General features: G+C 40.5%; 1 protein-coding gene, 2 long non-coding RNA genes and 1 pseudogene across 14 annotated transcripts; 3 read left to right on the top strand and 1 right to left on the bottom strand.

Moving 5' to 3' along the window:
- Window positions 1-27,787: 27,787 nt before the first annotated feature.
- On the bottom strand, window positions 27,788-56,273 carry LOC309352375. 5 transcript variants are annotated; one of them, XR_014161265.1, is made up of 6 exons: window positions 55,937-56,273; window positions 51,120-51,179; window positions 36,807-36,854; window positions 35,239-35,537; window positions 34,055-34,138; window positions 27,788-28,030 (listed from the first exon to the last, which is right to left on the bottom strand). It is a non-coding gene; the product is annotated as an uncharacterized lncRNA (long non-coding RNA). The 5 variants fall into 5 exon arrangements; XR_014161267.1 differs by lacking the exon at window positions 27,788-28,030 and having other exon boundaries at window positions 33,973-34,138; window positions 35,239-35,329; window positions 35,422-35,537; XR_014161266.1 differs by lacking the exon at window positions 27,788-28,030 and having other exon boundaries at window positions 33,973-34,138.
- On the top strand, window positions 39,561-55,474 carry LOC309352377. 3 transcript variants are annotated; one of them, XR_014161273.1, is made up of 3 exons: window positions 39,561-39,940; window positions 43,716-43,856; window positions 54,398-55,474. It is a non-coding gene; the product is annotated as an uncharacterized lncRNA (long non-coding RNA). The 3 variants fall into 3 exon arrangements; XR_014161274.1 differs by having other exon boundaries at window positions 43,716-43,896; XR_014161272.1 differs by lacking the exon at window positions 43,716-43,856.
- A 5,216-nt stretch (window positions 56,274-61,489) lies between the features above and the next one.
- On the top strand, window positions 61,490-117,124 carry RNF180 (ring finger protein 180). 5 transcript variants are annotated; one of them, XM_081880761.1, is made up of 9 exons: window positions 61,490-62,584; window positions 65,551-65,686; window positions 72,635-72,730; window positions 73,651-74,598; window positions 100,733-100,810; window positions 101,453-101,482; window positions 101,635-101,848; window positions 104,189-104,314; window positions 116,793-117,124. In XM_081880761.1, the coding sequence occupies exons 2-9, from the start codon at window positions 65,579-65,581 to the stop codon at window positions 116,987-116,989; spliced, it is 1,797 nt and encodes a 598-aa protein (XP_081736887.1). In that variant the 5' UTR covers window positions 61,490-62,584; window positions 65,551-65,578; the 3' UTR covers window positions 116,990-117,124. The 5 variants fall into 5 exon arrangements, with proteins under 5 accessions (XP_081736887.1, XP_081736885.1, XP_081736884.1 ...); XM_081880759.1 differs by having other exon boundaries at window positions 61,490-62,588; XM_081880758.1 differs by lacking the exon at window positions 61,490-62,584 and adding an exon at window positions 62,640-62,918.
- Window positions 107,756-110,035, top strand: LOC309352304 (phosphatidylinositide phosphatase SAC2 pseudogene; annotated as a pseudogene). Its single transcript has 2 exons — window positions 107,756-108,483; window positions 108,957-110,035. The product of its transcript is annotated as a phosphatidylinositide phosphatase SAC2 pseudogene (transcript).
- Window positions 117,125-121,609: the final 4,485 nt, after the last annotated feature.

The raw sequence follows: 121,609 nt of genomic DNA, 5'->3' as shown, positions 1-121,609 counted from the left end.
CTCCTCTCCTCTCCTCTCCTCCTTTCCCTCCTTCTTTTCACTTCTCCATTGCCAAGGACTGCTGCGATCTCTCGCCTTCAGCATTTTGTTGCCCCCCTCCCCCCCCCAATTCTCCTCCTCTCGGGTTTATTTCCTCCCTCCTCCTCCCCTCGGCCCCTCCCTTTCACTTCTCCGCTTCCCCCCCCCTCCACACACACACACACACACACACAACGCCCCCACATAGACACCTCGTGTGCGTTAGTGGGTGCTTCTCGCCGGATGACATGGGACTCTGTGCCGATGGTCCTTTTCGTCAATGGAATCTGGGGCAGCATTCACTGGGTGCCTTAGCAGCCATAGGGAAGTAAGGATAGGACCGATAGGACACATTGTCTCCTCCCCACCCCAACACACATTCACACATGATCCATACACATGTCAGAAACTAGACCAGATAGATTCTCTAAAGGAAGGGGAACCCCCTACACGCAACGCAAACCGCCTCCTGCTCCCCGCCCCCCATCGCAACCCTCCAACAGCAGGCGAGAATCGTTAAAAAAGAGCAAAAGTTATAGTGGTGTTGCTGGGACTGCTTCGCCGCGCGTCAGCCGCGCCTCCCCTTGAAAACCCAGTCCCTGTAGGTGCGCCCTCACGTCTACCCAGGGTCTACCCAGCCAGGAGTGCCAAAGAGGCAGGATGCAGTGAAGACTGAGCTTCGTCTTGGCCGGAGGCGACCCGGAGGAACTGGCGGGGGCTTGACGAGGGAAAGCAGCCAGAACCGCTGAACTGAGCTCTCCGTCTCTCATTTCGCTTCGTTTCAGCTGGAGCGCTTTGCCCGGGGAAGCAGCTCCGCTGAACCAGCGGAGGGTGACTGGCGAGGCTTGCGAGAACCGTAGGGAAGGGATCCCCCTTCCCTCCCCCCGAACCGCTTCGTTCCCTAGCTGGAATCGGGCGCTTTGCAAGGAAGGCGGCGGCGAATGGGCATCCCTGCTCCCCTCCCCGCCTTCCTCGCGGCAGCAGAGGCGACGAAGTCCATTTCGGCGCCGGCTGGCGAGCGCCAGGATTTCAGCACCCTGGACAGCGCTGAGCTTCAAGGGCATTTGTCGCCACCTGCAGGCGCGCCACGTCGGGCTTCGCCTGTTCAGCTCGCGTACCTGCGCTGGGAGACTCTGAAAGCCTCCACAGATAGCTCTGTAGGCAGAGAACGACCACGTTTCGGCGCGCCCGTGGGCAGCTGCTTCCCCGCTGAAAAAGGCTTCGGGTCGTTTGAATGCATCTGCCCGAAAAGTCCCTGAAACTCCACGTCGCCTTTGCCCACCTCGGGTCAGTGGGGGCGGGGGGAAAGGCGGGGGAAGGCATCGCTTGGGCGCCTTGAAGCGAAATGTACTGGAGCGCTCCGTCTTTTATTCTCTCCCTCCTCTCCTTTTCCCTTGAACTTTTGTTGCTACCATTTCACAGACAGGTAAATCGGACCGCCCTGGTGTTTCAGAGCAGCGGAGTGTCGGTGTGTGGGCACATTTGCCTGGAGGTTACAATTAGCCCTTTTATTTCGCCTAACCACAAAGGCTCGAACGGGGTTTGGATTGTTTGGAGTGTGGGAAACCATAAAAGGCAGCACTTCAGTTCCAAAATGATGCAGCACAAAGGCTGGATATAAGCCGCGCTATCTGCTTTGAAAGACCCCACTCCTAATTGCAGGTGATCTTTAAAGGTGGCTGTTACTAAGCAGTTAGGAAAAAGTGCTCTGCAGAGGTACTCCTTTCTTAGCTAGCACTTCAGGGTTAGGGGGGGTGCTTTGGCACTGAAAACAAGAACACAGGAAGCAACCTTATACTGAGTCTTCCCATCTATCTCAGTATTGTCTACACTGACTGGCAGCGACTATCTAGGGTTTCAGGCACTGGTGTCCCCCCTCCCCTCCCAGCCCTATCTGGAAATGCTGGGAAATGAACCTGGAAATTTCTGCAGACACAGCAAATGATTTACCACTAAACTCCCTGGAAAGGTTCTGGAGCTGACTCTTAGCGTGCACCAACACTTTGTAATATAAGCATATGGGAAGGCATACGGTCACCAGGTACTTTTTAATTGCAGCCAACAATGATTTTCAGTGAACTTAAATGAAAAGGGACCCCAACCCAAAGAATTGTATGTCCGCTGAAATTTCCCGTAAGGAATGGTGAGCTGTACAGCAGCTAAAGAGTTTGTTTAGTTTCTGGGTGTGCAATCGCACCAGAAAGTCATTGTCAATCTGGCTGTACGTAGATGACTGTGCAGCTGTTTTTCTAAGCTCTTCCAACTTCCAATGGAGTAAATGAATCGTTTTGTCCTAGAACCTTTGAACTGAATTAGTTGGGTCACACAATGATCAATAAAAGAGCCGAGGTAAGGGGAATAGACCAAGGCAGGTTTCTATAGCGTCATGTCCTTGAAGTATCTTAAGATGGATTTGTTTACATGTTGTCCACTCAAATCATTTGGAAGCACTGTAGCACAGAGTCATTTAGGGATATCTTATCCATCCACTAGATACTGGTCACTGAAAGTGGAGAGGTTTGTCTGGTTGTTTCTGAATCTGTTTTCTGGACTCTGTCATGTCTCACACACAAAAAAGCAAGGATCCATTCTGTCCTGCTCTCTCTGCTCAAAGGAAAGTTGCATTGCAGGAAATTACAATGCAACCAAGTATTGAAATTGCTGATCTCCAAAAGATAGAGGATGCTATAGCTTCACTTGATAGAAAGAGGCAAAAACAAACAAACACCAAAACAACAACAACTAAAAGAGAGCTTGAAATGAAAACAGTATCTCTGAGAACAATCTGAAATGAGCATCAGATTGGCACACCGTAAATCAATGCATTTCTAGCTGGTAAACATCTCCAAAAAGTTCAGAGGGCTTGGGGCTGGTGACAATTAGCTGACAATTTTATTTTGTTGACAAGAGTGTCAGTTTCACTGGAAGAAAGAACTGAAAATCCTGAGGAAAATAATATCACTAGGTTGGTGGGATTTTCTGCATCCCTTTACAAGGTTCTTTTAATAAAGAAAGGGGATTTTGCACCCCAGTTTGCCCTCAGACATTTTTAGAGTTGAATGTTGCTTAGAACAATGTTTTTTCTTTTAAAAATGTTGCTCTTAAGAACATAATTTATAAATTGCCTTGTTGGATCAGACCAAAGGTTTATCTAATCTATAATTCATTTTCCAACCATGACAGCCAGATACCCTTCAAAAAGCATATAATGAAGATAACTACCTCTGTCCTTGGTTCTTAATAACTAGCAATCAAGTCCACAACACACACACACCACACAAGCTCCTTTTTCAGCTATCATATATACTACTAACAGCAAACTCATTATCCGAGTGCTAATAATTATGTAGCCAAAATGGCACTATGATGCACATGAGTTGGCTCGAGGGAACCCCAAGGTTTGCAGAAATGCCACAAAATTGGGGGGGGGCAAAGAGAGACCCAAAATAATCTAGTGAGGACTCAGCATGGTCAGTGGCCACAGAACACAGAGCGACATAGAAGGGAGAATATCCTTTTGGGAGTGGAATGGAAAATCAGGGAGAAAGGAATGGAATGTCCTGGAATGGGGCATTAACTGGCTGGAGCTCTGAACAGGAGCACTCCTATTGCAACATTTAGTCACAGAGGTGCACCTTGAGGTGTCTAATAACATTAGTCCCACCTTCTCTCAAACAATTAGAGGCATTATGGGTAAAGCAGTCATACGTGAAACCTGCAAAGAGAAATTGTGTTTGCATTTCCAACTGTGAATTTGAATATCAGCTACTGCTGGGTCTCCAATAATACTTGGCGGGGGAGACTATTATTAACTTTATGATGAGGCCCTTCATGCATTCATATATATCATCTTTCCTAAACTGAACGCTACATTGTGGATTTCATAATCCTACATCTACATGAGCTTACATAAAAGGAGCCATAGCTCAGTGGTAAGAGCACATTATTGATACAGCTACAGCCCTAGGTTTTCTTTCTGGTGCTTCATCACAGTTAAAAGGGATCTGAGGAGGCAGGGAACAGAGAGAATTATGTGCAAGACCTTGGAATACCACTGCCAGTCAGAGTAGACCAGTGTAGACCAGTCAAACCTAAGCTGGTGCCCTTCAGATGCTTTGGACTAAAACTCGGACTGTCAGCCCCAGTCAAAGGTAGGAATGGACACTGGGGCTCCTCTTGTTAGCAAAATGACTTGGTATACCACGCTGTCCTCCTAGGATGGCCATTGAATGACAATATAAGGGTGTGGGGTGTGGGGAGATCTGGAAAGGAATGGTGGCTGCCAGAAGAGGAACACACAGATGGTGGGAATGGGAGAGAAAGAAAGAAAGAAAGAAAGAAAGAAAGAAAGAAAGAAAGAAAGAAAGAAAGAAAGAAAGAAAGAAGCCACTACTAGAGGAAAGGTGAGTTCCCCCAATCCCCCCTTCTTTTCAATCATTTTCTTCCACTCTCCGATTTTGGCACCTTCATAGAAGTTTCTGCTCAGGACTACATAAGGGGAGGAGAGGGTTTCACATGTAATGCTGAACCATAGGACAAGCTGCAGATTCTCCTCCTCCTCCTCCTCCTCCTCCAATGCAACCACGAGGAAGCAGTTCAAAGCTTCCACTTCCATTTTAGATTAAGCACAGTTTTGTGTTGTGTCTGAACCCGAAACAGTGTTTAATCTTAACTATGGTTTGCTGAAACAAGTCAATTTTTCAAACCAAGGTTTATATTAACAAATATTTGGGTTCTAACAACATAGCATGCTTTGATTAATTTAAAAAAATAGAGGATTCCAAAGCCCTCAAGGTCACACCAGAGAAGAAGTAGCAACACTGGAGAGAGATTAGGACCCTAAATTGTGTCCAAACAAGCCCTATGATCCTCAGTGTTCTATTTGCAGTCCCTTTCTTAGTACTTTTTGATAATCAATTATTTTGCTGCTGCAGCAGACTGTGCTAATATTTCTACTGAGCTTTCTACTCTGCCCCATGACCTCTTTTGTAGGCAACCGCAGCTATTCTAGATTTCCATAGCAGCTGTCACTGGACTGGTGCCCACCAGGTGTTATTGAACTCCTAGCTCATCCAGCATGGCCACAAAGGACAGGAATGGTGGGAGTAGCAATCCAAAAGCACCTAGGGGGCACCAGGTTGGGGAAGACTGCCATAGAACATACATTTCCCACACATCACTTTCTTATGTGACCATCTCTTGTTAAGTTCTCACACTTCCTTGGAGGTTTTTAAGCAGAGGTTGGATGGCCATCAGTCATGTATGATTTAGTTCACAGGCAACTGGACTAGATCCTCAGCATCCGTTCCAACTCCACAATTATTTGATTCATAGTTGTGACTTAGGCTGCAACACCATTGGACTTCTGAGTAGACATGCCTAAGATCTGGCTTGAAATTTTTTATTGTTTCCTTTTGGAGACAATATAGGTTTTAATTTTCTGGCTTCCAATAACCTTCACATGGTTAGAGAGAGAAAATAATAAAGGAGGTAAACCCTGTATTTGTGGTCACCAACTTCTGCCTTCATGCACATGTATATAATGGTACCTCTGCATTTTTTCATTTCTTCTCTTTAACTGAAAAGCAGCCTTGGGAGACTGAAATCAGAAGTGGAAGAGTCAGTGGTAAACTCAATAGGGGCATAGTCATTTCCCCATTGGCGATTGTTCTGCCCAAAATTAGCTCCCCATGTAACATTCTTTATCAAAACTGAAATATATGTGGCATTTTAGTGAAGGGAAATAGCTAGAAAGAAAAGAATCAAGTATCCCATTTCTTCACCACTACCATGCTTCCAGCATCAGATATTCTCCTACTCATACAATAATTCTGAGCTTTATTTGATGGGTATTAGTAAGAGGGTATATCAATTATATTTAATCCTCTACAGACTCGTGTGCTTGGGTTAACTAACAGAAAATGACTGGTGCCAGTTTTAAAACCGTGGGGCTAGCACATAAAGAGCCCCAGTAGCAGAGTTTAAAAAACTCTACCCAGTAGGCAGATTAAAGAAGCATAGGAATGGGTTATTAAACCTTATTTTAATGCCTTCCCAGGGCCATAGCTAGGGGGTGGTGAGGTGGGCCCCCGCTAGGGGCGCAGGTGATTTGGGGGCACAAAATTGGCTAAAAATATGCCCATAAATATAAATATTGATTATTGCCTCATAAGAAATGGTTTGGGTGGAGGGAGGGGGTTGGAGGAGAGGCAGAAAGAAGAGCTAATTCGTTCGTGGCTAGGGGACGCAATCTGGGTGGTTCTACCAGGGATGTAAGATCACCTAGCCACAGTTCTGTGCCTTCCAGCTGCTTGAGGCAGCTGGCCTCCTTACTACCCTCATGCAATGAAACACTCTGAAGTAAGTTTAAAAACGCTTTTCTTAATCTGAGGTCACAGTCATGCATTATCCTATGTAACAATAAGGAATGCAGGTAAATGTTCTTGGATAGAAATGTATAGCAAAGGCAGCCTCAGACACATATCTGAGGCAGAGAGGTATGTTGAGGCATGTCTGCCTCCATCACTTGCAGTGGAGAGGGAGAGAGGGAGGGAGGGAGAGAGGGAGAGGAACAGGAACAGGAACAGGAAACAAGCCTTACTCCCTTCTTCTCAGGAGAAGCAGGAGGTGACCTCACTGAGCATAGTGTAGCAATTTAGAACTCTGCGGTCCTTAACCCCTTCACATACTAACTAGCATCTCCAAAGTAAAAGCAAACTGGGAATAAATCCCATTGAACTCAGTGGGACATACTATTGAGCAGATACAGGATTGAGTTACTAAATGTTCCTTTCAGCATCAGGTTATAAAACCTGAGTATTCCAGAAGGCTTTGAGATAGCACTTTGTAGCCATTTCTACACAGTGGCTTTGACAGTGTTGCTATTCTCTGTGTTATTAATTGTTTTTCTCTTGCAGCTGTGTGGAATTTCCTGTTGGAAATAGGGTCATTATTATTCTTTACTTCTTTTGTATTTGGTGTTTGGAGACTGTATTTTATCAGTAATTAGCAATATGATTTGACATTTTTATCTGGTTTTATCCTTTATCAGCTGCATTGGATCCATCTCAGTGGAGAATGTGGGGTGCAAGCAGTTAAAATAAGATAATTAATAAATATAAATAATATTTAGATTAAATTAATAAAGCTGGGGAGTTACCTAGCTGCTGAGTAAGCTTTTCTAGTTCTGTAGTATCATTGGAGCTAATGGTCTGGAACCAACATCTGCCCCAGTATTTCTTAAACTAAAGAGCTATAGTCCTTATTAGTATTCTGGGGAGAGAGTTCTAGAAACAACTCACAAGTGCAGGATATACATACATATAATAAATAAACTGAAAAGCTACAGATGTTGCAATCCTATACCACCTTAACTGGAAGGAAGCCCTACTGAATTCATTGGGACTTACATCTGAGTAGACATGGCTCAAATTGCATTGCAACCCTAATTAACAGTTAAGAGGGGCACAATCCAAGCACTTGCCACCAATGAGGCTTTATGGAGTAGCAGGTCCACTGCCTCATCTACAGCCATGCTGCTCATGGCAGCCAGGGAAGCAGGAGGACTATAGCTGTTGTACTGGACCATAAAGCCTAGAGCTGGTACAGCGATCAGACCTGATTTGGGTCCCATGCTATTGCATGATGGTAATGAAACAGACTGGGAATCCAATGGAACCTGGCCAGCTTAGCTCCACCCTGCAGGCATCTCACTGACAATGGTATTCCCACCCACTGGTTCTGTGGGCAGAAGGGGTGCTGCCTCACTGGCTGAGTGACACTAGCACCACTCTGGTGGCAGCTGGTGGGAGGCTACCTCAGCCAGGAGAGCTGGGTGGGACACTTCTGCTGAATCTATACATATACAGCAGCTCAGGGCAAAGCAGGTCAGGGTGGGAAAAGGTTAGATTGCAATATTGTTCTTTTCTTTCCTCAATACGTTTTCAATAGGACTGAGCTGAAATTTCTCGGAAAAGAATTATCTGGCCTGAAAAAGAAACAAGTCCATGAATTTTGTGTGCAGCTGTGGATCCAGTTTTTAAATATTGTACAATACTCTTTTTATATCTGATGGGAGCCATGTCTTGGTCCTTGCTCCTTCCCATCCTTCTGTCTTAAACCATTGCTTTCTTTACCCAGTAATATGAAACGAAATGAAATAATAATATGAAACAACAACCATTGAGTTTCATTATCCATTAGTGAAATTAATTCTCAGAGGCAGTGTGGTGTAGTGGTTAGAGTGTAAGACTAGGACTTGGAAGACCAGGGTTCAAATCCCTCTATTCAGCCTTGAGGCTTACTGGATGACCTTGAGCCAGTTACTCACACTCAGTCTAACCTACTTCACAGGGTTTTTGTGAGGATAAAGGGGGAATGGACAGAACTATGTAGGCTGCCTTGTGATCCTTGAAGGAAAGATGAGACATAAATGCAATAAATAAATAATCTGAGCTCAAATTTCCCTGATCAATTTCTTTTAAAACATGAATATTTGGCAATCAAACACATGTACACACCAATTTCAGAGGTAACATGGAGAGTTTTGGAAAAGCATCCTCACTCAGTCATGCTATTCCACAAAGAGCAAATGCTGTCTGTTTTGCCTTTCTTCTTTGCACTAGAAATAGAATCAGCTAAGAAACACAAGGTCCTTGGCTTATTGCATTGCTTATTAGCTAGAATGATGCTGAAGTGTCACAGCATGCAGAAAGAGAATATGCTTCATTATGACTCTATTTGGACCACTAACCCCCTGCTACTGCCTCCCCCACCCCCACCCCCCCGTGCTACAGGATGAGTCAGAGAGCTCTTGCTGCAACAGCTGTAAGCATGACAGCTACATGGAAGTGCCAATAAATAAAGTTTTCCGTTTGTAAATGGAACTTTCTCGGTGGAGAGGGGCTTCTGAGTTTGTGCTCGCTTTTACAGTGACGCTTGAGAGCTTGCTTTTCATCCAAACAGGCCTACAAATATTAAAAATGCGAGCCAATACACATCTCGAAACATAAAAACCATTAAAAGCAATCAAAACAAAAAATTCCTTCCTGTAGCACCTTAAGGACCAACTAAGTTAGTTCTAGTTTTGACTATGGCAGACCAACACTGCTACCTATCTGTAACTCTAGTACTAACTTAGTTGGTCTTTAAGGTGCTACTGGAAGGAATTTTTTGTTTTGACTATGGCAGACCAACACGGCTACCTATCTGTAACTAAAAGCAATCAGTTCAGAAAATCAAAGAAGGCAGACAACTGTACCAAAGAGCACATCCAAGAGATAAATAAATATATTTAAGCATTTCATTGTATTTCTTAATTTTCATATGATATTATATTGAATTAAAAAGCTTATCAGTGCCAACAAAATGGGTTGTCATTTGTATCAGAACAGCTTAGGACCAAAATCTTGTTGGACCACAAATTTCCATGCTAGTGTGCAAAAATCTTCAGATGGAGCCCAGTAAGGAAGCCATTGCCCATTGAAGGGATCATTGCCATGGCCTAATGATGATTGACTTGTGATGACATGGAGGTGGGCTGGTGCTATGGAATGCATTTCCTGCCAAATGGTATTCTGCTGGCTTTTAAAGATCCACCCGCTTACACAGGCATTCCATAATGTTTCAGCTTGAGCTTCCTGTTATAACTGCAGTGTGTGATAGGATTGCCTTATTTTACTTTAATTTTACCTTTATTTTAATGGGGTTGTTTTACTGTGTATATTAATTATGAATGCTCATATTTTAATGTTTGTGTGATGGGTTTTTATACTTGTAAACTGTTTAGATTAGATGGTGATGATCACAGAATCATAGAATTGTAGAGTTGGCCGGGACCATGAGGGTCATATAGTCCAGCCCCCTGCAATGCAGGAATCCTGTCCACAGCCATCCCTGGGTGGGCTTGAACTACCAACCTTCTGGTTAACAGCCAGCTGTACTGCCCTACTGCACCATTCTCCAAGGTAGTTCCTATGAAGAAAGGGTATTCAGGGGTCTCCTTCCCAGGTAAAATTGTCTGGGTTTCCCAAATGCAGTGATCTTCCTCTCAGCTAACATTCCTCTCCTGTTCCCATGGTTGAACCAACTTGGGAGGTGGAGGTAGACAGAAATAGAAAGACTGATTAATAAAGATTTAAGGTTTTATTGTATAAGAATAATATTTTTTTTGACATTCTTTCTACATGAATCCTAATGGATCATTTGGATATTCATGACATACGGCACATATATGCTAATATTCCTTCAGATAATTCAGGATGGCTTACCTGAAACTCCTGGGTTGGTTCTTTCATCCTGGCATTAACCAAACCAATGAAGTAAGTGTGTGTGTTTATTTTTTGGGGGGGGGGGTTAAAAAAATGTACTTGTTACAATTCAATTTAAAACACAAAATTGAAGTTCATTATTTAAGTGACCAATTATTTGTTTGGTTTGGTTTGGTTCCTCTGTCAAGGCTGCAGTGCTGAAGATGAAAGATGAATTTATCTAGGCTTCTTTCCCTTGCAATCAATAAAGATGCCTGTTCCAACATTTTAATGGCATTGCTTACAAAGAGAAAGAGGTGACATTATTCAATGTGACACACAAGAATCTTTCCAAATAAAAACCCAAAGGCCCCAAAGTTGTTGGCACAGGGTGACTCACATGGCCATGAGTCTTCCACTGACAGCCTGTGTAATCCAGTATAGTGATACCTTGGGTTAAGAACTTAATTCGTTCCGGAGGTCCGTTCTTAACCTGAAACTGTTCTTAACCTGAAGCACTGCTTTAGCTAATGGAGCCTCCCGCTGCCACCACGCGATTTCTGTTCTCATCCTGAAGCAAAGTTCTTAACCCGAGGTACTATTTCTGGGTTAGCGGAGACTGTAACCTGAAGCATCTGTAACATGAAGCATCTGTAACCCAAGGTACCACTGTAGATAGAAAGTTAGCCTTATAGACAGAACATAAGAACAGGCAACCCTTGCATAGCAGCGGTGGCAATAGGGAAACACATGGACATCTTCATCCTCTAATTTAAACAAGTAAAAACAATGGCTATTCAGTCTAGTCCCCCACATGGATGGATGGATGGATGGATGGATGGATGGATGGATGGATGAATATATGTGGGTGGAGGAATGTCTGCGTGTGTGAATGGACGGGGGGCGGGGAAGGATTTGGGAGGACTCTTACTCCCTGTTTGTTAGAAAGAGTGTGAAATGGTCTGATTCGAAGTTAAGATCACCATTGCCATCAGCTTCTTTCCTCTTTGGATTGAAATAATGTGGGGTGATGATTCTCTTAAGAGAGAGAAAAAGTGTAGGGTGTCTTCAGCCCCATTCTCCAATGTCTATGGACTCGTCCAACTATCAGCATGAAGCCTCTGAAACATTACAGTTGGTGGGACTCTTTTTCAGTCCTTTGGGGGGGCAGTACCCCACCGCTGAGCAAAGTTCTTGAACAAGTTCTGAAACTCTTGTTCCAGAAAGCTGATGTTATGATAGCTTCATTTTAACTATAGTTATTCATTTTCTTCTCTGTGCAACTTGAATAGAGACACAGCATTAAAGGTGATTAGAATTTAAAATACACCCTTCGCTGCCTGTCAGACCCAATGAGCCTTGTACTAATCTTTCGATCACAAACTCAAGTCACTTGGGCTTTTTTTGCAAGCTGCTTGTTTGTAACAACTTCCAGAAAGGTAGCTGTATTAATGTCCTGGCCATCACTGATAGATGCAGGGTTCAAACTCCCAACTCTGTTTCTGCCAAAGGTTTTAATGTGCATGTCAATATGATACGTAACTCAGGTTACAAAGCATTCAGATAACAGGTGTTGTGGCAGTCTTAGCTTAAGCTAATACATTGTCCAAACACTTCACGCACACAAGTGATACACATACACACCTGTAAGTCTGGATTTTTCTCCATGCATCTGATGAGGTGGTCTGTAGCTCACGAAAACTTATGCCATAAGTCCCATTGTTGTTTGGACTCTTCTGCAGTAGAACTTTTACATTTTTGGGGGGTTGATATCACTAGCTTAGAAACTTGGAAAGGTGAGAATAGGATAAAGTGAAACTATTATAAGTGCAATCATGCAAATAGGTCTCTCCCCCCTTAATGCTAGTAAAAATGTTCTCCTGGGTATAAATTAAGATGCATCCCATAATTACAGAACAACGAAAGAGACTAGGGGTGTAGATTAAGGTATTTCTAGTTGATTGTATTTTTTAAAAAGCAGCATGATTAAACAGGGAGCTATGACATGTATACCTCACAAAACAGTGCAAGGAAAATTGAAGCCATTGATTTTAGTTGAACTTCCACTAAATATGGGTTGTGAGTGTGGCTCCTGTTACATTTGTCATTCAAAAAGTTCTTGTATTTCAATTAAAGCGTGAATTATACATATATCGAAAAGGAAAGGAGGTGTTTAAATTGGGGAACAAATTCTACCTGAGCTCAGATCTGCTGGGCTGAGCAGCTCAGGATTTAGAGTTGTCTGGTGCAGCTTCCGGAGGCGGCGCGAAGGGTAATGGCTGCCCTTTCCTAACGGGGAAGGGAAGCTCCGCACGAGAAGGGTCGTCCGCTACGGCGCAGCGGAGACCCAAAACGGAAAACCGCAGGCAGCAGAAGCCTGCGGTCCTGGGACCCGGCGGGCGCCTGTAGCGGCCACCGAAACGTTGAAGGAACCCCGTAAGGGGCTCCGGATCGCGGAGGAGGCTGCGGCGCTGTGGGTCGTTCCGCAATCGGCGGAGTGAAGCCGCGTAGCTGTTGCCAGTGAGCGCTGACCTTTCTTCCTGAAATTTATGCCTTGAAAACAACAACCCGTGAGTAAACATCTGACTCTATGCAATTTGGGACTTTAAAATATTGAATTTGGCTGAAAGCGGAGTGACGAAAAACAGGAAGTCCGTCTTCCGCTCCCATTGAACTTGAACGCAAAGAGCTGGAGGAGTGGAGGCAAAGAGAGATCTTTTAAACTATTTGATCTGAGCACCCATTGAACTTTATTTTAAGTGGAACAATTACTCTATGTGTTGGACTCTTATGAATTTTAATTACACGGGGATATCTTTCTCCCTTTGGAGCTACATTCTAACTAAAAACCCCAGGCGCTGGAGCTGCCTGAGAAACTGAGCTGTCAGCTTGCAGTTTGCAGTTTGGATACTTTGAATCTGAACTTTGAAACAATCTGAGAGAGTTTGAACTTGTTACTTTAAGGCATTTGGATTACCAGCTTGCACCATCAGAAACACTGTTGCTGTACTAAACCTCAACTCTGCTGAAAAATCTTTTTATTGAAGGTTCCTGGACTTAAAAATCTGACTTTATTTTAATTGAAATTGACTTCTTTCCTGAAATATTTTAAACTCCCCCTAGAGGATTTGGGACTTATAACAGTGACTTTTATTTTACTTTCCTTTTCCCGGCCCTCTGTTGACTGTTACCATCTGGGCCGTGGCTTTCTCATGGGAACAACTCAGCTTGACCTTGACTTTTAGATAACTTTGGAATGAGTGGTACAAGAAGGAGAGGAAGAGCTAAACAAACAACTTTGACAACTTTAACCGCAGCCTCACAGGCACGTAGATCATCTGTGCCTACTTTGCCTTCTGAGGTGGAAGCTGTTTCTCTGCCTCGGGCAGGGGAGGGAGAAACTGAGGAATTACAACTGGAAGATATGGCCTCAGGGGCAAGCACTGCTATCTTAGAGAAAATTTTCGAAAAATTAGAATCTTTGGATAAGAAAGTAGAATCTTTGGACAAGAAAGCCGATGAGCAAACATATAAAATTGAGCAGAACATAGAATGTTTAAATAAATTATCTGGACAAGTTGCACAGAATACTCAAGCAATCGGAGAATTGAAGGAGGCTGCAGGGGAAAATCGGAAATTGGCTGAAGATACCAGCCAAAAACTTGAAAACTTAGAACAAGAGGTAAGACCACTCTGTAAACAAGTAGGTGAACATCAGACCTATTTGTCCATGCTTGAACTGCGGAACAGGGAGAGTAATTTAAGGATAAGAGCAATACCAGAAGTGGAAGAAGGCAACCTAGCTGAGTTTTTGACTAAAGAATTTTCCAAATTTTGGAGTTTAGAGGAAAAGGACTTTAAAATCGTCTCGGCTTTTAGGCTCGGAAGACTTCTAAAGAAAGAGAAGCCCAGAGACTGTTTGATAATACTGAGGTCAAAGGAGGAAAGGGATAAGATTTTGGGCCTACACTACGGAAAGTCACTGGATATTTTGGACAAAAGAATTGAGATCTACAAGGATATTCCTAAACAACTGCTAGATCTTAGATCTAACTATTTGGAGTTGACAAGACTACTAAGGAAGAATTCAATCATCTTTAGGTGGGAATTTCCTCAAGGACTATCTTTTACTTTTAGAGGGAAGAAGATCAAAATCAGAACATCGGAAGATAGAGATAAATTTCTGAACGTATACGGAGAGGACCTTCACAAAGGAATTGACCAACTTCCAGGGCCTGAAACACCAGAGGTACCTGCACCCTTGGACCCTGAAGATCTTCTGAATAAGATACCACCCCTTGAAAAATAACCAGATTTATTCAGGATGTCTCTGCAACTTATGAGTTGGAACATTAATGGCTGCAACATCCCGGAAAAAAGGAGGAAAATTTTTCATATATTAAAAAAAGAACAATTGGATATTATCTGCTTACAAGAAACACATGTGACTAGGCTCCATAGAAAGGTGTTAATAAACAAAAGACTTGGTCAAGAATTTATATCTTCGGACAGAGTAAAGAAGCGAGGAGTGGTGATATATGCAAAAGAGAGCCTGTCACCTAAATTCTTATTCAAAGACGAACATGGAAGAATATTAGGAATTGAGATACAACATCAAGGAGAAAAGATTCTGATATTAGGAATTTATGCACCAAATGACGGGAAATCGGAATTTTACAAGAAGTTGCATGAGATCATGCTGGACTATCTGGACTACAACAACATCATTATGATGGGAGATATGAATGGGGTCGTATCGACAAACATGGATAAGTCACAAAATCAAAATGTCACAAAAGATGGCAGACTGCCAAAGACCTTTTTTGAAATGGCTGACAATATGGACTGGATTGACATTTGGAGAACTAAGAACCCCCTGGGAAGAGAGGGAACATTTTTCTCTGAAGCCCAACTGACTTGGACAAGAATCGACCAAATATGGATATCTAGAGGTCTGGCACCCAAGGTCAGAAAAGTGGAAATCTGCCCAAAGACCTGCTCCGACCATAATGCGCTGAAGATGGATATGACACTTTTGCCAACCGGCTCCTTTAGAAGATGAATGATAGCTTGTTTGGAGATCAGGAGATCATTAAGAAGGCCCAAAAAACTCTGAAGGACTATTTTGAAATAAATATGAACACTACGGTGGAAAAAAGAACTATCTGGGACGCAAGCAAAGCTGTGATGAGGGGGTTCTTGATACAACAGAACACTGTAAAGAAAAGAACACAAAATGAAAGGAAAGATAAGATTTTGCAGAAAATCAAAGAATTGGAGAAGAAATTAAGATCAAATCCGAAGTCACAGCCGATTCTGAGAGAAATTAAACTATATCAAGCTCAATATTCCAAATTGATAAACCAAGAAATAGAATGGAAGATTAAATTAATGAAACAAAAAACTTTTGAATCGGCAAATAAATGTGGGAAACTGCTAGCCTGGCAGTTGAAGAAGAGACAGAAACTAAATACAGTTACAAACCTAGAAATTGAAGGAAGAAATATCCAGAACCCCATGGAAATTAGAAAGTGCTTCCAGAGATACTTTAAAAAATTATACACTCAAGGGCCGCAAGATGAGGTTGAGATTAAACAATTTTTGGAAAGAAATGGACTAACAAAGTTGTCACAAAAAAACAGATTAATCCTGAATAACAAAATAACACAGCAAGAGATTGAACAAGCTATCCAGAACATGCAATTGGGCAAATCTCCAGGGCCAGACGGCCTGACCTCCAAGTATTATAAGACATTAAAAGACTATCTGATCCAACCATTGATGGAGGTCTGTAATGAAATTATGGAAGGGAAGAAGGCGCCGGAATCGTGGAAGGAAGCTTTTATCACATTGATACCAAAATCTGAAGCTGAAAAGACACAACTTAAAAACTATCGTCCCATCTCCCTTCTGAATGTGGATTACAAAATATTTGCAGACATTTTGGCAAGTAGATTTAAAAGAGTTCTTAATGAAGTAATTCATAAAGACCAGGCAGGCTTTCTCCCAGGCAGACATATGTTTGCAAATACTAGGAACATTATTGACGTTTTGGAACTTTTGCAAACAGATATAAATACAAAAGCAGTGTTAATTTTTATAGACGCGGAGAAGGCCTTTGACAATATTTCTTGGAAATTTATGAAGGGAAATTTGAATGAAATGGGAGTGGGACGGGGGTTTGAGAATGGGATTGACGCAATATATTCAGAACAAAAGGCTAAACTAATAGTTAACAATGTGGTTACAGAAGAGTTCAAAATTGAAAAAGGAACACGACAAGGCTGCCCGATTTCCCCTCTGTTATTTATTTCGGTTCTGGAGGTGCTCTTGAACTTGATCAGAGGGGACCGGTTGGTGGAAGGGATTCAGGTCGGAGCGAAACAATACAAATTGAAAGCTTTCGCAGATGACTTAGTTTTGACTCTGCAGGAGCCAGAATCTAGTACGAAAAGAGTATTACAACTGATACAGGATTTTGGTCGGGTGGCAGGATTTAAATTAAATAAACAGAAAACTAAAGTGTTGGGGAAAAAATTGACAGATATAGAGTCGGAACGGTTTCAGAGAGAAACAGAACTAACTATGGTTAAAAAAGTAAAATACCTAGGGGTAAACATAACAGCAAAAAACCTGAGTCTATTTAAGGATAATTATGAAAAATGTTGGTCTGAAATTAAGAGAGACTTGGATAGTTGGACAAAATTGAAGCTTTCTTTGTTAGGCCGAATTGCTGCTATCAAGATGAATGTATTGCCAAAAATGTTGTTTTTGTTTCAAACATTACAGATTGTGGACAAAACGGAGTGCTTCCGGAAGTGGCAGAAAGATATATCCAGATTTGTCTGGCAGGGCAAAAAGCCCAGAATTAAGTTTAAGATATTAACAGATGCGAAAGAAAGAGGGGGCTTTGCCCTGCCAGACTTAAAGTTGTACTATGAAGCCGCAGCTTTTTGCTGGCTAAAAGACTGGCTACTTCTCGAAGACACTGACGTGTTGGACTTGGAAGGTTTTAACAATGCTTTTGGTTGGCATGCATACTTATGGTATGATAAAGTTAAGATCAATAAGGCCTTTAAGAACCATATTGTCAGGAAAGCAGTGTTTAATGTCTGGACAAAATACAAAGACTTACTGGAAAATAAAACTCCAAGGTGGCTCTCACCTCTGGAGGCTAAGGCCCTAAAAAGACCCAATATGGAGGCCAAATGGCCAAAATATTGGGAAATATTAGAAAAAGATGGAGACAATTGGAAATTGCAGAGTTTAGAGAAAATGAAGGATAAGGTGCGAGACTGGTTACATTATGCTCAGATTAAAGAAGTTTTTAAAAATGATAAAAAGTTAGGGTTCCAGGTGGAGAAATCGAAGTTAGAAACTGAATTGTTAGAACCAAAGACTAAGGTATTATCTAGAATGTATAACTTGCTGTTAAAATGGAATACACAAGACGAAATGGTTAAATCGGCTATGATAAAATGGGCACAGGACATTGGGCATAACATCATGTTTGAGGACTGGGAAAGGTTGTGGACCACTGGGCTGAACTTCACCGCATGTAATGCTCTGAAGGAAAATGTAATGAAAATGATATATAGATGGTACATGACCCCAGTTAAACTTGCCAAAATATACCATTCGTCTGATAATAAATGTTGGAAATGTAAAGAAAACGAAGGAACATTCTTTCACCTCTGGTGGACATGCCCTAAGGTGAAGGTCTTCTGGGAAATGATATATAATGAGCTGAAAAAGGTATTTAAGTATACCTTCACTAAGAAACCAGAGGCCTTCCTTCTGGGTATTGTCGGCCAGAAGGTGTTAAAGAAGGACCGAACATTCTTTATGTATGCAACAACGGCAGCAAGGATACTCATCGCAAAAAAATGGAAAACTCAAGATCTACCCACACTGGAAGAGTGGCAGATGCAACTGATGGACTATATGCAACTGGCCGAGATGACTGGCAGAATCCGTGACCTGGGAGAAGAGAAGATGGAGGAAGACTGGGAGAAATTCAAGAAGTATCTACAAAAACATTGTAATTTGGTTGAATGTTAAGAAGGATGCTAGATTATAAAAAATTGGCCACCACTAAATTAGATTTGAAATTTGATGATAAGTGAGACTAAAGAAAATATAAAACTTTTTGGAAGAAGTGCTAGATTATATTTGAATGTGTGGACATGAGATTGTAAACAAGTTGATAATTTGTTTGGAAAAAACTTTTAACGATGTAAATGGGAGCGGGAGACGCGAGGGAGTCCAAAGAAGTCATGAAATTATGTCTGTGATAGAAGTAAGATTGTTTATTATTTGTGCATTTATATTTAAAAACTTTAATAAATATTTATAAAAAAAAAAAAAAATAGAGTTGTCTGGTGCAGTCAACCAAGTCCTGGCTCAGCCAGGTTATGTTGGTGGAAGTTCATTATCCTGGTTTAAATTAAACCAGAATAATTTACACCAGTTTACTGTGCTCAGGATTGTTCTCTTAGGCTGCAGTCATAAACACATTTATTTAGAAGTAATGAACTCTGTAGCAATTACATCTAAGTAAACATGGATAAGTACAGCCAGTTGGACAGCATTTGGAGGGGACCCATCCTCCCACTCTTGCTGTAATAGATTTAGCAACTGGATGAATATTTAACTTTGGGGTAAACAATTGATGAAGCTGCAGATGGAGTATAAATTCAAGGATGGCTTCATTGTGTAATCAGAACAACAATGAGTCCGGTAGCCCCTTAAAGACTAAATTCACAATTATCTGCACACCTGGAAGTAAGTTCCACTGAACTCGATGAGGCTAGTTTCTCAGTTAAGATGTATAAAATTCATTTACAGGAGTGAAATTTTCATGGAGAAGACTCTACTTTGTCAGATCCAGCATAGTTTGTTGAATCCTAAAATAGTAAATATTTTAAACTGGTCATGTGGAGGGTGTATTGTCACATTTTCACATTCCCTGACTGCTTTTTAGCAACTGTATGGGCTTTTATTTAAAAAAAAAACAACAACAACAACACAACAACAAATAAATTGTCACATTGTCTGAATTTTGGTCTGATGCTTTAATCAAAATTAATCAGATTCTGGAAGTCTTTTATTCTGGCATTTCATGAGCAATTATAACGACAGACTTCACTGCCTTATAATAACTTTACTAGTAATGTACCTGTCAGAGGAAAACTCCATTAACTGTCAGAAGTCCAAATGAAGTGGCATCCCCTAATTTTAATAACATTTAATATTCAGACACTTGAGGGCTTTCATTAAAAGCCTTTTTTATTCCATTCAGTAACAACTTCAGGAAATGACCTTCATGGAAATTTCCTTATTGGCAGTGTATGGAAGTCTTCCCCAACCACATGCCCTTCAGATGTAATTGGAAGACAGCTCCCATCAGCCCCAGCTAACATGGACAGTGGAAAGGGATGATGATGAGAATTGTAGTCCAAAAACACCTGAAGACCCATGATGGTGGTGGTGGATCTTACCTGCACTGTCTCCATTGTCTCACTCTGGTCTTTCTACCTAGCTGCTTGAGGCAAGACAGCAGTCTCCTAGCTAACTGTTATTCATTCAGTATTCCAGGAGTAGCCTCAGCACCAGGTCCTACATCAGAGCTCCACATGGGACCATGAATAATAATTGTAAGCGGACAAACCAAGACCCAACTTATGTCTCTATTACTTGCAGTGTGGGACTGGGAACAAGTTCTGCGTTGGTCCAGTCCTAAGCTGTACTGCTATGGACCTCATAAAGGAACCAAGCAGACTGGGTGAACGAATGGCAGTTACTTCTCATGCTGTCCTAGAAGCTGGTGGTGCTGGATGGGAAGAAGCTACATAATTTGTGTGGCTCCTCTTTATAGACATTGCTGTGTATGGTGCAGCCAGAGAGCAACTTGCATGGCACAGTAGTAGTGTGGTTGCTTGTTATCCAGTTGCAATGAACACCTGTAGGGTTCTGACAAAATAATGCTAATGGGCTCGTTCCTGGTTAACATACCTTTATGGTCAACGACCAAACCATGCCTTCTGTAAGGAGGTAACTGGTCCAGGATGTGTGGTGGATGTTTACTTGAACTACTTGATAGAGTGGTGGTTTCATGATAATCCCTGGAATGTGAAAGCCACCAGTTAGGGCAAGGGAACTTATCAACCTCCCCCACCCTGCCCAGGTCTTACAGTGTGTGTTAGATAAACGTAATTTGAGGCAGTGGTGGAGAGACAGGCAAATCCACACCATACATTTAAAGTACATACAACGGATATTTAAAGCACAGGACTTCCACCACAGAATCCTGGAACTGTGGTTTGTTAAAGGTGGGAACTGTAGCTCTGTCAGGGGAAAACAACCGTTTCCAAGAGTCTTTTGGAAAGGTCCTGTGCTTTAAATATGTGTTGGATGTGTTTTAAATGCATGGTATAGAGCAGAGAGAGGAAGCCATACCTGAGACCTTTGGAAGAGTTTTGGAAGCATCTTGGGGTGCAGGTTCCTCTTTCTGAGGATCTGAAGTGGGGCAGCAAGTCTTCTGCCTGCTGGAATGCTTCTGCTGTTTGCTTCTACACATGCTCTTCTTGTACGTATGTATATTTGCAGAAGAATTCCAAAAGTCTCCAGTGATATCTCATCCAAAGGGAAGCAAAACCTGAGTAATGCTGCCCCTAGAACTTTTCTACACTCAGAAAAATGAAGAGTGTGCAAAAATATGAATTGAGCCCTGGGTGATGACTTATAGGTGCAAGGGGAAAACAGTAGAGTTTGAAGACTTTTGTCTTTTACCAAAGACAGACTTTCTACCTATTATGTCTCAGGCAGGGATGGGGAATTTGTGGTTCTCCAGGTGCTGTTGGATTGCAACTCATATTATCCCTGAGTGACCAGTAGCCATGCCAGCTGGAAACCAACAACATAAGGAGGGTTGCAGGTTCCCTATCCCTAATCTATAATGAAAGAGCTGCAAACATCTGCTTGTCCATCGCCACAAATGCCTATCTGAATAAGAACATATTAGACTGCTTCCAGAAAATGTCCAAGCCAAGGCTTTAGAAAACATCCAGAAGAATGTGGTTCTATTGGTTCTATTCTACTAATAATTCCTTTCTACATGTGTCATTTACCATCTGTGATAAATAGACGTGAGTATCATAGAAAGTAGATCAGGGCATGTGTCCAGTAATGGCTATTCTCTTTTTTTTTTATAATAATTTTTATTAAGTTTTCACAACATAAACATAACAACATAAACATAACAAGAAAAAATAACAATACAACATAGAAAAAGAAAAAACACAGATCATACAAACTTGAAGACTTCCCCATACCTCTCCTGTTCTGCACCCTTATTTCACAATTCTCTCTAGCAACCCTTCAGTCAATTTTTACATATCACCTCCTTAAAACTTCTTCCCTATGGTTTATAGTTTACAGCTGTAAATCTTTATTTCTTACCCCTCGACATCTTTTCAGTCCTTAATTTGACAACAATTCTCAAGATACACTTTAAATTTCTTCCAGTCCTCCTCCACCGCCTCCTTCCTCTGGTCACGGATTCTGCCGGTCATCTCTGCCAGTCCCATATATTCAATCACCTTCGTTTGCCATTCTTCCAGAGTGGGTAGTTCTTGCAACTTCCAATACTTTGCTAGTAGTATTCTTGGGGCTGTAGTGGCGTACATAAAAAAAGTCCTATCCTTCTTTGGTACCAATTGGCCCACCATACCCAAGAGAAAGGCCTCTGGTTTCTTAGGAAATGTCCACTTAAGGACTTTCTTAATTTCATTATAGATCATTTCCCAGTAGGCCTTAATCTTTGGGCAGGTCCACCAAAGGTGATAGAAGGTTCCTTCAGACTCTTTACATTTCCAACATTTATTGTCAGGCAGATGATAGATCTTAGCCAGCTTGACTGGGGTCATGTACCACCTATAGATCATTTTCATTATGTTTTCTTTCAAGGCAGAACATGCCGTAAATTTCATGCCGGTGGTCCATAACTGTTCCCAGTCAGCAAACATAATATCATGACCTACATCTTGCGCCCACTTAATCATTGCTGATTTTACCGTTTCATCCTGTACATTCCATTTCAGCAGTAGATTATACATTCTAGAAAGATTCTTAGTATTGGAATCTAATAGCTCTGTTTCTAACTTAGACCTCTCACTCTGAAAGCCTATCTTCCTGTCTTGCTTAAATACTTCATTTATCTGATGATAATGCAACCAGTCTCGGACTTTTGACTTTAGCTTCTCGTAGCTCTTAAGTTTATATTTATCACCATCATGTTCCAAAATTTCCGAGTATTTTAACCAGTCGGAGTCCATGTTGAGTCTTTTAACTGCCTTTGCTTCCATTGGTGATAACCATCTGGGGGTTTTACTTTCTAATAAATCCTTATATCTAATCCAAACATTATACAGCGCCTTTCTGACAATATGGTTTTTGAAACTCTTGTGTACTTTTACCTTGTCATACCATAAATACGCATGCCAACCTAAATTATTGTCATATCCTTCTAGATCCAAGATATCTGTGTCCTCAAGAAGTAGCCATGATTTCAGCCAGCAGAAAGCTGCTGCCTCGTAGTAAAGCCTTAAGTCCGGCAGGGCAAAACCCCCTCTATCTTTCGCATCTGTTAAAATCTTAAATTTAATTCTTGGCTTTTTGCCCTGCCAGACAAATTTAGAAATATCTTTTTGCCATCTTCTGAGGCACTCCACCTTGTCCAGAATTTGTAATGTTTGAAACAAAAACAGCACTCTTGGCAATACATTCATTTTAATAACAGCAATACGGCCTAGCAAGGAAAGTTTCAGCCTCGACCATGTGTCTAGATCTTTTCAGTAATGGCTATTCTCTGCCTCCATGTCAGAGGTAGCAATGCTTCTGAATAACAGTTGCTGGAATCTGCAGGAGCAGAGACAGCTCTTTTTCTCAGGTCCAGCTTGCGAGTTTCCCATTGGCATCTGGTTGACCACTGTTGAGAACAGGATAGTGGACTAGATGGGCCATCGCTGGACCAGATACACACACACACACACGACAAAAAGCTAGAGGATATTGGGGGGGGGAATTTTTAAATATTATAGGGAAACTTCTTAATTATGAAAGCAGCTTAGCACTGGAATACAATGGGGCCCTCTCTTTATCTCAAAGATACATCCTCAACAACAACACACCATGAACTCAGTGGAATGAGACACCACAGTTGCAACTGTAAAATGAACTGCTTGCCTCAGACAAATAATGACTACATAAATTTTGTTCCAATTAAGCAGCATCTCATTTATCTTCAGCTTGTCCATATAAAAGACCTGTTCTGGTGCTGTGAATGGACAGCGCTGGGTAAATTGCTTCTTTTTCACAAAGTTTTTCTTTCTGGAAAATATCCTCCTTGCAAAAAAGGGGGTGGAAAGAACCCAAGGAAGGCATTTGGTCAACAATGCTCACCTCAATCTCTTTGTCCCCATTTCAAAGCGCTTCTTAGAAATACATTTCCTCCTTCCGCTCCCCCAACGTTCTTCCGTATTATTTATTCACGCTGGTTAGCTCTTTTTATGAGGTTTGTGCTGCTTAGTGATTTCATAATTTAAAGGAAGGAAGAACTCCATAACGTTTGCTCTTTCCACAAAAATATTTGCAGTTAGGCAAGCTTTGTAAGGAGGAAACAGCATGTGAAATTTTAAATGCTATCAGTTTTTTGCAGCATGGGACACAATAATAAGGGACAGCTATATTGTCTGTCTCTGTCTCTGCTTAATATAGGTATAGAGATAGGTACCTGCTTAATATTCTTGTTTCTAAAACATTCCTAAAGAAATTTGCAATGTTCTGAATTCAAACTGTTGTCTATTCTGACTGGCACTGGCTCTCCAGAACTTCAGACAGGGGCCTCTCCCAGCTCAACACGGAGGTCTACACAGAGTAGACCTATGGAAATGAATGGACATAACTAAGACATGTTTACTAATTTCAGTGAGTCTACCCTGAGTAAAGCTTAGTTTAATACCACCCATTGATTTTAGTGGGCCGTTAGTGACTAGTTTGTAACACAAACACCCCCAAAATAGATATTGTGCATAAAAGTATCATTTTAATTACAAAAATTCTACTAGAAATGGATAACTCCTGTCTTTGTGAAACCAGGGCAACAAATTCCTTATGTAAATACACTGTAGCTATGTTTATATAAATCACCCCTTATTTGTTATTTTTATCCTGAAATCTTTTATAGACTTTTAAAAAGTTGGACCAGCCCTTCTATTTGCTTTCTTAGAATCTGCTGCCACAGTTATATCAATCGCTTCTCCAAACTTCCACTTAAACATACCTTGTCAAGGGTCATTCCAGTTGAGGTTTAGGCCCAGTTTTGGCATGGGAACTACTGTAATTGCCCTGTGTGATGACCTCTGTCAAGAGAGAGATGGGGGAGTATGTCCCCTGATCTCTCAATGGCTTTCAATACCATTGACCACCATATGCTTCTGAAGCAGCTAACCCAGTTGCGGGTAGGTGACATTACCCTGCAGTGGTTCAAGTCCTACCTGAATGGTTGTTTCCAGAGGGCGATTCTTGGCCCCATCGAGTCTTCAGTGTGGGGTTCCACAGGGTTCAATTTTATCCCCATGCTGTTTAACATTCACGTGAATATTAAGTGGGATCATTCAGAATTTCAGAGTACGTGGTCAGCAATATGCTGACACACACAGCTCTACTTCTTTATTTCTGCAGGCATGGCAGTGGATGTGCTAGATCACCTTTTCTTCTCATCTTTTAGTGGGCATCACGCTCACTCTTCAAACTTTGGTAATTCATGACTCCTTTACTCTTGGTGATCAAGGTGGCCTGCGAGCGCTCCAATTGGAGAACAGCCTTTACCAAAGGTGTCATGGCCTTTGAAGATGCTCAAACTCAGAACAAAAAGGAGAAACGTGCTAAGAGGAAGGCACGCTTGGCAAACCCTTACCATGATCAACTCCGGCACGGAAACCTATGTCCCCACTGTGGAAGGACTGGTGGATTCAGAATTGGCCTCCACAGTCACTTACAGACTCACTGTTAAAACTGTGTTTATGGAAGACAATCTTACTTGGCTACGAGTGATCGCCAAAGAAGAAGAAGCTTCTACTGGATGATTTGGTGCCTACATATTTGTAATATGGTTTGTGCCATGTAATAAACCAACATTTCTTTATTTCCCAGTGTGCACAACTTTTTCATGGGGCATAAGGATAAGAATAAACATGTTTCAATAACAGACACACATACTGACTCTAGCAAAAGAATCCAATCCTCTCAGAGTTGTGCGTTGAATACACATGAGTGCTGGATATGCATGTGGGTTCAGAAGCACACTTTCAGATGCCATGAAATAAACTGAAGACCTGCATGCAAAGCATTTTCTACAGTCCCTCCCACTAAAAAGAATGCAATATAGTTAGGAACTGTTGCAAAACCAAATTTCTAACAATATTATAATATTCATATAAACACACTAGAAGAAAGCAAAGCAAAACAAAACCTAAAATTACACACACAGAAATCTTCAGTTTGCAAATGGCTATGGATACTATGACCTTCCCACCTTGCCTCAGTTCTCCATGGGGAAAATAGGACTTGTAAGGAGCACAAAGTGCTTCAAACGTTCTTAGCTGCTGTACAGTTCTCTACAATGAATACCTGGTAGCAAATCCTTGTGGAGGTTCCATGAAGACTTAAGGATGCCTGCATGATAGACTGATTCCAAATCCAACAAACAGAAGGCAGAACCACTTAAAAGAATTCATTTTTCTACTTGTTTTCTTATTAAACGGGCTTCATGAATCCGCCTCCATGAGGATGTGCTTAGTTCTTCTCTGCTGGGCCTTTTCTGCCTGAGCTTGCTCCCTAGTGTTCTAACTGGACAAATATCCATCACTGGATAGTGATGGATATTTGGATTGGCATGAGAGAATAAAACGTATCTTAATAAAACAAAATACTCTCCCCCAATTAAAATGTATTTTATTTACAGAATTTATTTTCTCCTTTTATTATTATCATCATTTTTATGTCACTTAAGGCTGCTGGGATGATCATCTTTTCCCTCAATATTATTGAAGATAATGGAAAAGAAGAAGCTGGTCGAAACAGGAGGAGACCTGCTAGGGCGCATTGTAGTCCAGACACTCAGGAAGTTAGTTGATTTATTTTGTGTGTGTATTTACGGACCTAACCCCGACATTTCAGTCCCCTGGGCCGTGAAACCAGTCCACCCCCGCTTCCACTCAGTAATGTTTTCGCAATGTTTCCTTGCAAAGAGCATTTCATATCTGAACTGACGGCAGTGCAGAATTGCCTTATTGAAGCTACCAACAGACAGACTGAAACAGTCATCTTACTGAGCATAATTTAATTGTCAATATTACTAATGCTCCCTTTTTTGGCCAAAGGGTGAAATTTGACCGGATGGTAATGGATGGCAGTGTCGTTTTCTGAAAGGAATGGCAACATTGCTGGAATGTGGGCGGCTGACTATGCACACTTCCACTGAAAGTAAACCCAGTTGAACACAGTGAGGTTTACTTCTGGGAAAACATGCATACATTTGCATTAATGAAGTAAAATGGTAGCTATCAATCCTCTGTGCATTGGCATTTCAGTGAAAAAAAATGTTTTTCATTTTAGTAACTAAAATCTGCATCTTAATAAGCAGGCATTTTTGAGGCTTTTGTCCTGCTCTTCTTCCAAGATTCTCAGGACAGTGTAACATTTTTATTATTATTATTATTAATTAGTTGGCTTAGAAAGGGAAATATGCCCCATTTGTCAGAAGAGGTTTCCTCCAACCCCAAAACAGGACAGCTAACACAATGATAAAATACAATCGGGGGGGAGGGGGGAAGCTAACAAAGTAACAATTACAAAAGCAGCATATAGAAATAGCATTTTAAAAAAAGATTCAGAGGAAGTAAAACACACCTCTTTACCCTGGTCTTTGATACCCTTTGCAGGCACCCCAATCTCCAAGCAGCAAGTAAGTCCAGGGGTGTCACCACTTATCCAAGATTCCGTTTCCTTAGAATGAAGGTCATTGGAGACTCTGGTGTCCTTTGGGTTTGTGATTTTATTTACGCATATACACAGTCTGAGATTAAGATGGAAGGGCTCACAGAGTTAACATTCCAACAGATCTTGTTTCCACATATGGTTGTCAGGGAGGCTCCCCAAAGCCAAAGTTTTGGTCTCAGCACAGAGAGCAAACTCAACCTCTATCGCTTTCCATCTTCAACCCCAGACTTGCATACTAGCCCCAGCTATTTTTTCCTCCTTCTTACAAGATGACTTGGTCTCCAGACAGGTGGGGGGGTGAAGACTGACACACTTATCTTGATGGCAACACATCTGTTCTTATCCACATTTTCAGTCATGCAGCTGGGGATTTCTACAGATCTAACCAGGCCATTAGCTTAAAGAAAATGGTTTGACCAGTTCAGCAGTTTCTTCTAGAACAAACTCACAAACTCCCATCCTGTAGATATAAAACTACAGGTTTTGTTAGAACCAACAGGCAACATCCAAACCACCCCCCGAATCCTATAACAGGATAATATACAGAGGAATTGGAGGAGGGAGAAATGATGACTTTTGCATGCATGTGTAATCGGATCATTGCCAAATGTTTGCCACAATTCACCTGACTTAGCCAATCTGGTTTGTTCCTTTCAAATTGTTGGAGTAGGAGCAGTCTCTCATCCTGTTGGTTCTTCATCAAACTATAAAAGATGATAGTCTTGCATTATTTCCAAAAAGAGGCACGGTTCTGTATTCATTTCTGTGGATTTGAAATCATTATGTTTCAAGATCACTGAATTCTGTGAAGGCTGGTATAAGCACTACTAGCAGAGCACAGACGAAAAAGAAGATTCTGTCACAATATTTTCTTTTCTTTTCCCAATGCTATACTCAAAGATATAAGGATGGGATGCATAGGGATGTGATAAGTAGGGACCGGTGTAAGATCACCAACTTTTCTGTAAATTCCTTTGTTCATTCTCTTGGGATGCATTTGTTCAAGGGTTTTCTTCTCCCAGTTTCCTCCTAGTTTCTATTACTCCAAAGGTCCCTGGCTGTTAGGCTGCTGCATTTATCATTGATAATAATAATAATAATAATAATAATAATAATAATAATAATAATTTATTATTTATACCCCGTCCATCTGGCTGGGCCTCCCCAGCCACTCTGGGCGGCTTCCATAAAAACCCAAAAATACAGTAAAATATCACATGTTAAAAACTTCCCTGAACAGGGCTCCCTTAAGATGCCTTCTGAATGTCAGGTAGTTGTTTATCACTTTGACATCTGCTGGAAGGGCGTTCCACAGGGCGGGCGCCACTACCGAGAAGGCCCTCTGCCTGGTTCCCTGTAGCTTTGCTTCTCGCAGCTAATCAACGAAAGTGGAATGGGTCCCCTAAATGCTAATGATGAACATTGGCCCCTATTTAGACGTCATTCACTTGACCCAGTCACCAACTTTGCTGGTACATGTCTTTTTCTAATGGCACTTAGATTAAACCTTGTTATTTTAAACGGCCTCTCCTCGGGAGACTGCCCTGGCCAATTTACTTATTGGTCAGGCTTAAGACATTCTGTTATTGACTACATTCTTGTCTCCCAAGAACTCTTTGATGAACATATTGAATTTACTGTAGATATAAGAACCGAAAGTGACCATTTACCCCTAAATCTTAAAAGGACTGAATTTTGGGAACCCTCTAGATGTGGGCTCGCCCCACAGACATCTGTTCCTAATGTTTTACAACAAATAGGCAGATCCAGAATTAAATGGTCCCCTTATGTTAATAACAACTTTAGCATTTGGACACAATCAATGGAAGGTCAACTCCTCTGGGCTGATCTGACCTCCAACGATATTGAAGAGACCTCCCCAATTGACCATTATAATACACTAATCCGAAAACTCCAACCGTTATTGTCAAGACTCAGGAGATCTAGCCACAATGAATTCCCTACCAACAAGAAATGGTTTGACCGCGAATGCACCCAGGCAAAACTTATACTCAGGGAATGCTTTAAGGTCTTCCAGCAAAATCCTAACCCTACTACTAAATTAGAGTTACAACTTAAAAAAAAGAACTACAAAGAGTTACTAAAAACCAAAAAAAGAACCGCAGACTCTCTCATCTGGCAGGCCCTCATAAAAGCATCAATAGAAAAAGACAATACCAGCTTCTGGAAAATTATCTCCAGTCAAACCAAAGCTCCTAACGAGGGCACAATAATCCCTGCAAATTTATGGGAAGAGCACTATAAAGTGCTGTTTAGGGAACATCGACCTCCTGCGCTACTTAACATCCCTTTAGATAATGATACCCCATGGCCCCCAACATCTGAAACTGAAATCACTTCGTTAATTCTGCAAATGAAATCTGGCAAAGCCCCAGGAAGTGATTTCATTGTTGCTGAACTTCTGAAAGCGCAAATAAACTGGTGGGCCCCGGTTCTTGCAAATCTATTCTCATATATAGATAAGACAACCGAAATCCCTAAAGATTGGGGACTGGCTATAATTGTTCCTATATTTAAAAAGGGCAACCCCTCTGATCCATCTAATTATAGACCAATTAGTCTTCTGAATGTGATCTGCAAACTTTATACAAAACACCTATGCCTAAAATTGTGTGAATGGTTAGACCATAATGATTTGCTAGAAATTGAACAAGCAGGATTTACATCTGGACGTTCCACCATTGATCACTGCTTAGTGTTAGATTATTTTGTTTATAAGTATGTGAAACACTGGAAAAAGTCATTGTATGCGGCCTTTGTGGACCTAAAGGCAGCATTTGATTCTGTATCCAGGGGTAGGCTCTGGGCCAAATTGGCCAATATGGGTATTAACAGAAGGTTATTACTTCTGATGATCAAGCTTCATGAGAACAATACCCTCCAGATAAGAGTCGCACAGGACGGCAGACTCTCTAGAGAAATCCCAGTCCAAAGAGGAGTCAGACAAGGATGTCTATTAGCCCCATTTTTATTTAACATCTATGTTACCTCCCTGGTCACATGTTGCCGTGAAATCGAAACCCATCCCCCCGTGTTCTCTAACGGCAGAAAAGTACCAGTTTTAATGTATGCGGATGACGCTGTTCTTCTCTCTCAAACCAAAGTGGGTCTGAAACATGCCTTAGGAAAGTTTAGTGACCAATGTAACACTGAGCTGTTAACAATTAACTTTGCCAAAACCAAAACTGTACATTTTAACCGCTCCTTCAGGAAAGATAATTGGAGCGTAAAGGGAAACGCCATTGAACAGACTAAGATCTTCCAATACCTAGGCATTACTTTCTCTTATAATGCCAAATTGTCAACACACCTGACCACATCAGCTATATCAGCAGGAAGAAGTGCAAATGCCATCCTTAGATTATACAGAAGGAAATTCCATTTTTAATTTTTCCATTCTCAGGTTCCGTTTGCCCCATTTCAGCACCAGTTTGCAAACATATTTTTAAGTCTACATGAAACTCCATGCACATTTCTCCTAATATACATATTTCTGCACGTAATTTCCCCTAATATAATGCATTTTTTGTAGGGGGTAAATGTGGAGATATATGCATTGTTGTTGTTGTTAGAAATTATTTGGTTGGAGAACTGCATTGAAAAACTTGGAGAAATGTGACTTTTGAAGGACAGCTGTGTTTTGGTTCATGTATTGCCTAAGGAAGTTTGATTATGCAGGTTCACATTAGTTCACACTTTAAACAAATTTCTCCCCCATCACTGCACATGGAAAAATCCCCATTCAGACCTTACCCACTCAGGAAGGTCAGGATTGGCACTGGCAGGGATGGGGCAATTGTGCACACCTCTCTGCCCCAATCACACTGTGTGCCCACGATATTCTCAGAATGTATGAAAAAGGCTAACGTTTACCTCTATCCTGTTAAAAGCATCATCTGCTGACTTCTGCAGATCAGTCTGGAAGCACAGGAGTAGTGGCCATGTAATTTCAGCAGCAGCCAACCCTCCAAGTCAGTGTGCATTAGGATATATGACAATTATTCTATAACATTTGAATTGGCATGTATTCTTGCACTGTTGCCATATTTATTTATGGGAAATGGCATTGCAAGTGAAAATAATGATGGGTATCAGGTCATTTTTACACCAGTGTAGTGTATAGTGGGGTTTTAGAATGTACACATTCATACCCAAAGGTAAAATGCATGTGAGACCTTGGTTTTCAGTTTATGGGGTATTTGATTTAGAAGTGCACGCAGTCAAGTGCTTGCATTTGCATCATAACAGCCACTATCCCATTGTAAAGAAGCGCATTCATTCCTTCTCCTCTGTGGCAAAGTCATTTATTGTCATCTGAAGACATACCAATGAAATTGACTGTCAAGACCAGATTAGGAAAAGGAGGCAGACAGAGAAATCATAGCAATGCTCTGATAAAAATGTGAATGGTACTTCTAAAGAAATCATTTTTCTTTTCCCAGCTGTGCAGCATTGTCCCACTGTCGAATGCTTGAAATTTCTGCTGATGCATGAAAAGACTTTGGATCTAACACTCGGTGTTATTTGCTCAACTCTGTTGTACTTTGCAATCTACTGGCCTAAGTCTGACAACAGGATTCAAGGTTGTTAGCTGACCCAAATCAACAGCCCTAACCTGTCCTGTTCTCTTGCCAATTGCCCTCCATGGTTTTTGCACATTTTGGGTGAATACAGCTAGGGGTTTCATGGCACTGACAAATGAATTACAGTAGAAGCTTTTGTCGAACAGAGTCTATTTGCATCTGACAAAGTGGAATCCAGCCCCTAAAAGCTTATGCCCAAGATAGCCAATACTGTGTCCTCCAGAGGTTGCTGGAAAACAACTCTTACTGGCCCCAGTCAAGAGAGTTGAATTACTTTTTAGTGACTACTATCTTTAATGACTATCTTTAATTACTTTTAAATGACCATCTTTCCTTTGTTTTAACTTTTTCTATTTTATCTTCAAGCCACCTTGAGTCCCAGCTTGGGGAAAAGGTGGGAAATAAATATTAACAACAATAACAACAACCAATCGTCAGGGATGATGGGAGCTTATTCCAGCATCTGGAGGGCACCATGTTAGCTAGCCCTGGCTTACACCAAATCAAGTCATTAAGGTGCCTTAAATTATTTGCTACTTCTGTGCTGGCAGAACAATAGACAGAACAAGAGTTTAGGTGGTCCCTAAGATACACTGGGCCTAAGTTGTCCAGTGCTTTGTAAATTAATACGAGGACCTTGTTGGAGTGTTGGAGTGTTGTAGGCATTTTGTGCTAAGAGAAAATGCTGACTCAACATCATTTGATGAGTCAGCACCATGAGATGTGGGGAGTTGCCTAATTGGTCTATAGCCAGCTAGTAAAAAGAGATATGTTTGACTTCTCCACACTGGCTTCTCCCCTGAATGCAACCCAACCTGTGTATGCTGGTTCCTGGATGTAAGAAGATGGCTTTATGATGATGCAAGACTGCAACTGGAATAAAGCCTGCCTAAAATACAGCTTATCTCCTGAGGGTTTCATGTGGGGCTTCCGTACATTGCAACAGACCTTGAATGTGGCTCAGTGGCAGATGGGCAGCCAGTGCAGATGCCAGGTAGTATTGGCCATGTGCCCCCATCAGCAGTCTGTCTGCTGCATTCTGCACCAGCTGGGGCTTTCAGGTGAGGTCCAAGGGCAACCCCATGCAGAGTGCATTGCAGGAATCCAGCCTCAAGGTCACCATCACTGTGGTCAGGCGATCCCTGTCCAGGGAACAGCTGTAGACAGAGCTGGTAAAAAGCATTCCTAGCCACAGAGGATACTTGAGCCTCAAGTGATAAAGATGTTATACTTACAATCTATTATTAATAGGAATTGAAAGCATGTTTGATTGAAAGATTTTCCTTAACAAGTTAAAGGCTTGCTTAAATAGCTATCATATCTGTTCTAACAGATTTATTTATTGCAAATATCCATACCCACTCTTCAGTCAAAGGGCTTACAGAACAGCTAAAAGCACTGGATGATTTATGGTGCTCAGTCATTGAAAGAGAAAGCCTGAGAAGAACTTGGACAGGAATCTGGTGGTCTAGTTAGGTCCCAGGAGATGGACACGTAGATTTCAGTTAGCAACTCTATAGCCCTTTTCTTTAGAAGAAAAAACTTACAACCAGCAAGATTTCATGAACAGATACAGTGGACAGATATCACCACATGCCTGTTAGAGAGCTGGGGCAACCATCTGGGTACCAGGGCTTCAGGGGGTTCCATGATGCCAGCAATCTTACTATTGCACCCTTCTGCAACCTCGTGTCCCAAAGACATTGTTGGACAAAAGCTCCCCACGTTCCCAACCATTAGCCATGATGGCTGGGGCTGATGGGAGTTGTAGTCCAATAACCTCTCGAGAGCACCAGGCTGGGGAAGGTTGCCTTACTCCGAAATTAAGGGATTCCCCACAAAGGTTCTTCCCTGCAATTGTTATTAAAAAGACTTCAAATGGAAGCCCTCAAGTTCCTGAATATTAAAAGTTATTAAGGTGGAGAAAAATTCTGAAAGTTACCAATATGGGGAAGGCTATACTATGGTCTCAAGCCATTTATAAGCAACTCCATTCACTGTTGGCATTAAGACTCATTAATTTCATTACTAGTTCATTTAAAAAAGATCACATTCATTTTATTATTCATTCACTGAGGTCAAATTCATTTTTGTACTTAAGTTAACATTCATTCTTTTGTTCACCCTTTTCCTTTTCTTTACATTCACCACCTTTGGCAGCAACAGGCTGAGTCTGGCAGCTACTCATCTTGGAGGTGTTGTGTAATTCTGGGAAATATCAGCAACAATAAAAATGATCACCAGTGCGAACTGACATTTTTCATCTGCTGGCCTCCATATTCCCTCCTCTGTCTTAGAAAGACACAAAGGCTAAGACAGTCTGGGGAGAAAATTAGCAGCTTCTCAGAGACTTTCCAAACTCAGCACTACCACCACAAAGTAAGACAAGACCTTACAACATCTGAATGGTAGAAATGGGTATGAATGGTAGTCCCAAATGGGAATTCCATTCATGCCAATTTGTTCCCTTCTGCATTTGTTTCAGAACTAACAAACATTCATTGAATGAGCCCCATTCAATTCATTTTCTTTTTCATGCTGTCTAAAACATCACAGTATTTCAACTTTGGCTAGCTGGCCTCTTGGCTGGTTGTGAAGGAGTGAGTTGCAACATTGCAGAGGTGCCCATCCTTGCCAACTGCTGGGGTGGGGGCAGGTCACCCTGTAGTTGCTAAGCTACTACAAAGTATGTAGTTCTCCTTTTCTCACACAGATCAAGCAACCTAGCAGCCTGTCGATGCTAAAAAGCCAAAAGAGTGTAAGGTTTAGAGGTTAGCTCCACAGCAACCAAAGGCAATTTTCATTTCCTCAAGTCTCTAGAATTTATTTTTAATTCAGCTACAGAAAAGGGTCATCTCTAGTTTGAACATCATATGTACATATGTGAATAGCATAGCATTCAGATTGATCTCAGGGTGGGAGAGTACAAGATAAAAATATAATGAAAATATGAATTACAAATAAGTAAACAAGTCAGAAATATATAAAAAGGCCAAGCACCTTTCAGCTATGTCTTGCTCAGTGGTCTTAAATGCTTAATAAGATTGCTGTTGAGGAAGATGTAGTCAAAATGCATATTTTGCCTTTATATAATCAAAATAGTGTGTATATGTAGATATTTTTATTCATAATAAATTCCTGTATTAGTTATATTTTAACCTTAACTCTTGTTTTATCTATTTGATCATTGTTAAGGACTGTTTTAAGCTTGGTTGTTTCATTCACACAGAAAATATATGCCAGATTTAGGACCATTGGAACACACACACACACACACACACACACACACACACACACACACACCAGACCTATGGGTAGCTAATTGCTTCTTTTGTTCTCCTTTTGGAAACTTTATTTGTCTCATACTTCACGGCATTATCATTTATTTTCAACTTGGATCTGAAACGCAAGAGATTTGCATTCTTCAGCACTGCTGAGAAAGTATTCATATTCCATAAATTGGTCTTCTAAAGATTAAGAAAAGACATTACCCATGCTTTGATATTTCTTTTCATTTATGTGTATTTCATGCTCTTCTGTCAGGAGGTTACATTCATTATCTTTTCCATAAGAGCCCTCTGAAACTTTGTTTCGCTTCAATCAAAAACTACAAACCACAGATAGGAAACTTAATTATTACTGTACAGTACAAAGCTTATTGTACTTGTACAGGCAGAAAGATGGTTACAAGATACTATATTAAGTTAACTCTTGCTTTCAAAAATATGATGGCTTGGAAATGCATGCAAATATTATGGCTTGGACAAACTGATGCACATTTAACTTGTGCACATTCAGCTTTATGTGCTTGCCAAAAAGATGGAGGGGTGGAAAGAGGGTTGCCTTTTTTTTTTTTTTTTTTTTTTGCATTCCCACCCATTGAACCCAATATGTTTTGACTATACACGGTTTTGGCTTTAGGCCCCATCCCCAGAACTGCAACCCCAGCATAAGTTGAGAGTCGCCTATACCCATTATCTCCGAAACCTTTTGAGAAAGATTGACTGCGCACATGAAAAATGAAATGAAGCAGGCAAGCCAAAGCAGGGGAAACCAAAAGATAAAAAGTACTGATTTGAGTGATAGATCTAAAGAGAGTATTTCATCAAAACATATCAAATGGAACCAACTGGGAAATTAAAAGCAGAGAGGGAAGGAAGCACTTGGAGAGGAACCTCCTTGTGATGAGTTGGAACTGAATAGATGGCATGACAACCCAGTACTTCATCACACCTTAGTCATTTTAGCAAAGGTGACAGATATAATGACTTTTGCTCTCCCCTTGGACTTAACATCAAGGGAACATTAGAAGTCCGTATTTATCAGTGTTTCTAGTAACAGAAGAGAATAACCCCCCCTAAGAACTGCTTCTTCCAGCAGTTTGTCACATCCTTCCTTGTGTGACATAACATTTGTCGGATGAACTCAGCCTCTTATGCATTGTTCATAAAACATCCACACACCCTGTTGGCACCAGGGGTGAAGCTGACCATTGCAGATTCACTCCCCCTGATAAACACTTTGGGGGAGTAAGATTGCACTGGTTAGTTATGACCTCCTTTGGCAGCATGTCTGCTGGCCTTCTACCTCAGAGCTGTGCATTTGGAATGGCTGCTTGCCCTTCTTGGGGGGTAGGCAGTGGCTGTGGCCTGTTACAAGTTCCCCCTTTATTATTGGGTGGCAAAAGCCATTTCTCCACAGCCAGGTTGTTGGATAGGCCTCCAAGCCTCAAATTTTGAACTGCCCAGTCATAGGCAGGCTAAGGGGTGGAGTCAAGAAGTCTTCACTCCAGTCCTCCAAAGGGGGACCTCTGTAAAAATATATAGTGCAGGGCTCCTCCAAGTGAGCAGGAACTCTGGACAATCAGAATACTCACCCCTCTGTACCAACATAGGCCTGCATAGGTTTTAGCACAACCTGGCTTCTAAAGCATGAAAAAAAGAGTAAGATAGCAATGAGGTTGAAATATGATAAGAGCAGAATATTGAGTTTTTAGTTTCATTCATATATATATATATATATATATATATATATATATATATACCACTTACATGCCAAAATGGCTTCTAAGCAATTTACACCTATAGAATAAATTATTAGATTCATACATAATCAAAATACACAATAAATCCATTCCATCAATGCATTAAAACATCCTTAATTAAAATGTACAATAAGACAAGCCAGTTAAAAATAATGACATAACAGAAGTTCAAGTTAAGGGGAATGCTTGTCTAAACAGGTGTGTCTTAAACAAAGCCAATATCAATGGGATCAGACATATTTCAGTCAGGGAAGGGATTCCACAACATTGGTACCACCAGTGAAAAAGTCCACCTCCAGTGTTCTACTTCATGTTGGGAGGCTCCATGGGTACAGGAGAGTCCCCATTTCAGAAGACAGTGATGGTAAGTTTAACCAGCTTATCCCCTTTCTCCCCACACTACATATTAGTTTTACATGTTAGTACACTGCCTGAAGAGGGCTAGAATGGAATATTATTCAAAAGTGGGTGACATTTGCCTCCAATGGTAATTTAGTCTGGTCTTGGTGCTTCTTGGAAGAAAAGAAATAGGGATTCATCTCTTGCTACTTCTGGCCCCATCAGCTACAGCTGAACATTCATGGAACAGAATCTTGTACTCTGAAAGAAACCACTTCTGCCTGATACAGGAATAAACTAGTAAGTATATCAGTTGAGAGGTGTGTCTGGCAACTTCATTATACAGCTTTCGGCAAATACTGAAGACACACTTCTTTATCCTGGCCTTTGACAGCTGTGGTGTATATTTTTAGAACCTGCTTTATTTCTGTAATTTTAAATTGTTTTAAACTATTTTTAATAGTCTGTTTTATTTGTTGCAACCAGCCCATGACCTGGGGTGAAGGGTAGGTAATAAATAAAGAAGAATATCAATGAAGTGACTATCAGATTGAATGTACTGCACTCAAGAAGTTAATGTGCAAAGGTATAGCAAGAAACCAAGATAGGATTAAGATTATTGCTAATTATTAGCAGTAGTAATACTGTTAATTTTCAATTTTTCACAATGGTGCTACATGGCTTGAGATTTGCCTAGGGTAATATTCCACAGTCCTTAACCCCTAGACCCCCCAAATTCAAATATACCCCTCCATCCCATTTCAATTTCTGTCGGAAATCCAGCATGCAGTTGTACAGAACAGGCAGTTGTGTGGGAGAAGCTGTGTCAGTCTTGATTTATGTTGCAATGGCAGAATTGAAGATAGATCAGGAACCTCAAGCATGTTACCTGGCAAACCTCCTTCTTCATTCTATGACTAATATGGAATTTCTGATAAACGTCAGTGTGAGAAAACTTTGCCTTGTGAATAATGAATCTAAAGAGAATAAGCACCATAGCTAAAGTTGCAGAGATTTAACAGCACAAATAGGAATTATTACCAATTAGTGTGATTATATTTTGCGCCAGGAATGCTGGGCATGAGAGTATAATGTCAATAATTACATTTTCCAGCATTGAAATAGCAGTTTAAAATGATCTACTGAGTCAGTACTCTAGGTGAAACTAGAGAAAACCACTGGAATGGAACATGATGAGTTATAAATAAACCTATGGTTTGTGACTTTTTGCCTTAAGGCAAGTAAGATATGTATGAGTTAGAGCCAAGAAAAATGGAAGTTCCTTCAGGGCAAACAAGAATGGAGAATGGCTTTAGAGAGAAGAAATGTGTATTGACTTGTAAATAAACATATAGATGAACACACATTTTTTCAGTGAAAGGGATTATAACTATTCTTGAGTGCACCATGTGCCCATTTATTGATTCGCCTAAGCACACGGGGTATCAAGATTTTCCCTGCAGGGGAAAATATAAGTCTCCCTAAAATAGATTTTCTGTTGGCTGCAACGTCTGCATTCCATGCTCCCTCCCTTTCTAAGACATATATTTTCAAAGAGCAATAGTCATAGTGATTTTGGCTGCACCCTAATCACCAGTGGTAACAAATTTGTGGCCCTCCAGGTGTTGCTGGACTCACAATCCTATCAGACCCAGCCAGCATGGGATGATAGGAGGTGTAACCCAACCACATTTGGAGGGCTGCTAGTTCCCCATCCCTGCTATATATAATTTCCTGTGGAGTAAGTCTTGTTGAATTCAGTGGGGTTTACATAATTTCGCTGTTAAAGTGTTTTAATGTGGACTGGGTCTCCATAGCAGAAAACAAAGAAAGGCCTTTTTTTACACCCCCTTTTCATCATGCATTTGCATTCTAACCAACATGGTGGTTGGCTGGTTTTTTTAATGTCTATTCTACAGCAAACAATGTAGCAGGAACTAAGAACATAAGTCGAGCCTGCTGGATCAGGCCACCTAGTCCAGCGCCCTGTTCTCACAGCAGCTTGTGGGTTGTTAGCATCCAAAATGCATATGTAAAGGGTTAATTGCAAGAGATGTAGAACTCCGATGTCATATACTCTGTGGTAGTTATGGCACTTGGTACAGTTATGGCAGTTAGTCTTAACAGTTAGAGCGGCAGGTATGTTGTGTTTTGCAGCTGGCTGCCTCAGCGTCAGAGTATCAGTCAGTCTGTAACAGTTTAATCTATGTGAGACCTATTAGCATTGTATAGTTAATCTGCAACTGAAAGTATACTAAGTAAAAGTTATATATTATTTTAAACTTGCATAGTTTTTATAGATGAAGACAGGAGTGCCTGGTGTGCTCTGGTCCATGGGGTCACGAAGAGTCGGACATGACTAAACGACTAAACAACAGTTTTTGTAGGAGGAGAAAAGAGAACTAATTAAAGGGTCAAATGTCCCAGGGCTGACTTATGCATATCTCTGCAAATGGGAACTAGAGTCTAATTCCCCCATGCCTATCTAAAATGCCCATGGGAAACCTGCAGGAGCACTCAGCAACTGGTATTGTTAAACTTCTAAAATACTTTCAAAGTACAAACCATAACACCTCTTTGAGATGCTCATGAAAAGTAAAAAGACCATCAAACTCTCCGTGGTAGTGGTAAGTGATAAATCTCCAGAAGGACTTGCTTTTTCTTTCTTTTTTAGTCTGCAACTTCATTATTTCAACTGTCTTTCAGAAACTCTGCCAGGCAAGTAAATCGGTTGCAGGTCAAGACCACAATATAAAAGAAAATCAGATATTTTTATCAAAATATGTTGTCGCTGGAATATTTTTTCTGTTGATCTTTATGATTTAGTGTCTGCAGTGGTTGCAGTACCACTTTGACTTTTCCTGACCTGGTGACTATCCATAGGCCAGTTCATTAGGAATATCTCCCAGCACATCCTCCACCAAAAACGGATGTGCTCTATCATATAGCACAGTGATGTCCAACAGGTCAGTTGTGATCTACCAGTCGATCGCAGGGTGTCCCTGGTCGATCATGGTTGATTGTGGGAACCTGCTCCCCTCCCCCAAAAAGCTAATCAACTTTGGCTCAAAGTCCCCCCCAAAAAGCTCAGCAACTCTGGTCAATCCAATGGGTAGATCACTGCCAGGTTTTTTATTATGGGAGTAGATCACACTCCCTTGGAAATTGGATGTGCCTGATAGCACATTGATTTCACTGTTCAAGATAAAATTCACAATGGACTTGTGCTTGTTATTGGCATATACAATACAGCAGTCCCATAAAGCACATATCTAAGATTGCTGTGTCTCTAGATATGAAATATGTAAATTTTAAAAAAATAGTTACAAATCACAGGATACAGCATAGGTATAGGATATGGCACAGACCAACCCCACAGCACATAACCCAGGTGCTTAAAAGCTTAAAAACTTGTTCTGGCTACCTGTATGTTACTGGGTCAAGTTCAGGATTCTTTATTACTTGGTTCCAGGATACCCAATTCCGTCTTACCCTGCCTATCACTGAAATCTTCCAAGATGTCTTTGTTAGTGGTCTACCATGCCTCAGATGTACAGCGCATATCTACCAGGAGCCATGCATTAAGAATTATGGGGCTGACTCTATGGAACTTCCTCCCAACTGAGATACGTCTGTCTCCCCACCCTACTGAACTCGAGGTATTCAACAAAAACCAGGCATTCTAAGTCAAATTATGCCTATCTGATGTTTTCACCTGTGTTTTTTCTTTAAACACTGTGTTGCTTGACTGGTGCATTGTTTTATTGGTGGTTTTGCAGCAGCAGTTGGGCAATAAACACAGGGTGGTGTTTCACACCTGGTTTTCCAGTGGCTAGCATTGCTGCCACTTACCAAGAGGGGCAGGGGCAAGGCACAGGGAGCACAGTGCAGGCACGGCAGCGGAGCTAATCTGACTCTTGAACCTGAACCACACTGCACTCTGCACCTCACCTCTCCCTCTCAAGAAGCATCAGCAATGCTCACTTTCAGAAAGACAGGTGTGCAACACCAAACCACCCACTGCAGCTGTTCTTCTGCAGACCATTTTGTGACCATTCATGACAGAAAGCTGTCCATAAATATTGGAAATTAAATAAATGTTGCACTGCCTGAGGCAGTCCCACTTTAGCTATTTTGCCAGCATATCACTGGTGTATCTGTCATGTCCAAAAAATACTATATGGGCATTCATATCCATCAACAATGGTCACTCTATTATACTAATATCAATTGTCATTAAACCCCCTTCTTCAGAGTGGTGGTAATCAAGAAAAAGCCCAGGAAGGAAATTTTGCCACGAAAATTATTTAATTGTTACACTTGGCAAGGGGCATTTGAGATCGTTAATTAACAATAGTGTGCTTGCAAATCACTGAAGACACTTTTGTCTCCAGGAATGTCCAGGAGTTTTCTGGACCAGATTTAACCATATTAGAATGGCAGCAAAATCACATGTCAAAGCTACTGCTTTACTGCTCCCCCTCCCTCTTGCTCCACTCCTACTCTCAACTTCAGCTTGCTAAAAATTATGGCCAGCTAAGGTTCAGGGAGTTTATGATGCGATTATTAGCAATCATCATAGAATGCATGGCTCTGTGTCAAAGAGGAGCACAAAGAAGAATGACCAAGAAATAAAAATTGCAGTGAGAAGCAATTAAGAGTCCAGAAATAATTTGTTTTCAATTGCAGAGCTGGGAGATGGCAGGTCTTTTCATTCTTCCAGCTTTTCCCCACGATATTATTGTGCACCAAACTAGATGAGACATTAATCAAGTGATTGGTTTTTGCATTAGCAGTCAAAGTGGTAGCAGAGGGCAGGCGGAGAGAGAGATCTGAAGCAGGACTGTAGCATTGGAGGAGGGAGTTTTAATCATTTGCCACTGCCATGGCCCTGATCCAGATTGCCCCTCCTGCCACAGCTGCTTTTTGCATTGATTGAGAGGCTCCCACCGAAACCTTCACTTGTAATATTATGAATTCAGCAGCAAAACTATTGCCTTCTTGTTCACTAACACTATGTCTTATGATTTTTATTTCATTCTTATTTTTTTACTCATGCACATTTCTGCCCTGCATGATTCTAAAAAGCCTTGGGAGTCATTTCCACTAATTTAAAACCCACACAGATATAAAATTTTCTATAAACATGGGACAAAAGCACAAAACACCAATTCATCTTTATTGTCTTTTCCCTTCCCACCAACTATGAGAACTTTAGACCACACTTTCAAAAAATTCTTAGATGCTGGCAAATCCCTAGGGGAAATAAATTTGGCCATTGACAGCAGCTGCCAAGAACATTTCTCTATAATGTCCTTGCTGTCTGCATGTGGCACACAGCTAATAAATCGAAGAAAGATCTCCAGGTTATAGTTTGATGGAATTGTCAACACAGCAGTAGGAGTAACTACAAGAACTAATAATGCCCTGGTCAGTAATAGTGGTACTTCCTGTAGGAAATAAGACCCACCTGGTCATTAAACAGACTGTGGCATCTTTTGAAGCTCAGTCTTGCTCATTCATTGGGTTGTGTCCTATGCTAGTCCTACTCAGAGTAGACCTATTGAAATTAATGAGCCTAGGTTACTTATGCTTTTAATTTCAATGGGTCTAATTTGAATTGGGCTAGAGCTAGATACAGCCAATAGATCCAAATGTTGTAAGCTATGTGGTGCTCAATTTCAGCCATGCTGTTTGTCTTACCACCACCACCCACTTAACAGGTAGGAATAAAGCAGGATGGTTGTGGATTGGGCTCCTTAAAATCCCCATAATGGCCTCCTGAAAACCAAGCTTTCTTTTCTAAAAAGCTTCTCCAATTTTGGTTCCAAATCAGCAAAATACGAGCCAGAGTTCTCCTTCTTTTTCTGCTCGACATAAAAAGAACACCGAGTTTCCTTTTGTATATATATATATTGCAGTTGTCATTTTGCAATCATGACAGCTGAAAGCCAAAATGTGCACTCCTTCATCAAAACTCTCAGATGAAAATGGAGCTTTTGGCTATATTCACCCCTCAGGAAAAGAGGCTGTAGGGTAATAACGGATTCTCATTATGTAGTAAATATTTCAAGACTTAGCCATTGCTTAGCCATCAAAGGAAGACATTAAAGTGATAAGCAAGGCTAATGTTCCTGCGTTAACAGCCCCTTTCATAGTAGCCCAAGATTTTAATGCAGTATCCTATCAGCTTGGCAAAGGGACTCTGGATTGAATCTGTGACACATCTATAAAGTTGTACCGATATATTCTAGAGAAGCATATTGAGATGTATCATCCTAATTACAGAATAACATAACTGAAATACCCCATTCACAAAGGCCAAGTCCTCAACATTGAGCCAAAGCAAATGTATACCCAGCTTTTTTTAATCATACTCTCCTTTTGAATTTATGGATACAGGAGTGGCAAGGACCCTAATGTTTTCAGCTGATGTCAGGAATCATATCCATAAGTTATGGCAGCAACTTTATCACCACAACATCACCCTCTCCCTCTCAGTAACCTGAATGCAGCATTGGGAAGCTAGATGAGCAATGCTAGGTGATGGCAATGAGCAATGTCAACTAGTATTACTTCCAAGGTAAGCTTCTCCAAGTAGGGCTGGGAATGTCTCCTCCTGCCTGAAACACTGGATAACTACTATTGGCTATATTACAGTGGTACCTCGGGTTAAGTACCGGTACTTAATTTGTTCCGGAGGTCCGTTCTTAACCTGAAACTGTTCTTAACCTGAAGCACCACTTTAGCTAATGGGGCCTCCTGTGTGGGAGTCATAAAGCCAAGGCAGAGGCTTGTAAATACTGTACCACAGGGTGCCCCCTGACCTCGGCTGACCGGCACTCTGTGCTTTACAATGTATTAGGACCTTAAATGGAGTTGTGTTTCCTCTGGGCAGTGTTTCCTTATATGGAGAGGGGAGTGTCAAACCTTGACCAGGCATGTAACGTGAGACATTGCCAGATGACCATGCTGTTGGTGAGGACAAAGGATAATAAAAGTTACCGGGGAAGCGAGAGGTTCGAAGGAGCTGCCCGGCCATTATGAAAATACTCGCTGCCTCATTGTGTCTTCTTTCTATGCTATGCTAAGCACCATCTATGACGGCAGGACTCCGACACTCCTGCTACCGCCGCACCGCAGGAGCACGATTTCTGTTCTCATCCTAAAGCAAAGTTCTTAACCTGAGGTAATACTTCTGGGTTAGTGGAGTCTGTAACCTGAAGCGTATATAACCTGAAGCGTATGTAACCCACTGTATATTGAATGAATGAATGAATGAATGAATGAATGAATGAATGAATGAATCTTTATTGCTAAAAGCTATAAGCCGTCACAACTGGTCACAATGAGTAGAAATATATTTATAATGCTGGGGAACCTCTGCTCTCCCAGATGAGGAATTGAAATGTGAAAAGAAAAAAGAATCTGGCATGTGAGAGTTGCATGACATTGCAAAACCAGATTAATTTCAAGCTACATTGTGGGACTTCATATCATACACCAATGCAGAACAATTATAGCAAACTTTGCAACCTGAATTATTGGACATTTGGAGTATCTGATCCCTCCTTTTTCAAAATATCTTCATTCAATTGGTGTTTGTTGGCACCCTTGACAAATATGGAAGCCAACAAATCAAAAGAGAGGTATATGACCTCTTTTTTTGTTGTGTTGTTATATTTTGTATTTCACCTTTGAGGACTTTTTGCTTTCCGAATCTTTTTTGCTTATCTGACATGTTGCTTACAGATGTTTGGCCAAGCCACCTTAATTCCTAGCACTAAACAAAAACAGAAAGGCTTTATGCAGGGTAGGGGATAATCTGATTCTGTCACACGCAGGAAGGCCAGTTTTGTTTTGTTTTTCCAAATAATTTTTATTAATTTTCATAAAACAAAAAACACACAAATAAACAAACAATACATGACTTCCCCATGTCTCCCCTTCACTGCACCCCTGTTTCAAAAAAACTTTTAGCAATCCTTCATTCCTTTTCAAAATTTAATTTCCCTCCAAATTTCCTTAACTTAAATATTTACAGCTATAGTTCTCTGTTTCTTAACCCTTAACATTTTATCAGTCCGAGATTTTGCAACAGTTCTTAAGATATAATTTAAATTTTTTCCAGTCCTCTTCCACTGTCTCCCTCCTCTGATCACGGATTCTGCCGGTCATCTCTGCCAGTCCCATGAATTCAGTCACCTTCGTCTGCCATTCTTCCAGAGTAGGTAATTCTTGCATCTTCCAATACTTTGCCAGAAGAATTCTTGCTGCTGTAGTTGCGTACATAAAAAAGGTCTTATCTTTCTTTGGTACCAATTGGCCGACCATGCCCAAGAGAAAAGCCTCCGGTTTCTTTATAAATGTCCACTTAAGGACTTTCTTAATTTCATTATAGATCATTTCCCAGTAGGCTTTAACCTTTGGGCAGGTCCACCAAAGATGATAGAAAGTTCCTTCGCATTCGTTACATTTCCAGCATTTATTATTGGGCAAATGATATATCTTTGCAAGCTTGACTGGAGTCATGTACCACCTATAGATCATTTTCATTATGTTTTCTTTCAAGGCACTACATGCCGTAAATTTAAGGCCTGTGGTCCATAACTGTTCCCAGTCAGCAAACATAATATCATGACCTAAATCTTGTGCCCATTTAATCATAGCTGATTTAACTGTTTCATCCTGTGTATTCCATTTCAGCAACAAGTTATACATTTTAGACAAGTTCTTAGTATTGGTCTCTAACAATTCTGTTTCCAATTTTGACCTCTCTTTCTGAAAACCTAGTTTCTTGTCCTGCTTAAAAGTCTCATTTATCTGATAGTAATGTAACCAGTCTCGAACTTTGGATTTTAATTTCTCAAAGCTCTGTAATTTAACTTTTTCACCATCATATTCTATAATTTCACTATATTTTGGCCAATTGGAATCCATGTTAAGTTTTTTTACCGCTCTAGCTTCCATTGGTGACAACCATCTGGGTGTTTTATTTTCCAACAAATCCTTATATCGATTCCGAACATTGTATAAAGCTTTCCTGACAATATGATTTTTAAAGCCTTTATAGATCTTTGCCTTGTCATACCATAAATATGCATGCCAGCCAAAATTGTTATCATACCCTTCCAAGTCTAGAATATCTGTATCTTCAAGAAGTAGCCATTGCTTCAACCAGCAAAAAGCTGCTGCTTCATAATAAAGTCTTAAGTCCGGCAGCGCAAAACCCCCCCTTTCTTTTGCATCAGTTAAAATCTTAAATTTTATTCTGGGTTTTTTGCCCTGCCAGACAAATTTAGATATGTCTTTCTGCCACTTCTTGAAACAATCCATCTTGTCTATAATTTGCAGTGTCTGGAACAAAAACAACAATCTCGGCAATACATTCATCTTAATAACAGCAATTCGGCCTAACAAGGATAATCTCAGTCTAGACCATATGTCAAAATCTTTCTTCACTTCCAACCAGCATTTCTCATAATTGTCTTTAAACAGGAAGGAAGGCCAGTTTTGAATACATTTCAAACTAACTCATGTGACTAGTATATCTTTCCAAAACATTTATGCCTTATTGTTATTCTACCACCCTTCCTACGCAAAGGAGCCATGGTGAAGTCCCAGCATGAGCTTTAAAAATGTTCTGACTTGCCCAAACTATTTCCAATATGTAGATTATATGAAGAGGTATCATAGCTTAGTGGCAGAGCATCTGACTTGCATGCAAAAGGTCCCAGGTAGAGTCCCCAGAAAGCTGGGCTGGGAATGTCTCCTCTCTGAAACCCTGGAGAGCTGTGCTACTCAGTGCTGACAATGCTAGCCTAGATTATCCTGCTCAATATAAGGCAGCTCCCTTTGTTTTCAGTTTGTTTGCAATCAAATTGGAGACGAGTAAGCATAAGTCTCCCATGAAGCAAGCATGTTAAGTTGAAAGTTAGGGTTTTACTTTCCCATTCTCATTGGTCACGGCTCTTGAGTATGGCAGCTACTCCGCTACCATCTGTCTGTGGATTAATACCAGACACAGGAAATGCCAAGATTGACTTAGGCACTGACTCGGTTACATCTAGTACTGCCAGCTGTCATTAGCAATATACTGAGCTAGAGGGACCTTTCATCTGATTGACTGGCACTTCGATCTCAATGATTTGTAGTTGGTGCACCTGCTCTTACAATGCATCTGCAACTCTGGCATCACATCATACATTGCAAGATGTTACTCAACCACAACAGTCAGTACAATACTTCTCAAGTACATATGCTGGTGAAGCAAGCAAGTACAGAATAATGGTTATTTTTAGTGAAATTAGCTATCCATTCAAATTCAGTATAGTTCTCTTTCCAAAGAATAAGAGACAAGAAGATTATCTGCGATAATGATAAAAGGAGATGCTTTCTTTACAACGTTCCGGGGGGGGGCGGATTCTGAGCACTAAATAGCTAAGCTGCAACCTTTTGTTTCTTTTTTATTCCAAGTCACATAGTCTATAGGGGACAATTGCTGGTAGGCATGTGTGTGTTTTGTATTATATCCATAATACCCATTAGAAAATCCATACAGTAATACAGTAGGCCCTTATAGAGACAGTGGCTTGAACTTGTATTTGAAAACATGAGCAACACAGTGACCATCCAGCTACCATTTTGTTTCATATTAAGACAACAATTTGATGCAAACCCAAAACAAAAAAGCAAACTATAGCTGGAAATGTGATGATGCCTGCTTGAGTTTGTAGAAAGAGACTTTAAAACTCTCTTTCTCTATATATTTTAAGAGCTGGAAGTGATCATTAGAAGACATATTGTCCAACCCCCTGATCAAAGCAGACATCTAGCAACTAGAATCCAACCTTTGAGTCTTTCCCTCTATTCCTGTCTTTTAGCACACAAGTACATAATTCAGTAATAATATTGTAACTCCCCTTGAAACTCAGTTTGCAAGGTCATGCCAAAGCAATGTACATGGCAAAATTGTGCATGCTGCACATTGTTGTTGACTGTGTTTCTACACTGAAATGTTCTATAACTGAGCAATGTACATAAAAAGAGCTGGAGGCAACTATTAGTATTATAACTGTCTGAATTCCTTCTGAGAATCTTTGCTAGTCTTTGAAATGTTTTGTTTTCCATCCAACCCCTTGAAATTTTGTTTTATCAACTTTTGGGCAGTCTAGAAGTAGAATCATGGAATTGTAGAGTTGGAAGGTACCCAATGGTCATCTAGTCAAACACCTGCAATGCAGGAAAAAGCCTTTCAACCCTGATACTTTGAGATCTGTTTTTCAAACTGGAAGCTGCAGGGACTGAAGTTGAGGGCTTCTACATGAAAAGATGAACTCTGCCATGAGGCAACAACCTAATCTTTTTTTTTTCTTGCCTCGACAATTCCACATGAGGAGGAACCTTTAAATTCACTGTGAGCTTTACTTTAGGCTAAATATTAATGGCAATTCAAGTTTTACTGCGTATTCCTATTATTTCCTCAAAGATTGAAAAGGAAACTAGCTTTCCCTTGAATATTAATGACTGGGTGAAAACTGTTGGCCAAATCATGAAGAAGCAGAAGGGACAACCGTTTCCCCCAACTTTTTAAAGTTGCACCACATATAGAAATTCAACATATGCAGTTTTTCCAACATAGATATGCTGTGGTAGGAAAGGTGCACCTTTTGAACTTCTGCCTGTTGCATGAAGCGGCTTGTTTTTTTAAAGAGCTTATGTTAGTGAAGAAGAAGAAGAGTTTGGATTTGATATCCCGCCTTTCACTCCTTTTAAGGAGTCTCAAAGCGGCTAACATTCTCCTTTCCCTTCCTCCCCCACAACAAACACTCTGTGAGGTGAGTGGGACTGAGAGACTTCAAAGAAGTGTGACTAGCCCAAGGTCACCCAGCAGCTGCATGTGGAGGAGCAGGGAATCAAACCTGGTTCACCAGATTACAAGACTACCGCTCTTAACCACTACACCACACTGGCTCTCAGTGAAAGGATGGCAGCCAGGTGACAGCAGCCATTCATTTTCAAAGATTCACTTTTTTCATTGTCTTGGCTGTTCAGAGGCATTGATAACAGAGGTTGTACAGGGTTTCTTGATGGTGATCAGTTACTCTGCTGCTTCTCTCCAGTGCATTATTATGGGCTACACAGACAATTAATTGGCCACTGCACAAGGCAATCTGATTGTGTGAACTGTTTCTCATTCTGTCCCATCCATTCATCGTATTCTCTTGCCCCAAAGAAAGCTTTAAAAATGTAATGCTGAACGATAAATCTTTTTATAATAGGATGTAGAGCCTATACTCTAATGAACAGATGTGAAAAATTACATGTTCCAGTGATGAAATAAATTGCCCTATTAACAGCTTAATCTTATTTCATCAATATTTGATTTGTAGCAATCACTGAGAATAAATGTGCCCATAAGCTCAGTGATTTTAAATTCCAACCCACAGTGCTACGTCCACTTTTTCATCAAAATGTCATTATTTCTGCATTGTTACCACTTACACTCTTAGACAGAAAGTATTTTAAAGAAACAAAGTACTTTGACTCTAAAAAGTTTGTTTGGTGTAATAGTTCTACAACAACTATAGAACATTTTATATTTGAGTTCATAAGCACACACTAAAGATAAAGCCAGTGGTGTGTGAAATATTCATAGGTGGAATCTTGGCTCTGTTGAGCTTAACAGCTAAGCTTGAAGTTACTTTAGTCTTACTACAAGAAAGTGAAATATCATAACATGGTGACCCCAGAATGGGCATTTTCTGCTATTGACCATGTACTGTGGAATGCCACTCACTCTACCCTACGTGAAGCAACAACCAACAGTTGTTTTACATGTCTTGTGAAGACCAGTCTATTTGTCAAGCTTTCCCTGACCCATAAGATTGGGCCTTGTTTTATATCAAAGTTGGTGTCAGATGCAGCAATAAAGAATGCAGATCTCTCTTGTCAGTGAAATTAACTAATTATTCAAGGAAATGAACATACAACAGCCCAGTGGTCTCAGCAACATTCCTCAGCAGGTCTTGCCCCTATGGAGCAGTTGCCAGTTTCTATGCTTTTATACTATTGCTTCCACGCCTCTCTAAGGCTCCTCCTCTCCTGGATGTTTCCCAAGCAGTCTCATACTGCACATGCACACCTCTGACCTCTGTTCTGCTCTTCTCATTGCTCTGTGAGTTCTTGGAGACCAGGGGGGAGGGGAGCTTGTTGCAGCAAGAGAGGGAAGGTCTCTGGATTCTTCAGCAATTCCTTGACCACCCTCTCCTCTGCTTCAGCTTTGGAGTCTGAACTGCTCCCTGTCACAGGCTCTTCCTGGTCACTAAACCCTGTCACCCCTTCAGCACTTCCTCCCAGTCTTCTTCCTCTGACCTCTCCTCAGTGTCCCACCAGCAATCCCCTGCTCTTAGCTTTCCTCCTCTGGGGGTTCCCTGGCTGGTTCCTCCTACCACTCTTCTTCATCCAGCCAGTTCCTGACATTTTATGTGTTGAAGTTTCCTGGATTCCTGTTATTATTTTTCTATGCTTTTATACTATTGCTTAAATGGGTTTTCTGTTTTGCTTTTGCTGTTGTTTTATACTATGCACTTAGAGATTTTTGAAAGATTGAGCATTTTATAAATGCTTTTAAATTTAAAAATAAAAAATAAAAACTGGAAATGAGAGATGATAGGAGGCCTTGCTGAAATCAACTGATGAAACTGAGAAAGTCACACACTCTGCTAATCAATTTTCAGTATAACGATTAAGGAACACATTCTACTCTTTGCTCAAATCCCAAGTGTTGTAATCTTACGTACATACCATTCATGTTGATGGAGCTTGTATAGCAGAAGTTCCCGATGGATCATATCTAACAGCTTTCTAATGAGCACATCAGGTGATATGAAAAATGAAAATGAAAAAGCTTAATTGGCTGAGAAGCGTTAGGAAGTGAACACATATTCATGGTTAACAAAGATAATAATACAGCTCTGAATAAAGAACTGCTTAATGGCAGGATACTCTAAACACAAAGGATGCCATTAAATTGAGATCAAGGGTGTTATAAACATGTACTTATTTAAGGTTTATTATTGTGTAGATGCATTGCAGTTGCAGGGACCACAGAAGTTTACATCAATATGTAAAAGCTCTTTACTTGCAGGGCTTATTAAAAAGAGAGGAGGGGAACTTTTTTGTTTAAAGGAATAATTTGAATATCTGAAATTTGATGTTTAAATATTCAGGAGCTTCATAGGTTGCTTTCTAAAACTACCAAAATATACATTTTATCTCATTTTACTAAAGAAGTCTAGGCTAACATCATATCCTTTTGAAAAACCAACCAATATATCCATATTCAAAGACAAGAGACCTACTTAGAGGGGTGGAATGGACAAGCCAGAGATCTCTGAGGTTATCTTTGTGGGTGGGTGTATATTGTAGGTGCTGGCTGCATATTGCACTCACTTAAGTCCTTTGTTATTGCTCTTGGCCATCCTTTGACTCTGGTTTTTGGACCTTTCTGTGGAAGGTCTATTCTGTATTATGTATTCTAATCATAATTTTCCTTTAAGGTTGCTGCTTTAACCTCTCTTTATTCCTTAGGTTTACTCCATTTATCTGGTTTTCATTCTTAGTGCATCCTGACCTTGCTATGGTTTCTGATGGTTGCCGTATTCAGAGCCAGGAAGGAATTTGCCTGTAGACAAATTGGTCGGTCTAGAGGTTTTGCCTTCCTCATAGCAAATCATCACAACTTTGGGCAGCTAAGGCATTGGGTGGAATCCTAGTCTTCAAGCTTTGGGGTAAAGTGGTATATCACCCTGCCCTGAACCAGCGGCGTAATCAGGGTACCATGTTAGAGGGGTCTCGGTGGAAGCTTTTGTCCAGAAGTGAAGCATGGGGACAGATGGGCCATAGAGCTTCTAGTGGCATCCTTAGGACAATGACCTCAGTAGATCAACACCTTGGAGGAGGCCACATTCCTTGGCACGACACTGAAGTGGTTTCAGCCCTCTGGCAGGAGGCTAAAATGGATATTCACCCAATGCCTGAGCCAAAATTCCACCTACACCTGTAATCAATAAAGTTGTGGCCATTTTTAATCCAGCTCATTGTCTCTTTGAGTTTATTCTATCACGCCTCACATTACTCACTGCACAGGAAAGGGTGGCACTGTGACTGGTACTACAATTATTCTTGTTTTGGATGCATTTGTCATAATGTTTCACATAACCCAATGTATTTTAGGAGCGCTGTATGTTTTCTAAAACTAAGACAACTATATAACACATAGCTGAGCAAATCACTTCGTTGACTAATTCCTGCATACGGTTATTATTTTTACAGCTTAAAGTAGAATTTCTTGTTGCTGCTCTTTGCATAGTCATCCATGAGGAAGCCTTTAACCTGAAATGCAACATGCACCTCTAAGGCTCTCCCTCTTTTCCAGGCTTCTTGAAATTGAGCGCTCTCAGGCCCTTTGTTGACAAATTTATATTGCTCTTTTCTAACCTCTCCCTCTAGTGGCAGGAAGGAATTAAATTGATTTATTCTAGGAGGATCATAAATAAATTATCTAGGTATTCGGCACTAAATATTCATGAGGTTCAATTTTTTATATGAAAAGTTGGCTTAAGATTGCTTTCTGTGTTTGGGGGGAATTGTTTGTTGTCCTGATACGCTGCTGCTTTGGAACCACTCTGAAAACTTTTTTCCCCTTTACTACATGATACCACTCAATCAGGGATCATGCAGAGAACAGGATGTCATGACATCACATGACAACATCCCCAAGTGTAAACAAAGCTCTCCCATAACTATGACTCTTAATAAGGGAACAGTCCCTTCTGTCCAGGCAATTGCTTGATGCTCCTTGCCAAGCACTGTAGTGACAGTTTCATTGCCTACCAGCAGCATACAATGGAGCTCTCATCACTTGTGGCTGCACTAGACTAGTTGGGAGATAATGCAACTGTACATCCCTTTAATAGGAATGCAGTGCAGGTAAACAACATTCATAGCCAGACAGATTCCCAAATCATAGGAGCATACCAAACAACTTCATAGCCAGACTACTTTTCTAGTATTGTCATGCTCTGACTGGCAGCAGCTCTCCATGGTCCTGGGTAGAGATATTTCTTATCATCTACAGATCCCTCTAATTGTAGGTAGCAGGATTTGAACATGGAAGCTTCTATGTGGAGGAAATATGTCCTAATGCTGACCAATGAGTTTCACTGCATTATTTCATTGCATTATTTTTAAGGGGATGTGACTTCAGATGTGCCATTCACAATCAACAACGCCCATTGGATCAGGGGAGAGAACACTGGCCGAGTTATGTCCACAACAGGAGCATATTCCTTCTTCCAAACACTCACTTTTCTGTAATTTGTGTTGCAGTCTTTTAAATGAAATGATAAAATAGGAAAAATCAACAAAAGAAGAAAACAATTGAGTGTCGTCAGGTATAAGCCATTGTATAAGGAACTGGAATACTCAGTTAGCACTGATCATTATATATTTAATAAAATAATAACTGTAAGAATAGTAAAAAAAGAAAGGGGGAAAATCACCCAAGGGTGGGTATACAGTGTGTGTTGTTTTTGGTGGGGTGGCTATATATTATCTTTCTATCTATTAATTGCCCCTTTAAGGTCAGCACTGGAATTTTATTCTACTAGGTGGTTGGCTAATAGTAATGGAGTAAAAATAGTTAAACTGGATAGATGATAGATGATAGATAGATAGATAGATAGATGATAGATAGATAGATAGATAGATAGATAGATAGATAGATAGATAGATGATAGATAGATAGATGATAGATAGATAGATAGATAGATATTATAAATAATAATACTAAATTAACCTTCCTAATAATCATAAATTAATTAATCTAATGCATCGCCTGTATTAATTTGATAGAAGGAACTAACGAAGTTGCCTGTATCCACAGCTGGCAACACCCTCCTCAACCATTACTGAAGAATAAAAACTGTGCACAACTAATGATTATTAACATTGTTTCCCCAGTTTAATGTCTACTCCCAGTTTATTTACGTTGTTGTTTTCAAACTCTTTCTGTCTTTCAGGTAAACAGTGTAAGCACAACCAGAAGCTGCACCAGAAGTTCACATTACACTGCTTGAAGAAGGAACATATGTTCTCAAGTAAACTTAGTGCTGTACAAAAAGAAATGCCAATTTCCCCCCCCCCCAATGTAACAAGCTTTATTAATAGTCTTACAATACATTACATATATATAGTACATCTCGTAGAGTAAATTGAAAAAGAAATGCCTATTTCAAACTCTGCATTTATTTTCCACAGCTGTTCTCAATAACTACATCCCCTGGAAATTACAGACATAGCTAGTCAAAGATGGAAGCATATATCCCAATGCAGAGTTCATTTTGTCCATGCAACCAGGGTCCATGACATGTATATCTCTATGGAGCAGACACCTAACACACATAAATAATTTCAGATATCCTACTGATACTACTCCCATCCCAAATCACTATGTCAGCAACTCTTACTGGTAAGCAAGGAAGAGTTCTTTACTCAGGCTAAGAGCAGTACAGGCTCAGTAGGAAACACAAGGCCGGAAGTCAAGATTCCAAGATTCAAGAACAAAGAAAGAGGTTCATAATGGGAGCTTTGAAACTGTCTTGACAGTTGACATGTTTCTCCTCCCAAACTTTAAAAGATGTGGTAGAGTGAGCTCCCTCACAGGACATGCTCACCCTATAAATATGCTGTACATGCGCTCTATCAGGGCAGATGCACCTGGTCCCACCTGTGAAGACAGCACCTGGTTCACAATGACAAGACTGTATCTTGCCCTCTGCCTCCAGCTCCTGTGCCACTTCCTCCTGTCAAAGTCCCCCTAGTCAAAGTCCTCCCCATTCCCGGATAAGGCAGAGGAGCCAGCCAATCTGCTTCTCTCTCTCTGACATCTAGAGTCACAAAGAGAGGACATCTCTTTTTTGAACCTGGAATCCAGCCCCCTATCTGTACATTTCCTTCATTTTCCTCCTGGTCTGTGTGAGGCTGATGGAGCTGAAGGGCACATGACACTTGTGGACATTTACTGTATGGACATTTAAGTGCACTCTTTCTAAAGCATTTGTTACTGCTTCCATCTGCCCAATAAAAGGCACACAAAGCTTCTGCCAAGGCAATATTGCCTTACTTTGAAAAACTTTGATATGTACAAGATGCACAATTTTGAGGTGTACAAGTCACAGCTCAATACAGTAATAAATAAATGTGAAGACACAATTTTAAAAGTCAACTGTTGTTCATCAGCTGTGACACATTTGTCAAACCTGTAATTTCCCCAATACTTACTATTTTAGTTGTTGGCAATATCTGATGAAGCTAACGTATGCATTATATTTTAGCACATTTTAGTTTGAGGATTTCACTTCTCTTCACAGTACACATTGCATGCATCTGACTCACTTTGACTAGAATAAGTACTTCCTTTAGAGAAAATGGAGCAGATCATTGGCTTGATTGCTCACGGAAGTGAAGTTTTTTCCAATAAAAATATTGTGCAATTGAGTTAAGGACATTCCCTTTTCTGTACAGTAAAGGAAAATGATTGCCATAATAGTATTACTCACCTGACAAATCAGATTTGGTCCTGAATAACTGATTGAGAATCATTATCTTTCAAACAAAAGGAAACAAATGACATTTTCCTGAATATTACACTGTAGCCAGAAATAAATTGTATATGAGTCAGGATTAGAGTTTAGAGAACTCAATTGGCAAACCAAAGTGTTACGAATTAAGAGCCAATTCAGATATCCAGCATGCATGCATGCAGTTCTCCACACTCTCCTAGAGAAGCCCACCTAATGCCCACACTGCTGTCTTTTGGATATCAGATTAAGACATTTCTGTTCTCCCTGGGTTTGTAGATAGTGCTAGCCATACTCAGAGTAGATCAATTGAAATTATTGGCAGTGGCGTAGCGTGGGGGGTGCAGGGGGTCCGGCCGCACCGGGCACAGCATCTGGGGGTTAGGGTTAGGGATAGGGTTAGGGGGCGCAAATCCAGGGTTAGGGGGCGCAAATTACTTGCCTTGCCCCGGGTGCTGACAACCCACGCTACGCCACTGATTATTGGGCATGACTAACTGAGGTTCATTAATTTCAATTGGATATATTCTAAGAATTTAGCTGGATAAATCTCCCAGTTTTAAATCCTCGCAGTACGGTTGGTGGTTTTAATGTATAGAATTTATTAGTGTTTTAGTTCTGCACACAATATAATGTTCTGTTGTGTTGGTTCTGTATTGCTATATTAGTTGTCTCTTAAGTTTATTGTAACTCAATAGGACTTACTTCTGAGTAAATGTGGATCAGGCTGCAATCTGATGGTATTCTGAAATTTGATATCTGTTTACTTTAATGAAGTTGGTTGCTCCCCTTGTAAGGAGATATGTCTATAGAGCTTTCCTCTCCTGGGAAGTATATACCATGGGTGCTCAATGAGAACATTACCACTCCATCTTCCACAACAATAGCCACCTTAAAATATCTAAAGGACTGTCACATGTAAGATGGAGCAAACTTGTTTTCTCCTGCTCTGGATGGTAGGACCCAAACCAATGGCTTCAAGTTACAAGAAGGGAGATTCTGACTAAGTGTCAGGAAGAACTTTCTGACAGTAAGAGCTGTTTGACAATGGAATGGACTCCCTTGGAAGGTGGTGGACTCTCCTTCCTTGGAAGTTTTTAAGCAGAGGTTGGATGACAATATATCATGGTTGCTTTAGTTGAGATTCTTGCTTTGCAGGGGGTTGGACTAGATGACACTTGGGGTCCCTTCTAACTCTATGAGTCTATGATTCTATGATTACATACATATCCTGCCTTTCTTCCAAAGAGTTCAGGACAGCATACATGTTTCCCTTTCCTTCCTCCTCACTTCCCATTTTAACCTAACAACAAACTCTAAGTGAGAGGGGCTGGTCCCAGGTAACCCAGCAAGTTTCACGGCTTAGTGGCGAATGTGATTTGACTCAGTTTCCCCAGTTTCAGTTTGACACTCTAATCACTGCACCACACTGGTTCTTAATCACTTGGACTGAAGTGACAGTCAAGACATTCAGGTCTTATTATTAAAGAACTTGGAACAACAGTAAAGAAAATGCCCTAAATATATTTTCACTTTGGGGTAAAGGGAGAAGAAGACCAGATATAAACTATAAACTGTAAAAGGCACAACAAATCTCTTCTAGAGAATTCCAATATTACAATTTAAAATATTAATGTTTGAGCCTCTTGCAGGCTTTCTCAAATAACTCTATAGGGAAGCTAGTTTCTGTTATTATTTCTTTCCCAAAGACATGCATTCCAACATTTATGGAAGTTAATTTTCTAGATTGAATGGCCGCACAATCACAAATGAGTTCCAAAGTTTTGACATCTTGTAGCTAGGTCTTAATTTGAGAAAGAGCTCAATGCCACATCCTGTAGGCCTGGCTCCAAATGACAGTGCCCAACCTTAGAAGCAAGTTATAATCAGGAGGATTACTATAATCCAGGTGCATTTTCCTCATCACTGAGGAATTCAGTGAGCATTCAGAGTTACTCCTATAGATAAGGAAGCAGACTGGAGAGCCTCTTCTCCAAAGCAGAGGTCCTACAGGGATGTGCTTTAACAAAATATAAGGTGACACAGAATCAAGCCTTGAACGCTGTTGTTGTTGTTTAGTCGTTTAGTGATGTCTGACTCTTCGTGACCCCATGGACCAGAGCATGCCAGGCACTCCTGTCTTCCACTGCCTCCCGCAGTTTGGTCAAACTCATGCTGGTAGCTTCGAGAACACTATCCAACCATCTCGTCCTCTGTCATCCCCTTCTCCTTGTGCCCTCCATCTTTCCCAACATCAGGGTCTTTTCCAGGGAGTCTTCTCTTCTCATGAGGTGGCCAAAGTATTGGAGTCTCAGCTTCAGGATCTGTCCTTCCCGTGAGCACTCAGGGCTGATTTCCTTCAGAATGGATAGGTTTGATCTTCTTGCAGTCCATGGGACTCTCAAGAGTCTCCTCCAGCACCATAATTCAAAAGCATCAATTCTTTGGCGATCAGCCTTCTTTATGGTCCAGCTCTCACTTCCATACATCACTACTGGAAAAACCATAGCTTTAACTATACGGACCTTTGTTGGCAAGGTGATGTTTCTGCTTTTTAAGATGCTGTCTAGGTTTGTTATTGCTTTCCTCCCAAGAAACAGGCTTATTTTAGTTTTGTGACTGTTGTCACCATCTGCAGTGATCATGGAGCCCAAGAAAGTAAAATCTCTCACTGCCTCCATTTCTTCCCCTTCTATTTGCCAGGAGGTGATGGGACCAATGGCCATGATCTTTGTTTTTTTTATGTTGAGACCATATTTTGCACTCTCCTCTTTCACTCTCCTTGAACCCTAGTTTGCTCTTTATAACTAATTACAGATACACACACCAGATGCAACATGAATCAGAACAATTTATTTGGATTGCTATGTACAATTCCTTAAGTTTTCACATTGATTTTAACTGAAGAGTAGCTATAATATTTGACTGTGTACAGTAGACATAATACATTTAAACCACACCCACAAGAATCCTGGGGCCTGCTGGGATTTGTACCTCTGTGGGTGTAGAATACTGTACATCTCTCAGGACTCTTGTGGGGTGTCCTGAAATTAACTCACATTTCTTCCTTTTTATTTTTTCCCAATATATTGGCTATCAAAAGAATCTCTCTCAGCTTTAGTGTATGTTCATCAAAAACCCAAAGTCGTTCCATGAGATTTGTCAGCAATGAGCCTTATTGCAGCAAGAAATAGCAATTAGAGCTGCATCCTTCCAATAACAATAATAACTCTAGCCTCATAAGGACCTTTGATGATCCCTCATTTTGAAACAAAAGTAACAGCTTTTGTGAAGCAAAAGTAATAACTTGGTGATTTATGTGCATTGAAAGAAAGGGGGAAATGGTGCAAATTCATCTTTCAGGAAGTTGCCATATTATCTTTGTGTGTTGTTCACGGCTACAAGCGCTATCATATTTTAGAGATAACTCACCAGAGCTTTTCTTTGTTCATAGAAAAGGTTTGTGGTTAAACCTTGTAAAAATGCTGTTCACACTTAGTTGATCATATTCCTGTGAACGTTCCAAACTTGGAATGCTCGCATTAGGACTGAAATAAAGTCATTGGACCAGTCACACATTGTCAAGTAATTGTTAAGTGTTTGAAGTGTGAACTTATTAGAACTGGGTGCACTACAGAGATTTCCATTATTATAAAAATAAAAATCAAAGCTGGTTAACTGTTGTGGTGAAGCAATGCCATTAAAGGTTCTAAATAATTGTAATGAATTATTTAACGCCACAGGGTCTCCATTAGAACAGCTTAATTGGGGAATACTGTACAATAAAAAGATACACTACTATCTAAAAAGAGGCATTATTGGCTTCATCCAGCAATATCTGACTGCAGTCTAACAATATGCTAAGAACTGAACTTTTATTACCCAATGGGTAAAATAGAATGGCTTTCTGCAATAGAACTACATAGAAACAACAGCGTGAAATCTAGTTTCTCCCACCTCAGTGATGTCTCTAGCCCAACTTAATGTCATTCCTGATGCCATTACAAGGTGCAAGGAGCTGTTTAGGAAGCAAGTAGGGATTCCCTTGCACTTGAACCAGAATCTGCAGTTAGTGCAGAATGATGCAGCTCAATTGCCAACAGGAAGAAGACCCTGTTAGCATTTTAGATCTCTGTTCAGAGATCTCCACTGGTTGCCTCTTTGCTACCAGGCCAAATTCAAGATATCACTATTAGTATATAAAGCCTTTAACAGCTTGGAACCAATTTACTTGCAGATTGCCTTACCCCATATATGAACACACAACCACTTCATACTGCAGAATTCACAGTTACAGACACTACATAATACTTGTTCTGCACTTGTAAGAAATTACCTGGCATAGAAATTTTGTAAAATAAATAAAAATAAAAATAAAAAACAACAACAACAACAACAACACTGGCAACTATGACTACACACAAAGACAGCACAGAGTGGAAAAATAACCTAAGTCAATTGCCAGCTGCCACTAGGCTACTGCTACCAAATGTTATAGTGCCCACTCACAATCACAAACTCTTTGTTTACTTGAGCTATTTATGTACTGCTCTTTATAATATTTATCACCAGGTGGGTTACAATGCTAATTAAAACATTTTCATATCTTACACAGTAAGATATGCAATGGAACATTTAAACTTCACAACCAAGCTGATGGTCTTGCAAATGTCAGCATCTGCACTGTCATGTTATATTTTGGTGCTTTAAATAGGTCACAGATTATTCCAGATGATGAAAAGCTTTGTGCTGTGCTGTTGTAATCTGTGCTGTTATAATCCAGCAAAAACATAAAATGTCTCTTTAAAGCAGATATAGACAACAATGACAATTGCAACTCAGAGCCTTTCCACAGAACCACTGAGTGCATGCCCCTTCATTAATGACTTCTTCATTGACAATGGTATGAGCTACCCAGAAGCAAGGGAAGGACATCCTGGCCAGTGTCACTACTGAAAGCACAAAGGAGGTTATCATTATGCAATCCTTCCCTCCCCAGAAAAGCTCCATAGCAAGGTGAATATTACCATGTCCCCAGATATTGATGAGAGAATGAGCAGATGCAGCAACACTGAGATTGAATTCTTTGTCCTACAAGGAAGAATACCATCCCCAAAGTCAGCTGCACGGAGAATGAAAAAATGAAGGCAAGGTCACTCTGGCCGGCAAAAGGATGAAGAGCCAGTTAGATGCAGCAACCAGCTCCATCCCAGGAAGAAATCCAGTAATGGAAGGTCAGTGCAAACGCCTGTTAAAATCTCTCATGCAGACATTAACAAACAGATCTTAACAAAACAAATTCCTTCCAGTAGCGGAAGGAATTTGTTTTGTTTTGACTATGGCAGACCAACACGGCTACCTATCTGAAACAGATCTTAGTGCTTTCCTTCAACTTGCTTTCCTTTGCAGATGTTGCCTTGTACATTAATTTTTTTAAAGTCTGAGGGCAGGGTCTGCAGCTTATTTCCATTCTATGTTCAGCACCGGCCAACAGCATTGTTGCTTTCAAAGATCTTATAACAGGGAGAGAGATTCTGTTCTTCACACACACACACAACACTACTTTTGTGAATACCCAAAAGGTGCCCCTTTCACCAAATACATTCCATACAACAATCGCAGAAGAGAGCAATGAATTAGCTTTTACATTTCATAAGTCTGCCCTGCGAGAATGAAGAAATATCTGTAATAAATGTGTTGTCTTCAAGGAAGACTTGCGTACTCTGAGTTACAAAAAGTGGAAGCCAACACATAACCTGGTCCCATGAAAACGTTCTCCTCAAGAGTATTTTGGTAGTGCAATCCCTTCAAGTGTATAATACCAACAGGGAAACTTTGGTGCTTGTTTGAGCAGCAAGACCTTAACCGCAAAATTATCTATTTATTACGTTTCTGCCCCTTTTTTCTGCCAAGGAGCCCAGAGCATGCAATGCCCATTGATCCTTACAACCACCCTTGTAAGGTAGGCGAGACTGAGAGACGATGACTGGCCCAGGATCACCCAGCAGACTTCAAGCCTGGGAGGGGGATTTAAACCAAAATTTCCCTGGTCACGCTCCAACTACGATACCTCAGTGACACCTATAGAATATGGCAAGACTTTCCTTTTAAAAAGTACTCTGAGCATGTATGGAGCGCGCTCCAAAGCAACCACAAGCAGTAGGGCTCGGGGTCAGATCCTCCACCCCCTATGCTCTGGTGCTTTCCTTTCGGAGAGAAAAGAAGCAGCTATATTATAGCTATAGGCGCGAGAAGAAGCAGCAGCAGCAGCAGCAGGCGGCGACGGTACTTTAGCTAGACCTCGCCGCCCCTCCCAGCCTGCTCTACTACTACAGCCACCATCCCGGGAAGGAGCGGCGCTGAAGGAAAACGAGGGCGCGGGCGAAGCCGACGAGCCCTTCTTCTCCCGCTTCCAGCGCCCCGCTTTGCCCGAGGAGACCGAGCGCTTTCCGCTGCCGTTTGTCTCCCGTCTCTTCCCGTTTGGCGCCGCGACAGCCCGCATCTCTCATAATCCCCCCCGGCAGAGACTCGCCAAAGCACCGCCGAGCCAACCAGGCCTCTCTGACGCCCTCCTTGCTCTCCCTCAGAGGGCGCCTCCGCAGCGGCCGGGCGCCAAGAGGGGCAGAGGCAGGTAAATGGGGGAGGCCGGGCGCGCGCGCGCGCGGGAGTTTCTGTCAGGCACGGCCGGGCTGAGGAGGAGGAGGAGGAGGAGGAGGCCTAGTCGCTGTGGTTGAGGAGACAAGCAGGCAGGCGCCTCCTCCTCCTTCTCCTCTTCCAGCCTCCGCGTGAGGGCAGAGGGAGAAGGGGGGGTCACACGAAGGCTGCCTCTTCCCTGTGGGTGTAGAATAAAGGGGCGCCTCGTCTGAAGGGGGCACAGCAGCCAGGACGGTCCCGCGAGGGAAGCCGCGTGGAAAGGAATGGCAGTGGCATCGCCCTTCCCCACACGACCCCCTGTCAAACAGTAGGGGCGGCGGCAGCAGGAGTAAAAATACATTATGTGTGCGGAGAGAGAGATGAGAGAAGCTTTTCCCCACCTGTTTCGTACGAAAGGTGGAGGGAGGAACCATGCCCCCTTTTCTAAATGTATTTCCTCTGAAGCGCCTTTTTGATTTCGAGGGAGTTAACTTGAAAGCACATTTAGAATCGCAGCCTTGTTTTCTGGATTACGTTTCAGTCATTTGTAAGCGAAAAGTGCCTTTTCTTGAAGGTCCAGCAGTTGGGCAGGAAAGCATGCTGCTTCTTTTAAGGAGGGGGGGCACTACTTAAACTGCTAAATTCCACAGGGATTTATGATGCTTATTATTCTTAATTTCCATTTATAGACTGCTTACAACCTGAAGATTGCAAGGCAGTACAATAAATAAGAAAATACGTAAAGAATATGCATTTACATAAATACTATAGCAATATAAATCAAGTCAAGAGAGCATTACCAGGCAGTATAATGTAAGATTTCAATTATCATAACAAACATTATTCATACAACCACTCACCTAATCTCACTCATCATCTGTTCTATAGAACCCGTACAATCATTCACTACCTAAAGCATTATCTCTGTCATCGAACCATTCATAAATAAACCACTAATGCTCAATAATATTACAACCCACACACAGGAGATCCCTGCCAAGTACACACTACACTTGATCTTAGCCAAAAGGCCGAGAAGCGATCCCTGCCAAGTACACACATGTAAGATACATACTCTCCCCATTTCTGAAGCACTGTTGGTGGAGAATTCCTACAGCTCAATTCTAAAAGGTCCACTAAGGCTGTATCCTATACCCACTTTCTTGGGGGAAGGAAACACTGAACACAGTGGGATTTCCCTTTGAGCAGACATCTATAGTATTGTGCTCTGTGTGTGTGTTGCGTAGTTTTATGTTAGATTTATGTACCACCTTTCAGTAGGCATGTTCATGCCACTAGCAAAATTACATCTGAGCAAGAAGATTTTTCATGATGGAAACAAATACAATGTCTGCTGCTTAAGTACACAGTTAGGTGTACTTCAAGATATTCAAGTTTTCTGTAAGCATTAGCATTTCTTCATTGTATCCAAACATAGAAGAGCTAAGCATACTCTCCTCAAGCAGGACTGCAAGACATGAGTAAACTTGACTAATAAAAGAATTTCATGAACATTTTTTAAAGGAGCAATGCACCACAAACTCTGGAGCAAATGAGAGGACACATTAAATACATGTATGCATTTAGCATGATTTGTTTTTACTTTACAAATAACAATTGTTGGAGAAGAGTGGATCAGGATCGGGACCACAACACTCAAGAGGGATAGTCCTTTCCCACTGTGCAATTGATTCTGATGAAAATGTCTCTCACACACTGTTCCCAAGCTGCTATTGATGCCAAATAGAAAGCAAATATATCAAATGCACATTCACATTTACCATACCATCTCATTTTGTCCTTGAAAGCTAAGCATGTTTTAGTGGCAGTTGCATTCCATAATGTGTTTCTAGATTAACACATTATGGAATCCTTGTGGATTATGGGCCTCAGCGGTTGGAGGAGGAGGATAGTTGGTATGGGAGTTTACAGAGTCTACCAGAGGTTAACTAGAGGCCTGACTCTTACTGTGCCAGGTGTTTAGCCTTGAAACACTGAAAAATAATGATATTTCATTATGTAACATTTTGTTTTTGTCAATCATAGTTAAGAAATTTGACAATGGGGACTAGAAATCTAACTAGTCATGGTTTAATATAGTTTAATACTTCAGGAAAAACCTTGACTCAAAGCAACAGTCAGAGGGAGAACATGTTGCTACAGAGCAAAGTAACATATTTCACCTGTCAGGAATACATTCCTGTAAGCAGTCCTATGTGACTGCTTGTGTGAATGAAGAATTGAAGTTTTCTTTTAGCTTTGCAATCAGGTAAAGATTTTACACTGTGTGTGTGTATGTGTGTGTGTGTGTATTGAAAACTTGAACACGGTGATGATACAGGGGATGTAGTTATGGGGCATGATGGAAATTCAGCTGCACCCTGCATCTGTTCAAGGAATCTGCATAGATAGCAGAACTATTTGTTCAAATTATTTGGACCTATGCAAAAAACAAAACAAAAACAACCAAGAATATGACTGTGATTAATATGACTATTCTGTTAATGGGAATAAAACAGAGAATAAACTTTACTTCCCTCGGATCCATTGTACATTCAGAGATGGATCAGGGGAGGAAAGTGGGGGAAAGAGGGCTAAACCGATTTCACAGGAACAAAGCCACTCCCACTGATTTTGGTAGCAATATTGTGCAGAAGGTGCATATGAGGAAATGAGTGGGAGCAAAACGCAGTAACTAATAAAAGTTAGCATAAAGTACTCTGATAAATCACAGGATAAAAGATGATAAGTAGTGGCATCAATACAATGGGCTGAGTAGTATGTGCATCATGAAGAGTCAAGAAGCGTTTAATATGGATAAAACATCAGCTAATGTGGATTGACCCATAACTTTGTACATCAGAATAAAATGTAAGGTTCTCTTTCTCTGAAAGAACTGGTGAAAAAACACAGAATACAGAAACATAATAAAGTATGCTATTTTTATTTGATTCTAACAGATATACAGTTCAAAGAACCAGAATTAAGATGAATAGCCAAGGTCAGGGTGACATGCTTCGTTGCTGGAAGTGTCGAAAATACGTAGCTAATTCTGATTGCCTCATAAACGACCAAACTGCAGATTTGGTCTTTGAAGTAAGTAAAAAAATGTATTGTTTCTTCTAGGCCATTACTAGAGTATGTATGTATGTATGTATGTATGTATGTATGTATGTATGTATGTATAATTTAGGAATGCTGGAATTAACATGTTCAAAATTGCACAGTTTATATACTACTGAATTAAGAAGAACTGGTTTATGGATATTCACCCATTGGACAATTTAAACTATTTGTTTATCAAATGGAGCTTTATTGATATTTTTAGTATTCTGAAGTACTCTTTCATATTTGTATTGTATTGTATTGTATTGTATTGTATTGTATTGTATTGTAGATGTCATATATGCCCAATGCAGAAAACAGGGAAGTAAATCACAATACCGGTTTTGTGCTGTTGTACTGGATCTGTGTCTCTCCATAGCCATGAGTTACTTTGTAGAAAGAGTGTTCAACTTTACAAATTTTCTACAACTCTGCAGCTCAGACTAGTGCAGTAAGTATTTATTTTGATTTGTAGTTATGATACAGTGCTATTAAGCTGCTAAACCTAAAATTTTAGGAAAGCAAAAAAAATAAAGATATCCGCAATGCTAAATTGCCTAATCCCTATGATTTATAAGGATAGTTTAGAGAGATTCACCATTGCAGCAGGGAGCACAACAAGGGCTCGCAAGATTAAACTTCTGAAAAGTATAAATAAGCTTAAACTTGCAATACCTGTTTCGACTGCACAGGAAAATGAACAAAGGATCAGTAGGCACCAGCATTCTTACATTATTTTACAGTCAGAATAAGAATCTGTTTGGCACAGACCTTTTAGGTGATGGGGTGCTTTTCACTGTGATAAAATAATTTCAGCAACTATTATTGTTATTGCTATTGATAACCCAGAGAAATATAAGCACACTTAAATCCTATTGAAATCAATGTAAATTAATAACACAGGTTTCTTTTGAATTCACCTATTCTCTTTAACCTCCTGCCAACCTAGCAGTTCGAAAGCACGTCAAAGTGCAAGTAGATAAATAGGTACCGCTCCGGCGGGAAGGTAAACGGCGTTTCCATGCGCTGCTCTGGTTCACCAGAAGTGGCTTAGTCATGCTGGCCACATGACCCGGAAGCTGTATGCCGGCTCCCTCGGCCAATAAAGCGAGATGAGCGCCGCAACCCCAGAGTCGGTCACGACTGGACCTAATGGTCAGGGGTCCCTTTACCTTTATTCTCTTTAACAATGCTGTTTTCTGTTCAGTTGCTTTCACAATTACTTAGAAGTGCTATGGAAATCCATCAGATTAGTTTACAAATAATCGTGGCATTGGTCCATTGCTCAAGCCTGCTTCCTCTACAGCCTCTCATTTTCAACCCATTAAAGAATCTCAGATAGGGGAACTAGGAAAGAGGCCTTGGAGAGCTGATACTAGATTGAGTGGGCAGGCCTGGGCTCGATGGACCGATGGTCTGAGACCAGGCATCTCCAAACTCAGCCCTCTAGATGTTTTGGGACTACCATTCCCACCATCCCTAACTAACAGGACCAGTGGTCAGGGATGGGAATTGTAGTCCCAAAACATCTGGAGGGCTGAGTTTGGGGATGCCTTGTCTGAGACAGTTTCAGGCAGCTTCGTAAATTCTTAATATATCATCATAATTCACTAGCTAAGAAAATCATTTTCATTAAAAAATGGGAAGTTTAAATCTTGGCTTAAGAAAAAACAAAATACAAAATGCATTTGTGCAGTTGCTGTCATTTTGCAGCATCAGTTAATTATCAAGCACTGGTTTCCACTAGCTCCCCTGCTGATGTCTTTTATAATGCTGGTTCAGAGAGAAGAGCAAAGTAAAAGTGCACCATGCTGATTCTTCATCCGCAATGTAATGCTGTGTTTGCGAGGAAAGAAAATAACATCATTTTTTTCAGTTTTGTATGTCTAAGTTAAACATAGACTATTGGGAGCAGCTTTATTCTTAATCTGGATTATGAAACTGGGTGATAAATGCAGAAAAAGAAATTCACATTATTTTCCTTTCCTTATATAGCAACCCTTTAAAAATTTCCACCTCTTAATGATTTGAAATAATCTGTAAGGAGAATCTGGACGGTGTTTTTGTATCTGCTTCTAGCTTAACTGTAGTGTCCCCTACACATTCTTCAGATGTTATAGCATGACTCAGCATAACAGGGCTAGGCAAGCAACCCAATGCACTATGTGCAATCACATGGTTAATAAGGACAAACAGATATCAAAAGTTTTGCATCTGTCCTACTTTGAAACCCAGTGCAAGAACAGGCAATACATGGCTTGTGAATTATCTGTACTTTTTACAGCTTTTTATGTGAATAGCAGGATATTTTTAGGATTCCAGTTTTTACAGTGTCAAAAGCCATCTATTTCTCTTGTTTGACCAGTTTCAGCTAAGAAATAAGCCTTCAAATTCATCAAGCTTCTCCAGTCAAAAGGACAGGTCTGCTTCCTACACTTGTTATAACCAAGGCTTTGTGAATTGCACGATTTTTTCCACAATATGTTATCAGGCATAGAATTCAGTACCTCAAGTTTCTCAGGCTTAGTCTTTTTTAAAAGCAAGTGATTGGCCCTCATGATAGTGAGCATCTGGTGAAATCTCAGGAGCATCTGGTGAAATCTCAGAAGCTTTCTGAAAGCAGCTGATAGGTAGGGGAGGTGGTTTTATTGACCTGCATAGTTTAAAAGGGCTTTTCTACACACACACACACACACAGAGAGAGAGAGAGAGAGAGAGAGAGAGAGAGAGAGAGAACGGGCATTATTTTGTAGTACTTACGTTTTTTAATATAGAGTGTACATAACATTTAGGTCCTTCCATCTCCTTCCAGTCATCTGACTGGCCACAAAAGCACCAGGCTATGATGCAGCAAACGATAATAATGTGTCTTAAAAGTGTTTATTCATAAAGGTGGGATTATTTTTACACATTATAATTAACTATCAATGCTTTTAAAGTCTTCAGTACCATCCAACTTTTATTTACAGATAGGTAGCCGTGTTGGTCTGCCATAGTCAAAACAAAATAAAAAAATTCCTTCCAGTAGCACCTTAAAGACCAACTAAGTTAGTTCTAGGTATGAGCTTTCGTGTGCATGCACACTTCTTCAGATACACGGAGTATCTGAAGAAGTGTGCATGAAGAAGTGTGTATCTGAAGAAGTGTGCATGCACACGAAAGCTCATACCTAGAACTAACTTAGTTGGTCTTTAAGGTGCTACTGGAAGGATTTTTTTTATTTTGATCCAACTTTTATGTTACAATAGAAGGATTTTTTTTAGCAATTCTCAAACATCTCGTGCTGGATGGGTAATAGATATCTGATATCTCACAAGTTGATTCTCTGTGACTTTTTCCAAATTAAAAAGAAATGTGGAAGTGTACCTTGATATGGCTGTGGAGGAGTGGAGAAGAAGAGGCTCAGTAAGGCATTGTGTCCAGAAATACATACACCTACACATAATCCCTCCAAAGAAAGTATAGTACCCTATAATTTATCTGCATATTAGGTAGTCTGGGTAGTCTATGCCTGCAGTAGTAAGTTTATAGGAAACTGCTCCCCCCCCCACACACACACATGAAGCACATGCTGCCCTTGCTGCAGGGTCTACTTGCTGTCCTAACTAAAGCATGCATGCACTGCAGAGGGCAGGGTTAGAAAGTGAGACTGCCATCAGGACTTTCTGATATGCACACGTTGATCTGCTTTGCAGAGAGAGGGGTGGGTAGACTTTTAAAAGAATGTTTATTTGTCCATTGCACCTTGCTTGTCTGACAAGGAGTCTATATACATTAAGAGGGTGTGAAGAGGAAAAGAAGCTGAGCTCCAGTAAACAGATCACAGTGCAGTCAATTTGGGTTTCAAAGAAAATGCACACATCTCTAAATATGTATCCAACTATGCCACGACTGGACCTAATGGTCAGGGGTCCCTTTACCTTTTTTATACATCCTATAAGTCAATATATATTCCACTTGCTAGAGGGGTAAAGAGAGGGGAGAGTCTTTTCTCACTTTTGCAGAAGTCTGGATAAGATAAGAAACAGCAGGGCAGAGTCACTGTAAGTCAGATGGAACAGTATCTGCATTTATGTCAAGTCTTCTGTGCTTTCCAAAGGGTTTGCAAGATGTGGCTTCCTCCCACTGTCCCTGCAGTTTGGACAAGAGAAGAAACAGCAGGAGAGAGTCCACTGATTTCTTTCCTTCTCCACACTGCAGGACAAATCAGATAACTCTCCCAGAAACAGTCTGCAAATGATAGAAAATTTGGTGTTCAGTGGGAAAGAAGGAAAGTTGATAGCAAATGCTATCAGAGGCTGGTTAACAAGCCAGATTGAGGTTTGTGGACATGTATGAAACTCACAGTAGACTCAGTTTGGACATTTGACTGTCAGTAAAGTTTTGGTCACATTACCAGTCAAATATTTTAAACTATGAGCTTCGTTAGAACAAGAAGAAAGATACTTTAATTGCCTGCAGGTTTCCTGCTTTTGATATAAATTTGTTACATTGTGATGTTTCTCAGTAACAGTTATATATAATGACTTACTGTAACTTTTAATATATTTAGGTAATGTTTCTATAAATGTGAATAATTTACCAAACATCTAGAACACCAGGGTCAAGCACCTGACAAGCCATGTTGCAGATTCATTTATGACTGCATTTATGTAGCAATGCACACATAAATGCACACATAAAAAAGACATCTTTTTTTCATGCAATGCCCCTGTGAGGTGCAAAATATCTCCATATACCATACCCCATGGAGGCATATGCAGCCCAATTTCAACCTGGATCGCAGTTTCTGTTCTTTGTAGCTGCTCTAAGTAACTAACACTCTAAATTGATTTTGTGTGGCAGGGTGGTATTGTTTTGGTTTGTTACTATGGTATGTATTTTGTGTTTTTATATTATAAACCATCCTGTGATCCCCTGATGAAGGGCAGTATAGAAATTGAGGAAATAAAATAAATAATAAAATAAACCTGTAAAGAAGAAGAGATGAAAATGCAACCGCACCACCTTGAAAACTTGTTGTAAGTGCCTTACACACACAGAGAGAGAGAAAAACAGATTCAAGGGACATACTTTACACCCAAATTGGCATGGACCTGGTTGCACCCAATCTGTCCATTATTAAGATCCTGGAGGGCTTCTGCTAACCAGGGCAAACATTATTGTGCCAGATGGACAAATAGTCTAACCTAGTATAAGGCACCTATGTTCCTATTATCATTTCTTCACATTCAAGTGGGTTAAGTTATTAGCTCCCTTCGTCCCCTTCACCAGACTTTTTAAGACACTTATTTATACCACTGGTAAGAAAGAAACTGGAGATTAAGCAAATAATACAGAGTGTTGAAGCTTTTTTCTTCTGCTTAATATTTTAGGACTTGCATTTGAGACAGGGCTTAGCTACATCCTAAAATTTCATTTTCATATGCTGCGGTGAATTCAGCCTTGGGAGTGCAACTGTTGGCACTAAATTGTGATTATTTAGAGTGCACTTGATAAAGCTTTTAGTAGCATTTAAATGTCATACTGCAGTATAGCCATAAGATAAATTAAAATATTTTTCATTACTTTTCTTGTTTTTCCCTACTTTCTTTTTGTTACTGCCATAGTAAAGTAAAGCCAAGGCTCCAATAATCATATGTTTTAAAGCCAAGTATTCTTCACAATATTGTTTTCAGTATAAAAATTTGCCCTGCTCAAAGAACAAAATTAAAATTAGATAAGTTTATGTTTGGAAAATAACAACAAAAAATTATGGGGGGAAATGGAATTTAAATTACCAACAATGTGAACTGATTTTTTTTCCCCCAGTGATTGTACAAATGTTATTGAACAAGTAGGTTTTGTCAGAAATAAACATGACCCCATTCATTTAAATTGTGTTAGTTTTAAACATATATTTTTTCTTATTCTTGCAACCCTTTTATAGTTTAGAAACTAATGTCATTATCTTTAAACTGGTTAAACAAGACTGATTAAACTGAAACACGTTTTTATTAACATTAGTAACAATGAGACTAAACTGGCTTGGGTCTATAATTTGTCAGTTCAACTGCTTTCGGAATTGGGGCACGTATCTGTAACCCTAAACCTTTTAATTTTCTGATGAAATGCTGTATTTATTTGAAACAATTTATTTGCTATTTTCTGTTTACACATTGCACAATGCCTATTTTCAAAGAAAGAAAACTGCACCATTTATTTAAACAATTACACAACTTGCTTTTATCCGCCATTGTTTCCTAAATGTATAGTGTATTCTTGGAAAAGCATAGTGTCTTACAATACTGATTGCATAAATACCATCATAACAATGTATTTATAAAATTTCATAATTGATATATTAATAAAGGTTTAGCAATAATCTGTCGGGAAAGAATTCAACCACAAGATTTGAATCAATTTCCTAAACTTTGTCACTATATGCTTGAGAAATTCCTCATTTTCTAAGATGGTTAGGAGACGTCAGCTGTGTTCCATCATCTTTGCAGATAGGCCATTACAGCAGAAACCTTCTCTAGGCAGCTGGTCTGCCTCTTTATTGCAGGATCAACAATATGTGTTTTAAAACTATCAAATACTTGCTGTCTTTTAGGGCAAGCCCTCAAACTTGTATTTCAATACTTGTATTTCATGACTTAATTGTAAAACACTGAAATGCATCCTGTATCATAGTTGGAGAAGGAGAAGCAAAGGTGCTAGGTATAGACACTTGTTCAACCTGGTTGAAAGGGAAATAGGTTGATGGGGCACTAATTAGAAGGAAAGCTGGCATAAAGGACACATTTGCCTGAAGGCAAGGAGGAAGGAATAAAGAATGCGGGAAATGGATACAAAGGAATTGGTTCATGGCACTGGAAGTGAAAATATCAATGATAGGTATTTTAAATTAGAAAGTAGGTCAGAGTGTTATTAATATAATGAATCTTAATTCAACAGGAACCTCACACTTCTACTGCCTCTCAGGATATCTGTAATGTATGGCACATGAACATAGAAGCACTTCCAGATTGGGTGACTCGTATAATAGAAAATGTATGTTCATTTTACTTATATCGCATAACTTTTAATATTCTATGCAATATTCTACAGAAAGTAAATAATATCTAGGTCTTTATAAAGGGCCTAAGAAGTACAGTTATATCATTACATATTTTATAATTATTTAAGTAGGTAAATGCATTTTCAAATGCTTATAATAAACAAGTCATTGTGTCACCTCTGCTCTTGCCATATTTCGTATGCATATCAACACATCCAAAGTTTCTGTAAAATTGTAATACATAATGCTATTCCCACACTTCATTTGGTGTCATAAGTCCTGAAACTTCAGTAAGATTTCAACAGATGTAAATAGGCTCTTCTGCTAAAAGACTTATTTTGATTTATTGGAAAGATAACACCATGGCCCTTTTGAAAGATGGATAGAAGCTATGACTACTTTTGCAACATACAAACATAGATTGTATGGAATACATTTATAAAAAGCACAATGACTTGTTAATATTTTTATACTCGTTAGAATCATGGTACTACTTATATACCCATATATTGCATTGTATCACAGTTTTAAGCACTTTTTTCTTTTCTTTTGACTTTTCTCCACATTTTTCACTCTACTGAAATTTTTCAATAAACTATATATTAACAAAAAGATTTGAACAGACTGACTTCTGCATAGGATTGTAGTTTACAAGACTGTTCAAAGGTTACCCTTACTCCCCCTCAAAGTTCCATGTTAAATATATGCCTTACTTAGTATAAAACTAAGGTCTCAGAGTACTGTATTTAGGAATATCAAATAACCCTTTGAAATGATTACATTGGTACATTGCCTTTTTTCAGTCATAAAACAAATGTTTACATGCTTTTCTGCTCTGTTTGAAAAAAGATTTATGTCTTATCTTCTGGATTACAAATAATTAATTGTTTGTTTCCCTCCACATTATCCTCAGGCACAGTGGACAACTGGAAAGCTGAACTGCCCATTCTGTGGGGCCCGTCTGGGGGGTTTTAATTTCGTCAATAATACAAAATGCTCCTGTGGCCAATTTACAAACATCCATCTTTGCAAGAGGCGAACTGACTACCAAACAGTTAGTTCAGTTCCATCAGCAATATCGCCACTGAAGCACTTGTCTCTTTGTAAAGTTCATTCCGACTTTAACAACGAAATATGGCAGAGTGTGACAGGTGGATCTTTGGAAGACAGAAATCAAAGACTTCCATGTGTAGCCAAAAATAACAATGGCATTGGACGATTAATGGAGGCACTTTGCCTAGAGGTAAGATCAACCAACTTTGAGATGAACAGTAAAAAAATACACTTCAAAGTGTCTAATCCAAAAACAAGTATTTCAGCTTCACTGGCTGTGAATGACAAATACACTGTAAAAGCTTTTCATAGAAAATCACAGAGTTTAGACATGAACTTCAGAGAGAAGCTTGTTTTGCTGCCTACTTTATATGGAACTTCCACAGCTAAGAGACCTGTTTTCTCCAGGCAACATGAAGCACAGCCTTTTTACACAAAGGGTTGCTTACAATTAAAGTCCAGCAGAACACATAATTTTTTTCATTTCCCACTTAAATCAGATGCTGCTGAGCTTCCAAACAGTTTTTCAGTTACTTCTTATGGTGCATTTGCACAAGAAGAGGCAGAGTTTAATCATGGTTTAAAAGCTTCCAAACAGTATCTTGAGAGCACTACTGCTGACCAGCAGCTGTTCCTGTCTTCATCAGAGAGCACTACAGAAGAAGATACTGTGCAGAAGCACATCACACCTCTTGGTCTTCTTCAGCCTTTCACAACTATTGATCAAAAATTGAGCAAGAGAAAAAGGAACCGACTGAACAGTTTGAGGAGAAAGAAGAGGTGGCCTGAGAGGTGGCCTCAGAAGCAGGTATGTACAATACAATAGAGATTGTAATCATACCAAATGTTATCATGTTAGAGACAGCAGCCTCTAAGTGGGAGTAATGGCTGCAGCCATGATATATATATCAGTTCAGATATCTTACTAAGCTATAGTTAGCATCAGTCATGGTTTACAAACCTACTTCAAACTGTTCTTTTTGGGGGGTGCAGACAATTGCAAACCATGCTTTGTTGATTCAGACATAACATCAAACCATAGTTCATTACCTATACTTCACACAATGTCTGAATGGACCCATTGGCTAAAGTACAAAAATATGTACAAACATTTCCTGTTCTTATGAAAAACACTAGTAGATTATACCAAAAATGTAGAAAAGAAACTATGTCTGTGTACATTTTAATTATTTTTTTCTCACACCCAAAACTTGTATCAGTATAAAGAACAAGTCCTTCATCATGAGCATTCACTTAAAATCCAAACAGAGAGGAAGTCTTTCAATAATCTCTTGTTTCTAATCAAAATGTGATCTCCCTTCCTGTAATGTAGTTCTTCTACCTGACAAACTACAAATACAAATTCTCTTCTATAAAAGGTGAAAAGACTGCTTATTCTATTCTTAAAAATTTTGTGCTCATGTTTGAAATTAGCTCCTCTTCAGTTTTCTTTGCAGCTTTCTACTTCCTACAGTCAGTGTGAGGTTTTTCACTATAGCTAAGCCATATACAGAAGTAAACATGTGCATTAAAACATTACAGGTTATTTGAGTCATGTGCACAACTGCATAAACATCATTTTGAGCTTTCGCATTACATGACTACATAAAATTTCCCATTATGAAATTCTCTATTGTTAATAATAATAATTTATTTATACCCTGCCATAGCTGTCAACTTTCCCCTTTTTTTAAGGGAAATCCTATTTGGAATAAGGGAATTTCCCTTTAAAAAGGGAAACGCTGACAGCTATGTACCCTGCCCATCTTACTGGGTTGTTCCAGCCACTTAGGGTGGCTTCCAACATATATAAAGATCTAATAAAACATCAAACATTAAAATGCTTCCCTATACAGGGCTGCTATCATTGTTATCATTCATCATGTTATTTTCACCCTGTATGAATTCAAGAATTATGTTTATAAATATTTCCATATATTTTATAGTTAATACAGACAATAGGGTGTATTTTCCTATACTGTATTGTCAGAATGCACCCACGCACCAAAACATTACAGTTCAAGTTCATTAAAATTCTATATTTCTATTTTAATGTAATTCCACACAGCATAATATATCATTCCACCGGAACTATAATATCGTGTTTTTGCTGCTAATCTTCCTGTATAAGGGGACTCCCCAGTAAGGATGCAATAATAGAAGTGTGGATTTTTTAACAGCAGGGGGCACCAAATTTCCTCTAGCTACAAAACAATGGTAACTAAACTTTTATGAAGGAGCATTGCATGGTATAGGATGGTGTATTTTGTTTGTAGAATGTTTTATAGATTAAAAACAGTAACACTGCTAACATCTGGTGATTATAGGTTTTAATCATAATAGTGATACCTGTTGCCACTGCTGCAGCTCAGAGTCTGCCAACATTTCTGTAATAAGCTGGTTCTTGTGGCTGATTTTATTATATATCCATTCCAAAATTGCCTTTGTTAAAAGCTTGTGATAAATGGCTGCAATCTGTCTGCCAAAGAACTCTTCTTCTGCCTCTTAAAAACTGGTACCATTTGAGTTCAAAATATTTTTAGTAAGAGCAAGAATAATTTTTGTAACAATTCATAAATTATTACTGGAAAAGAAACACTGTGAATGATAAAAAGTGAAAATATTTTCTTGAACTTTCTTTTTGTTTAAAAGTTGGGGAGAAAACAAATAAATGGACAACTGTGAATATGTGATATAGTTTTTTAAAATATTACTGTTACAGTACAAGGAGCTCTTCACACTGAATCTTTTTTTTTAAATGACATTAATTCTTTCCAAACATTTGAGTCATTGTCATAAAGCAAAATTATATGCAAGACATTAATTATCACTTATCAAACAAGAGTTTTGTTTAGCTTGTAATATGATGGTGACTAGTATCCTGGTAATTAATCTAAGTTAATCAAAAGAAAATATAGGTAAAATGTCTATTTACTGAAACACTCATTGGTTTTGAGATATCAGTTTCATTTCTATTTTTGCCATTGCCTTAGTTACTTGAAGAGGGTGCTTGAGAAGGCAGTAGTGGCCCAGTTTCAGGCATGTTTGGGGAAAAACTGATTACCTGGATCTATTTTAGTCTTGTTTGAAGCCCAGGCCTAATTCGAGGTGCTCCCAGAAACATTTAAAGCCCTAAATGACTTATGCGCCAAATATCTGAAATATTGGCTCCATCTTCATAGTTCTGCCTATGGAACTGATGGCCCAGAAGAGGACTTTCACTGTGGCAGCCCCTAAACTGTAGAACTTTCTCCCATCTAGCACTCTCATCGTATAGCTTTCACCATATCCTGAAGACATGCCTCTTTATACTGGTGTTGTGTTCTGGCTGGAACGGTTGTATTTATTTTAATAATTCAGTATTATATTATTGTACAATATTGTATTGTATACCACCCTGGGACATTCTAGTGAAAATAAACAAACAAACAAATAAGGGCACAGACATATTAGCATCTACCCTTCCCATTTGTTGAATGCTTTTTCTAATTCCAAACCGTGCAAAGACTCTGTTGTGCATTTGTAATAACACAGGGGTGCCATGTCCAACACTGGCCTCTGTCCCTCTTTTCTTCTCTGATGCCTCCCACAGCTCATGCCTCCCAAAAGCTTGCACAGCTGTTTGCTGCAGCAGCCCCGGCTACAAGCTCCATAGGCAAATTGTGCCTCTGGGGCTGGTCAGAAGTGCTGGTTGCAAGCAAGCAAGCGGGCAAGGGAGCCCAGTCAGCCAGTCTGCCAGTCCTTGGGAATGGACAGACAAGTCCCAGGCCTCTGTTGGGTAGTGTGAGGTGGCTCCTCTTTTTGGGGAGGGGGGGCATCTCAGAAACCAGGGGCAGCAGCAGCAGCTGCCCGGAGGACTCCTAAAGAGAAGGGAATGGCGAGGAGGCTAATGGAACACTCCAAAAAGGAGGGTGTTCAAAAAAGGGCGAGAGGCTGCCTGCTCTGCAGGCAAGGGGTAACATAACTGAGCTCCTGAGCCCATAGGGGTGCCGCAGAAAAAATGTAGTTGGTCAAGGGAGCTGTGAACTCAAAAAGGCTGAAAACCGCTGCCCTAACACAATATTATTGATCCAGCCCAGTCCTACATTTGATCACTGGCATTTTAATTTTCTATAAACCACTATGATCTTGAAGGATATATATGTCAGTAATGTAGTATTTACGTGTAAGGTTTTCCTGATGAGAGGAGGAGGAGACTCAAGTATTGTAATTACTGCGGCCAATGTTTGAAATTTTTAAAAGGGATAAAAATGTATGTCCCAGCTTCCACACAGACTAGACCAGACTCTACTGCTTTCAGGTGTGTGTGTGTGTGTGTGTGTGTGTGAGAGAGAGAGAGAGAGAGAGAGAGAGAGAGAGAGAGAGAGAATATTCAACTATTTACCTTCATTTGGAATGTGTTTCTTTAAAAAGAAATTAATGGTAGCTTTTTTGACCAAAGCAAATAAGTGATACAAATTATGGGTGATAGCCAACTAAATTATCCTCAGAGTACACTTATTAAAATGAGTGGTCTGAATTTCATTAATATCAAAGGATCTCTTCTAAGTATGACTAATCTTAGATAGAATAATAGAAATGCAGAGTTGGAACAGACCCCGAGGATTATCTAGTCCAACCCCCTGCAATGCAGGAATCCTGCTCACAGTAGTCCCTGGGCGAACTTGAACCACCAACCTTCTAGTTAACAGCCAGACACACTGACTCATTTTGCCACTGTGTGTCCATATCACACTTTATTTTATGGGACAGAAGGTTCACAAACAATGGAATTATTCAGCAAAAATAATAATTTGGGGGTAACTGAAATAACTGTAAAGAAAAACTGAAGGAGTGTATAATTTATAATGGATTAAGAGTTAATTTGAGGCTCCTTTTCACCTGGTCCTGTGAAGTCACCAAAAATTTCAGACTAAGCATATACAGTATAAATTCATTTATATTTGTAATACATACCAACTAGCCTGGATACACACAAGCTGCATCACTATTTTTAGAATGGAAGGACTTTCTACTCCTACCTAAGATTACTGGGACAGTATGAAGGTGTTTTTAAGGCTACTCAACAACCTTAGTGCTTCGCAGAGCACACCTCACCCCTCATTTCCCCTCTGTCTTCCAATTCTTTGGCCATTATTAGAAAACACAGGGCTTTTCCACTTGACCTATTTATTGAACATTCACCCTGATCTACTTGAACAAAGCTTACATGGAGGTTAGATTATATCCGGTCTTCGTTGCGCATTCATTCCAATTTGTTTGTGGGGCTAGTCATCCTTCATTCATTCTGATTGTTTGCATTGTGTTCATCCCACAGTTTTCAAAGCATTTCATCATCACTTTCCAAAGAGCACTTTAATCCGCTTTAATTGTGCAAACTTAAGTTTATTACAGCATACAATTGAATCCCTCCTGCAAAATAGTGTCAATCTGGAGACACCCTCAAAAGGCCACTGAGAAGTGGCATGTTGCCCATGGGGGGGAGCAGATTGAAGACTTGTTTTAGTTGTCTATGGAACTTAGCCCCTATCTCAGAAACTACACATTGGCTGAGTCCTTGGCAAAGCAAAGGAGGTTTGGAAAAGAGAAGGACCAGATGTCCCACTTGGATTCCATATTGTTTTCTAATGTCTTAGTAGACAACATCTACATTCTTTGCAGTTTTCTGTGTTAAATGTTAGTGAAAACTTGAATTCAAAATGTACTGCTGGAGCTATAGATTATGACTCAGAATCCTCCTCATGGGGCACTCCCACATTAATTTTTCTTTCAATTTCATTTCTTTTTCATTCCATTTTAAGTAGAATCAAGCTAGTATGGCATTTTCCACACCTTTGAGAATTTAATGTATTTATATCCACTGTAATTACATCCACACCAGTGGCTGGTGCACTGCTGCTATATCCTTAGTCTGTATTTGCACAGACTCTCCTGTTTTTATAGACTTCCCACCCACTTCCTTTTTCACCTCACTGAGCATGTGCACAAGGAACAGCAGGATTTTTTTCAGTTGTTTTTTTAATTGTCAGCCTCCAGGAGGAGCAGCTTGTTGTAGAATCATACTAAGTTCCTTTCTGCAGTTGTTTGCTTCGTTTGTTCTCCTTCAAAAAGCCTGGCATTTCTGCCATTAATGAGAGCAGTAATATTGACAACATCTGTTATCTGTGACAGCCTACAGTTTTGCTTCCCTCTGCATCTAAGGAGAGACAGGATATGCTTGTTACTTTTGACACCTATACAGTGGTACCTCGGGTTAAGAACTTAATTCTTTCCAGAGATCCGTTCTTAACCTGAAGCACCACTTTAGCTAATGGGGCCTCCTGCTGCCACCATGCCGCCGGAGCATGATTTCTGTTCTCATCCTGAAGCAAAGTTCTTAACCCGAGGTACTATTTCTGGGTTAGCAGAGTCTGTAACATGAAGCATATGTAACCTAAACCGTCTGTAACCCAAGGTACCACTGTACTAGACTTCATCATACTTACCTGCTTTTTTCCAGTTAGATAAAATCTGCATAATTTGGAGATGGAGGGAAATTGGGGCATGTTCAAATACAGTTTGGCATTGTGTGGATACACCCCTAAAAGCGAATACTGCAATTATAAAATGAATGCTTGGTGTGGACGCACCAGGAAAGGTAAAAATTCACAAAGACAGGAGAGAGATGGAGAGCACAGGACTCCTGCACCTTTAATAACTGTTCAGAAATCCCCTCTTCTATACAACTATTAAAGGTGCAGGATCCCTGCCTTCTTTTTCATCGGACCATCCTACATTTATTTGCTGGGGTGCCCTAGGGTGTACTAAGTTGCAAAAGCCGTCTACTTCTCCAAAAGGCTTCCAAACTTAGTGTAAGCCAAAAACATACGGATGCAATCATACGAAGGCAACATTCATCACCAGTAGGCAATGGGATTGACATACCAGCTCAATTAATCTGTTAAAAAGGAACAAAAGAGAGTGGAGGCAGAGTAAGTGGCATTTATTATGCAAGAACACCAAATCAGATGCTGAGCGCTGCCTTCACTCAAAGAGCAATTTTCTCCTGGCCCTTGAGCAGGAGGGAGGTTTTGGAAAGTAAAGAGATAGCCAAGGAAATCAGCTGACATGGACAATGCCAGAGGTTTGCCTAAGGGTCTCCTCAGAATCACAGGGGACGATGAGATGCAGCTGGCTCCGGATCCAATACAAGGTCACAAGAGAAGCAGCTGCAGCACACAGGCTGCCTCACCATCCGTTGACATTTCGAGGGATCCTGAGATTCAACTCTCGGCTCCTAGGAATGAAAATAGATATTTGTTACATAAGTATGCTTACAAAATGTTGTTTATTCCAGATTTAGTCCCAAGAAACCTGAAATTAGAAGGGAGTTTTTGTGTGTCATTGCAGAAAATCTGTTGAAGCAGCAATGCAAGTCAAACTGTTACGGGGGAAGTGTAATCATTGATTTTAGACTAGTGTCTCTTAAAATTCTGTACACGCATTTCCAGCACAATCCTTCATGTGTCTGCTAAAAAGTAGATCCCATTGAATACAATAGGGACTAAACCTTAAACTGAAATTCCAGATAGAAATTCCAGATAGAAATTCCAGATAGATAGATAGATAGATAGATAGATAGATAGATAGATGCCTAGAAGTAAGTTCCATTTTATAGACATGTATAGAAATGCACTGTCAGCCTGTAATCCTAACACCTAGCCAGCAGTGGTGAGGCTTCATAGAGTGCTGAATCCACAGACCTGGCACTTGTAGCGGCCAAAACAGAAGGGGGTGGTCATCCAAAACTTATCCAGCCCACCGGATTGGGTTTCAATTGCCCTGGCAGATCTGTAGATACCAGACTTAATAAATATAGCCTATTATATTTATTGCATCATTTTACCTCAACTTGGAATATAAAACTTTTTATCCGAGTTGAGTAGTTGTGAAATGAGCTTTATAATGGCTAAAAAATTATTACCTCACAGCAATCTGTTTCAGTTTCTCCCAATTTTTCATTTTCCCAATTTTCAGTTCCCCCCATTTCTGTATCAGTTTTTGATTTTTGTAAAAGTCCTCATGAAAATTCATCAGCGAGTCTCCTAATGCACATTTGCTTGTATGCAATTGTGCGTAATAGATTGATTTTAATATACATTTTTGCATGTTATTTTCACTAATTATGCATTTTTATGTACTGTTTAGCCTAGTAAACTCATTTATGGAGCAGGGGGTGCTGTGGTCTAAACCACTGAGCCTCTCAGGCTTGCTGATCAGAAAGTTGGCAGTTTGAATCCATGCAATGGGGTAAGCTCCCGTTGCTCTGTCCCAGCTTCTGCCAACATAGCAGAATGTGGTGTTAATATATGATAGAGGCCTCACTTGCTCTTTTAAAATAAGAGATTTGTCTAACAAGTTAACTGTAATTATTATCCTTCATTAACTTTATATTGCATGTTATATTTTGTTTATTCAGAATTATTATAGGACACCACCAATAGAAGGAATGGAAGATCCTTTACTTTGCTAATGTACACAGGGCCAGCAATTAAGAACAAATGTCTGAAAGTTAATGTATGCTCATTATTTGTTAAGCTCTTTATATGAAGATAAAATAAGAGATTTGTCTAACAAGTTAACTGTAATTATTGTCCTTCATTAACTTTATATTGCATGTTATATTTTGTTTATTCAGAATTATTTTTCAATTCTCAAAAGCTGCTCCCATTTTTTCTATATATGTTTGTTTTCCTCTAAATGGTGGCTTATGGAAGCATGCAGCCCATGACAGTGTCTCTTATTAAAACGACAAGGGATGCACAATTAGTACATTTCCCCACCAAACAGTGATAGTGGGTTCTGCTGTACAGATAATTACAACGGTGCCATAATTGCAGTTACAGGAATTCATGCAACTGGAAGTAACACAGTTGGCAGGAAAGCAGTCCTGATTACTGCCATGCTGTTCCCAAATTCATTTTATGTTAAGCTTATTATCTCACTTTGATTTCCTAGGACAAAAAGATAAAATTATTTGCTTCAAAGCAAGAAAATGTTTTTACTTCTTCATTAGAAAGGGGCTTGGGAAATGTAATAAATTCTATGTAAGTTTTTTGAATAAGAATAATTTAATTATTTGAATAATTATTTATTTGAACAAGTTATATTAAAGAATTAATAGGGTATTTTTTACAAATGTATAACACATTTGTTTCATTACATATTTTAAATAAAAAAACAAGGAATTTACAAGTATTGTGTTTTATGTTGTCACTATGCAACATTTTTTATGTGCTTTCTGCATCGCAAAGGCATCATTCACATCTTCATCGTCTATTGTAATCACTACTTCTACTTCAATATTCTGTGTGGCTAATGTGCTAAGTCATTCTTGTAACATTTGAGAATACAAATACGTTTTTATACTCCATTTTCTTTGGCTGTGCAATTGGTTGCTGCTGTGCAGAGAAAATTCTGAGTGGTATGTCCATTTATGGAAAGACGTCTTGTAGTTTGTCTCTCATCATTGCACACATTTTCAAGATGCTTTTATGTCCTTCTGCCATACTTAATAAATAATTTCTGAAGTGGCTGCATTCATTAATGAATGATCCTGCCAAGTCATCCTGATAGTAATATTGCAAATCTTTTGTGTGTATCTGCGCTTCTAATTGTTCCATTTCTGGCATTTTAATAGGATCACAAACTTTGAAGTATTAAGGTTCTTACATGTTAACTTTGGTCTCTCCAGTTTTGAGATGAACCTATCAATTATCACATTTATATGTGTTAATTTTGAAGCTTTCATGTGCATTAAATTTTGTTTCAGTTTTATGTGATTCGTCACTCTGAAGTTTCTTTTTCTGCTGCTGTTTATTGGACATATCATCATAGTTGCTCAAACCTGGCTTTTCCATAGCAGCTGGTTCAAAAAATTCAAACATATCACCAGCATCTTTCATATACAATGCCAATGAATTCTACAGCTCTGCCACAGTACTAATGTTGATGTCAGCAGATTGAAACTTCTTGCTATGTTGAATCAGTCCAAAATGTGTCCCACATTTGTGCCATTAGTGCTGTCTCCAAGGACTCCAGTTTATTTAACAATCCTGTACCTTTACTGCGAGTTAAGGGTTTCTCTTATTTATAGCAGATCATCATGTAATACTGCAATAATTTGGTTCCAGTTTTGATTAAGCTGTGACAAGCTTCATTTAAAGATGACTGAGTGCCAGACATGTTTTTTTAGAGAAACATTTCTGGATATTGTCAAGTGTGATTCTAATACCTCCCACTGATGAGTAGATGATGAGAAAAATACATATAAGTTTTTGAAGTAGGCCAATGAATCCAATACAGTGGTACCTTGGGTTACTTATGCTTCAGGTTACATATGCTTCAGGTTACAGACTCCGCTAACCTAGAAATATTACCTCAGGTTAAGAACTTTGCTTCAGGATGAGAACAGAAATTGTGCTCCGTTGGCGTGGCAGCAGCAAGAGGCCCCATTAGCTAAAGTGGTGCTTCAGGTTAAAAACAGTTTCAGGTTAAGAACGGACCTCCGGAACGAATTAAGTACGTAACCAGATGTACCACTGTAGCTTATTTGCATTTTCAATACTTATGTGCATTCTGCTGCACATACCCCGATTAGGTTCAGTGAGTGAGCACGACATTGCATGAAAACATTGAGCTTTTATTCTCACTAGAAGACCCTTGTACAATCCAGGCATTTTGCTTGCAGTGTAGTATGATTGCCCTCTACAGTATTCAATATTTATATGTCTTAAGTGTGCTAAAAACTGCATCAGCCAGCTGTTCTGATTTATGGCCAGGATTAGGGAGAAAACAAATAAAACACTCTACAGGCTGTTCATTTTCGTTCACATATCAAATTATCAAAGAAAGCTGGTCAACATGACTTATGTCAGGCATTTATACTTATTTTAAAAATGCTTTGCAGAATATGTTTATTCTGTAATGTGATTCAAAACTTTATCTTCCATGTTGTTGATTACTTATCTATTTCAACTTAAGACCCTTGCCTGGGGTTCCATATTTTGATACGTGCTTTACTAAAAATAGATCAAATTCAGCTGTGACCATAATAAAGTTTCCATTATGAATAGATCCAAAGCAGTTTGTGCTTCCTCTGAAAGACAGTCCTCAAAATGTTAAAGCTTTGACTGCAGCTACAACTCTTCTAAGAACACACCTCCAATACTTGACTTTTTCATCAGTCTTCCCTTCTAATGCATCCACCCTTCCAATGACTGATCCTCACTGTTTCATAGCCAAAACCTAGTTTTTATAGCCAAGAGAATTCTCATACTTATAAATTCATGGGCATGTTTCTAGCCATTAAAACCTTCCTTACCTATGAAATATGTCCCTCCAAGCAAAAGCCATTGGGGAACAAAAAAATAAAAACAAAAACAATCTGAGCCTATTGACTTAAGAGTACACTAAGCATTCCTCCTAGTCTTTTCTCCATTCAAGAGGTGTCCTTTAGATAAATGATAAAAGACTGCCAGCACCAGAAGGCCTCTTAGGTTGCAGAAAATCTTTAAATTTTGTTCATTATCATTCTACATAATCTCACAGTTCTTCATTTATTCTCCATAGGGCTGTATCAATGGTCATTGACAAAAGTGACCATAATTTCTTATTTCACCACAATGAAGCGTATGTTCAGTCTCACTGCAGTATTTGGAATCTGCAACAGAGTTATCAGAGCTAGTACCGAGTTCAAGACTGTGCACTGAAATGGAATCAGAGTTTTCTTTTACTTTCCCCCAAGGTTGAGGTCAGTGCTTATATCACTCAACTTGTTTGCATCTTGTATTTGAAAACTGGTGATCAGAATGCTGGAACTAACAACATTTTCACTAATAGGTTTCTGAGACTTGTTTTCATTTACTTGTTTTATATACAGTATATTAAAATAATTCAAGTTCAGAACATTTATCAGTAACGTCACTTGCCTTAGATGCCTGCTTCTTTGCTTTTTCCTATATTCAACCTCTTCCGTTCATAGAATCATAGAATCATAGAGTTGGAAGAGACCACAAGGGCCATCGAGTCCAACCCCCTGCCAAGCAGGAAACACCATCAGAGCACTCCTGACATATGGTTGTCAAGCCTCTCATGATGATAATCATCTCATGATGATAATTTAATAACTACTAAAACCAAACTATTCCCAAAGTTAAGCAATATGCAGCACAATAAACATTCAGAAAACAATGTGATATAACCACCATCACAAATGAGCACAAGTCATCTCACACTAATACAATAATTCATAGAAGGTCCATGCCTACATTATGTACTGCACTGTGGGGCTACTACAAACACTTTAAGATGAGCTTCTCCAAGTTGTTCTGCAGTCAGACCAGGATCGATATAATATGCTCAAAAAATTGTCTTGCCCCAGTGAGTAACCTGGCCGCCAAATTCTGCACTAGCTGAAGTTTCCAAACCGTCTTCATAGGCAGCCCAACGTATATGCTGACTTGAGCCTTTTCCAGATGACCTGTGTAGTGATTTTTTATTTATTTTTTGCATCCTGATATTTTTACACAGAAGTTATATGATATTGTATTGTTTTCCCTGCCTGCTTAAAACATTTTGTTTAGGTAAGCCTAGCTACGCCCCTAGAAGTTACATCTCTTTTCAGTTGCTGCTGATTTTAATCATTGTTTGAATTTTTTTAAAATAAATGTATTCAGTTGTTTTTAAATAAATAATGTGTTATATTTTTTGTAAACTATGTACAGTAGAGGCTTTCTTACAATCAAGTAATTAATGCTCAATACACAGCAACTTCTGGTTGGTTTGTGTGGCAGTTATAGGACACCACCAATAGAAGGAATGGAATATCCTTTACTTTGCTAATGTACACAGGGCCAGCAGTTAAGAACAAATGTCTGTAAGTTAATGCATGCTCATTATTTGTTAAGTTCTTTATATGAAGATAAATTTAACATTCAAAGCAACAGTACCAGCACAAATTCAAAATATAAATTCCTCTAGATTACATAGCAGCTATTGCTTGCTGGTGGTGTTTTATTCCAAACCAGAAATCTTGTTATTTCTTATGAGCTTTTGTTGGAAAACAGGAATTAAATTTACATTTTGAAATCATACTCTCTCTTTTTTAGAGTTATAAGGGTGCTTTTTCACCTTGAGCTGAGTTAAAAGCTGTTGTATTGATTGCAGTGGTTGGAAACCATCTGTTAAATTTTTAATTTAGCTTTATTTGGCAGGTATGAGTTTTCAATTGATCTCTTGAAAGGCTACGCGCATTCTGTCATTGAGCTGCTATCTTCATTTTAAAGATACAATAGCTTGAATTAATATTTTATGTAGTATCTGCATAAATGAATATTGACTAAAAGTATAATTTCAAACTACAACTGCTTACTTGCAAAATAAGGGTTACATGAAAAGCACATATTTCATTAGAGTTGACATTAAATCCTGTGTTTGGGATAATTATTTGAATGGTAACAGATCAGTTATTTGCACCTCTCACCTTTCTGAAGCATGAGACAGTTTCTCTAAACAAGCAGCAGGATGAGGCGGCAAAAGTTTGAGGTGCTAGACAGAAGCTTCAAACTACAGGTGAGGATGCCCTACTCCCTGTGCATAAAAAAGCATAACACACTATGGCTGCTTTGCTGGATTAATCTTTTTTATGTGGAAATAGTCTTTAAAGAAGACTATTTTTGAAAAATCTCATGTAGTCTGAATAGGTGCATTCTAGTCTATCACTTTAGTTGCACATTCTGATCTATATATGCAGGAAATGAGGCTGAGGTGAGATGTGGGAGTCCGGAGGTAGAAGAATGGACCACTTCAGGTTACATGTGAAAAAGTTTTATGCTTGCCTGTGCAAAAAAAAAAACTCCCTGCAAGTATAAAACTAGCATAGCAGGGCTGATGTCCTAGTTTTTAACTAGCAGGGACAGGTTTTTTAAAACTGGGCACATTCAGAATGGCATCCTGCACCTGCACCCTGAAGCAGTACCATCCATTCCACTACATCATTCTGCTGTGTGTGTATTCAAGTCTAAACTGGATAAATGTCAAATCAAAGTCATTCTCATTTCAGTTTTTATGTAATTAATGGTACCATTCCTCCAGGCAAAATCTGCAAATTTTCATTTGCAAAAAGATGCCAAGTGGTGTTGCTCAGCTTTAAGAGCTGTCTAAAAATGTAGTTCCTATTTTATAACAGAGTACACTGGAGGATAAGGATACCGTTGTACGGTAGGAGTAAAATTTGGAATGCAGGAGTTCACAGCCATGCCCCCCCAAAAAGCCCAAAAAGCCAGACAGCTTTGTTGATTCATTTTTGTTGATTTTATTTACATCTATAGAATGTACAGTATATGCAGCAGGCTACAACATATGTCTAGAAGTCTGAGTTTTACTTGGTGAGTAATAATATTTGTAGGCTTGCATTAACAAAATAGACACAGGTGGCGCTGTGGTCTAAACCACAGAGCCTAGGGCTTGCCGATCAGAAGGTCGGCGGTTCGAATCCCCGCGACAGGATGAGCTCCCATTGCTCAGTCCCTGCTCCTGCCAACCTAGCAGTTCAAAAGCACGTCAAAGTGCAAGTTGATAAATAGGTACCGCTGCAGTGGGAACGTAAACGGCGTTTCCGTGCGCTGCTCTGGTTTCGCCAGAAGCGGCTTAGTCATGCTGGCGACATGACTCGGAAGCTGTACGCCTGCTCCCTCGGCCAGTAAAGCGAGATGAGCGCCACAACCCCAGAGTCGTTCGCAACTGGACCTAACGGTCAGTGGTCCCTTTACCTTTACTGTTACTGTGTTTTGATATGTGACCAACAAAGCAACTAAAATAATTTAAAATTTTATTTAACTCATTACTGATTAGTAGAGGAGTGTCAAAAAAACTTCATGTAAACTAGATAGAAATGCTTGCCTCTTTTGCTTTCAGCTGTTCTTAAAATATTCTAGCCCCAAAGCTAATTAAGCATTTTTTCAAAAATAAAAAAGTTAGTCATTTTATAGCCACTGATTCCAATGTGAGTAAATCTCCTTAAATTCCGACGTATTTTAGCAGAAGTGAATGTAGATTCCTCTGTAAGAGATTCTTTTGTTGGAGGGTTTTTAGGTTTTTTGGTTATAATAAAAATAATAATAATGTGATGAGTTTGGGGTTAGATTAAATTGGTTTTTTAAATCCCTTCCAATCCTGTGATTATATAGATGTAACATGGAGTGGGAGGGTGGGCAGAGACAAACCATTTTTTAAACCAAAGTAAGTCTGCTTTGTAATGTAAGCAAGGACAGCAAAACTTAACAGCTGGAGAACTTTCTGGAAAATGGGTGGAATGGGGCTTGTCTTCCTCCCCCATTCCCCTGCCTGGTGGTTTCATCAAGGTATCTGTGTGTGAAAGTGAACAGAAGAGATTGGTAATCTTGGACACAGAGGTCCTTCTTGCTCTATGTGAGCATCCAAACGATAGCGTTAGGAAGCACCCTAGAAATCTGATGGGGAGCAGGGTAAGTTGGAGTTTTAATGCTGGGAATCTTTCCATCCTAACAACTATACTGCAGTGGAACCAGAGCTTCAGGCAAGCATGAAGGGTGAAAAACCTATATGCATCTCAGGGCATTCTCTATCTTCCAAAAAAAAAAAAAGGTTTTTAACCCCCCAAACTTCAGGGAACTTGGAGAAATCTAAGAAGTCTATCCCTATTCTTTCTCCTTCCCTTGGTGGAAAGGGAACATAAAGAGGTTTCATAGTCCCCATAGATTTTCACATTTAGCTCAAACCTGCATTGTAGAGTTTTGCTGCTCAGTTGTGAGTTTTATCCCCTTGTAGCACATTGTCTACTAATAACGAAGTGTGTTCTCCATCACGGAGAGCACGTGTTGCGGTTGGGGATTCCAAGACACCTTGCTGTTTCTGGGCGGATGGTTTGGCCAACTCGTAAGCAGGGACGGGCTGTTACTGGGGAAATTTAGATGTTGCCATTTAGTGATTGACAGCCCTATTTGTTAAATACAAGACACGCAGCAACGGACGTCCTCTTTCGCTGCGTGCTTCGGATCACCAGGAGCACTTGGACCGTGGAGTTATCTTCTCATTGTCTGGTTACATTTCTTTATTTCCCCCTTCTCTTTAATCCTCTCTAGTCCCTTAATTAATTTAATTCCACCCCTTTTCTTTTCCTCTTTGATTTCCCACCCCACCCCTTACCCTGCCCTTTGGGAAGATCCTCCCTGTACCTGTGAGCGCTGCCTGTGCATAATCCTCCTTGGCTTGCCTTTCCCAATAGGGAGAGAGCCCCCATTAGGGGCTTTCTTTTGCAGAAAAGTTTCCCTCATTTTGCCTGTTTGTTAATTGTGGGGCTAGTCAGGACTGTTCCCAGCTTAGCTGGAATCACTTTCGTTTTTAGTATCCCCAAAGGTGGCTTTATTTTGGGTGTGTGCAGCGCTGTTGGCCGAATTTTAATCTAGCCTTGGGCAGGAGCACCATTTTGAGCTTCCTTTAATATTGCAAGGAGTCAAAGATTTTTAAGAGCAGAAGCAGTGAGGCCTACATTCAGGCCTAAGCCTGCTACAGTTAGCAGTAAATTGTGAAGTCTCTGTGACATGTGACTCATTCTCTAAGAATGTATCTTTTGCTTGCAGGCTCAGTTGCTATTGTATATTTGGGGCAGACAGAGTGGGGCCAGTGTCTCTGTGCCTCCAATGACTATGAGCACTCTGTGTATGCTCTTTAACTATGCTGTTTCTGAACAAGTTTATTTTCTTCAAGTTTGTTTTGCCCTGATAGTGGCTACCACTATTTTAGAGAGGAATTGTGGCTTAGTGGCTAGAGGACAGGACTAGGTCCTGGGAGACAGGGGGCATTTCCCCCTCTTAGTCATTGTTATAACAAAACAAAACAAACTGCTCCTTTTGGACTATTCTGTGGCTGGGTAGTTGGGCCCATTTGTGATATCATTGCTCCCCCCCCCAAAAAAAAAAGAAAGGAAATGAAAAGAAATTTGGGTTTCTTGAGGAGGTGCTTCCCTCTAAAAGGGCAAGCAGGGGTACCTGGTCAGGCGGTGGGCTGCCTCGAGTTTGCTATTTCATTGGAATTATTTATGTCGGGCCTAGCAGGTGATCCTAAGGCTTTGCTCGCTTTGCCCTAGAATTCAATGGCCTCTGGCAGCGATTCTGGCCTGAATAGTGCCCCCAAGTGGTGCACGAAGCATTGGTTGCACCGGTTCCTCACATTGTTTAGGGTTTTTTTTGTTTTTGTTTTTTGCAGACTATGGCAGGGCCTGGATAGCTCAGCTGGTCAGCACGTGGTGATGGTAATGTCTAGGTTGCAGGATTGGTCACTATATGGGACAGCTGCATGCTCCCCCATCATTCTACCTGGACACTGAGGTCCAGCTCCAAGGGCCTTCAGGTGGTTCCCTCACTGCGAGAAGCAAAATTACAGGGTGCCAGGCAGAGGGCCTTCTCGGGTGGCACCTGTCCAGTGGAACACCCTCCACCAGATGTCAACTACAAGACTTCTAGAAGACATCTGAAAGCAGCCCTGTTTAGGGAAGCTTTTAATGTCTGATGCCTTACTGTATTTTAGAATGTTAGACGCAGGGCTGCCATCATTCCCGCAGCTTGCTGGGATCGCAGCTTTGTGCTTATGGGAAGGGTTTTCTCAAGGTTTAGGATTCCTCTGGCTCTTCAGCCAGTGGCTCGGAATACAGCAAATCAAACGTCAGAGAGCTACCTGAAGTAGCCTGGAAGAAGGTTAGGACGCAGCTTGCATTGAGACGTATGGTGGGATCCCCTTTGATCCTCCTCCTATTCCTGATCTTCGTTTATCCCCACCGGGGATTGTCCCTAAGAAAGCCCCATATAATTCCATCTGATCCTTATTTATCGCATCCCAAAGGCCCTCAGTGAATGACGCTATCCTTCCGGAATTGTTTCGTGAAATACGCGTCTCTGGATCAGGTGGTTGAGCTTACCAACAAATTGGAAGAGGTGCCTTGTTGAAGAATTTAAGAGGTTGGGCTTTAATTTGGATGGAGCTCCTTATTTTTGATAAGGCGATGCCGATGGGTTGCGCAATAGACTGTGCAGCACTCAAGTCCTTTAGCGCCTTTCTGGATTGAACAGTGCGAGTCAAGACTCATTTAATTGGGGGTACCATTATTTGGATTATTTTACTGGCTGGTTCATGTGACACCAGCCTTTTCGTAGGCTTTTTGGACACCCTTTGTTCCCTCTGGGAGCTGGGTGTTCTGTTGGCAGTGGATAAGACAGTGGTCCTACTGCCCCCTTTTAATGTATTTGGGGGTCAGCTTGATATTGTTGCTCAAACATCTGCTTGCTGTGGTGAAGCTGTTTGCCTTGAAGGAAGTTATTCTTGTTATGCTTCCTCTGAAGCAAACGTTGCCTTGTCAGATCCTATCATTTGCTAGGGCAGTTAAATTTTGCATGCAGGGTGGTTGCCCCTGGCTCCCCCTTCCGTTCCTGCTTGGCCAGGTTGTCTCATGGCCCGGGGTCCCTTCATCATCATGTACACCGGCCTTGAGCCTGGCAGGGCAAGCCAATCACATTTATTTAGGGATCCAGATGGATATCATTGCTAAAACATACCACTTGCCTATGTAGAAGCTGTCTGCCTTGAAGGAAGTTATTTTGTAATACTTCCTCTGAAGCAAGTGATGCTTCATCACATCCGATCTTGCTGGGTCACTTAATTAATCTTGCATGCAGAGTGTTGCCCCAGGCCGCCCCTTCCATTCCCGCTAGGCCAGGCTGCCTGCGGCCTGAGGTCCCCTTACCTTCCTGTATGCTTACCAAGTGAGGTGAAGGCAGATCTCATGCGATGGTTTGCAATTTTTTATTTCAGGGGCTGCTGGTGTGCAAAGCCATGGCCTCAAGCCCGGTGTGGTGAAGCAATCATCTGACCTAACTTTTCTTGAGTTTTCCCCATTGTAGTAGCAGTTCACATGTGGCCTGAGGAGTTCAGTGACCATCAGATCTGCTTTTGGTCTGATAACAAGGCAGTGGTGAGCGTCTTGGCAAAACAGTCCTCACGCTCCAGCAGAGTCTCTGCCCCTCCGCTCACACTTCCAGCTGCGCTGCTTAAGGTTTAATATTGTGCTTTCTGCTCTCATGATTACGGGATCCTCTAATGATGTCGCTGACACTCTATCCCATTTTCAGATGGAGTGCTTCAGATCCTGGGCTCCAGACACTCAGCTACTGCCAGACTTTTCCAGACCACCTGTGGCATTTTGACAACAATTAGTTGTCAATTACAGAGAGCAGCAGCTTCCATTTCCCCTTCTGCTTTTAGCTCTTATGAGAAGGCCTGGATGGATTTCTTAGCCTTAAGCTGGCAGTCCTCAGCCATTCAGAAGATCTGGCCCCCATCCTCTGAGCAGATCCTGCAGTATTTGGTCCACCTGCTGCAGATTGGATGTGCTGTTAAAACTATCAGTATTCAGTCCGCTGCAGTGTCTGTTATAGTAAAGCTTTAATTTTCAGAGACCCTTGTATAAAGTCTGTCGTGCACAGGGCCTTGGAAAGTTGGAATAGGCTCCAACCTCATACGACAGTGGGCAGGAAGGCGGTCAATTTTTACCTATGCAGTATCTGCAACAAGTTATAACTTGTCTGCTGGTTAAAGATCAAGGTGAGACTCCTTTCAGTATTCCATTGCATTTTTGGTGCACTGAGGGTTGGGGAAATTGTGTTGGAGCCAGCACGGGGCTGAGAGTCTGGAGGCTTATTGCTTCAGGACTTTTACTTATCTGCTTGGAGCTGGTCATTAGAGTTGGGAACTCTAAAACAGACCTAGTGGGCAGGAGTGCCACCATCAGGCTTCCCCTCACAGGTGAGAAGGGCCCTTGCCCAGTTATGGATACCAGAAATATTTGGCTTTTCATTCCCCTGGGGGCTGGCCCGCTCCTAGTGCATGAAAATGGGTTCCTGTTAGCCAGGCATCAATGTGCTTATGTCGTGCACCAGTTATTACGGCCTGCGGCTTGCCTACCGCTGAACACGCCTCATTCCTTCCGAATAGGGCTGCTGCAAAGGCTGCACACTGGGGGCCTGTCAGTAGACAGGATTGTGAATACGGGTCATTGGAAGTCTGATGCTGACAAGGGTTACATCAGGAAGTGTCACCAGTGATGTCTGTGCTGATGCCTGTCTGTTATTTCCTTTTTTCATAGGAGCAGCTGTGCACATTTGGATTGGCGGTTGAGCAGGCCAGAAAGCATGTTAATAAGGTGGTGGAAAATAAATAAAGTAAAATAAAATAAAATTTTTAAAAAAATAAATAAATAAAAAATAAAGCATTGTACACTGGGCTGGCAAGCGCGCTGACGAGTCTGGACTGGGACGCCATCTCAGTCTTCCTGCCCATGTGAACATATACTGGGTGCATAGGCGCCGACTCCATGGGGCTTGAGGGGGCCCGAGCCCCCTCAAAAATTCGTTTGGGGGGGCTCTGCCCCCCCAATAATCTCCGGCGCCCCTCCAGCAGAGCGCCATCGCCGCCCCTCCCCCAGCCCAAAATGCACAGGGAGGGGCGGGCTGCATGCCTCCTGCCCTCCCTCCCGAGCAAAAGCTCCACCCAATTTCCTTTGGAGCTGATTAATAGGCGCAGCACGCTCTCCCCTATTCGCTCACGAGGAGGCGGCGCCACTTTATTTGCATATTCATGAGCTTATTTATTATTCATGAGCTTTCCCGGGCCCCCCCAATATTTTTTATAAGTCCGCGTCCCTGACTGGGTGTCCAGATGGGGAATGCTTTGGGAGGAGTTCCTTCCTTTGGTGCGGTCGAGTGTGACCTGTGCAGGTCCTCCCGCAGTGCTAGTGGTGCAGCTGGACGAGAATGACTTGCCGTCTTCTTACAGCATAAGTTTGTGTTCCTGCATGCAGGAGGACTTGGGTGAGTTGATGGCAGCTCTCTCTGGACTCAAAATAATTTAAGGCATTGGTTCAAGGTGGTCTGGAGGGGGGGGTTGGAGCACCTGTCCCCTCCAATGCGCAAAGGTAATCCTTTAAAGGAATCCAAGGATTCGCCATGCTTTTGTCGACCCTTTCGAGGGGTAGGGCCACGCAAGGGTCCCTGGAGCATTTGGGGTGCGCTTGAGTCTGATCCTGGTTCATTGCTCCCCCACGATGTTTGCTTGTACTGACGATATGGTGGGGCCCAGTCGTCAGTGCTGCCCTGCTGAGGTCAGGTGCAGATAGTCTGAACCAATGCCTACAAACTACCACCGAGCAGGCCAGAAAGCATGTTAATAAGGCGGTGGAAAATAAAATAAAATAAAATACAATTAATATAATATAATATAATATAATATAATATATAAATAAAATAACAGTGGTTCTGTGATATTGCACCCTGCTATTTCCTTCAAGGCTGTTGCCCTCTTTAGGGCAGATGGGGTACATCTTTCCCCTATGGGGAACGTCACCTGGCTGGATGCGGTTGTTTTGGGATTGAAGGAAGGGTTGCATTTGTGAGTGGTTTGGCGGTGAGCTTCAGTGCTCATTTGGCGGTTAGGCATTGGTCTGGAATTGGTTGCTGGAGGGGTATGGATTTGGCTGTGCCTGCCCCCCAAAATGCTGCTGCTGCTGCTGCTGCTGCTGAAGGGTTTTACCGTTAAAGGAACCCAGGGGCTCCCCCATGCTTTTGTCCGAAACCCCCTGGCAAGGGGCTAGGGCCACGCAAGCCCCTGGGAGCATGCTGGTGAGAGGTGACGCATGGTTCCCAGTCTCGTCTCTCTCCCCAGGTGACTTACCCTTCCTGACTTCGAGGGGGGTGCGAATGTCAGCGCTGTCCCCGTGCGGGGGCAGTTAGTGCTACCAATGCCTAAGCAACCACTCACATTGCTGTATTTGAATAAAGTTGTGGCCAAAATTATGCCAAAAAAAATTAAACAAAAATTAAGTGTCAATTGTGTTTTCCTTTGGGGTGTATTGGGGACCTCGACACACAACTGTCAACACCCTGTTGTCTGCCTACAAAGTGCCCACCATTTGGGAATTTTGAGCATGTGTATATGTCTAAGCATCTTGGGAAGCTATTTTCATGAATGTATTGTGTTAATTTGTTTCATGTAATGGGAAAAAATGCTACTTCCCTGGGTGATTGCCAATGGCTTCACTGAGAGCTGCATTCCCAAAGGTTCTTAAACTGAAAAATGTAATCTTTCCAGTAGCATTTATCTGGCTACTAGTAATATCAGTTGCCACTTTAGATGTATATTCTAATAAATGACATTCCAATTAGGACATGGAGTGATCTGGGGGGATTAGTATTTAAAAAGCTGCATAACAGTAAAGCTCTTGAAGTGCTTCTGCATTTAACAATGTGGATGCTGCAGAATGTCATCAGAAATTTTGCTAAATACTAAAACAGGCCTATCTTCAAATTGCTGTGGCTGGTGTCATTCCCATTCCTTGCAATGAGACTTGCAGCAGTTCAGTGCTTTGATGAGAGCAGACTCTTGCAAAAAAAGGCTCTTCAAGGCAATAACAATGCTTTCAGAAATGGGTTTTAGAACATTTAGCACAAGGGTTCTCAAATATTGTTAAAGTAAGTCTCACTCAGTCAAGGATACACCTATTAGAATCCATCTGTGTGAAAGGCAGAGGAGGTGGTCTGTGTAGGCAGTTATTTTTCAGTTTGGGCTCAGATCGAGCTGTTAAAGGAGAAGAGGAAATAAAACCTAGACACAACCTAGGGGTGTGTAGATTGTGCATGCATAAAAAAGAGCAATAAAAACTACCAAAAAAAACCCCAGCTGTGCCACTATTATCTCACTCAATATACAGTATTAGTGAAATGAACACATAATTCACACTGGCCCCCTGGCCTGTAGATTTTACAACCAAGCACATTCCTCACTATGCATAGAACCCACTGTAAATCTGAGCATCTATGTATACATTAATGGACTACTTCGTTGTAATGACCCATTTCTTGATTCAGAACAAGGTTGTCTAATATGAACTATTCCCTTCAAAAACCAGCATCCCTCCTTCTCATGAGACCAGTTCCCACCTTTGGAAACTTGTGTCACTTAACCAGTTTTATAACTGGAAGCTCAAAGTGGCCCAGATGCTTCTTGCACAGATCTCTCACCCATAAGTTTGAGTCCTGCCCCAGTTTTCCCTTCTCATTTCACACAAAACTTGTCTAGCAGTAGTGATTATAAAGCTTTCCCCCTGACACATAGACAATTGAATGTGCTTGACTGTATTACCAATCAAATGCTATTTCCCCAAGAATTTGTTTCCAACTCAAACTGTGAACTTTTCATCCAGTAATGCAGATGTCCCAAGTAATGTAGTTTTCAAGGACACGTATTCAGTACTGGCGCTGATTTCCATAAACACTTGTGTAACTGCTTTTGTGTCTATACACATGCATATGTGAACCCGTATTTCCCACATTAAAGCATATGGTATTCCCCAAATAATCATGAGAACTGTGGGTTGTTAAGAATGCCGGGCATAGCTCTGTGTGCAGGAAATTACAGTTCCTAGGATTCTTTGGGAGAAGCCATCTCCTTTAAATGTGCTTTACTGGAGACAATTGCATGCCATAGATGTTATTGCAGTGACAAAGATACTCTGTATATATACACAATATTCCTTTGCTTATTTGAGGAAAATTCACCAATTCCAATAAGTGCCAATGTAAATGAATCAAACTGTTTAGTTATACAAAATGGGAGACAGTGAGTATAATGACTTTGTGCCAGAGTATATAATGGCTTTAGTTGCAGTAACTCTACTCATTTGCAATGAATACTGCCGTAGTATTCCACCCTTTTATGCTTCCAATTGTCTATGGATCATTTATTCTAGGTGCCATAAGTAGACAACACTCACTTTAAATGTAAATGTTGTGCTGAAAAATATACTCTTCTTTATAGTTTTCTCTGTGAGCAATTTATCTCTCCCAAGGTGAAGCAGAAAAGCCTGAGAGGAGGCCATGGCTCTTTGTAATTCTTAGCTCCAAAGACCCTCTTAACCTACTTTGTTCTCCTTGACGTTTTTTACTTCTATTTTGCATCTTAGTGAGAAGCCAGATAGAGAGGAAGTGAAAGTAAATTATTAACTAAATACAAACATGGATGCTTTGACTTATTTTGCGAACCACTATCTATATGTGAAGTTTAGGCATAAATTTCTCCACAGTGTATAACCATAAGCAACTATGCTAAATATCAGACATCAGTCTGAGCACAGAACCCTCAGAGGCCAAATTAGGAGGAAGGTCCACATCTTTAGATGGTAAATGATTTCAGTACTTTGTTTTTTCTGGTCTCCTTTGATCTCACACTCATCACATAGAACTACTTGTTTCCTTTTGCTGTTATTTTCTAAATTTACTACTTAATCCCTGCTACCTTGTCTACCACAGGATGCCTCTTGCCACTAAATCAGTGCCTCAGGTAAAACTGTAGAAGCTTTGGGTGAAGAAGATGGGGAGAATTGCGTGACAGGGGCAAGTGAGGGATGATAATCACCATGAAAATAACTTTTAACTAGTTTATAAGAATTGAGAGCAGCCTGGAATTGTGGATGGTGTCAAAGTAATCCCAGACTAGAAGCTGATAGAATTACACTTCAGTATTTAAAAATTAAATGTGAGCAGCAGTCCCATTCTATAGTTTTTCTTCAACTTGGTTCAATGATTATATTTTTATTCATTTCATTTAACATAATTTGTATACCACTTAATGGTAAATAAAACCTATGAGCAGTTTATGAAGAATATTTTTTTTAAAAAAATAGTCTATAAAAATCAATGTTAAAAGCAAGCTTTTACATTTCAAAATGTAAGTCACCAGTTAAAAATAAACATTACAAACTAAATTACAGATTAAAATGCACGTCAATTTTGCATGTCTGGGTAGGTTTTCCTAAACAAAAAGGTGCTGAAAAGAGAACAGCAAAGATGCCTAATGTCAATGGGCAGGTAGTTCCTGGGTGCGGGAAGTGCTGCACTAAAAGATTGACTCTTTACAAGTGCAAGACAAACATTATGTGACAATTGTAAAAGCAAGTCATTGTAAAAGCAAGTTAAAGTGGTTGTGCAGGCATAGATGGGGTAAGGTGCTCCCACAAGTAAACTGGTCCTAAGCAGTTAACATCTTTATATTCCAATAGTAACACCTTGAAATTTGGCCTGTAGCAAATTGGCAGCCACTGTAGATCTTTGAGCAGGGTGTTTTATGCTGACAGGGTCTGACTCCAGTCAGCAACCATTCTGCAGCCTTCTGCACTAACTGTAGTTTCTGGACCAAGCACAAGGGAAGCCCCACCTCATGTTTGTTTTAGTAATCCAACCCTAAAGTCACCATTGCCTGAACTACTGTGATTAAGAACTCCTGTTCCAGCTGGAGCTGGTAGGAGGTACTTCTAGCCACCAAGGCTTTCCTGGGCATCCAGCAACAAGCATGGATCCAGAAGCATTTCCTACCTATGTACCTGCTCCTTCAAGGGGAGCACAACCCCATTCAGGGCAGGTAATTGGCTAGTTTCTCAAACACTGGAAGCACTCACCTATGCATCTCCATCTTGCTTGGATTTAAGCTCATCTTTCCATCATCCATCCCACTACTGCATCCTGGCACCAGTCAGGGTCTGCAAGGCCTCTCCTGATACCAATATTATGAGAAATAGAGCTGAGTGCCATCATCAAGGTGATGGCACATTGCCCCCAAACTCCTAATGACTGTTCCAAGCAACTTCATATAGATACTTAAAAAGCTTAACTGCCAGTGGCTTAAAAGCACTCTCCCATGCTACTCTCTGGATTTGGTCCCATAGATAGGGCCGGAACCACTGAAACCCAATGGCCTATTTTCCATGGAGCTGGTCCAGGAGCATACCATGGTCAATGATGTCAACAGCTGCAGAGAGATCAAAAAGAAGAAGCACATTTGCAGTACTCTCGTCTCACTCTTGCTCAAGGTGAGCAAGAGCAGCTCAGTCAATAGTCAGGTCTGAACCCAAAATGGAGTAGGTCTAAATAATCTATGCTATCCAAAAATTCATGAAAATGCCCCACAAGGACTCTTTCCACAACCTTCCCTAGGAAGGAGGTATCTGCAGCTGGTGAGTAGTCATGCCAAACCAAGGGATCCAGGGTCAGTTTCTTTAGGAGTGGCCATAGTATCACATTTTCAAGGCAATACACGGCCACCCCTTCACCCAGTGAAGATCTATGTGTGCATGTATTTAGACCCACATGGACACATATTTACAAAATACTACATATATATTTGCAGTGACGTGAATCTATAGATACATGTTTGGTAAGAAGAAATTATCACTTACATTGTTCAAATAAGTTAATAATAATAATTCAGGACTTCGTATAATTCAGGACTTCGTGTTTACTTCATGCCAGAAACAAAAATGCTACCATCTGCAATGCCAAATTCACAATTGACATAATAAAGTAGACAGGTTTAGGTCATCTGAGCTGAGGAACTAATCAGAAATGATTTATCATTCTAATTTAATTTGGCATCAGCAAAAGAATGCAATCGCAAAAAGAAAGAGGAGTGAGATGCACACGCAAACACACACACACACACACCAGACCTTGGCCGAAACCCATTTCTGACCTCTAATGTCTGGACCTAATGAATATGTCCTATTTAATTGACACCGATTGATTGATTGATTGATTGATTGATACCTATTTAATATGTCTCTTCAACCATGAGATCTAGAAACCCCTGATTAAAAATGAAAGCTGGGTTTGCCCTTTCCATTTTGCCATCCCATGCTCTTGATTTCTTAGTCATTGTGCTAGAGAGTTGGGACCAGGTGTGGGCAAGTTCAAAGCTATTGCTCAGCTACAAACTCCTAAGTAGCCTTGAACAACACATTGCTTGACTATACCATTTCCACTACTGCTTAGATTCTCTTACGGGAAAGACTTTGGTCACGGAGCAAGGTTTCTACAAAAGTGCGGGAGCCATCCAACTATAAATCACAGGTATCTGAGCTAGACAAGGTTGCATCAGCTATGACTAGGCACCAATTTTTTTAGTTGCCCTTGCTCTCCCACCCCTTCCTGGAGCATGAGCAGGGCCGTGCCTCAGAACATGTGCTGGTTCTGAACCCATCCTCCTAACTAGGGCTCAGGGAAGGGAAAGGCTGGGGTGATCTGGGGGATCTGAAGCTGGGAGGTAGGACCAGCTAGATTGTGTTAGATCCCCCAAATCCATAGCCCCCCTGAATGGGACACCTTCTGGAGGGAGGGGCAGTAATCAGGCAGTGGAGGTAGTTTCTACTGCCTCTCCTTGAAACCCATTAAGTGCTGGGTGGGCTAGCTTGTATGAGCGCAGGCTTGCATTGCTCACTATTTTCGACTACAGCATGTGGAATTCTGAAGATGATCTAAGCATTCACTTTCTCATAAGAGAAGAAGATAATTTGTTATAGTAATGCTAAGCACTCACCTACTTTTTAATACACCTACCCTTAGCCCCAGTGTTGTTGTTCTTTTACTGACTGTTGTAATACAGTTCATAAAATGCGCACATGACAAGTAATAGGAAAGCTTACCGTACATAGGGGGAGGTGATTTGTGTTATTTTTCAGCTGTTGCAGCAAAGCATGTTTCTTTTTGTTCTAGTTCCACCTAGAAGTGTTCACATTACTTCAGGTACATTGCTTTTACTTTGGGGTTACGTTAGAAAATATTAGTGGGGGTGGGGGAATACACATTGTATTGGAGCATGATGCCTTTATTGTGTCTCTTATTTGACTGAGTGAAATAATTTTAAAGCCCTGCTTTGTTTCTCCCTCTTACCCCAGGCTATGAATACAGAAGAGGAGCACGAACACTGGCAAGATAAGGAAGGCTACCTCTGTGCAGTGTGCCTGGATGTTTATTTTAATCCTTACATGTGCTATCCTTGCCACCACATCTTCTGTGAACCTTGCCTACGCACACTCGCCAAAGATAATCCAACCAGCACTCTGTGTCCTCTGTGCCGCACAGCAATTGCCCAAGTTTTTTTCCAATCAGGTATAAAGCTTTTAAAGATATATTTCATCTTTCCTAGTAACGACCAATAAATATTTAGCTGTCTTCCCTCAAAGTGAATGTTCAGGACTAATTAGACACTGTACTCCAAATCGAGTATAATGGTAACTAGTCATACATTAGGCATGATGGTAGCAGATCCATGTGTCTAAATCCACATCTATTCCAGTTATGTAGAGAAAGGGAGGAATACAAATGTTAGTAGCGAAAGTGGAAAGCCAGGAGGGGGTGTTAAACTGTCCCTCATCAAGCCAGGAGTTTCTTCCAAGACACATGTGTCTTCAACTGGGCTTAGAATCACCAATATTGGGGGGAAAGCACGTGGGGAGATTGTGTGTGTAGCACTCACTTCTCCATAGCCAAACACCCTGCCCCTACATAAGGGGGGAAGATGCTGCTTGAAACACAATCAGTTACGTTCTTAATAGTCTTACCTGTTGCTAGGTCCACCCCAACCCTGTTTGATGCAATAAACCCAAAAGCATGGGCTATACAAAAATTAATGATTACAGCAGGTGTTTCAGTTTTTCCACAATATGATCTATCTCAGTCCAAGTTCCTGTGAATAGCTCAAAGCATTCCTCTCTCACAACATTAAAAATATAGCACTAGAAACCAGAATAGCAGTAATCCATTCTTCTAAGATTTCTCCAGCTATGCAACTTCTGAAATTAAAGAGTGGGTACAAACATTATCTGGTTGAGCTTAGATACCCTGCAGCCCAGAGAGCTTTTTCCTTATTAAGTTTTCAGCTTTGAAATCTGCAGTAACGGGGGAAGAGCACTTGGTATGCCCACAGGACCAGATAAGATGCATTTGTGGTTCAATGGAAATTGAAGAGCTAGCTCATTATTTATTGTACTGTCCATTATATAGCACATCCAGAGATAATCACTTGGGCGCTTTTCTAAAGAGGATGAGTAATGGCCCACAAAATTCCAGATTAATTTTTTTGCTAGGTTTCTGCCAAAATGGTGGCAGAGACAACTTGCCTGATTGAGTCAGGAAGGAAGGCTATTAATTGCAAAGGTGATGAGAATCATTAGTGATCCTGTGTTTATGTATTGAGGTTTTGGACAGCTTTCCTTCTGCACTAGAGCCCAGGCTAGACTATGCTTTCCCCCAATCTTCTCTGCATATTTATTTAGAAAATTTTGATACTACTCTTCATCCTACAATTAATCACAGAATGATATCCAGCAAAATATAAAAACATTATAAAATACAAACAATAATTTAAAAATAATGAAAACACTAAACCATCATAAAAAAATAAGGCAAGGGCTAATCTCTACCAATATCCTGCCACTTAAGTACTGCAAGCTGATAGACTACCTAGAAACTTCATCAGCTAATAATCTACTTTAGGGTGCTCCTATATAAAGTTGCAGAGAGCTCTTTAATTGCATGTGCTCAGCTTCCTTGACTATGATTGAGACCCTTCTGCTTTAAAATCTATACTTAATATCTGTATGTTTACTTCCTAGACTGCAGCCCTTTATATAGCTAGGGATGCTATATAAGTATTCAAGAAGATATCACATCATAAACAAATAAGCTAAAAGTATTGCTCTGCTTTCCTTTGGACCCCATCAGTGAGTCCAGTGAGTCTTGTCATCTGAGCAACCCAGGACCTCCATACAAACTGCCCAGGCTTATGCTCCAGAGAGGTCACTTTAGTGCTGCAAGTACACTGACATGCAGCCTTGAACCACAGTGTATATAGCTAGACATACCCAAATGCTTACATGCAACCTATCTAGAATCTGCTGTGGCCAGATCCTAAGCATACTTGTTCAGTGCAACTTATTCCCTGGTAAGAATGGATAGGATTGCAACCCAGGTCATGCAACTGTAGCCTGTATTTTAAAGTATACAATGCTTACAAGTGGTATATATTTTTTTTAAAAAAAATAATTAGATCTGTTTTAACATGCAGCACAGAGAGCAACTGTTAAAAAAACACAGACCCAAAATTCTAGTTAAATGGTAACTAGTTGGATAATTAAATGGTTTTCTGGGTTGTGGCATTGGTCTTGATTCCACATTACTGAGAATAAGTTTCCTGAAAGTAACAGATCTATATACAAGAGCTCATGCTTGCCAGGTTTTCTTATATGTGTTTTGTATTGAATGTTTAATTTTTTTTGGATTTTAAAATTCCTTTATGTGCTGCATGGAGACTGTGTGTGTGTGTGTGTGTGTGTGTGTGTGTGTGTGTAACATGTGAGAAAAGTAAATAAAATCTTTGGCAATTACAAAATTTACATTATGAAATGGTTTACATTTGTGACGTCTTTTTTTCCTTCCCCCACACTGCAGAACTGAACAATTCAACAAAGGCTCACTTTCCTATTGAATATTCAAAATTAAAGGAAAATTTTCAAGAATCCGGTTTAGCAAAATGGCCCCTCCCTAGTTGCAGGAAGGCATTCAGAGTTATTGAAGGTAAGAAAGACTGCTAAATATTTTGCCTTTTCATGTGTCACATGCAGCCTGTAGCATTCATGTGAATGGATTTGATGCCATTTCTTGGCTGCTACCTGTAAATTTTGCAACCTAAGGTCTACAGATTCATTACATTACATGCGTCAGAGTTCATAACAGGACACTACTGGGGCCCTGTATTGAAAGAGTATAGGATAATACCACTGTTCAGATTGGTGGGTCTAACTGGTATTTGGGGTAGTCTATGCACCATGTTGTACAATATTATTGCTGTGTTTCACATTTGAAATCTAGGTATGTGCCATTTTCCTGTAATCTTACTTTACTGTCAGTTTCCCCAGGAAATACAGGTGTGAACCATCTGAAGTTTGCTTTCTTTTTCATTCAGCTTCCTACTAACTTCCGCTTACAGGTTTTCAAAATCTTAAACAGATTATAAATGCTTCTAAATAAATAAATAAATAAATAATACTATTGCCCTATGCAATGATTTGTACAATCTTATAATAGTATGACTATGATCTTTGATTCAGCAACAGCCATTGCCCTCTAATATGCATTGTTGCCTCATGGGGCTTGGACATGGAATTGCTTGGAGTTGGCTTAAACTGAGGTCCTTTCTGTTTCACGAATGCTAAGAAGTAGGCAGAAAAAGAACAAGAGACCCTCTATCATGGTTCAGAATAGGCACTGCCATGACATGACTTTATCACTTATTCTAGGGAGCAGAGCCCTGCACTGACTTGGTTTTATTTGAAACATATTCTTTACTGGCAAACCTTGGAACAAGATTGGAAGGTTAACTCTGAGGGTACTATATCCAGAATTTATAAACAGTTGACCCAAAAGCATCTTCCAATGTAGTACTGTAAAACTGGGTCAGTCAAGGTCAGTCCTATTTCACTGAAAGCAACAAAAAATGTTCTGTGGCCTATGGAGCATTTATGGTTCTGCTCCCAGGCAAAATTTACAACCAGCAAAGACTATGCTTTTCTCTTCTTTCATTGAGTACCATTGTCCTACCAGGCTTGTGCTGAGCATGTATTTTTTGTTGTTACATAACTGCCATAAACACAGCACAGGACACACATTGTTGCTGGTATCCTTGTTTGCCCAATGTCACTTTGAAAAGAGTAGTCATGCAGTATAAAATGACAGGTCTGATGGAAGCAACTTCAAAGAGTTGATCTAGCTAAATGTCAGATAAAGGAAGGAATCTGCAGAAATGCTGTTGGGATTTTAGAAAGAATAATCATAAAGAGAAGGAATGTCTAGATGCCCTCTAACATTAGTTACAGATGTATATTCAAGAGTGAAGATAAGATGAAAAAGGTGGGTTTGGGCATGACCTCTACTTCTGTCACAAGCTTGAAATTGATGGCTCATTAAACCACTTCGAGCTTTGTAATTCTGTTATTTAAAATACCAGAATTTAAGAGCAGTTTTAGTATTTCAGTGAACTTCTTCAGGAGGTTGTACATTTCCTTCCTTGTAGGCTTTTATGAGAAAGGTTGAACAGGCACCTGACAGGGATGCTTTAGGTACAGCTATATTGACAGAGATTAGGGAACTGAACAACAGCCCTCTGGTTTCCTTGCCGCCTTATGATTCTATAATAATGCCCACCTAGTCATTAATAAGTATATTAAATATCAATTAATGTTTAACCAAAAATACTCATGAATTAAAGTCACTGCTTCTCATCAGCTGATAATTAGCATCCAGTTACAAATCCAATTATTGGTATTGACTAGCTGTGCTAGCTTAAGACTGTTTTTGTTATGAGAATTGCTATGAGTTACATAAAAGAGTAATCACGGAGAGTCAAAAAAAACCAAACCCCACCCAAATGAGTGTGCCCAATCAATTTTACTGAGTAAAACTCTCAGTACATCCCTAGTTCTGCTTTCATGCCGGCAAACTACTTGCTGGCTCTTTTTTCTAATTCCTCTCCCTATATTGTATTCCTTAGGATTGCTAAAATATTTATAGAATCTCTAATGCCTTTTGGGTCACTCCTCCCAAAGGCTCTGTGAGCCATGTTTTAAACATAATGCATTATGTTTCTTTCCTCACCTTTCTACACTTTCAGAACATCCTGAGTACATGTTGCTACAGAGAGCTTGTGAACACTTCCTGTTAAGACAATTTTTCATTGAAGAAAAATAATAGATTTAAGTTCCATGGAATCAGTGAAAACACTCTATCCAAAAAGCAAGAGTCTTAAAACTAGAGATAAAACATACAAACTACTATCTTACCGTTTGTAGTTGTTTTACAATGCTTTACGTTTATTTTCCTTATTACTGTATTATTATTTACCTGTCCTTTGCCCTAAGGCCCCAGACCGGGTTACAACAATACAACATTTAAAACAATTTATTATCACAAATATAGGGTGAGTCCTGAAAATAGATATCTCAGGCATCAAAGCTGTGCATCTTCAGCATTCAGGACAAGTTGTATAGTGAATTGCCGTATGGACCACTGTGAGGAGTTCCACAGCTTAGGGAAGAAGGCTATTCTGTTATTTTTAATAAGTGCTTATTCTGTAACAAGTGAAAACATGCTATTCTACAACATTGTTCTGAATCACTCAATGAACAATTAGCTTTAAGACCTGCTGTAATTAAGATAGCTACCTGCATTGCTCAAATAATTAATTACATGCTCACTTCATATATGTAGCATTTTAAGTAAAATTGTCCATTACCTGCAGTTTTCATCATGTGACAACACTTCACATAAATTTTACATGGGCAGGTATTTTTCAGTCCCCCACAACCACTACACCAGTTGAAGCCACTGAGATGCAAATTCTTTGTGGCAGGCACAAGTATGGGGTACGATGGTGGCACAAGTACTATCGATGGGGTGGACTGAAGAACTGTAGGATACAGCATAAATTTGCTTTTCTGCTGTGCTTCCCACATCTCTTCCACCCCATCCTATTTCAGCTGGCAAATGGTTCCACCAGTGACTTGCTCTGCCAGTGTTCCTGCTATTCCTCTGGGGTAAAGGGGCTTCTGCCAAATCCTGTTGCCCCTAGGCCAGCATATCTTGAGTAAAGGTAAAGGACCCCTGACCATTAGGTCCAGTCGTGACCGACTCTGGGGTTGTGGCACTCATCTCGCTTTATTGGCCGAGGGAGTCGGCGTACAGCTTCCTGGTCATGTGGCCAGCATGACTAAGCCGCTTCTGGGGAACCAGAGCTGCACACAGAAACGCCGTTTGCCTTCCCACCAGAGCGGTACCTATTTATCTACTTGCACTTTGACATGCTTTCAAACTGCTAGGTTGGCAGGAGGAGGGACCAAGCAACGGGAGCTCACCCCGTCGCAGGGATTCGAACCGCCAACCTTCTGATCGGCAAGTCCTAGGCTCTGTGGTTTAACCCACAGCACCACCCACGTCCCTTATATCTTGAGTACTGTGCCCTAAATGGGTTGGGTACTTATTGGCTGTGACCCAAGCCTGGTGGATGCTACTCATGAAGATGTGGATGTCCTTTTGCTTTCTAACTCAGCATACTATGTAGCCTATGATGATGATGAAGTAGATAAAGTAAATCAATACCAAAGGCTTAGCCTTGAAGATTTGGAAAGAATAGAAATAGATCCTGAACCAACTCTCTTTCAGAGCCCAAGTTCATGTGCATGAAGCTCCATTATAAATACAAAGACCCAAGTGGATATTTCCATACCCTTAGAGCAGTGATGCGCAGTCCTGAAGAGGATGGAAAAGATACTCTTCAGTGCATTGCAGAGATGCTGCAAATCACAAAATAAGCCATGGGGTTAGTTGTAGCCACTACTGAGAAGAAACTGGAGAGGAAAAGTAGTAAACCCCATGCGGACATCATTGGTATTAGATCCCAAAATAGAGGGTCCCTAGCCCAAGGAAAATACTACTTAAAGAGAAAGTTCTCATCTCTTAATCAGAAAGTGAAGCAAACCAAATTCAATGTAAACATCAGCAACCTTAGATAGTTGGGGAACTTTACAAAGCCTAAAATGAAAGTCAGCTTCTTAAGACCCAACTTGAAAGTGAATCTTTGGAAATCTGACAATAGTCTTGAAACCATGGAGAATCCTGTGGTGGCCTGGGACGCGGGCTTGGACTCGGAACCAGAGGAGTCTCAGTCCACACCGGATCCTTTGCCTCAGGCGGCATCTGAACCTAGTCTGAAGAGCCCCAGTCTGCACAGGTTCCCCTGCAACAAGCACCAGCTGGGCCAAGTCAGGGGCCTGAGCCTGCCCTGGCTCCAGATGCGGCTAGTACCTCGTGGCCTTCAGCTGGGCAATCACTTACAGCTGCTCCACTACCAGTTGGGTCAGGAGAGGCTGAGGCAGCCTCTGGGTCCAGTAACCCACTGACATCTCCCGAGCTGCAGAGACTAAGGTCTGAGAGAAGGAGAGACCTGAGTACTTGCAGGAGGAGTGCTTGCCTTTGGGCGAGACAGGGAGGTGAGTCACCGGGGGATCAGGACCGGCCATTACCCCAACAACGATAAAAGGCTGTGGGACCCCGCCCCAGGTTGCGGGAGCAACGTTGCTGTTTGCTAGAACCTACCTGAGACCCTGTGCCTGACCTTGCCTGGTTTCCTGCCTCGTGTCCTGCTTTGGCCCTGTCGGACTAACTCCTCGCGGAACCCTTGGATTCGGGTCTGGATCTGGACCGTGTTGCTTGGGTTACCCCCGGGCCCAGCACAAATCCCATGACAGATCCTAAAGCCAATGCAGAATCTGAATTGAGATCTCTTCAGATACTGATTCATTCTGATGAGTACCTTACAAATTCCAAATCTGATGATGACCAGCTGTTCATCGACTCCTTGGAGAACGTTGGACAGATAGATTAAGTTCTGCCCAGTTGTGGTGTCATTGCCTCTGCTCCTCAGCTAGGCAATCAGTCCCAGTCTATAAGCAGCACTGACATCAATATTAGCATTCCTGTTCCTTCAGAAATCCACATGACACACTATGAAGACCAAACTAAGAAGTCTGAATTGGAAGGCAAAGGACCCCAGGAAACTGCTGCCACAGACAATGCCGTATTAGAGTTCACTAAGCCGATTGATGTCTACTGCCACAGATTTATGCAGGACGCTCAAACTAAGATGACAAGTGTTTTGGAAATGGAGATGAATTCTCAAGAAGCCCAGCAAGAGGTGGATCGTGTTAGCAATAATGCTTCAAAGAAAACTGAATCTTGTTTGGGAACAGCTGTTGAGGTTCCTTCTAGACCATCTAAATTGAATGTACCATTTTCAGAGTCAGGATCCCAATTCTTAGCAGTAGAAAACACCAATGCTAAGTCTCATAACAGTCCAGGCTCCTCATCCAGTGTACTGGAAGCTGGGTCAGGTTTCCTATGACTCCTTCACCAGCAGAAAATAATAGCAGTGGGGCAGTTTCTCCTTTTGCAAAGATTCAGAGCTCCATGGTTCAAGTGACTAATATTACACAAGCTGGTTTGACCCAGCAAATCAAAAGTCCAGAAGAGCCCAGCCGAAACAGAATCTGTAAATGAAATTCAGCAAAATGAACTGAGAGAAATGTTCACACGGTGTCAGATGTGAATAATTCAGATCGAGGGAGCATACGCTTCAGATTTAAGTTGTACATACAGTATTGCTAAACTAATGGTTTGTAACGACCCTTTGAGGGGAGGGGTGAACCAACTGCCACTAAGTATTGGTATCAAAAAATGCCAGTAACTATGTTTACAGAAAGGGACGCGGGTGGCGCTGTGGGTAAAAGCCTCAGCGCCTAGGGCTTGCCGATCGAAAGGTCGGCGGTTCGAATCCCCGCGGCGGGGTGCGCTCCCGCTGCTCGGTCCCAGCGCCTGCCAACCTAGCAGTTCGAAAGCACCTCCGGGTGCAAGTAGATAAATAGGGACCACTTACTGGCGGGAAGGTAAACGGCGTTTCCGTGTGCTGCGCTGGCTCGCCAGATGCAGCTTGTCACGCTGGCCACGTGACCCGGAAGTGTCTCCGGACAGCGCTGGCCCCCGGCCTCTTGAGTGAGATGGGCGCACCAACCCCAGAGTCTGTCAAGACTGGCCTGTACGGGCAGGGGTACCTTTACCTTTACCTTTTATGTTTACAGAAAGGTTTGGGAAATGTTAATTGGGTTCTGAACAGGTTTCAGAATTATTCTCAAGTGAAGGTAAACTATATTAAACAGGCAGCTCATACACCAGTGGTTGATGTGCATATTAGTTTGTGTGATCAATTGCACAATTATCTTTTGAGACCAGTTTCTACAGGCTTTCTGATTTATGTAGAAGCTGGTTCTAAACACCTGTTAACCCTAAATGTATTTAATGTTATTGGCCAAGTGATAGTGAGTGTCTGTGCACGGGTGCATGCCCATGCAAGACTCAGCTCTCAGTTTTAACATAAAAGTGAATTGATTGGTGTTGAATTGCCAGGAGAACAAATCCCTCTATAAATATTTCTGTAATTATCTTTAAACGATTTTGAAATGATATGATAAAAAGTGTCAACGCATCTGTGAAACAGCCAACTATTTTGTTTAATTTCAGCACAAGATGTGCTCGATACTTAAATAACAGATTTAAAATAGCAACAAGCCACAATGTGATATTTCCTAACATCTTTATGTTAGTTGCTTAAACTCTCAGTAACAGTAACATGCCTGGGTGTGAAGAATATTCATTGACCTCTGATTTCCAGGTTAATATTGGGAACTTTCCTTGTATTATATAAACCATCTTCAAGTCTTCATGCACAAATCACAGAAAGTAGTTATATTAATCAGTTCTTACTGAAAACCTGCATGTAGGACACCTGTATCTAGTAATTTATTTCTGCTTAATGTGCACAATAAAACTGTCAATTTGGTTGAGGAAGTAGCACAGAGACAATGGAGGAAATTCAGAGACTTTTACATCATTTAAAAACGTTTCCCAAGCCACTATACCTCAAGGACTGCCTCTCCTCATATGAACCAACCAGGACCCTGCGATCATCATCGGAGGCCCTTCTTCACTTGCCTCTTCCATGAGAGATCCAACGGGTGGCAACACGAGAACAGGCCTTTTCTGTGATAGCTCCCTGTTTGTGGAATGCCCTCCCCCAGGGAGGCTCGCCTGACACCTTCATTACAGGCAAAAACATTCCTCTTGGGCAATTAAACAATCTAGGGTCTTTTAAACTGTGGTGGGGTATTATTTTGTTTTTTACTATGTTATGTATTTTTATGTTAAGTGCCCTGTGATCCTCAGATGAAGGGTGGTATAGAAATTTTAGTAGTAGTAGTAGTAGTAGTAGTAGTAGTAGTAGTAGTAGTAATCCCCACACAGAGAGAGACACTTAATCATCTCTATCCAGCCATGTACAAAGGTTCCAAAGTCTCACTTCATATGAAGCCACTGATTTTGGAAAAAGTAAATTTTGTAGAGCCTGAATGTTAGAAGATTCAGGACAGATAGAAAAAAGTAGTTCTTCATGCAGCACATAGTTAAACTATGGCACTCACTTCCTCAAGAAGCATTGATGACTGCCAACTTGGATGGCTTTAAAAGGGGACTGTACTGACTGCCACAGTTAGAGGCATTAGAGGTTGGAGGTTGTTGGGAATTGCAGGTGGTGTTGTGCTCATGTCCTTTTAACAAGCTTCCCACAGTATTCTGGTTGGCCACTGTGAGAGCAGGATGCTGGGCTGATCCGACAAAATCATCTGACGTTAATCAGAAATGGCAAGGTTCAAAAGCCAGTTGGGAACATTTCAGCATTCCAGGACATTCTGTAAATGACCTTAAAGCAGCCATCCTGGCCACGGTCTGTCAGAGAACTATTTGTCCATCTAGCCCACTATCTCTCTCCTTCCTATGTTCCTTAATGCCTTTATTGTGTTTCATACCTGCATGGTTTATTTTTTGAATTAAATTGCATTCCAAGCAGTCGTTTGGGGGTTAACAATCAAGTTTTAACTTGAAGAAAATTTTCATGCATTTTCCCTCCAAATCCAGAAACCTTCACCCATATTTGTTATCTTCATTAACAGCTGTTGCTAGCCACCTGCTGTGAGGCCGAAAAGGAAACTTGAGTGACTGTTTTCCACATGATTTTTTTCAGCATCACACATTGCTCACATCTATATATAAAATGTGCTGCACAATCATACAAGGATAAATCTCACTTGGCTAAAATCTCCTGAGTTGTGAGAAATGCAGGTACTGCTCTCAGCTTAGAATGTGCTAAAATGTTAGCTTCTGTTTGATTTACCTGCTACTCTTTGGTTAGCTACTTAGATTAAAAACAAACAAACACCACCTGTATGTTTTCCATCACTTTGCTCATTGACTTTCTTCTGTTCATAATAAAACAAAAATGATGGGTTGTTGTTGTTTTTTGCACCATCTCACATAATGTCTCTAATGGACTTTTGCCTGTTGTTTTTCTTGAGGGTAGGAGAGAGTGGTTACTTTCTAAAATGCCACAAAAATCAATGCAAGGTAAAGAAAACAGCTGAAAGAAGGAAGATGAGAGCATACTGTTAATCGAATCACAGACAGTTCGCTTCTTGGAGCAAAGACTGACTGTCTCTTATTCAATTAACACAGTTCACTTTTGCCTTCTTTGTTCTGAGAGCAGTATAAGCAAGTAGATTTTAGCCTGGAATCATTATAGATTTATTTTATGTTTCTTAAACAACTGATGCAAAAACCTCTGGGAGTGTTTTTAAACAATTAGTCCCATATATATATATATATATATATATATATATATATATTCATTCATTGGTTCTGTGGCTGTCATACAGAACAGTTTCCTGATGGGCATCCTCTACCTCTCTTCAGACTTGCTTCATAAAAGCATCCATCCCCACAGTTTGCCTTACTAGCCGCATAAATGTAACACAGACCACATTGTCCCTGAAACATCACAGGGCCCCATCATTGAAATCTACATAGAATAAATTTTAAAGACACGGAGAAACTAGTTGAAGGGAGAACTACAAGGAAGGTATTTGAAAGAAGACATTTGATTAAAACAGCCCTTTTTTGTTTGTTAACAGAATTTTTCTAGATAGAAGTATTCCTATTTAAGTGTGTGTCTCAAGTTATCAGGGAAAAAAATAAATGGCGTGAAACATCTTCTAAGGAGCTGGATATCAAGCAGACATTTGCATCATATTACTAAATACAGTATGCAAGAGCTAAAGCTTCCTAAAATCACTGCAAAACAGGCAAAAGACTTCCAAAATTACCCTTTACCCTTGCCACTAAATCTCTACTAGATGTCTGGCAGACCAAGATTATGCTTTTCTTATACCTAGTGCCTTTCTGTTTGCTGGAAATGAGTGAAAAATGTTAACATCCTTCAGTAATGGTGACAACATTCGGCTTTGCAGGTTAGCAGAGGCCAATGTGGTGAACTACCCTTCATTCCAATTGGGTAAGGAAAAATTATGAGCCCTTTGGTCCATCTAGCTCAATATTGTCTATCCTGGCGAGCAGCAGCTCTCCAGTGTTTCAGGAAGGACCTTTTCCCACCCTACCCAGAGATGCCACCAGGGACTGGACCTGGGGCCTCCTGCATTCAAGGGAGATGGTCTGCCTCTTGAGTTGCAGTTCTTAGTAACACATATGCTTATGGTGCTGCTTGAGTTTGGGCCGGAGACTAGGCTGGGAGTGGGGTGATCCTTCCATCTTCCCAAAGGCATATGGAAAATAATTCTTAAAAACAATGAAAATATTTTAAAGTCTTTATGGAAAGCAAAATGAGAAACACAACTGGTGACTAAAGAACACCCTATTCATCCATAGCCACGTGTACTGAGAAGACCCAGCTTCCCTTTTTTTAATTTGGTGTGGGCTATTTAAACCACAGAGCCTAGGACTTGCCAATAAGAAGGTTGGCAGTTCGAATCCCCACGACGGGGTGAGCTCCCGTTGCTTGGTCCCTGCTCCTGCCAACCTAGCAGTTCGAAAGCATGTCAAAGTGCAAGCAGATAAATAGGTACTGCTCCGGTGGAAAGGTAAACGGCGTTTCCATGCACTGCTCTGGTTCTCCAGAAGCGGCTTAGTCATGCTGGCCACATGACCCGGAAGCTGTACGCCCGCTCCCTCAGCCAATAAAGTGAGATGAGCACCGCAACCCCAGAGTTGGCCACGACCGGACCTAATGGTCAGGGGTCCCTTTACCTTTATTAAAACTGAATTAATTAAGATATAGTAGAATGAATTTCCTATTTATGTGACAGGAAGTTCAGGCAGGAGCTTAAACTTACCGTTTTTATGCTTTCGGTGCATGCAGTAATGAATCTGCAAGAGCCTTAGATGGAAGGGTGTTTTAATACTAGCATGTAACTTATGCTTTGGATTTATGATTGCTTTTCATTTACTCTTCGAAGTCAAGGGGGCTTCCCATACAGTTCTGGTGGGGAAAATTGGGTCAGACATTTAGCTAATGCAGTATGAGATGTATGACTGTGGAGTTCACCAGCAAGAACAATTACAGTAATAAAATTTCTATTTTTGAATGAAAAATGATTACATTATAAAGTCTAATCCAGGGTAAATATAAGGCAGGTTTGCTTAAAGTAAATCACACAGAGATACAAATCAAGGATTACATCTATTCATCTGAATCTTCTCAACTGGTGCAACTTAACGTCACAAGTTCAACTAATGTCACTAAACGTTTGCATGATTATGTTTTGATTCATGATTACAAGATGATTCAAAGTTGTTGAGGCAAAAATAGCCGCCTGGCAAATTTTGTGTTATATTTGCCATATGAACAGAGATAAATAAAATATAATCAAACGTAGCCAATTTGATTAAAGTCCTCTGGAGAGTGGACTACATATAGAAGATTTATATATGGAAATCAAATAGTTTCACACCAATGGCAGCACTTGTCACTTCCAGATTCATTCCTTACAAGCTGTGACATAAAATGAGGAAATAAAACCTAGGTGCACATTTTGTAGTGATGTTTAGGATATGTTAATACCCACGAGCCATTGAAAATATACTCTAAAAGCTTTTATGAAGATTAATCTAAAATACTTCTGTTATTACTGTATTAAAAACTTTAAAAAATTAAACTTTATTAGATTAAAATTATTGGGGAAGAAGCTGATCTGATAATACAGAATGTAATTTCTGCTATTGTGTGCATGTTATTCTGGCATGAGGTTTGGCATTGAGCCATCTTTCCCTTGTATATTTTTATCTCATTATTTGAGAATAAGAATGCACTATCAATTAAAAAAATGATAAAATATTATTCCCAATCCATTTCATTTAATTAAATGCTGGGAGAATGGGTTGGTTTTGTATTGGGATGAATATTTTACTTGTGTTGCATGGGGGAGGGTCTTATTTTGGGATACAAACGGAAGTTGGCTGTAGTGACAAAGTTTTGTTCCATATTCTCCTTTTATCACATATCACAGAGTAAAACCATGTCAGGTTTTTTTTTAAAAAAAATTAATCGAGAGTGATTTATTATGAGCCTTTGAGAGACTGGTCACTGGGAGGTGGTTTTTGATATTTCATGGCTTTTCTTTTCAAACTATGCACAATAGCTTCATAAGCACAGATACTCTAACTTTATAAAGATCTGCAATAGTTTGACACGCAGTCACATTTTTTTAGGTCACATTTTTAAAGCAATTTTGGCATAAGGGTAAGTACATCCATTACAAAGGCTGGAAGTTGCAAGGGGTTGTATCGTGTAAAGAGCCTATCTGAAAGGGACCACCCCATATTGGAGACAATGCTGCATGAGAAATTAGGTAACATAAAGCATAATTGGTTCCAGATAACCCAAATTAGATCTTTCATGAGCTCTTTATCGTCAAAAGAGAAAGGAATTTGCTCCCAAACCTCGTTTGTTTACAATCCTTGGGGCAATTGAAACGGTTAGCATCTCAGTTATACAAACTGCTTGTTGATCTCATTATAGGATCCTCAGAAGGCTTGAGAATGGTGTGCGAGGGAAATCTAGGGTGTCTTGTTTTATTCTATTTAATTTTTAGGGATTCTTGTTTGTTTTATGGTTTTTAACTCCCCAGAGGACATTATTGAGTGGGATATAAATATTGCAAATAAATAAAATAAAATAGAAGACATGACACAGAAGGAAAGAAAGATAGGGAGGAAAAAGGAAAACAAGCAAAATCTGGCACAAGTGCTTAAAGTTTGTATACTAAGTAGCTTGAATGGAAACATTTGGAGGGAGAAGGGCGAACTGGAACTGACCTGTCAGCAGAGCCCACGGAGTGTGTCCTGATTTATATCATTCCCTCTTTTACAGTCAGGTGGAATGACTGCTGCAAGATAGCATATGAGGGAGAGATGAGATCAAATGTAACTGGACTATTATATTAGCATATGGTTTCCCCCTGTCTTTTCTCTGTGTATCTAAGAAAAGGAATTTATACTAGCTGTATTTTTGACAGAATTATAACTTGTTCTTTTTTTTCTGGTCCTGCAGGTTTTCAAAACACAGATTCCTTTACCCGAAGGCATTTCCCACATGCTGCTCACAGGATGGACTATATGGACTTTGAGGATGATAGCAGAGGATTGCGATTTGACATGGACATGGTGATAATCTACATTTATTCCATCAATTGGGTTATAGGATTCATAGTCTTCTGCTTTCTCTGCTATTTTTTCTTTCCCTTTTAAGGACTTCTATTTCTCATTGTTTCGTTCAGCCATCAGGCACATGGGAACAGACATACCCTGATGTAAAGAGCATGAAGAAGACTTGGATTTACTGTTTTAAAAATTGAAATGGTTAAAATATCAAGAGTAACCCAGTGTCCATTTTCTAATCATTAGGTTTTTCTGTTGCATTTTGAACTTTGAATTGTGAAGAAGTATTTGTATATAGTGTGTAATTTTACTAATGCCTTCTAAAATGGACACACAGTTTTCTGATCCAATGCTTTCTTTTTGGTTCTGTATTGCCAACCTTTAAGCAAATTAGAGCAGATTCAAATGTGCATATTCACTGAAAAGTGGCTTCAGCTACAAGCAACAATTGGCATGTTTGAATCAGTCTTCATATTTCACATCCTACAGATAGACCCTCCTTATCACCTCAGATATAATGGTTTCTGTGGAGGAGTTCACACCTTAAGCAGTTAGGCTTCCTTGTGATGTTTGGAGTTCTCCATATGATCTATTTGCTTATTTGCAGTGTGTATCAAATGCACTGTATATCACATGTGTTAAGACTAGCTTTTCATCTGCAGTATTCACCCTGAATATATTAAGTTCACATAGGATATTGTTCAAGAGCAGTTTTTGTGGTGACCAATGTAGCCAAACCTGCAGAGACAATCTAGCTCTCTTTTCTCTATGTCTGTCAAAGTATTGACATGGAGGAAACTAACCTTTAGTCTCCTGAAGCAGAGTAGTCACATTTATTATGGGACAATGAGTGGAAACACAAATCAAAAGCCACATAGGTACTGCCTGTGTTTAATGGAAGCTGTTTCCACAATGCAATTAAAAGACACCCCAAAAAATCAGCTCAGATTGCTATTGTAGGAAAATGCTACACCTCATGTTTACTCTAGATAACACCATATGTGGCAACAACATTACACCTCACTTCCCATTGCCAATGGGAACATTTTAGGGAATGTAATGTTCAGACTTGGTCAGTGTCATCAAGTAACAAATAATCAAGTGATGGTGCAAGATATCAGGTGACGAATATGAACATGTGAATCAGCCCTTTGTTTCTTTCTTAGCGCTTGACATGCAAGGTGGAATAAGGTTACTTGCCTGTTACTTTAAGCTCACATCTTATACAGATTCACACATGCATGCAGAATCAACTGAGGCATGAATGAGCAATCACAGCTCAAGTGAGAAAGGTCGTATCACCACACATTTCCTTAAACACGGTGTTTTTCATTAGAGACTGCTCACACATTCAGCTGGGAGTTGTCAAGTGTTGAAAAATCAAATAATTTTATTTGTGCACAAACTGCCCTTAGATGTAAGAAGACTGGAAGCATTGCAAAGATACATATGTCACACATTCTTGTAACACACACACACAACCTCAATATGTGGAAGAATAGGTAACTGAAAAGAATGTGGCACAGATTGTTGTTTGGCATTCTGATCTTAGTCCTGTTAATCTCCTCTGCTCTCAGTATGACTGGATCTGGATCCAGCCCATAACTTAACATAGTATTTATTATTTCTAAAGTGCCTAAAACAAATCAAAACAGGGTGCTATGAAACAGTTAACCACAAGAAAATGACGCCCCTCCGATTACAATCTGAGTGTGAGACAGCAGGTGTAACCTTTGGTCTGTCTAAGAGATTTCTACTAGAGGAAAGCAATGTATTCTGAGAAATAGAGGCAACGAAATGCAAGCACTAAGAAGTTTTTTTAAAAAGCATTTTTAAATGAACACAATAAGCCAATGCAAAGAGAAGAGGACAAACACTGTTATATTTACAGACAAGAAAGGTGAGAAAAATTCAGAGCAAAAAATAGATATTTATCATTTTAGATAGCTTCTTAATTAAATAAGCCAGCTTCATAATCTAGGTTTGAAGCTAGGTTGTTTAGAAAATGACCAGAGTTTATTTTAGACTATGATCTATGCTTCTTACCAAAATTCATAGAAAGCGAAATTACTGTACTGCAAACATTTTTCTCCAAGCTGCACAGGAGAAGTGCTGAGCTCAGGCTTGTTCTAGCTCATGCACTTTGTGGTGGACCATGGTTGACACGCAAGTCAGCCCATACTCTCAAGTTCACAGCATCTTAGTCTGCCAATACTATACACTGTTTTTTATAGCCCAATCACAAATATCACTGGGAAACTACAAGGATTCTTCTGAGAAAACACTATCACAGATTAGCAGCAACTCACTGAGCAAATTTCTCAAAATAACAGGGTTTTGCCCTTGCGGGGCCAAGCACAGGAAGCATGCAGCCCTGATGCGGGGCTGCCCAAGGTAGAAATGAGACTCATAACATCAGTTTGGGGTTGAAATAGACCACAACTTTATTGATTACAGATGTAAGTAGGCTTAAGTGAAGGCATTGGAAATGCATCAGGTATCAAGCAGCTCACCTTGAAGCTTGAAGCTTTGGTTGACCTTGAAGGCTTGAACAGCAAGTCTATTTATTATGTACATTAAATTGGGGTGAACCTTGGAAGGGTGCTATGGCTCATCTTCCCCCGTGTGGACTCCCAGAGACACCCCTTCCCAGATCTCCTTTAGCCAGTAGGCTAAAGATGCAACCCAATGCCTTATCTACCCAAAGTTGTGACAATTGCTATGAGGTAGGCAAAAGCCTGCCAACCAGCCAGTTTGTCTGCTGGAAAATATCATCCCTGGCCCCAAATACAGCAACTGAGTATTCCATGGAAAGGTCCGCACGCTGCCTCACCCACCCTCCTTTGGGCAGGACCATTCAGAAACAGGCTGGGAGGGTGAGGGATCCAACAATATATGAGCAGCCAACTTCTGCTACGACTTGCCTTTTAAATTATTTGGGCGGACTTGAATGGAGCCAGGTCTGTTACCATAGCCACACTCCTTCATTACTCTGATTGGTCCATTCAAATGGGCTTTCACACCTTACAAGGCAACCACGAGTCATGCCATGACACAATGGCCCTGGGACATGCTTCACTGCAGCCATCCTTTAAATCTATACCTGGCAGCTTCCTTCTGTCTGTGCCCCATTTCTGACATACTTTGTACAGTCAATCTGTAAAGACTTCCATTTTAATTCATTAACTCTTTTATCCAATCTTTTTTGGCTCCCTCTTTTGTATTTAGCTTGGGCCAGAAAAGCTTAATCTGCATTATCTCAAAGGCAAAATACAGACCAGCTGAAAGCCTGGGGAACACCTGATGCTGCAGCTGTGCTAAAGCTAGGCAGCTGTTGCTTCTTCTATGCAATCCATTATAGAACTATGGATGTCTTTTATCACTGTATGTTCAATATAGCAATACTGTGGGGCTGTTTAAGAATGAAAATATAAACTTCAAGGTTTTATTCATAGATCTGACATGCAGTTTCCCTCACCAAAGGATTTAGGTTGTTTGGTGCTTATTTGTCATAAGTCTATGACTCAGTTGTTCCTGGCTCACCATAATGAAGAATGTGAAGTACATTTTCAGCCAAAATGTGTTTTGTACTTTGGAGCTTTAACAAAAAAAGGGGGGGGGCTAGTTCTGAAGAAATAATAAAGTAATTGTTTTTCTTGACCTGACTGATTTTTTTAATGTCATTCTCTAAAACAAAAAGATTTGAAAATGTAAACCATTTGTAAGAATGTAATTATGGTGCTTTAAAAAATAAATATCATTAATAAACATTATATCCAAATCTATTCAAAACTATAAGATATAAGTAATCTGGTATATCTTGTGTACTTACATTACTGATCTGGTACACCAGCACCATATAACATAATATTTAGGACAAGTCCACCCTCATATTACCTTTTAGTTACTACTGCACATTAGAAGTTTAAGCTTATATATCCATATGGATGACTATCCATATGGGAGGCTAGCACTCCACCTTCTTTCTGTCAATTTCTTTCTTTGTTACCTGCACTGATGGGCAAGCATGAAGTTTCCAGGGTTGGAGGTACTCATATGCCAAGGACTAGATTCTCAGATGGGTTGCAGGTCCAGAACATGGTGTCTATGGAGGACCCAACTGATGTTGAAGTTTGGGTTGATATACCAGATTAACCTCTGGTATTGCTGGTTCATCTGAGTTATCTGTTCAGCACCTCTTCATCTAGGTCAAAATCAGAGCCTGATATGCTGCTCAGTGTGGTAGTCATAAAAGGAAACGGGCACATCAGTTGCTGAGAAAGTTCAGAAGCCTATGCTCATTAAGGACCAAACTGGATGTACAGGGTAAATGCATTTGTGTCTTTCATTAGCCTTTCAAACCCTGGAACAGAAGTCCGTTGTCACATCCTATTAATATTCAATTGAGCAATGTTATCCCAGCAAAGGCCTAAGAAAGGCTGAGAGATTTATATCCTTGCAGTCAGCTCCTCTCTCTCTTCCTCTCTTCCTGATCATCTGCTGGGTCTCAGTGCACACCTGAACCTTCTCTAGTTTCTCCCTCCTCTAAAGTAGACCCCTGGTAGGGAAACCCACGGATGGCCCTCGAAGCACTCCTCTGCCATCTGATCTTCTGAGCTTGGTGTCTTATCAGCTCCTGGGGGGTGAGGATGTAGAAGGAGAGTCTGGGTCTAGGTGCTGATGATGATCAAGGGGTCCAGGCAAAGTGTC

Source organism: Podarcis erhardii (assembly GCF_964252035.2).
Source record: "Podarcis erhardii genome assembly, chromosome: 11".
Lineage (NCBI taxonomy): Eukaryota > Metazoa > Chordata > Lepidosauria > Squamata > Lacertidae > Podarcis > Podarcis erhardii.
This window is presented reverse-complemented; position numbering and strand designations above follow the sequence as displayed.

Coding starts and splice junctions, on each gene's coding strand:
- RNF180 (XM_081880758.1), top strand. CDS start 62,875: ATGGCAGTGGCATCGCCCTTCCCCACACGACCCCCTGTCAAACA. Junction 62,919..65,550: donor ACACGACCCCCTGTCAAACA/GTAGGGGCGGCG, acceptor TGATTCTAACAG/ATATACAGTTCAAAGAACCA. Junction 65,687..72,634: donor CTGCAGATTTGGTCTTTGAA/GTAAGTAAAAAA, acceptor TTAATTCAACAG/GAACCTCACACTTCTACTGC.